The following is a 144179-nucleotide window of genomic DNA, read 5'->3' as shown; positions in this document are numbered from 1 at the left end:
GAACATGGATCCAGGGAAGAGCACGCCAGACTGCCCCGAGGCCAACGACTACTTCCGTTCTCCTGGCCGTGGGACTCCCAGGGGGCAGTGGGACGGGGATGCGCAGCACGGGGGAGGCTTCGATGCTCACAGCAACAACAGTGCCTGGGGTGGTGAGGAGTTTCTGGAGTGCTCTACCCAAGTGAGGAGTAGTCCCTGCATGGAGCGACCCGCCAGCCTGGCCCCTGCCCCGCCCTGCCCCACCGAGGGGTCCAACGACCACGGCCTGGTCATGGCTCACGATAAGGCCTTTCTCGACGATGGCTATCGCTTCAACAATTGCAACCGGACACCCGCTAACTACAAGGAGCGTCTGGAGCAGACGGTGGAGCGCTGCGTCCACATCAATGGCGCCACGCCTCACTTCAGCACCCGGGGTTACGGAGAAGTCCTGGGCCCCCCACGGCAGGAGCTGACGGGGGACGACCAGTCGCCCAGCTCCTCCACTAGCCTGGAGGGACCGCTGGCCACAGCCAAAGACTACAGCCACTACAACGGCCACTTCAACGGTATGGCGCCCAGCCCCTCGGACACAAAGAGCCTCAGCAGCGAGGAGGACCTGCGGCAACCAGACTCTCCCTCCTCGGAGCTGCTTCACTACCGGTCTAGGACCTTCAACATGGGAGAGCTGGTCTGGGGCCAGCTGAAGGGCTTCCCACCTTGGCCTGCCAAGCTGGCCGGGGATGAACAAGTGCACAGCGCTGCTATGCAGCTGCGGGAGCAGGCCAAGGTGAGAAACCCATCTGTGACCACCTGTCATAATTTTACAAGCCAACTTGAATTCTCAGACTAAATAAGACTGCAGAGTAAAGGCTGATTTCAGTGGCTGCTACAGTCGGCTTAACAAAGTTACCAGCCAGATATAGAGCCATATTAAAAGGTTTGTAGAGTCTTGGGTTACAGCAAACTATTTTCACAGTGTAAGATTGACGCTGGCCAGAAAGTCGAGATGGGAGAATAAGTTGTATATGACAGTTTTCCCTGGAAGAAAACCTATCGCAACACTGAAAAGTGAGAGGGAAACGAGCATTTTTGTCCACTGGCCATAGTGGCAGATTGATTTTAAATTTCTCCAAACACTTATACCATTTTACCTGCCAATTCAGAATTTCAGAATAGGCTCCTACGAATGACGACTCCCAAATAAACTAGTAGACGGTACAACAAGTCCACTTTAATTTTCTGGTATTTGGTGGGAAATTCTCAGCCTTCACCTGCACTGAATGTACTCAGATGTTTTGTCTCGTCTCCATCCAGGTAGAGCCAGAGAAGCTAAAAACACTAACTCACGACTTGGAGGCACTTGATCGAGCTGCCAAAAGAGGCCTGAAGTAAGTAAACCGGTCCTCCATTTTGTTGCTTTAGCTAATAATTTGTGTGTGTATTTATGAACATGCCGAAAGATAGACTGCAACTTAAATCTAAATGAGGTGCTTAGATGGTTTCTGTCTTTCTCATATCATTGCCTTTATTGACCCTAAGCCACCCTAAGCTTTTCTTTAGCATTGCCCATAGGCAGTTCACAGTGATAACAGGGGGTTTGTGTCCGAAATCCCACACTAACATGCTATTTAGTAGCTAAAACAATATGTGAGATTTTTTTAGTACGTCCGAAACATTAGTATATAACCTATAGTATGTGAAGTGCATACTAATTCCTGTAAAATATTACAGTATGCAATACTGGACACTACGCCGGCATAAGTATCCCGCAATGCGGTAGTAACGACAACGTTCATAACAAACACACCGAGGAGCTCTCTAACGTCAAGAACGCTCTAATTTACATTTCTACATATAAAAATCAGTGATTTTGTCACCTGCGACTGTTGGTCTAGCTGCTTTCCTCTTTCAGTAATTGAAGCGTTATCTGGCGATGTCGCTGGAGGAAGGGTCGGCAGGGGTTACCATGGGTACGTGTCTCCAAGTGGGGAGGAGGTTCTCAGCGAGCGACATTGAAAGTTAACAGCTCAGTGCGTCCGAAAAGATACACACACTACTGTTTATTCACACAAAAGTATGTTGAACGGTAGTGTACACATTGAGGATGTAGTGCAGAGGAGGAGACTTCGGACGCAACCTAGCTTTATGCGTTATTGTTTGTATTTGAAAGAGTTCTGATCGCTATGATTGGAATTGCTGCTTAGGGGGAGGGGGGTTCAACGATTGATCAGTTCCGGTTGATTCGTTGGAGTTCGTCCAGTGTAGCATTGACACCTAGTCATTACAGGTGACGCTCTGAAACAGAGTTTTGGTCCTACTTTGAATCCCTGTCTGGCTTCCTTAGCTTAAATGTAACCAGGGCTTTAAATGAACTTTTTTTTGCTCACCAGCCAACATGGCTAGTCGGTTTTTAAAGTTACCAAATCCTCCATCATAGCAATGCTCCAAGGTCCAAACGCGCCTGGCTTTTAAAGGGAACGGGAGATGACACTCTGATTAGTTTATTGCATGTTACGCCCAAAACACTCAATGAATTAATAAAGACACTAAGTACAACCCTTTAGAACCACGCGCCTGCCGCATCGACCCTTTTCTCCGCCGTCAAACTAGCAAAAGTAGATTTGTACACGCCCTAAACGCACCTGCACCAGGCGCTTCACGCCGTGCGCTCAGATCGTTTTACCTGCATTTGGGGGGTTGGCGGGTGAAATTTTAAGCCCTGAATGTAAATAAAGTAAAAATGTTAATGTTCAACAGACAGGGAAAACTGAATAATCACTTGGAAGCTGCTATCCACGAGGCCATGAGCGAGCTGGATAAGATGTCGGGCACAGTGAGTGTTTACACCTTTTCTTGATCTCCAAGAGCGATTTGAAGACACCACTTGTCTCCTCACGAAAGCGTTGCTTTGACTCCACCTCCGTGTTGCAGCCGCCACCCTAATCTTTTCTCTCTGTCTGCCGTCAGATCCCGTCGCGGGATCGTCAGGTGAAGCTCCCCAAGCCCAAGAGGAGGAAGATATCCAGATAACATTGAATGTGTCGGCCCCAGAACGTCCTCAAAGCCTTTCGGAGACTGCGTACCGTTCCGCCTTGATGCGATCTGAGCTCTCTAAACAGGTGCTACACATGGGACTTTTTCAGTGGTACATCCTTCTTTGTTCCATGATATCAACTTGACTTAACGACCGACCACGGAAAAAGGTGCTGGAAGAAACTCCAATCACCGATACGGTTTTCAACTGTAGAGGAAAACAAACAAAGAGAAAATAGAGGAAAAAAAACATTGGTTGCAATTTGTCTACAGCTCACTGAATTAACTATTTTTTTCTAGTATAAAATAGTAAAAACCAACAAAAAAAAGAAGCTACGAGCATTACCTTACATATTTAAGAAAAATAGACAGTCCAAATATTTCTGATACATTTTCAATATGTATATAGATAATCCTGAAATTTCATGCTATTAAGAATTGTATGTAAATATTGTACAATGTCATGTACAAGCATACCTAATGCACATTTTATCTTTTATTGTACAAAAACAAAGCAGAAGTGTACCAATGTCTTGGTTTCTATTCAGAAGTGCGGTTGCATTACGGCCGCATGCATAGGATAAATAAGAATAGAGCCTAAAGCTTTTTATATGATGAACTGTAAGACGTTGCTGTTTTTTTGTCTGTTTGTTTGTTTTTGTAAGGGAACAGCAGTGAAACAGGCACGAGTATATGAGTTCTCCATTACGAAAGTCACTTCACGCCAGTTAAGTGTTCATTTGTATTGGGGGGGCGGGAAGATTAAAAACAACAACCAGAATGAACTTTACCAGCAGAAAGTGTTCAATGACGAAGTGACGAATGTTGGTAAACCTGCACCTGCTCCACCAGTCACTTTGATGGGAAAATCATGATATTTGGAGAACAATTGTTGTGCTAAACTATTTTTTGGGATTTACCAATCATCGTAACTGGCAGACGAAAACAAGTTGGTTACCCTGTCCGTTTTCTAGAAAGGAAAAATCCACCTTCAGGCACTTCTACGTTAATTGTCATTTTGTGTTCCTTGCATTTCAGGAGTTTTTGCAACACAAAAAGTGTTGTAATTATTCTACTTTTTTGGGGGGGTGAAACCAAAAAAGCGATTTGCAAGATTGACTTTCTACAACTCCCGATGACGACCCAGGAGGGCCAGATAGTAGAGCTGCATCTCTTTTGATAATCGCGTAATCGTTTGTAATTCTTCGAGCGAAAACCATGAATGTGAAGAAATTTGCAGCATTTGTCTTTTTAAAGATACTTTTTTGGGCATTTCCGCCTTTAATCATTAGGACAGCTTAGAAATGAAAGGGAGGGAGAGAGAGAGGGGGGGGGGGAGAGACGAGCAGGAAACCTGCCACAGGTCGGATTCGAAACCTGGGCGTCTGTGTCGAGGAATAAACCTCTACGTATGGGCGCGTGCTCTACCAACTGAGCTACCCGTGCACCCGATTTGCAACGTTTCTGTTTAAATATCATTGTAAATTGAATATATCTTCCGGTACTGACCTTTTAGGTGGAAAAACAAACGTCACACCCAGGCTTTAGGAAATTGCGAGGAGTTTTCGTTGAGTTTTTTTTTGGCATTTCATAGACTAAGACGATTAATGAGGAAGAATCGGAAGGCTAATGGATGATGAAATGAATCCCCAGTTGATGGCTACCTGGCTCCTGTAGCTGTTTCTATCCGTTTACATGCACCGTACTAACCACATTAACTGTAACATGCAGCCGGTCAATAATCAGATTCCATGACCTTTTTATATTTGAACTGCATTCAAACAATAAGCAGATAGGATCTCAACAGTGTGGTTGGGGAAGTAAAAACCCTGCTGATTTTCTCCATAAGGATTTAGATTATCAGATATTATGTTTAAACCATCCGAGGCAGACTGACCCCGAGCTACGTGGTTGTGTAACAGAAGTTTCTGCTCCTGAAGAAGCTAGAAGTCTGTATGAAATCAAACGTACTGAGAAAACTCCACTGCTCCCTGACAGGAAGCAGCTTGCTAGGCTAACTCCCATATTGATACATGATTAATAGTGAATCTTGCTAAACATACGTTACTTAGTAAGAAGTGAATATATGTGTGGGCCGTCTAAAATATCGGGTGGTTACATTTGTCTGATTTCTTGATTATAATTGATTATATGACAAACATTACAAGACAAAACAATATCTAATAAAATATTTAAAATAAGAGTACTTTTTCCCTTCCGCACAATATAATGTCTTCTATCTTTGATACATAAAGATTTTTGTTTGATACTTGAGAAGTTTTGCTCGGACTTAAAGGCACAAACGTTATTCCATGTCACCAGTCTCAGGATCCCAAGAGTCTGGATGGTTCAACGCAGCGCTCTTCGCCATTAAAATGTTTAAAAAAAAAAAAAAAACGTCAAGGAATGTTGACTAAAAGTGACAAAAGCGGCCAAAAAACATTGAAAACAGCGACTAAAGGCATTGAAAGCCTAGAAAACAGCAGAATAGAGCTTTCGGCTGAAGCGTCAAACAAGAAGGCACTAACAATGTTCTAAAAAGCCACAAAAACGTAAACAAAGATTAAAAGAATGTTGAAAAATGTGCTGATTTTCACACAACCCGAGGGTTAGGCGGACGGCGGATGCAACATGAAATCACTTGTAACGGAGTGTCTTTGGGTGGATTTTTCCTTCAACTACGACTGCATTGATGAATTATGTCATTAGGTTGTTGTGATTATGTTCTTGTGCTCGTTTGTACAGTGATCCCCCCCAATGACTGTAGTCAACTATAGCTTTAGGTAGAGTAATCCAAGCTCAGAGGCAGAGTCTAGATTATCAAAAGGAACACTAACTTGGTTTGTTTCGAGAGCAGTGGAAGCATTTCTCGCGTTTAGGGGCCTTGTGGTTATTTTGTTCTTGTTTTTGCTTATTGATGTAAATTATTTATGTACAGTACTCCATATTTATTTTAAGCTTTACAAATATGCTAGATGGCAATAATACTTCCGAGAGTTGAGAACTCAAGCCTTATATGTGTATATCTGTTTTTTTTTGTTGTTTTCCCGACAGTGAACAGATCATGTGTTTTCCGAGTCCATTACAAAGGTCATGTTCCCTTTATTTTTTTTTAATATTTAAGAAGTGAACGTTGCAGAGAACACTCTTTTACAGTGAGGCTCTTCTGCCTTTTATCTACTTGTTTTTGTTCCAGATCGTGTCATGGATTTCTTAGTTACAGGAAGAAAAACGTCTGCCTCCCAAGACCATACTATTTATGAATATGCACATCTTTAAAAAGGCAGACAGCGTTTCTGTAGGTGATAAATGCAGTTTGAACTCGACGAGCTACTGTAAGTTTGATTCGCCCGCACAGTAAAACGATTAAAGTCGCTTGATCGGCCTTAAAAGCCGACAGTTATGCACAGTATTTGAGATCTCTGGATCAACACACACACACACAGCTGAAATCACTACAGAATTATTAGTGCAATATACCAATTGATTGGCAGAGTTCAACAGCTCAGGGCTCCTGCACGCTGGCTGCGTGGCGTGATCGTAGCGTTTCTGTTGCGTGGCGACTGCGTGGCGTTTCTGTGTCTTTGCACACAAGAAACGTGTCTGCTGCTGCTGCTGCTAGCCTCGTCTGTTTCCCATTGATTTACTGCACTCAAGCAGTAGTGTGTGTGTGTGTGTGTGTGTGTGTGTATGTATGTATGTATATATACACACACACACACACACACACCATGTTAAACATAAATTTATACTGATCTGATTACAGCAAAGACAACGTCTGCAGTATTGACGGCAAAATAGGCTCCAGAATATTTCCTTCTTTATTGACAGGTGCAATATTTGAAAATCAATAAAAAAAACTTTTTAAATGACATTTATATCTGCATTTATGTCAAAACCCAGAGACTTTCAAACATAAACATGTCATTTATTAATATGTATTTGTGTCAAAATGACATATAAACATCTTTTCCTATTCTATGTTGCCTGGAAACGCTTCCAACACGCTTGCAGGTCGCGTGAAAAATAGGCGTCGGTTCTATTTCTAGCACGCACCCGTTTTCGGCGACGTGCGTGTCACGCAGGCAGTCTGCAAGCTCTAGCCTGTTACCATGGGAGCCCAAATAAAAACGGGCACGCCACGCAGCTGACACGCTCACGCCACGCAGCCAGTGTGAAGGGGCTCTTAGAAACCCGTCGTCTCTGACTTTTTTGAAACCGTTTGGTTTCGTTGGTATTCATGTCCTATAACCCTAAGAGCCATGAAGTAGTCATTTATTTGTAGCTTCACCTTTCACATGTACACACAACTATCTCCCAGGCTCAACATCAACATTTAATTTGATTTCATATCAAAGTATCTGAAGCACACAAGGAACCCCCAACTATCTCAAATGTTTCTAATAATAAACGTTTAAAAAACCAAATAGTACACTACTTCTTAAAGAGCTCCTTTCTCGCTCAGTGAAACATGAAAACACTACTATTAAAGCATCCACATCTTTTGGATGTGCACACACGTTTTCTGACCCTAGTCGACTGTAATTAGTGGCGAGGAATCCCACAAATGTTCTTTGGGTTTTCTAATGTACCCTAAATATCCTAAATGAGGAGCGTCAACGTCAAACTATGACTTCCAAGCCAAGTAAACAATTTCAACATTTCTTATTGTCTTCATGCGCACACCCTTTTAAGGAACCTTAAACTTCAGTTAAGTACTGTATCTTCTAATGAGATCGCTCATGTATCTCACAACCTTTCTTACATTCTTTGTCGTGTGCACACTGGACAAAAACTCGAGGACATTTTTGAAAAAGCCCTTAATTTGTGGCAACAAAAGCCTAACAACTTTTTTTTTAAAATATCAGTATTAAAGACAAATATCAGGTCTTGTTATCAGCTTCTAAATACATGTGAGTGCATCCTTTTGTCCAGTCTCTCTCCAAGAGATTTCAAGTTTCTATGTTATAGCATATGGGTTAAAATGTCTACTTAAAAAAAAAAAAAAAAACCTGTTGAAAATATCCATGTTCTTCAAAAATGTCCCTATCTTTTTCTCCAGTGTGCTCAGAACCTCCAGAGTTGACGTTCTTTTTTTTATTTTTTACTGTAATCTGTGGCAAGGAAATCCTCCGGGCCGTTTTCAAAATGTGACGTTGGGTGTCGAGAACACAGCTCTTTTCGGTAAAGTTCATTCTGCCTCTCCCTCCTCCCCCCCCTCTGTTTTTTTTTTTGTGCAATGACCTGCAGGAACCCGGTCTCGTGTTGGGAACCCATGTGTTATGGATCTGTTATATCAATTTCATGTTATTTGTGGTCAAGATGGTCTGTGCAGTCTATTTTTTTTCCTCCTCCTGCCTGTGTGTGTGTGTGTGTGTGTGTGTGTGTGCGCGCGTGTGTTGAGGTGTGATTTTATTATTTTTTTCCTGGTGTTTTGATTTCTGCTCTTGGAATCGCGTTTTCCTCTTCCACCCTTTTCATTGTCAGTATTTTTTATTTTATTTTTTTCCCCAACTTGTAATTAAGTATATATTTTCTCACTAATATATACTTTACAAAAAATAGACTTGCGTGAAGTATGATGTGCACTTGATTTGAGATGCTCTCGTTTTGTTTTTCTCTCTTTTTTGTTTTTTTGTTTTGCATTAATGTGGGCTAAGGATAGTTTGTCAGAGTCCATTATTTTGAGATTGTTTGGACTTTATACCTTTTTTTTTTTTTTTAATGGTTTGTTGTAAGCAGCATTTTTTTGTAAATATTGTGAAACATTACAGGTCATGCAGTGATGTAACATTTTGAACGATGTTGCACAGATGTTTAAGATATTAAAAAAAAAAAAAAACATGGTCACTCTTACTTGAAAAATCTGGCGTGTATCGTGTATTATGTTCCCTGTTTCTTGTGTCTTCATAGTTCCCAACGCTGGTTTATTGCTGTGATTCTTAAAATGGGGTTAAAAAGAAAACGGCCCCTATAGGTAAAGACTGAGAACACAAGATGGCCTATAAACGCTGCCTTTCTGCTTTTTATTTCTCCTAACCTTTTACGATACGACTTTGTCTGTCCACACTGAGATTCATTCTGCGCTCCCGCCCCAAAAAGGAGAAAAAAATGAAAAACACACACATAGCTAGACAACTATTACATTTAGCAAGCAATAAAAGAGTTCTTAAGCCTGTTGTGTCTAAACGAAGGGACTCTAAATCGCCTGTTTGAAGGCAAAAGATGGTATTCATAATTTAAATCAGTGTTTATTAAAATGGGGGTACTAAGGAGGAATGCGGGGGGTACGTGAGATTTGTTTTTGTAAAATGCTAATTTAAAAATGTCGTAGATAATTCATAAAATAATGATACTGTAATGAATGAATTAATGGATGGATTCTAAACATGTGACATGTTTATCAGTTCCAAGGCTGTTGTACAAGACCATTCTACCTCTTTACATACACTTCTTTTCAACCCAAAATGTGATCTTTTTTTGCTTTTTTTCTTAGCTTTTGTCGCTGTTTTTGAAGTTTGTCACTTTAATTGAATATGGTATGGCCACTTTTTCGACCTACTCTTGACTTCTACCTTTTTTTTTTTTGCTTTTTCAAGTTTTTTTTGTGGCATTTTAGGCCTTTATTTGATAGAACAGCTTAGTCATGAAAGGGGAGAGAGAGAGAGAGGGGGAAAGACTTGCACCAAAAGGCCACAGGACGAAATTGAACCTGCGGCCGCTGCGTCGGGACTAAGCCTCTGTACATGGGGTGCATGCTTTACAGACAGGTGAGCTATCCAGGCGCCTTCCGTCCTTCTTTCTCACTGTCTTTCTTCTAGTTTTTAGAAGTTTTTTTTAAATAGTTTTTGTCTCCTTTCTTCATCAGCATTTCAATGTTTTTCAGTTACAAGGCTGTTGTTTAGTAAATCTTTTGTTCCTCTTTATATAAACCTTTTTTTTCTGCCAAAACTGATTGGCGGTGGTCAGGGGGTACTTGGCCTAAAAACCCCAATTCAAAGGGAAACATTATTGAAAAACGTTTGAGAACCACTGGTCTATTGAGCACAGTTACAAAATCCAGTTTCTTGTTGCACACTGCTCTCTAGTGGGCATATAAGAGTAATTCAACATACTCCACCTGGGAGAATTAAAGGTCCCATGACATGGTGCTCTTTGGATGCTTTTATATAGACCTTAGTGGTCCCCTAATACTGTATCTGAAGTCTCTTTATATAGGCCTTAGTGGTCCCCTAATACTGTATCTGAAGTCTCTTTTATATAGACCTTAGTGGTCCCCTAATACTGTATCTGAAGTCTCTTTTATATAGGCCTTAGTGGTCCCCTAATACTGTATCTGAAGTCTCTTTTATATAGACCTTAGTGGTCCCCTAATACTGTATCTGAGGTCTCTTTATATAGGCCTTAGTGGTCCCCTAATACTGTATCTGAAGTCTCTTTATATAGGCCTTAGTGGTCCCCTAATACTGTATCTGAAGTCTCTTTATATAGGCCTTAGTGGTCCCCTAATACTGTATCTGAAGTCTCTTTTATATAGACCTTAGTGGTCCCCTAATACTGTATCTGAAGTCTCTTTTATATAGACCTTAGTGGTCCCCTAATACTGTATCTGAAGCTTTTTCTAAAGTGTTCCTTTTTATGTTTTTTATGGCTTTTGTTGCCTTTTTTTTTTTACATTTTTGCTGCTTTTTTTCAATGTAATGTTGCATATTTATTTTTTTTGGGACAATTTTTTTGATGTTTTTGTCGTCTTTTCTCAATCCATGCAGACATGTCCCGGGACCTCCCGAGATAGTTGGAGAGCTCATTTTGCAGAATGTCCCATTTCAGAATAATATCAATTTATATTATTGGAATATAAATAGGCTTTATGTAAGCATTACTTTAATGTAAAAACGTTGAGCTGTGTTAATCTTCATCACCATCATTTATTTACTCGTTGGGCTCAAATATGTATTTAGGCTTTTGTGTGTCTGCGCGTGCATACGAGCATTTGGTGGTGCTGATGCAGGGCGCGAGCGCGCGTGCCACGGCACCGCGCCTGGAGCGCGCCTTTATTGCAAGTCAGGAGGACTCTGCGGCGGTCTCTGCGCATCCTCTTCCCCACTGCAAACCGGGCAGCGAACTCCGACGCGTCCGAGTGTGCCCCCGCTCTTATAGCAAACACAAACGCACATCAGTCCGCTTTTTTTTTTGTCGGTGTCACCGCTGCAGAGGGAGGGAGGTCTGCACACCGACCTCCTTTGACTCCTTTACCGGGACGCAGCGCTGCGGTTGATCCGGTTTTGGTCATGGCGCAGCCGAGGAAACACGGACACATTCGGCTTGGATGAAGGACGCGTTGCGCTTCGGACTCACCTCAAACTTTCCCTCACTGAGGAAACCAGGATCCCCCTACGTTTGTGTCCTCTGTAGCACGCCTTGATTTGAACGATTTGAGTTTCTCTTTTGGTAGGCTAAATTCTGAACTCTCCCTTGGCCCCGGGACGCAGGGATCGGCTAATCATCAAGGCCCCCGCTGGTGGTCACGTTGGGCACAACCTTGCCTAAAATACACCTGATCCTCTCCTTTTTTTCCCCCCCCCAGCCCGCTGTGTGCTTGTTTGTGTGTTTGTACCCGCGGTATTCGGAGGTAGGACCGGGGTAAACAGTGCCAGCAGCAGGAGCAGCAGCAGCAGCAGTAGTAGCAGCCATGATGGATGCGGCGGAGTGCGGGGTGAGGGTGATGTGCCGCTTCAGGCCCCTGAACGAGTCCGAAATAAACCGAGGGGACAAATACATCCCCAAATTCAAAGAAGACGACACGGTGGTGATCACGGCAAGTCTGTCTGCTCACTTGTAGTTGTGGTGTTGTGATGATGTCGGGTCTGTGTGGAGCTGGAAGTGCTAACACTGCAGTGTTTTAGAGGAACAAATTAAGTCGCCCGGAGTTCTGCAGGCAGGATGGAGGCGGTGGCGGGGGGCGCAAGTGCGCAATAAGCCTGTAGCTAGTTTTACAGACCAGAATTGTCAATATTACAGTGCCATATAAACAAAAGTTAGTCCTAAAGACCTATTCAATGGAATTCCATTGCAAGGAAACAGCCTGGACCCTAGTTAAGTTCCTGTCATATGTCATTCACGTACACTGCGACAGAAAATGAACGTGGGGCCATTTATTATGTTTATGTTTACATCTGTGAAAAGATTTTTATAGTGCGCTATACGCCTGTATACGCTAGCCGAGACGGTTGCTTTCGGCCACCGTACCTGTAGTCCAGACAGTGGTTCCCAACCTTTTTGGTCTGACCGACACACACACACACTTTCCTGTCAGATAAACTCACGTAACGTTACCCTTTCATTGATTCCCAATGTACTGTATGTTGTAAATGTACCTATGTATAATATTCGTTGTATAAAAGTGGATTTTTCATTCAGCTAGCTAAACTGTCAATTACTTTTAACGTTACTTTGAGTGAAGCTGAATGTTTCAACCATTTATCCGTTACCGTAACTTTAAGCTATTCATTTTAGCTAACTATTAGCTAAATATTTCAACTGTTAGATAAATATTTCAACTGTTAGCTAAATATTTCAAATATAGATAAATATTTCAATTATTAGCTAAATAGTTAAACCGTTAGCTTAGCTACTATTTCAAATGTTAGCTAGCTAAATGACAGTTACCTAAATATTTCAAATGTTAGCTAAATATTATAGTAACAGTTAGCTAGCTAATATTTAAATTGTTGGCTAGCTATATATTTCAACAGCTTAACTACTATTTCAAATGTTAGCTAAATATTTTAACAGCTAATATTTCAAATGTTAGCTAAATATTTCAATCGTTATCTAACCATTTCAAATGTTACCTTAATATTTCGACTAGGGCTGCACAATATAGCTAGCTGGTGTGATAATACATAAAACTCCAGCCAGACAATGTAAACAAAGTTTTAGAAATGTACATTTTAAAACAGAACATAAAACCACTTGTCAAAACATGTTTTAACAAAAATACTGTAAGATTCATACTTCAAATAGCTACATGTAGTAGCTACTGCAGCAAGATAGGGTGCCTGCTACCAAAAATAATTCAATATCTCATGAACATATTTAAGAAATAAAAAACAAACAAAATACGTGTGGTGTTTACATATTTTCAAAATCTAATCAGACAGTTAAAAACAGACAAGTCTAGAAAAATGCTTTTATTTTTTCATTTTTATTAAATATTTAAAAAAGCCAATCGGGACCACGCTCTCTATGAAATATTTTCCTGTCATGCCTCTAAACATTTTGTGAAAAAAGGGATGAAATTACAACTTTTAAGTCAAACTTTAACACTCATAAACTAAGAGAAAAAGGCCTTTTGTGGCTTCAGTTAAACCCTGGACTTGAAAGACTTACTGCAGGGGAATATTGATTTCTTGATCGCACAAAAAAAGTCTTTAAGGTTAAGTTAGAGGTAAGGGGTCAAAGGTTGTACTCACACTGACTCGCCACTTTTATACATGTGCTGGCACCTGTGTTTGTTTTCTACTTCTTGGAAGTGCAGGTGGGTGGAGCTAACAGACAACTTCACACTTTGTGGCAAAAGATTGATTTAAAAAGTTCAAGAATTTCATTTTGTGCAATTCATCCCTGACCTTAACCATCTGATGCTCAAACCAGGATACTGTATTATACATGTATGTTACCTGAATCTCATCTTATTCAGTTAAAGAGAAACTTGTTTGCGGAGCCTGTACTAAAAAGTAGATGCAACGAAGCATCGTGAATCGAATAAAAAAAAAAAAAATCGATTTAAATGTGTAAAGATTACAACCAGTTGATTTAAAAAATGAGTCGCAATACATTTTTTAAACAGCCTAGGCAGGCGTGACGCTTGACCCTATCAACGACGTTTCATTCTGAGATTTTGCCGGATGTCCCTCATTTTCCAACAGACAGGAAATCAACCTTGCCACGGCGTGTTAATGCAGATCCGTTCCCCTGCTCACTATGAGCAGCCCTGCTCGTCCTGCATTATTCATTCTGTTGCATTATGGGCCAGAAACACTTCTGTTCTGTCAGGACAAACTGCCTGTCACCGCCTTGTGCCATCAATCAAACGGCAGAAGCACAGTAGGCCGCCCTCTCCGATACTGTCGGTGTCAGTGGTTTCTCTGCTGTAATCTCGGCGTTCAGAGCGAGTGAGAGTGCTGCCGTTGCTGCCTCCGAGTGCTGAGAGCTGCATTTCACTTTTACCCCAGAGAGACGGAGACAGTAGTTGGACAAGGACAGGAGGAAGGATGGATAGTCAGACTAGAAGCTGCTGGAGCGTTTACAGCCGAGCACTTCCAACTTTAAAACACCATACAGTGTTTTCCCTCGGTTTGTGGAAGGTGTGCGTATTAGGAGGGGGGTTTAGGCATCCTTCCTCAAGAAAATTACTTTGTCCCGTAATTAAAAAACGGAAATTATGTGTAAACTTCAGTTAAAATAGAGAATATTTGAAAAAATACTTAAAAAATGTCAAAAAGAGACAACAAAAACGTGGTAAAAAAGTGTCACAAAGGTTGTAGACTAGCTGCCCATACCTCCTTAAGTGGTGTTCTGGCCGACACACCTGAGTGAACCTGGTGATAAACCCAGAACTAGCACCTAGACTGAGCGTCTACGCATTATCTTCACTACAAAAACGTCGAGAATAAATAAATAAATCAAAAATGTCAGTTCTTAAACATCTTTTGTCAGATCTTATTTACAAGTCAATCATTTCACTTGTTTTCTTTGTGTGGTCATATGAAAATAAATCCTGACTTGATAAAAATGCAAGGTTTTTTTTTGCAACATAAGATCTAAAACAATTGAAGGTAAATGAAGATAAAATGTCTTGCCGAGCCCGTTTTGTTTTTGTCATTAATGCGTCTTGTGTCGGTTCTGAAACAGAGTAAACCCTACGTGTTCGACCGTGTGCTGCCTCCCAACACGTCCCAGGAACAAGTGTACGACCAGTGTGCCAAACAGATAGTTAAAGGTAAGACCAAACATTACGTTCTTATACAGAAAGCTTTATTTATCCCCGAAGGGCAATTCAGTTTCTACAGTCCCCCCGAAACATATACACACATTCATACTGCCGGTCATCAGTCACAGAGGGAGCACAATAAAAAGGCGTACGGCAAAGTGTGAGATCCAAAACTATACAGCAAGAAAGATATTTGAAATAAGAACTGAATAAAGACGACACAGTACGACAAAGAGAGACGAGATAAAATAATAAATAAAATCGATAAAGTGCTGAGTGCATTGCACATACATACCAAATTGCAATCGACCAGTTTGTGCAAAATACATTCAAGACGGTTACTCCGCATTCAGCAACTTCATTACAGAGGGAACGAACGATTTTGAGAAATGGTCAGTCTTTGGCGTAAACAGCATTACTAATCTTGGAACCTATTGCTAGTAGAGTTCACAGAATTAATCAGCGATATTTCTCCAGTAACGGACCTTTTGCTCCATTGGTTTGCCGCTCCAGTCAGAGAGACACGGGGGAAATGACACAAAGTTGTTTTAAAACCATAAAAGATTCGGGGCTTTTGAATAGAGATGAACCGATACCTGAACTTGGGAATCGGCCGATACCAGTGTGTAAAAAAAATACATATATGTTATTATGTTTTAACAGCTGTATATTAGTATTCCTTTATGGATTGGATATGATTTGTTGATGATTGTGTTCTAGATGTGCTGGGCGGCTACAACGGGACCATCTTCGCTTACGGACAGACGTCCTCTGGGAAGACACACACCATGGAGGTGAGAGACTCATTCAGCCCGGTGTACCTCAAAGTGTTTTAATAAAAATACATTTACAACCTGGAATTACTGCCTCAGTAGTAGAGCTCAACAGTGTGGTTCCGGAAGTAAAAAGCACATTCATTTTCTCCGTTAGGATTTTGATTATCAGCCATAATGTCTAAACCACATGAGTTAAACCAGTGTTTCCGCTAGATTTTACTCAGCAGCGGGGGGTGGACATCAACAGTACCGTTACCTAAGTGAAAACAGAGTGTAGATCCTTTTTGCAACAGTTTGCTTTGCTCTGGTAAACAGTAAATTCATCAAATTCAGTGTCCATAACGCTATTTTCCAATCTACTGTAGCTGTCATATTTCATGTGCAGTTTTCATGTCGCGGCTTTCTTCGCTGTTTCTCACTCTGCCTGAGGAGAAACTGCAGTACTCGCGCTGTTGTTTATTGAGTTGCCATGACTTCGCGAGTGATGAAGTCCTGTCACTGTTCCCGTTGCTCACCCTCAAAGGGGAGAGAGAGCGGAGAGTGGATGACTGTTAGCTTGAGTTCAGTAGATCAGACGGCTCTGCAGAGTCATGTAATTACGACTTTATGACTTTTCAACAGCTGAAAGAGCGGCGGTGCGCCGCTGCTACATTTATATAGCAGAAACCCTGCAAACTCAAGGCCCATCAACCAAATCCGGACCCTCGCAGATTTTGATCTGGCCCGCATATCAATTTAGGGTCACAATAAATGTTGGCCCACCTAGTTTTTGTCGCTTTTTCTGAAGTTTTTGTCACTTTTTTCTTTGATGGCTATGTAACTTTTTCAGGACTTTATGTCGACCAAACTGTAAGTGAGTATGAAGTGAAGTGCTATATGAGACATGCAATGATACAGTCAAAGATATTTGACTTTTTCTAAATAAAAGCATGTCAATAAACTTGACATGTCTGGCCCTTATTGTGATTGTCATTTCCAGTGTGGCCCTCAGTGAAGTTGAGTTTTACTGGTCTAAACCATCCGAGGTCGACTTACCGAGAGCTGTGAGGTTGTGAAACCAAAAGTTTCTGCTTCTGTAGAAGCTAGAAGTCCATGTGAAATCAACCTTGTTTTTAGAAAAACATGTTTTATTCGCGATCTTATGAAGAAATAAGATCCTAAGCGCGACAGCAACGTCTCTGATTGGCCCAACTGGCCGTTACCATGGAAACATTTACCGTACCCGCAAACCTGTGAACGGCTAGTAGAGGTGTGAATCTTTACTGATCTTTCGATTACGATTATCAGGTCAGCAATGTCGATATCTCGATGCATCACGATGCGTCAAAAACGTTTTTCTATTAAAGCCAATATAGGATATTTGACTTGACAACCTTGCATTGTCAAGTGCAATGCCCAAGCTGCAATAAGTAACTTCAGACTGGAATGATGAGGTGTTTGGGTTTGTTTCTTTAAGGTAGCTACCACGAAGGTTTACCTATTTTGGATTAGTCAAATACCACCCTACTTTTAACCAGCAAATCTATTGTGCTGTATTGGAATAACTGACCCCTGACAACTCTTTAACAAAAAAGGTATTGTTTACTGAACGATAACTTAAATGTACAAATAATATTTAGCCATTTTTAAAAAAAAACAACATATAACACAAATCACACGCTTCAAATATGCAAACTGCAATATTTCTTCAATTGATATTACACACAACTACCCCTTTACCCGTTTCTCTATCAGTTTCCTCTTAAAACACTCCAGCTACACAAAATGATTCCTCCTTACAGCAGTTTCAATGTAAAACTTACTCAAACCCTATTAAACCACTGTGTTACCACACACATCCACCCACACACTCACACTCACACACACCCACACACACACACACACACACACACACACACACACACACACACACACGCTGAGAGGAAGGAAAAAAAAAAGTTGCGGGCCTGATTGTAGCTCGTGTGGACGTGCAGGACGTTATCTTCAGTGAAGCAAACGCACAGAAATCCAACTTACAGTTAGCTGTTAGTCCAAGAAATGCAGCTCAAACACGAAAACGAAAACCAGTCACCCGCTATGGCAAAGTCCTCTTCAGCAGGGAAACACGCTGTCGTCCTCTCCGGTCCAAAATCAGCGTCCTCCGAATCAGCAACTCTCCGCAATTAGTTCCAACTTTAGCTAGTCCCTTAGCTCCAACTTTAGCCAGGCACACTAGCACAACGTTTGTTCTAAACCACTGCTGTTAGACAGGAAAAGTGCCGTTGTCTAGCTACACCTCTTCAGCTTCGTTATTCCACTTAGATCTTCTCCAAGCTAACTATTCTAGTGTCTCTCAATGTTTCTCAGTGTTTTCTTTCCTCTTCTCGATTTGAGATTGTCTCCACTCTCCCGTGTCTCCGCTCAGCCGTCTTGCGTGTGTCTGTGTTTGTTTGTTTGTGTGTCTGTCTGTCTGTCTGTGTGCATGTCTGCCTGTCTCCGTCTGTCTGTGTGTGTGAAACGAGTTAGGCTACTGAGAATGTTATTTTTCATTTGAATGTTTATGCCGCGGCCGGAAAATTAACGAGCAATGTCATTGCGTTGTAATCGATTATGGTGGGCCACTGCATCGATGTAGCATCGTCCATGTCCGCATCCCGATGCATCGATTATTTGATTCATTTCAACACCTCTAACGGCTAGATCGAGCTTCTACCATTGAAGTCTATGACAGTTTCTCTACACGGTCTTGTAGTTTTTGCCTTTTTTGCCGTTTTCTAAATGTTTTTTTGCGCCGAATCAAATGTTTTATATTCACGATTCATCTCGTAACTGGTTGGCTCGGTTCCAGGCTTAAAACTCTTTATATCAGCAATTTCTGAAACGTCAATGAAACAATTGAAAGGGGAAAAACACTCCCGGAACCAGAGCTGTTAAAAAAAGTGGGCGATCACTGTTGAGCGCTATGGTACTATTTCAAAGCACACAGAAACCTGTCATCAGAAACATAGCAGAGGTCTGAAGATGGCTGATGATGATGAGAAACTCCTTTCGCTTCTTAATAGTATTTTAAATCAAATTTAAAGACTTGCTTTTAGTTCAGTCTGAGGCTACATTTACATCGCTACGTTTTGGTTTTTAAGCAGAGTTTTGAGCCAAAGTGATCTCCGTGTACACTAGTGTTTTTAGCTCCAGTAGTAGTTTATTCTAACACGCCCAAACCTCATATCTCATCAACATTCTGATAAACTGGGCATAAACAGGAGGCAGCGTGGAGACTCCGCCCGCTGCTGGTAGTTGCCATGGTAACGTTAGTAGCTAGAACAAGACGTCGTGACCCAATCAGGAGGAGAAACGTTGGCGTCAGTGTCGGTGTTGCCAAAGGTCTCTGTTTGCGGCCGTTGAGACTGCAACACAACCCCGCAGATTCCAAACCAAAACGGGTCAGAAGGGTTTCCAAATGTCTCCTGTTTAGGGGCTCGGAAACACCAGAGCAGGGGGAATGAGAGGGGGAAACGCCAGAGCAGGGGGAATGAGAGGGGGAAACACCAGAGCAGGGGGAATGAGAGGGGGAAACGCCAGAGCAGGGGGAATGAGAGGGGGAAACGCCAGAGCAGGGGGAATGAGAGGGGGAAACGCCAGAGCAGGGGGAATGAGAGGGGGAAACGCCAGAGCAGGGGGAATGAGAGGGGGGAACGCCAGAGCAGGGGGAATGAGAGGGGGAAACACCAGAGCAGGGGGAATGAGAGGGGGAAACACCAGAGCAGGGGGAATGAGAGGGGGAAACGTTGCACAAGATATTCTCTTTTAAACCAAAATGTAGCATTGTAAATGTAGCCTGAGGCTGCCCCCAATTTATTGTTGATTTGATTCTTTCTCTCCTAACTTCCTATTTTACTTGACAACGGTTTTGTTCATGTCAGTTGGTTTTTATTATTGCCAGCCAGTGGTGGAATTTACTAGTAGTACTTAAGTCCAAATGTTGAGGTATTTGTACTTTACTTGAGTCTTTTCTTTTCATGCCACTTTCTACTTCTACTCCGCTACATTTCAGAGAGACATATTGTACTTTTTACTCCACTACATTATTCTGAAAACACCGTAAATCAACAACAAAAGCATAAAAACATAATTATCTATTGCTGTGTTCAGGGCAAACTGCACGACCCTCAGCTGATGGGAATCATCCCTCGCATCGCCCACGACATCTTTGACCACATCTACTCCATGGACGAGAACCTCGAGTTTCATATCAAGGTAAAAAATTTGTCACAGCACAAACATTAGAAAACAAAAGCTCAAACTTTCAAAGCTACAGCATCTGTAATAACGATTCATAATCTGCCGTTTGGGCTTTAAAGTCACAAACATCAGTCTTAATCGCCTTAATAAAGATGCAGCATAAAAGTTGAAGCTACAAACATTTAACCTCCTGTTGTCCTCGGGTCAAATGACCCATTTTCCAAGTTTCTATTTCAGCCATTTTGGTTTCTTTTTAACCAAATTGTCCAAAAAATAACATGGATGTTTCCATACAATGCTCTTCACAAGTAAAATAAACGAACAGTTCACTACTTTCATTGAATTTTATTCAATATAGCATTTTGAAAGAAAAAAAAAATAAGTAAAATAATTTTTAAAAAATTGACAAGAATGTCTAAAAAAGCGACAAAAATGTGAGAGAAGAATGTGAGAATAAATGACCAAATTCATGTCACCTGTCTGTGGGGCTTGATTGGTGAAAATCTACAAAATGATGAAGTTTAACTTGTATTAAAGGGCTCAAACCACTTGACAGAGTGAGAAAGATGTTTTTGCACAAACTGTATATAAATGAATAAGTAATATAGTGTTTATTTTCCATGGAAAGTTTTACTCCTGTTTTTTAAAATTTAAACTTGGGACCCAACATACGCCATAGACTGATTTCTTATATATAAAACAAGCAATGTTTTTCTTTTCTCGTCACATTTAATGCCTTTTTCTTTAGCTTTAGAACAACATACATGCATCTAAGGCAGGGCTTCTTAAACGTAGCACTCAAAGGTCTGCATCCATTTTTTATTTAAAAAACAATCGGCGATAACTAAACAACATTCATCACTTATAGCTTTAAACCATTTTACTTTGATTGTTTTTTAATCTTATTTGTGTGGTTAAAATATTTGATTTTCTTCTTTGTATATGTGAGCTACCTTAATGTTAGCCATGTAATACACTGTAGTACATCATTTTGTTTACAAGATATTTCTCTATTTTGCTTGGTTTGTTATTGTTTTTATTTAATTTAATTTAAATTAAGTTCTGTAAGCAGATATTGTTGTATTTATTTTCTTTTCTTTATTTCTTTTCTTTTCTGTTCATGTCATGAAATGATTAATTGTTGTTTTGGACCCCAGGAAGACTAGCTGGTCATCTAGGCCAGTGATTTTCAGCCACTGTGCCTCGGCTAGTGTCACACTAGTGTGCCGTGAGAGATCGTCCTGTGTGCCGTGGGAAACTATCCGATTTTACTTACTTTACTTTTGTTGAGTTACTGCAAATAATTTGCCATTGTTGCTCATCTGTACCTGCAATGTGATGACTGGCAGAGAAATGAAATACTGTTCTGTGTCAGTAGGTGGCAGTATAGCGCAATAATGACCTTGTTGATTTAAGACAATAGAATTACTGCCCCCTGGTGGCAGTGACAGGATGTAAGCAGTAGGGCCGAGGTCATCTGCAACAGCCATGGATACATTTTTAAAAAGGAAAAATGCAGATTCTGATCTTATTAGGCTACAATGTGTCATTTTGTAACATTTTTGGTTGGTGGTGTGCCGCAGGAATTTTTTTATGTAAAAAATGTGCCGTGGCTCAAAAAAGGTTGAAAAACACTGGCCTAGGCGTCAGCTAATGGGGATCCTTATAATAAATAAATACAAATACATTCAAGTTACATACTCTGTTTTCCTGCTTAACTTTTGTACAAATACCCAACACTACCTTTTTTTCAGTAGCCTTCTAACTAAGTCCAAACCTATTCATCCTATTTCAATTTTGTCATTTATTCTGATCTTTTTTCACACCAAACACAATAAAACTCATCCCTTCAAACTCTGTTACAACACCACCGTATATTAAACGTCCCTCACAATTTATTGAGCGATAGAAAATGTATTTAAAAAAAGAAAACTTTACACTTTCATAAGGTTTTGAATTTGGACCTTTGTCTGGTCTTTGAGAAACTAAGATTGAGGTCTAAGATTGACTTTTTTGGTGTTCAGCTGATTCTCCTTTTAACATTGAACTCTTTATGCTTAAATTACCTGACTTACCTACATTAGAGGAAACCAGTACTAGTGCAAATATTCAGGTAGTCGATGAGTAGACATTAAAAGTTTGGAGTTTCTCTGGGCAGGTTTCCTATTTTGAAATCTACTTGGACAAGATCCGAGACTTGCTGGATGGTAAGTAAGACTAATTATCTCAAATGTATATGTAACATTGAAGGTGTATTAAGTAAGTAAGTCATTTTTTTTAAAGAATCAGCGTGTGACTTTGGTGATCTTTGTTCTGTTTGAAGTGTCGAAGACGAACCTCGCTGTCCATGAAGACAAAAACAGAGTGCCCTATGTCAAGGTTTGTAAACTGTACAGGCCTTTGACATGATTTCACGTGATCTTTATTTGTTTTTGTGATTAGCGTCATCACCACCCACCCAGACAAAAATCAAGGAAAGATGACACAGTAACTACAATATTCAAGACCATTCAACAAAATAGACCATAAACCAAATAAACATATGAATAAGTGCCAACCCCATAAGCCCAACATACACGTCTCTCCCCAGCACAAAGCTTCTTACGAGCCCTCCAGAAAGGAATCCATTGCCAAATTAGTTGATACAAGGTTAATTAAGACAATAAGCTCCACACAGCTCTCTCTGTATTTCTCAGCATGACTATGTTCAGAAGATTGTGTCGTCCGGCGACTCTCAAGCGCAGAAACTCGAGCGAAGATAATGACCTCTTCTGAAAAGTCCATCATGTTATTTTATTCCTCCATGTCCTCCTTGGCTACAAGTAACTGTGTGAAGGAGGGGTGGGGGTGGTGCGTGATTACAGAAGGCTTAAATCATGTCCATGCAACAACAGTGGTGTTGTCATTACTTTGAATTCCTCATGGAGGCGACAGAAACTACACATTATATCTTTAAAACAATCTGTCTGGCTATCATTAAATTAGTCTGGACCCAGCTTCTCATGTTCTTATCCATCCCGCTTAGGATCGACCCATCTCTCAGAACAAATAATCTCAGGCTGAATGGAACCTGGGTCCCTGAAATCAGACATAAATTATCATGTATGCCGGTCCAAAACTCCTGGACTTTATCACAGGACCACAGGACATGAAGTAATTGGCCGTCCTCTGTCCTCTGCATCACATAATGACGTTTAAGCAAACCCTCTCGTGTAATATTGCTTAATTAAATACCTAAATACATTGTGTGTATATGTGTCTGTATGTATGCGTAGGTATACACTCATATTTGTTTGCACTCTTCACTTTAATCTCAAGTTGTAGAGCACAAAATGTATTTTAGTACATTACAAACCTGCCAATTTACTTTTATGTGATGTTTCTGAGTGCTTGTGAATATTCATCTGCCTTCTCTAAGCTATGTGAAAGTGTGACAGCACTTCCTTGCGTTGTTTTATTGCCCTTGTCACTTTGTAATTCTGTTCAACTCTGTGCAAAAAAGACATTTAGGATTAAATACCTAAATACATGGCGTTGATGCACTTTCTCTTCCTCTGTCAGGGTTGTACTGAGCGTTTTGTGTCCAGTCCGGAAGAGGTGATGGACGTCATCGATGAGGGCAAAAACAATCGGCACGTGGCAGTGACGAGTATGTAAAATCATGTGTAGTTTAATATCTTCCTCCCAATGTTTAACTTATCTTTTATATTTAATGTAGGTTTTCTTAGGTTAGATAGATAGATAGATAGATAGATAGATATTGTTGTCATTGCATATATTTACACAACGAAACTTAGTTGGAGCAATCCAGTTTGCAGCATTAAAATACAATATAAAATGTATGCACACACCTCACTCATGACCACATTACTCATACAATTAATACACATATTACCCATGGTATAAATAAATACTTAAATATGAAAATAGAAATATAGGGAGCAGTGAATACAAAAGTTATTGGACAGAAATTATTGCACAGAGTCCATTATTGCATTAGGCCCGGGGTAACCGTTCTATCCCCCATAAAGTAAAGATCCTTTACTTTAGTAAATGCAGCATTAAGTTAAAACTAATTAAAGTAAAAAGTATTTTTCCTGCCGGAGAGAAGAAAAATGTGCATTCATTTTCTTTTTAAATTGAACTGAGATGTTGGAGGGAAAAATCGGCTAAATTTGAACTGCTTAACAACTCAGACATCTAAAACGTAACAAGGGGCCCCAAACCAGACGCTGGGTATTTTCAAGGTGTCACAGCCCGGCTCTTAAAAAACGGGAGACACACAGGTATACTGGGGCTGGATCTCACTTCCCTTAAAGTGCTCATATTATGCTTTTTGGTTTTTTCCCTTTCCTTTATTGTGTTATATATCTTTTTTGTGCACGTTATAGGTTTACAAAGTGAAAAAGCCCAAAGTCCCCCCCAAAAGGGACTTACCATCTCCAACAGAAACCACTGTTCACAAACTGCTCCAAACAGCTGTGTTGTAGTCCAGCCTTTACTTCAGAGACAAACGTGGTCACTTTGGAACACACGTTATAATGCTCGCCTAGCTGCTAGCATGGCACGCCCTCAAACCAAGCGAGTTAGAGCGGAGGCCCGAAGAGTTCAGATAGTTGGATCACCATGTCCAGGAGACAGTGCAGAATTAAAAACTTATGTATGAAAGACTAATTTGTTAACATTTAAAATAACTTACCACCCTGAAACGTCTTGGTTGCAAAGCTGGTTCGGGTTGTTCTGCCTGTGTATCGGGATCAGACTCGGATTCCAACATGTACGGCTGTGTGCATATGCATTCTAGTCACCAGCGTGTGTGTGTGTGTGTATATATATATATACAAAACAAAAAAGAGTTACATAATACCTTCATCCAACTGTGTAACTTTGGGTTCAACATTGCATGTATGTATTGAAAAAAGCGACTAAAAGATCAAGGGGCGAACAAATATCAGAAAAAGCGACAAAAACTTCGGTAAAAGCGTCAAAAACATCAGGGAAAAAAAACTTTAAAAGAAGCCGACAAAATTGTCCAAAAAAAAAAACCTTGAAAAAGGTATAAAAAATTCCAAAACAAATGGCGACAAAAAGCAACAAAAACCTTAAATAGGAACAAAAGCTTTCAGAAAAAGCCCAGTTTTGATTGTTATCCCCACCTGTAAATCACGCCTATCGCTCCACCATACAGTACCATACAGTACTTTCCACTGCTGAGCTACACATTAGTAAGAACCAGATCTTGCTGTAAACCAACTATAACTATTTCTAGACATGAACGAGCACAGCTCTCGCAGCCACAGCATCTTCCTCATCAACATCAAGCAGGAAAACATGGAGACGGAGAAGAAGCTGTCGGGGAAGCTCTACCTGGTCGACCTGGCCGGCAGTGAGAAGGTTCGTTCTGAGTGAGATCAGGAACATAGAGTTGATGTAAAGTTGATGTGAGATCTAATCCGTGTGTGTGTGTGTGTGTGTGTGTGTGTGTGTGTGTGTGTGTGTGTGTGTGTGCACGTGTGTGCGTGCGCGTTCTCTATGAACAGGTCAGCAAGACGGGAGCAGAGGGAGCCGTGTTGGATGAGGCAAAGAACATCAACAAATCTCTGTCGGCGTTGGGAAACGTCATTTCAGCTCTAGCCGAGGGAACAGTAAGTTACACATAGTCAGTGTTTGGGCAAGTTACTTCCAAAATGTAATCCATTATAGATTACTAGTTACTGTCATTTGAGAGTAATTAGTTATATTACAATATTACTGGCTCTGAATTGTAATGCTTTACACGACTACTTTTGCGACACTTTTGAGTTACTTTCACCAAAATAACCGCAGAAGTATGACTTGGCAGGTATTGTGAATTTCACCATGGGATCAATAAAGTAGGGAGTAGGCCCTATCTCCAGTCTCTGCAGTCATCTCAACCATCGGTTCCAGTAACAAGAAAGAACACTCACTCCGTGCCAAAATGTTTCGCCGGTGTTGGCGACACCACTAAATGTCGGGTTAAAATGCTGTGTAACTTGCGTTACTGAGATTGTAACGTGTATAATATTACCGGAATTTTATTAGTGATGCGTTATATGACTGCATTACAGCAATAAGGAATACATTACTGTAAACGGTTTACTCCCATCACTGTTGCAGTGAACTGCAACAACCTGGATAGTTGACACAAACAATAATGTTGCATATTGTCACATTAAAGCAGAGTAGCTGAGTAACAGAAAATGTAGTGACGATCTGCTATGTCAGACCACCTCACCATCAACATCCTACCTTTAACTTCATGTAAAGGTACATTTAAATGTGTGACATTTATGTTTTCAGAAAACCCATGTGCCGTACAGAGACAGTAAGATGACTCGCATCCTGCAGGACTCTCTGGGTGGAAACTGTCGCACCACCATCATCATTTGCTGCTCGCCGTCCGTCTACAACGAGGCCGAGACCAAGTCCACGCTCATGTTTGGACAGAGGTACCACATTACTTGCCATCAAACACGCAGCTTAGGGCTGAACCGTTAATCGTATTCAAATCCAAATCGTGATTTCGTGCAGGGGCTTTGGAAATATCTGTTCACGTGCAGTGTTGTAATGTAACGAAGTACAAATACTTTGCTACTGTACTTAGGGAGGAATTTTCACGTATCTGTACTTTACTTCGTTATATATATTTCCGGAAACTTTTACTCCACTACATTTCCCCGAAGCATCATAGTTACTCGTTACTACAAAATAAAATCAGAAGAAATGTGTTACACTGGTAAAAAGCAGGTGTGGCGAATCATTGCTCCTAGATTGCCAAGATAATGCACCTTCCATTCCAGTTGGTGACCTAATGCCTGTTTGTTGCCAAGCGGCAAAAACTAAAGAAGAAGAGCAGGAAGCATAATGACTGATAGTGTCATGGAAGCACCTGCGGCATGCTCTGCCGCCATGGTAACAGGCGATGATCACCCCGACGACAGTGGTGATGAAGATAACGTTGCACACATTTGGCCATAAAGTTCATACTCAACGGTTTTTTTTTACTTTTACTATCAATACCTAAGTACATTTAATATACTTTAAGACTTTTACTCAAGTCATATTCTAAAAGGAGACTTTTATTTCTACCAAAGTCATTTTCTGGTGAGATACTTGTACTTTTACTCAAGTATTGCTTTCAAGTACTTTATACAAGACTCTGTTCTGTCCGTGTTTCCTCAGAGCCAAGACCATCAAGAACACGGTGTCAGTGAACCTGGAGCTGACGGCCGAGGAGTGGAAGAAGAAATACGAGAAGGAGAAGGAGAAGAACAAGAGCCTGAAAAACGTCATCCAGAGGCTGGAGGCAGAACTCAACCGCTGGAGGAACGGTGAGATAAAAAGACAGAGACGGCTGAGGAAAAGTTCCAGGAAAACCCCAAATAAAGCACTTTAGAACGGTGTTGTTGTACTGAAGGAGTGAACACCTTTTTTCTTAAAGACATTCCCCCATTTAGTGCTGTTGTTTTGTTTGGTTTCTCCACTCTATGCAGGTTTTTCCCTTAAATTTGTCACCAATCTGTACATACTTTTAGACAGGACGATTTTACTGCCAGAAATTGCGATTTGATTTGCAATTTTGTTTTAGCTACATATTGCACCTTCTACAATCATGTTAAAGTATTACAAAATCATTATCATCATTTCATCATCATTATCCACTGCAAATAGGACATTTCTGTAAACCATCTGTGATATGTAGCAGTATTCCAGCATTTAACTTGAAAAAACAGTAAATATAATAACGCAAAGAGTTTTGCACATTCGATTAATCGCGCCCTTCATGATTAGCTAATCGCATCCTTTCAAATCGTGATTTCAATTTGAAAACGATTAATTGTTCAGCCCTACTTTTAGATAAGTGTCCAAATCACAACCAAATCAAGTCCGTGAAGGGCATTATACTGCCTATTGTTTTGTCTCTACTCCTTCTGACCTCCTCTCTTCTAAGACTGCAGTGTTGTGAAGGGGTTCACAGTAGGGCTGGGCGATATGGAGAAAATCAAATATCACAATATTTCTGACCACATACCTCGATATCGATACCGCAACGATATTGTAGTGTTGACTATTGGTGCTTTCACAAAATGAGATTTTTGATAAATAATCATCAGTAATGTGGCTATAATGACTAAGTGGGTAAAGGCAAATAATAGAACAGCTAGAACAGTCTGGTAAGTTCAGAAAATAACATCACTTTACTGTAACGCAGCCTTTAAAACCAGGAAAAGACAACACTTATGTCATATCACGATATGACGATATCCAAAATCTAAGACGATATCTAGTCTCATATCACGATGTCGATATACTATTGATATATTGCCCAGCTCTAGTTCACAGCATCCTCACCCTTTTTTCCATCTCTGTGTCATGGTAACCACTTTTCTCTCTCTCTCTCTCTCTCACTTTCCCTTTTCCTCTTTGCTTATAGTCTCTGCCCCCTCCACCCTGCCTCGATTCCTCTCTCAAATTCAAATTGCTTTATTGGCATGAATGTCAGGAAAAAAATATTGCAGTGTTCGCATGCGTTAGTTAATTTATTTAGGGTCAATGAAGAAACAACAGTATATTAATATAAAATCGATAAGTGCCAAATGTAAGAAAGAAAAACAGCTGTCTCTCCCTCTCTGGCCATTGCTTTTTTTTATTTGTTTAATTCCCTTGCGCATGCAACAAATCAGCTCAAAGCCTACGCTCCTTACACATAAATGTAGTGAACACACACACACACACACACACACACACGCTGATGATGCAGTGTTTCTGACATGACTCAGCGTCTGGCTCAATGCCGAGGCCATTTAAACGGAGCATCTCTTCACCTTTTCACCCTCTCCTCTCCATCTCTTCTCATCTGCTTATGTTGGAAATTTATCCTCACGATTAAAAAGTCAACAATAATTACACCATCGACTCTTTAACTACTGAAGTCACACTGCTGCCAACAGGCTGGTTCTGTTCAAAACATAACCACAAGACCAAAGAAGGATGCTATGACTCTGCACTCTGTATGTCTGCATTCAGACAGCCTGCGTCAGACGGTGCAGGAAAAACACAGGTGTTTTGAATGGGTGTATATTTGCCAAAAATCAACCATCTGCATGATCTGCTGTACATTTCATCAAATTGTATGCACTTTCAGCTTCAAGAGGGCAGCCATGTTGGCTTACTGTGACGCATAGCCATTTGATGAAAATGTATCCAATCCGCGACTGAGACTGCAAACCACAGCACAGCCTAGTGTTAAACAGAGGTGGAAGAAGTATTCAGATCCTTTACTTAATGGATGGGATGAGTGAAAGATGTAACCCAGGGGTGTCAAACTTAACTTCACTAGGGTCCACACTGGAAAATGAGAATCACATGAAGTCACATGAATCACGTCAAGTTTATTGACATGCTTTTATTTGATCATTTGATCAAATATCTTTGACTGTATTATTGCATGTCTCATATAGTCTTCTCATGTACAGTTTGGTTGACATAAAGTAAAAAAAAAAGTTCCTTAGCCATCATAGAAAAAAGCAACAATAGCCTTGAAAAAAGCGACAAAAAAGGTGGAAAACAGCAACAGAAACGCTGGAAAAAGTGCCAAAAACGCGGAAGAAAGCGGAAAAAACATTGGGAAAAGTGATAAAAACCTTTGGAAAAAGTGACAAAAACTAGACGGGCCAAAATGTATTGGGAACCTAAATTGATATGTGGGCCGGATCATGATCTGCGAGGGGACGGTTTTGGCCGGCCGGCCTTGAGTTTGACACGTGAACTAACCGATGAGTCTGTGTTGCAGGGGAGAACGTTCCTGAGGACGAGCAGCTGAGCTCTAAAGATCAGAAGGGCGCCGAGCCCTACGACAACACTCCCGTCATCGACAACCTGCTGCCGCCCGCAGGAGGCGTCTCGCTCCCCGCCGACGAGCGGAGCCAATACGAGGACGACGTCAGCAACCTCTACAAACAGCTGGATGACAAGGTGAGGCTGATGAATGAGGGATACATCTGGATGAGGGCTAAGATCTCCTGCAAATCTTGTCATTTTTCTGCATTGGTATTATAACTTCACATTAGTTTCAAACGGATCTGTAAAGATTAATCAATTATTTGTTAACCATTAAATTAACCACCAACCAATTGGATAATTGGTTACAATTCTCTGATTGTAACTTGTTAAATGTAAATATTTTCTAGTTTCTTCACTCATCTGTGACAGTAAACTGAATATCTTTGAGTTGTGGACAAGACCAGACATTTGAGGACGAAACTGAGCCACAGTTTTCTGACATTTTACAGACCAAACAATGAATCCATTCATCCAGAAAATAATCGGTAGTTGCAGCCCTACTTTCAAACAATACTGATTCTATTTTCTCCTAATATTTCTACAGGATGATGAGATCAACCAACACAGTCAGCTGGCAGAGAAACTCAAGGAGCAGATGATCGACCAGGAAGAGGTTTGTCTCCCAGATCATAAATACAAAGGAAACTGATTGTGAGTTTATATCAATGTGCGTATGTCAATGTTTCCCCCAGCATCCGCTTCAAGACACTAGTACTTGCATAGCGTGCCACGAACCGTAGCCTGATGTGCACCTCTAAAAAGAATGTAACTACACGTTGCGGCAACAACTGTGATTGGTCCGTTTGGCCGTGGCTTGGTAGCGTTGCATTTCCCCCAGCTCATTTCCTGGTTTTTCTTCTCCATAAACAACATGAAATCAAGGAGAGGGTTAACTTTTCCAGCTCAGAGACACTCGCTCTACCACACACTCCCCACGCACACACACATGCCGGCTCTGCTATTCTCTTAAAGAGATCGACACACACACCAATATAAACTTTAGTCCACTTATGTGGGCTACGGAGAAAACTCTGCGTGGAGCCTCCGTAGAAAGCATAAATCATGCTTTGCACCCCAGCCCGTCCACTCCGCTCTGCATCGGCCAATCTGCTTGCTGCCCTCTCACAGCGAGGGACACCCAATCACTCAACCAAATCCCGAGTGTTTGCTGTCCTGGCCCCTAAATGGTGGAACGAGCTCTGACATCAGGACGGCTAAAGTCTACACATCTTCTGCCGCACATTTTATCCAACTGCACCTTGGATAAAATGTGACTCTTTGTAGTTTGGCTTATTCAAAGCAAATGTGCTTGCACTTGATTCTTGCTGTCCGCAGTTTGTACCTTCATGGTTGAAAGCACGTAATTGGAAGTCGCTTTGGATAAAAGCATCAGCTAAATGACATGTAGTCTTGCATTGCCAGACCTTTCTCCACAGTGCTGCGAAGGAGGGTCTGGCTAGTCCACACAGCATTCCTGGATGGGAGAAAAACGTGCTCTGGTTTATTGGCATTTCTTTAAACCAGTCACAACCGTCATTGGCTAAGCGCCGGACTGAGCCACGGTGCCTCTGCTAAATAGCCTCGGGAAGGAACTTGTTTTGGTGGAACGTGTGTACGTTCAAAAGTAGTTTTAGTCGTACTAGAGAAAACTCAGATTGGACAGATAGTCTAGCTAGCTGTCTGGATTTACCCTGCAGAGATCTGAGGAGCAGTTAACCACAGTCCTCAGAAATCCACCGGAGGTTAGAACGGCAACAAAACGAAAGAGGAAGAGGACGGACATCTGGCCGAAAAATGAGGGACATCTGGCGGAATTTTCAGCTTCACCAGAGCAATCCCCTTAATGAAACGCTGTTGATATAGACTAATTTGATGCTAATGTGCTTGCACTTGTACTTACACCTTCATGGTTGAATGCACTTAATTGGACGTCGTTTTTGATAGTGTCAGCTAAATGACATGTAATGTACACATTTTTCTTCCCCAGCTGCTGGCGTCTACGCGGCGCGACTACGAGAAGATCCAGGAGGAGCTGTGCCGGCTGCAGGCAGAGAACGAGCTGGCCAAGGAGGAGGTGAAGGAGGTGCTGCAGGCCCTGGAGGAGCTGGCCGTCAACTACGACCAGAAGAGCCAGGAGGTGGGGGAGAGAGACCGAGCCAACCTGCAGCTGGTGGAGGAGCTGCAGCACAAGACGGTGAGTGGACGGCACAAAGATGCCGTTTCATGGTTGCTGTATCCTGATTTAACTACAAAGTTCAAAATTAACTTTTTCTTCCACTAGCCAAATGGCTAGTGAATGTGTAAAATTTCCCAGCCACTCAATAGATTACCATTCAGTGTTTTCCCTCGGTTTGTGGAAGCACGTTAGGTGCACATATTTGGCAGGGGGTTTAGGGGTCCTCCCTCAAACAAATGTTAGGTTTTAAATAAAAATTCTTTTGGACCATTATTATTTCCATATCTGTGTCTAAAATGTTGGAAAAGCTAGAGCAGATAATAAATAAATAACAGTCAAAAAGTCAAGACAAAACTTGCAAAAGTAGTCCACTGGGGACCAACTACAGTGATTAGATCTGAGAAAAGTCCGTTAGTTTTGATGCTCACATTGATTCTATATTACTTCGGCTAAGTTGCTTCCCAAAACTGCTCAGGTGCTGCACCTAAGCCTAATAACGTTAGGAAAAACCGTGCCATAAGCAATGATTTTGTAAGCTACTTTAACTTATACTACCCTAGAATATGTTTTAAAATATGAAAAACTATTTTTTTTCTTATAATATAGTGGCTATTGTTTTTATATTATATTTTAGTATGATGTTTAATTGTCAAAGCACTTTGTAACTTTGAGATGGAAGGCAGCGGTGGAAGAAGTATTCAGATCATTTACTTAAGTTAAAGTACATATACCACACTGTAAAAATACTCTGTTACAAGTAAAAGTCCTGCAGTGACAATATTACGTAAGTAAAAGTCTGCAAGTATCGTCAGGAAAATTTACTTAAAGTATTAAAAGTAGTGTGTTGTATGGTCTAAGTTGTGTGTTTAATGGTCTAATTATGTCAGCTGGAATTGTAGGCCATTATATTATTGGCTAGTTTCATTTATAATAAAATATCATATTTTAGAAACTACATGTGTTTTGTGTTCAGAAATCGGGTGTAAAGTAACTAGTAACTAAAGCTGTAACAGATGAATGTAGTGGAGTAAAAACAACAAAAAACAAAAACAATATTTCTCTCTGAAATGTAGCAGAGTAGAAGTAGAAAGTGGCATGAAAAGAAAAGACTACAAGTACCTCAACATTTGGACTTCAGTACAGTACTGAAGTAAATGTACTCTGTGTGTGTGTGTGTGTGTGTTGTGGACAGGCGTTGCTGTCAGTGGTGCAAAGCGAGCTGAGTCAGCTGCAGGAGCTGAATGGGCTGCAGAGGAAGAGAGCCGCCGAGGTCCTCAACCTACTGCTGCGAGACCTCAGTGACATCGGCGCCATCATCGGCACCGGTGACGTGAAGACCGCCGCGGTGAGGACACACACACTAGAGGACTGCATTGGGATTGGGATCCTGCGGGACCCAACACAAATCTTACGGGGCAGGCGGTTTTTAACATTGCTGCGGCTAGGATCGTGCGCTGCTCCTGATCAGTGCTGTAACCAGCTGTTGATAGGTTCGCCTAGCTAGGTTTTATAAGAAAACAATGAACGCACACAGAGCTTCCAGTTAAACACCAGCCTAAACACTTTATTAACACTCCTCTACTCTCTCTTTCCTTCTTCCTTCCCAGGGCTTTCTGCCCCTTTCTCCTACGGCAGCCTGAGGGATCTAAACAACAGCCACTAACGTAAAATCTGTTACAGTACGTTAAAAGACAGGGAAACAAAACAAAATCCAAGAACCTGAGCAAAACAACCTGCAGCCAACAACATATTCTTAACTAATAAGTGAAATAAATAAACAAATACATAACAAAACTTTGCCCTTATTGCACTAGAATAACTGTAATTATGCACTAGAACATATGCTACTTATTACTGACAGGTATGCATATCTTTATTAATACTACACAGTAAAATAACTAGTTTCCCTGCGGAACAGGAGAAGACACTAAATCAATGGGCGGGACCCAACATACACACTGCAGGAGCGGGACTGAGAAAACAGTCTCGCGCAGGGCTCTAACACACACTTACACACTCATCATCTTTCACATTCACACCCTAAGGCTTTGATCACACTTGCTGCCTTTCTTGACAGGATAAAAGTTGACTAGAGCGCTTTTGTAGTAAAAAAAAAAAAAGAAAAAAAAAAAGAAGAAGCTGGCAGCATTTTCATTCCAAAATGCAGCCGAAAGCGTCTTTTGTTGCTATAACAACAGCCAGTGCTACAGTATCCTAGAGCGCTATGTGGAGCGGTGCTATATAAACCAAATGCTAACGTTAGATAGTACAAAACAGTTTAGCGAGATGGGGTGAAGGAACGGTGCTAATGCTAAAGTTAGATAAAACAAAGCCAGACACTAGCACAAGTCTATCTATCGGCACTTTCTCAATTTTTTCTTGTTGTTATGGAAACGACATATCTCGCTACTCCGCTTGTCACCGGTCAGCTGTCAAAAAAGCGCTACACGTAGGGCGTTCTTTCAGAAAAGTTGAACTTTTTTCAACTACAAAAAGACGCTCTGAGCTGCAGAAAAAAACGTTGGCGCTCAGGACATCTTTGAACACAGTTTACTCCATAGGATTATAATGTAAAACAGACTCACTGCCCTAACCTCCCAACCCTCTGCTTTCCCCACCCACCCACAGTCCTCGGAGACGAAGGGGAATGGCTCGGCGGTGGAGGAGGAGTTCACCGTGGCTCGCCTCTACATCAGCAAGATGAAATCTGAGGTAAAGTCTCTGGTGAATCGCAGCAAGCAGCTGGAGAGCGCTCAGGCCGACACCCACCGCAAGATCCAGGCCAATGAGAAGGAGCTGGCGTCCTGTCAGCTGCTCATCTCCCAGGTAACCATCCACCAGCTGATATGTATTGTGCAGAGATTTGTAGCTCCCAGTCTGAGGTTCAGTGATCTCTGGGAGTCTTACATTTGTCTGGTTTTAAAGCAGCTTTGGTATTTTTACGACGTTTTCACATGATGACGTTTAAGCCCCACTGGTCCCCTTAGATTACCTGAAGTGGCAATAAAATAACACCTCAAATGTGCTCTTTAATCCCCCTCTTAAATAACTTTGTCAATCAAAGATCCAAAAAGCCATTTTTGTTGTGTTTTGTCCATATTGTATACACAAATTTAAAATACAATTCTTTAATTATTTGCATGTGAAAAATATAAAACAAAATGTGCTTCGACTACTTGTATTTAAGTTTTTGAATACCAAACTACAATCATTTGTACTCACTTACAACATGTCTAGTAATAAAACTAGGTTCAATTACTTTGAATATGTGCTCTATGACCAGAGAAAGCTGAGAACAAAAGGCTGTAGGGTCCGTGTCCGTTTTGATAGGTTGTTTTTTCTTTTGAACCAATCAAAGAATAAACAGGAAAAACAATTCCTTCATTTTAAACCAGTAAATCACAAGAAAACGGAAAAAACTAAGTTAAATAACTGGCCAATTTAGTCAAAAAAAGGCATAATGACAAAAAGAAATTTGCAAAAACCAAAACATTTTTAAAGTTTACCTTTGGTTTTCTAGTTTTTAATTTCTTTGGATTTAGACAACAAAAACAGAAAAACTCTCATTGATTTAAAGTAAAACCAAACTATTAAAATGCACACGGACTTTGTAGACTTCTCTACCTCTTTCCCCACTTCTGTTATACTGACTGAAAGTCACTCTGGATGAATGGCTCAACTTTTCTCTTGCTCTTTTTTATGTAAACCAGGGAGTTTTTTTAGGCCAAGGGCCCCTTAGCTGAAAGAGAAACAGAGTAGGGACCCCCTACTATAAAATGCAATAGAAGCCTATGCAATAAAAGCTACTCTTTTTATGTCTGTGTTTTATTCGGTTGCATGTTTTCATACAAAAAGGAGCTTTACACACATTATCAGAGCTGAATATCTTATCTGCTAATGTAAGCTACCGACCGTTACCTTGAATTCATCCAGAAAATAGACGGTACCGTAGGGTGATTTAACGTCACCGCTCATTTTATACACAGTTTAACAACAAAACAAAACGCTGAGTGAACATTACTAGCTACATTTTTCATGTTGGTTTTGAGCGGAATGCACCCCCACTAACCTGGAAAACGGTTTTAAAACAGTAACGTTACTACAGCGTGTCGGAGGAATACACACAGTCTCCTGCAGCAGAGAGTCAGAGGCAGAGGGGGCCGTCACAGCAGCGTGGCTAACGTTAGCTTCTTGTCTCATCTGGGTCTGATTAAATTGGGGTCTGGGACAGTAAATTCATCACAATGCTATTTTCCAATAAACGGGTGTGAGTGCGGATTTCATGTCACGGCTTTCGTCGCTGTTAATCACTTATTGAGTGAAGTAGTACTCGCCCTGTTGTTTATTTGGTTGCCATAACTTTGCGAGTGATGACGTCCTGTCACTGTTCCAGTTGCTGTGCTCCCCCTAGGAGGAGAGAGAGCTCACCCTGGGGGGAGAGAGCGGAGGACAGTTGCTTGAGTTCAGTAGAGCAGACGGCGCTACGAGTTTATGACTTTTCATAAACAGCTGAAGGAGCGGGGGTGCGCGGTGTACATAGCGGAAACCCTGTTGTGTGTCTGCCCTATTTCTGATACCGTGGCGCTGGAAATTTTACCGTGGGGGACCGCCACTTACAACATAGAGGAAACACTGATTATAGCACACCATAGTCAACTTTATTCAAATAAAACGTAATTTCCCACAAAATAGCAGCTAGTAAAAATGCTGAGTGGCAAGTAGTTTTTGGAAAAACACTCGCCAGCAACAGGGGCTGGTGAGCAAAAAAAGTTAATGTCCAGCCCTGCTGAGGACACCCTAGGGGTCCCAGGCCCCCTGTTGAAGATCTCTGATGTAAAGCGTCTGTGGTGTTTGTGTTGCAGCACCAGGCCAAGATCCGCTCTCTGACGGACTACATGCAGAACATGGAGCAGAAGAAGAGACAGCTGGAGGAGAGTCAGGACGCTCTGACCGAAGAGCTCGCCAAACTGCAGGCTCAGGGTCAGTACCCCACAACGGTCCTCCGGGTCAATCACTTCCGGGTCACGCAATTTGCGTCAGTTGAAAACATCAAAATTGAACGAAACACTCGTTATCCGCTTTTTTCTTTCTTTAATTTTTTTAATTGAGCACAATATCTGAAATTTGAAAACACGAGTCATTATCTGTTTGTTTTTTTTTATTTTGGTTTTGGAAACGTCTATTGAGACAACAAGTTATTTTCTGCTTTTTTTGGTTTTATTTTGAAAAAAGAATGAACGAATGATAAATGGATTGGTGTTAGGGATAGTGTCACTGAAACAGCCCATTTGTGTGACGTCTTGTTGTGTTCTTTAATCCCACCGACAAATCTCCGGTTACAGGATTGGCCACCACAGCATGACGTGGGGTTGTGATTCTCCAAAAGTTGAGTCTGTGTCAACTTTTCGCCCCAGATGCTTTTTCTTGCGTGTCCCCCCTTGCGCCATTCCCCGCCGCAGCCTAAACGCACTACCAGCATTCAAAATGAATGGAAAGACACGTTTTCGCTGCACCGTCTGACGGCCGACACTGTCTGAACGCAGCCTCAGACATCTTACCTCAGGTAAAATAAGTCTTTTCTCTTGGTTCTCAGAGAAAAGACACGAGGTGTTGGGAGAGGAGAAGGAGGACATCAGCAGACTGGATAGAGACGAGGACATCGAGGTGACCAAAAGCACAGCTGGAAACTGTTAAAAAGTCAAATGATTATTACATTTGAAGCATGGATCTCTAATGTGTTTATTTCCCCCGTCTCTGTTCTCCAGAAAGCGCTGGAGGAGCAGCTAGAGAAGCACCGGGAGGCTCATCAGAAGCAGCTCAGCCGCCTCCGAGACGAGATCGGAGACAAGCAGAGGATGCTGGACCAACTCACAGAGTAAGGAAACATCAGTACTCGCAGACACAAAGCACTGGAGTTCAGAGTTTAGAGTTCTTTATTGTCCCTAAAGGGGAAATTTGATTTGGAGATACAAAAACCAACAAAAACAACAACACAATAAACAAGGCTTAGCAGCACACAACCAACAGAGTGATTAAGAACAATTTCATCACTTTAAAAGTGGACAGTGTCAAATAAAATCCCCTGAGATTGTCTGGAAACGTGATTTCTAAAGGTGTCACTGAGAAGGCCCAAGTGACACTAATACAAACTTACAAACTGTGCATTTAAGAGTTGTTCAAGTTAACAGATTTTATTTGCACAAGGAACAAAAGAAAAGGTGTACCTGTTTGTTTTTGGTCTAGGGAGCCTATATCTCCTATAATTCCTCCGAAAGTGGGTGGTCAGAACTTGACAAGATTGACCGTGCCTTCTGCAAAACTTGTCTGTCAAAAGTCTTCTGCAGTACAATCTCTGCAGGCCCTTTTAGTAGATTTTGGATACGTTGACTCATCACTGTTCCCAAGTACCTATAGGACTCAGCCATCTCCACCACTGTGCCCTTGATTGTGTTAGCCATATCCTTAGTTTTTTGAACATTTAACTTGAGGAAATGGCTGTTACACCACTCCGTGCAGTTGTAATTTATTTTGTATTATTTGTACGTGTGATGCTTGTGCCATTTGGATTGTTTTTTTAGACCCAATATGCCTGGGTTTTGATCTATTTTGCATAAACATTGATGTGTGAAAAAGTCTATTTAAAAATGGTGAAATCCAATGTCACCCATCTTGGGTTTCACCAGCCCACCGTTCAGCACAGAGGATTTCTTACACAGGTTTCAGGGTCGAGCTTGATGTCCAGTTAAGTGTTTTTTTCAAAGAGAGACAGTTTTAGAAGGAGAAGATGATGCTCAGAGAACATGAAGTGTGTTCAAGTGAAGCTCAGCGAATAAAGCTACTGCATGAAAGTCATTAACTTGTGGGTTCAAAGTCCGTTCCCACATCTTGGGGAGAAAAGAAGATTCAAGATCCCTAAGAGACTGACTTTTGAGAATCAGTACAGTCGATAAAGATGCTCTATTTAAATGTTGGACTTGTGTGCTCAAGCTCTGGTTTGATGTTAAAGTCCAAGACTTTAAAGCACGTGTCAAGAAACTTTTTTGCCGACTTTTTTAGGGTTTTACGTCGACCAATCTGTACGTGAGAAAGCTACATGAGACATGCAATAAAACACTTTGACTTTTTCAGTTAAATAAAGCATGTCAGTAAACTCGACATGTCTGGCCCTTGATGTGAACTCATTTCCAGTGTGGCCCTCAGTGAAGTTGAGTTTAACACCTCTGCTTTAAAGTAAAACCCTGTGCTTGTTTATTTATATATTTATTTTTGTCCTACGTCGTTCTCCATCCTTCTCTCCCCTTCATTTTCTGTAATCTCTCTGCTGTCAGAGGTCTCATAAAGGCATACAAAATGCTCCAGATCAAACTGCTTTTTATTCATTTATTGCCACTTCTCTTCCTCTCACAGTCTGAACCAGGGTCTGCTACTGGAGCAGGAGAGACTCATGTCGGACTATGACAAACTGAAGGCCAAAGAGCAGGAGAAGGATGCAAAGCTACAGAAACTCATGTAAGCATCTAACTGCACTGTTATACAGTGACTACGTTTACATGAACATAATATTCTGGTTTTTGCCCTTATTCAGAAAAAGATGTTATTCCGACTAATCTGTTTCCATGGCTAATGAAAGTGAATATTCCACAAATATTCCCGTTTACATGCAGCCGTGTAAAATAAGATTTTTCAAAGTTTACCAAAGTTTGACTTGTTGGACTGTGTGCAAACACAGCCTCCCTCTTTTATTCCTTCAACCAGCTTCTTAAAAAGGTCATCGTTGAGATGTTTGCGCATATCCAAAAACCTGTTGATATCCAAGTCTTTCATAATGTTTAAAAGTAGCTTTGTTTCTTTTCTTTTCTTTTGTGCATGCAACTCTACCAGCCCTGCAAACTGTCGGCTGGTTGGTTTGTGTACAACAACCATAGCAACACACAGAGCTGACCGTAAGCCGTAAACAGGCCGTAAACTGTTGCACACTGCAGCAAAAAAACAAACATTGAGACGCATATTCTGAATGCTCTGTATACATGTCCAAAGAATGCCTCTAAAACTCGAATAATACCAGCATATCCCACATGTCCATGTCCCGTGTCTTAATTAGAGATGGTCCGATACCATTTTTTGCTTCCCAATACCGATTCTGATACCAGAACTTGCGTATCGGCCGATACCGAGTACCGATCCAATACCAGTGTGTCATATATTTATTATGTTTTAACAAGTGTATACTACTATCCCTGTATGGATGTGATATGATTTCTATCTTTGTTGTCGGTCTGGCTCAGGTTAAACTCTTTGTGAAACATGAACAAACAATGAACGCCCCAGAACTTTCTTTTATTCTCCAGTTTGACAGTCAGTTCTAACGGAAAAAGAACATAAATAAACTACTTTAACGTAGATTTTCTTTAGGGCTTTATTACGTGGTATCAGATCGGTGCATAAACTCCAGTACTTCTTGATACTGATACCAGCGTTTTAGGCAGTATCGGAACATCTCTAGTCTTAATCGGAAAATGCTAAATTTAGGAAAAAGGCCTTATTGAGAATATGCTGTTAACATGACCTGTATCAAATTCGGAATATTGTCATATTTGGAATAATTGTGGAATATTGGTGTGCATGTAAACATACTCATTGATTAATATCGGATGTAATACAATTTCAGTTGTAAATGCCTCGGTTTTCTGTGCAGACTGCTGAATGAACAGAGGGAGCAGGCCAAAGAGGACTTGAAGGGCTTGGAGGAGACTGTGGTGCGTGTCTGACTGAAAGTTAGCCTGGGTGTAGTATATATCGACGTTTCAGTTCTGGGATTTCTCCGGTGCCGCAGGAAATTCTGCCAGATGTCACTCTTTTCGGCCCAATGTCCGTCACTCTCCTCTTTCTTTATAGATTATTTTTTATGGAATACTATGCTATGGGTGTGTTTTCGTGACATTTAAAACATACTATGAATATACTGTGAGTAGTAGTTTCTTTCTACACTACACAGGCGTTAAAAAATATGATGCGTGTGTGCAGGGATGCATGAAGCTCAGGGCGGAGAATGAACAATACATTACAACAATATAAAGCGGTTATGAAGGTTGAGGTATTAGTACCAGCAATAACTTTAATCTACTTTCACTCCCCCACGTCAGTGAAACGTACTGTTGGTCCCGACCCAGAGCGTCAAGAAGTGACGCCAAGAGTCCCGTCCAAGCGCGGCTAAATATGACACTAAAGGAGACTTCTTGCGTCAATGACAAACGCCAAAGGCACTTGACCAAGCGTTGCTTTTTGACGCGATGGGAGTGAGAACGTGTTGGCAACACGCGAGCTGACAGACCACTCCGCTTCAGCACAAATTCTGAAGCGACACGATACAAAACGCAGAAAGGTCCATATATTTATATATACATTGTTTTCCTTTTATTTTTTATGGGCAGTTAGTAGTTGTGTTTAGCCGCTACAGAGCTCCGCGACGCCGGTTACAGAGCTCCGTCGTATCAGCGGCAGTTGGTAGTTGTGTTTAGCCGCCAATAGGTGACTGTGAGCCGGATAAAGGCACCGCCAGAAGGCCAGTCCTTCCAGAAAAATGCAGTTTTTTTTGTGATTGTTGCGGGCAAAAATCCTTGATTATGCATCACGTTTTCTTCAAAAATGCGATGGAATATGCGGGATATTTATGCAATTTTATGCGATGAAATTGCGGGAACTTGCAAAAACTGCGGTTTCATCGTGGCTTCATCGGGGGGTTTGCAGCTTTTCGATGACGTTCACGTCGCGTAATTACGTCACTTCATAACGTTCCCATGGCAACAGGGGAAAATGGCTGCTCTTGTGTGAAGTTAACACAACATTTTTCAACTTTCTGCTAAGATATGTGGGACATTTTTGCAACGAAAATACGGGGATTATGAAATCATGCAAGCCTCACATATTTTGCGCGGAAATCAGCAATTTATGCGGCGTATTTGAAAAAATGCGGCCCCCGCATAAATATGCGGACTTTGGCTGATTATGCATTGAGTTATGCGATCGCATAATCACGTTTTTCTGGAGGGACTGGATGGCGGTCCTTTCAGGGGCCGTGGTAGTTGAGTTTAGCTTGGCAAAAGTGAGCATAATTCGGCCACGACGGTTAGGCACCGAAATGACGAGTTTAGTTTAGGAAAAAGATCGTTGTACTTTTCCTGGGTGAAAAGTGAAAGTATTTTGTTTTCGCTCTTTGTTCAAGTGGTGTCGCCATAGCTAACTGTCAAAGATGGCGGCCGTTCTACACATCGTGTAGGGGACTCAATATAGCTCATATAGGAAATCATTCATTTACAATAAGAGAATATGTTACAGAGGCATCGTTGAATTTCACGTGTTGCATACGGTAACTTAGCCTACGTTGGATGTATCGTTAACTAAACCGAGTGTCGCTGTCACACAAATGAAACCTCGCCCGCTCCATGTTAGCAGATGGGACGTGATTGACAAATCCAAAAATATAAAAAATTAAAGTCACACGTCAAATGATCTTTTCCCAAAGATGGTTTCTGTTATTTTAGGTAGTTGTGGTCATGTTGTTTGTTTGTTCAAGTGTTCATTTTTCTGATCAGTTTGGTTTTTATTAGTTATTTGATGCTAAAAAAAAACAAGTTGAAACTTGATGATTGACTCGCCATCAGTCGGGTGGGACTTTGAAATTTACTGCATTTTATTATTATTATTTTTTCATTATTTAACTCCGATTTGGTAAAATATAAATATATTGTTTCTAATTTTAACCATCTGAATCATTTCCCTTTTGTTCTCTCAGGCCAAAGAGCTGCAGACTCTGCACAACCTGCGCAAACTCTTCGTTCAGGACCTCACCACGCGGGTTAAGAAGGTACATCACCTCCCACCCCGGTCGTTTAATGTTGTCCAGTGTCATTTTTCTGCCAGTTTAACATTTAACCTGTGCTCTGTGTGTTTTTTCGCAGAGTGCGGAGCTGGACTGCGAGGAGGGACTTGGCAACGTGGCCCAGAAACAGAAGATCTCCTTCCTAGAGAACAACTTGGAACAGCTCACCAAGGTCCACAAGCAGGTAAATGAATCAAACTATTATTTTCACATTAAACGTGGCCACAGCTTCAAATAATGAGCCAAAGGTATTTCAGAGGAATCCCTGTGAGCAAAAATGTCAGGTTTCCCAATGTTTTGAACGCTCCACTTTTAATGTTTGTTTTTCTACTCTCGGCTCAGTGTCTAGTAACACCGAGTTTCTGTGATTGGTCCAGGCAGGCCATTGCAGTTTTTTAGGTTACCGCTGTGTTTACATAGGACATGCTGTGACTTTTTTTCAAATTTTTTCAACATACTATACTATGACGATTATTTTGACTGTTTGACATTATATTACGAATTTTTTGTGACTTTATTGTCGTACTATACTATGCTAAGTCAGGGAAAGCTGTAATCTTGGCTGCCATTGTTCATTTCTACAGGTGCAGCAGCCATGGGCAGTATGAGAAAAATAAAGTGTTTTTTGAACATTAAAGCATGTAAACGAATAAGTATGAATCTGAAAACAGTATATAATAGGTCTCTTTTAAAGTTGTGGATTCAAAATCATACAAAGAGCAAAATGTAGTAAAGTATCAAAAGTAAAAGTACTCATTCAGCAGAACAAGGGATATTATTACATGATTAGATTGGTAATACTGATGCATCAACGCATTTAGCTGTTAAATACATGTAGTGGAGTAAGAATTACATTATTTCCCTGTGAAATGTAGCAGTGTAGAAGTGTAAAGTAGTTTAAAATGAAAATACTCACGTATAAGTACCTTAAGATTAACCAGTACTTGAGTAAGCGTACTTTGCACCCCTGCCCTCAGCTGGTTCGAGACAACGCAGACCTGCGCTGCGAGCTGCCCAAGCTGGAGAAGCGTCTGCGGGCCACGGCCGAGCGAGTCAAAGCCCTGGAGAACGCCCTGAAGGAGGCCAAGGAGAACGCCATGAGGGACCGCAAGCGCTACCAGCAGGAGGTGGACCGCATCAAAGAGGCCGTGCGGGCCAAGAACATGGCCAGGAGAGGCTTCTCCGCACAGATTGGTGAGCTGACAGAAGGGGAAATTAAATTTACATTACCAGGGTTTTCCATACCATTATATGGCTTAAGGTGCAGCACCTAAGCCGTTTTGGGCTGTACCTAATGCCTACCATACACTAGAAGACTTTGACTTTGATCTTGCAGGGTCGCACATTGCAAGACTACAACTAGATTTGTTTGACCTACCGCTAGCGTTAGCTGTTAACTTAAGGGGAATGTCTGCAGATGTTCTGTTCTGCCGTACATGTAGATGAATGTCTCCAGTAGCTGGAGGTCTGTGTTTATCCACCGGTAAAACTCCCGTTGGATGACTCTCTTCAGAAGAGTTGGAAATCAGCAACTTTCCCTCTTTAACGTTTAGCTTAGCACAGCGCCATAGCAACCATAAACACCACTGGCTCTAGCCGTTTTCTGCTTCCTGTTTGGAGCTGGAGGGAGAGCACCCATTGGTTGTTGACAATGTTCACGTGATTTAACTTCACTACCAAGACTTCAAACTTAGGATAATATCAAACACGTTTGATTTTTTCTGAACGTCCAGACGGGACAAAGACTGACTGGGACTGAGTTTTATGACCTCACACCAAACCGTGGAGACAACGGCAGCTGACAGTCCCCAGTGGACTTCTTTAGCAAGTTTTGTCTTCAAGCGTTTTGAGTGTTATTTATTTATTATCCTCTCTAGCCTTTTCAACATTTTAGACACAGATATGGAAATAATAATGGTTCAAAACTATGTCAAATTGCATTTTCTTTTCTGTGAAAGACACATTTTCTTGAGGGACGAACCCTAAAAAAACTCCTCTAAGTCTTCCACAAGCCTAGGGAGAAAACAGAATACTGAATCATTTCTTTCTGTCTTTGTGCCTCAGCGAAGCCCATCCGACCAGGCCATCACCCACCGTCATCCCCCATCAGCAGCTCCATCAGAGCCGGAGGCGTCTACACCCACAACAACTGAAACCACAACAGCAAGTTAAACCTGTCAGTATACTCTGGAGAAAAATATCTGAATTTGTTGGTCCAGTTGGTATCTGATAACAGTGGCTCGATCGTAAAGTAAAGCCTTATGGCGTGTTCCCAACAAAACGTGTTGTTGTGGTCACACGAATTTGGCAGCGCGATTCCATAAAAAAGTCAATGCAGAGGTGCTAAGTTGCGGCGAATTCCCTTGAGTTGATTGATTGATTGACGTTGTTTAAGCAGAAATGGAGGAACACGTTACCGTATCTGTCTGTGGCACCCGGAGCGCTGTAGCACCTCATTATTTGGACAGAGACCGGACGGAAAAAGGAGTTTTCTTTGGGAAAAGTATGCGGGGAAGTTTGACTAGCTGGTAAGTTCTGAAATGATATCTCTATTTTTGTGTTTCTAATGTTAGCAGAGCCCCGATCGATCTGAATTTCATGCAGAAAACAAGCATTTTTAAAGTTGTTTGCTTGTCGTCTTGCGGACAGACCTGATGAAGTTTGAATTTAGACTTTTTAAAAATCAGCATCATGATGTGTTTATTTCGGCATACGTTTTATTCGCTCATTGCAATTAAAAAACGGCTTTGTGGGAACACGCCATTAGTTTTTTTTAGTTTTTTTAATTAAAATCATTTTCAATAAATGTATAATTTTTTTGCCGTGGAAAAGTCATGTGATAAAAATACAAATATGTAAAGGCCTGCAGCCTTCTCATGTTGGTTTCTTTCTGCAGACGGACCGCAAATAACTGCCGCATGCCAAACCGCCCCACCTGGAACCACAAGCCCCGCCCCTCCTGTTGGAGCACCAATGGGAGGCCATCACAACAGACTGTCACCGCTCAGAGAAGCAACATCCAAACATCCTTAGTGTATATACTAATATAAGATGTAGACATATTTAATTTGCTGAATGTAGATATCAGAGGCCTCATTTAGAAAATGTTTTTTTCTGTGATCCTCCTCATTATAGATGGTTTCATTTGACTTCATAATTATGCTCTCGCTTGCATAATTACAAGCGTAGCATTTATAAATGAGGCTCTGAGTTTCTTTCTGAAGGATTGCGACACAAATGAGAAGTTCAGCAGCTTTCCTAAGCTTGAAGAGCCAGGGAGAACAGGTCAATCTTTAGGGGTATACTTTAATCTTAAACCAGCATTCATTCGTTTAAAAGGAATAGTTTGACATTTTGGGAAAACGCGCCTATTCCCTTTCTTGCTGAGAGTTGGATGACAGGCTGTATACCACTTTGTCCAATCAATGTAAAGAAACAAGACATGATAGTGGAATCAGTCTTCTCATCTAACTAAATAAGAAAATACGAGTATTTCCCAAAATGTCAAACTATTTCAAATTAGATTACATTTTTCTTGGGGGGGAGGGGTTAACAGTTAATGCCATTGCAGCTAAAGCCTTTAAGTTTCTCATCTTGATAAAGTTGAAGGTTACAACTCGAGTTATAGTTCAGGTGGAAGTGAAGTGCAGACAAAAACACACTTTCAGGAGAAAACATATGGACACACAGCTTGTTAACTGGTTGTGTTCCCCACCTCTGAAAGGCCCTGGCTGCATTCCTATACTAACGTCTAATATCTATGCTAATACCGTGTGTTGTCTTTGGAGTTTTTGTCACTTTTTTTGACATTTCCCCCGTTACCGTTGGCTCCTACGTCTCCCCACAGGTGACAATCGTCAAAAAACAAACACTATAATTCTTTTAAAAAAGTATGTCCCCTGCTGAGATAATTTAACAGTTGAAAGGATTTGTGATGGGCTGTATCATACTGTAGTTCCGCAGGGACACTGACCAGCCAATCAGGCGTTCCCGGGACTCAGAACAGAACTACAGTCTGGTTTGTTAGGTTACTAAAGTTCTGCACTCACTCTGTGAAGCTCCTGATCAGCCAATCAGAGACGTTAAAAACACGGAGTTTATGACAGACCTACAACGGCTAGAAGAAGAAGAAAAATTTATAATTTTCTCCCGAAAATTCTCACTCTGCCACACCATGTGCCTTTTGAAACCCCTGAACTTATATTTTCAAATTGAAAGCGGAAACATTGTAATCAACGAGACCCCTCTACCCTCTAATCAAAGATATAGAAATGTCTGTGCTGTTTTGTCTTCGTGATGCCAGTTTAGCATGTTTTTGATACTTTTAGTTGCTGAGAGCGATGATACAAAGGGGCAACGTTTTAGGCAATAAAGCGCCAGGATCAGTGGTGGAGTCTACGTGATACGCAGGTATGAATACAGCGTACACCCACTAGGACAAAACAATCGTCGTTAGGTAACGACGATTGTTTTGTGACCGTACTTTCACACTTTCGTCTGTGTTGTGCGTCGCGTAGGAACAAACAACACGGTTGCTTGGCATTCTCAGCGCAAATTTGAAATGAACTAATGTATAAAACGAAAGCAAATTTAACCTTAGCCTGCCCCTAAAGCTATACTGCCGCTTCGGGTGACACTGCAGCAGACGTTAACGTTACAGAAACTACAGAAAATGAGGCGGATGCTATACCAGGGTTTTCCCGCCGTTATAAGGTTCAGGTGCAAAACCTGAGCTGTTTTGGGCAGCACCTAAAGCCAAATGAATGTAACTAAAAGACTTTTCTCAGATCTAATGATTATAGATGGACTTCTTTGGCAACTTTTGTCTTTAAGCTTTTTGAGAGTTAGTTATTTATTATCTGCTCTAGCTTTTCCAACGTTTTAGACACAGATGTGGTGATAATAACAAAATGATGTGAAAAAGAGACGCAAAACTACCACAAAAGGGACACAAACCAACTCCAATGAGACGCCAAATGACCACAGAGACCCAAAACAACCCGAAAGGAAACAAAAATGACCAAAAAGAGACTGAACACGACTACAAAGAGATGCTAAATCCCACAAAGTGACACAAAATTATTGAAAAACGTCAATTTTTTTTAAACCCCCGCCAAATACGCGCACCTAAGTCTTCCACAAACTGAGTGTTAGAAAAAACGTATGGGGGTGTCACTCTGGGACAGGCGAGTATAAAGCTGGGAGGCGGAAAAAAATCACAGTATACTCACTACAAAAAACTAGACTACACCACTGGGCAGGATTTTTGCCAAAGAATGTGGTGACCCGGAGCCTGATAATCAGCTTCTTTATTTGATGTTTGATGGTTTTGATTGTGGCTGTTTGGAGAGAAGTGGACAGCTGCTGTCACACTAAACATGACCAATAAATGAATGTAAGTGCATGGACTAGAGCTTGTGTTAAAGGCATGCTCAGGGACACCGTGCATTCACCTCATCATGATGAACATTTTGAGTTTGCTAAAATGTTTTTTTGTTTGTTTTGGCCGTGGCATCATATCTCTGAATATACCTACAACTGATGCAATTAAAGCTAATAAAAGATATATCTATTTAACTTTCACTTTTGTCTTTTTTTTCCCCCCCCATCAAAATAAAAGACATTCAGATATCTTGTCATGATATAATCTTTAATCCCTATACATATATCCATGTATATATATCCCTCTGTAACATTGCACATTATCATTATCAGTTTTGGACAGAACAGACAGACGGCGTATTTTATAATAGATGTTTGGAGCTCTTACCTAGAAGTTCTAATCAACCTTTGACATTGGTCCAGTATTAAGCGAGATCGCTGCAGTCAGCGAAACAAGCTACAATGTAAGTTAACAGTAATTGTCCAGTTTACAGGCTCAGATTAATATTCTAAGTGACAACATTATGGAAAGGATTTCTAAGGAGGTCAACCTTTCTGTTAAAGAGTAAAATCCTTTTTTTAAACAAAAACATCAACGAAATTGCGTCCGCTAAACCCACCAGACTCCATGTAAATAAATATTAATTTTAGCATCGTAAAAAATACACTTCATTCAAAGTCGACAGAAACAAAATAAATCAACAACAAAAACTATGAAAAGCCGTTTTGGGTCGTCTTTCCTCTTTTCCAACCATCACAACTGTAGTTTTGGTTGAAATAAACACATAGTTTACAGATTTACATGTGAAAACATGTTGGCTCTATACACGCTAAAAGTATTGTATTTTTAAATGGAGTCTGGTGAGTTTAGTGCTAGCAACCTCAGAGTTGTTTCTGGTTAAACAGAAAGGTCTTAAAGAGGTTTTAAAAAGGTCTATCTCTGTAGGGATCCTTTCATTAATGTTGTCAGACACTTAGAATAATAATCTGAGCCTGTCAGCAATAAATAAAGCACTTTTAGTGGACAAAATTGGCGATGCGCATTTGCCCCATAAGGTTACATTGCAGCCCCTGTCTGTGGCTGCCAGTTACAGCGATCTCGCTTAATACTGGACCAGTGTCAAAGATTGTTGTTCCCATCAGTCACTTACACACAAAAACACAGGAAAATAGTCCAAGTTGAAAAAAAACGTAGTTACCCTTTTACGAGTCTACATGAGTCCAACACTAGTGTCATAGTTTCCGTCTAAATTACAACACACAATTTTGAACCAAATTTACAGAAATTCAGCCAAAAAACAGCCAAATGAGTGTGCGTTTACGTCCACTACTGTTATGAGAATATTAGGAGTTGGACATATTGCGATAAACTGTTTTGGTGGTGCTACTTCTCCAGTCCGTTGCAATTGAAGCATTGCAGAAGAAGCCAGAACTTTTAAGCTGTAGTGCGTAATTTCTGTCGCCGCCCAAGAGGAATTCTTAGTAATGAGAACAACACTGTCCACATGACCAGCGGTGGAAGCAGTATTCAGATCCTTTACTTCAGTAAAAGTACTAATGCCACACTGTAAAGAGGTTTTGGCCAGCGTCAAAATGATGAAGAATTGAGATTAAAAATAGCAGTTCAAATCTTCTCTAAGTGTGTTTATCAGCAGTTTACTTAACAAGTGTTGGAACGAGCAGAACATAAACTTGACTAGGAGCGCTAATCTCAGTTTTACCGTCCAGAGTCGGTCTCGATGATTTTAATGGTATAGTATTTCAATATTAATATTATTTTTTTAAGCAGTTTGGTTATTTGGGGTTTCATCTACTTTTAGAAGTGTTAACCCTCTGAGGACAAAAGACGCACCAGCGAGTCCAACACTCCTACTCAAAAAGTGATATTAAAAAATCATTTTAGACATTTATTTTTTTTATTCATATATTACCCTACTTTTTTTTTTTTTTAACCCAAGACTTTTGTAAACTCATTTCAAGCTCCAAAACTACTGAGTGTAGGTATGATTTCACGAGAGATTTGAGAACTATTTCCACTTCTTTAGGGCCAAATGATCTCTTTACACATTGCTCTGGAACAATTTTGGCTGTCACTTTACAGAAAGCTGAGTTTGATCTGAACATTTTGATATGAAACACATGGGGATCAGAATTCAAGAAGATATGTAAAAATGCCCTTAGACCTCAGAGGGTTAATTGGCGTTTCTTTTACTCAAGCATAATAGGCCTTTTTGTCAGAAAAAAACAGCCACATACATAGATTTCTGTCAAATAAGGTAACACAGACTCATTGCTTTTACTGTACTCGAACCGATCATGCTTACTGTTGTAGTCCCCCCCCCCCCAAAAAAGGCCGAAGTAATCCAGTAATTCAAGACAAAGCACAAAAAGATAAGATTAAAGGGAAAAAATGAAATGCAGCAAACGTTTTTCTCAGTTTTACTATTCTGTTAATCCTCTCAGATTGAACTTGCATCTCACCAACCCCCTAGTCAGGAGCCACTTCTATAGGGTGCTTTAATTTTTTTAAATTCCTCTCCAAATGGTTTAAGGACTTAATGTCCAGGCGCCCTACCTCCACATGATCTCCAAGCACACAGTGTGTAAATATAATAGTATAACAGCAATAGGACCCATAAAAAAAAAAATGCTAAAATAGAAAGGAAATCACACAGTGTGTCCCAACATGATGCATCAGAAAATCAAATTCTACAAAAACTATAAATGTCAACTTACTGACACTCATTGGAGTCACACATGGACAGAGTATTCCAGTCAAACCCTTTTATGTGCAGAAATTAGGCTAAGGACTACCAAGTGGCTGCCGTTTAACCCGTACATAACACGTCATTTCTTTGAACCATTAGAAGAAACAGTTCTTGGTACAACTCAGGCATGTACTCGCAGAAAATCCACTGTACGATAGCAGGGCTTATTCTGTATTATATAACCAGCGGTGGAAGAAGTATTCAGATCCTTTACTTCAGTAAAAGTACTAATACCACATTGTATACTTTTATTACAAGTAAAAGTCCTGCATAGAAAATGTTACTTAAGTAAAAGTATGTCAGTATCATCAGGAAAATGTAGTTTAATGTAGTTAAGTGTGTGTGTGTGTGTGTGCATGCGTGCGTGCATGTTTGTAGTGTGTGCGTGCGTGCATGTTTGTAGTGTGTGTGTGTGTGTGTGCGTGCGTGCATGTTTGTAGTGTGTGTGTGCGTGCATGTTTGTAGTGTGTGTGTGCGTGCGTGCGTGCGTGCGTGCGTGTGTGCATGTGCATGTGCGTGTGCGTGCGTGCGCATGTTTGTTGTGTGTGTGTGAGTTTTTGCATGCAGACATTGTATTCATTTGTACAAGCTGTGTCCTGTATGAGTGATTGAATATTCACATGTTTCAACATGTCAACAGTTTGTGATTTTCAGCATTTGGCTTTAATTTATAGCATTCCAAATATAATCTGACCTGCCCACTCTGGTCACACCACCGCCCCCGCCTTCCTGTCTCTGTGTGTGTGTGTGTGTGTGTGTGTGTGTGTGTGTGTGTGTGTGTGTGTGTGTGTGTGTGTGTGTGTGTGTGTGTGTGTGTGTGTGTGTGTGTGTGTGTGTGTGTGTGTGTGTGTGTGTGTGTGTGTGTGTGTGTGTGTGTCACATTTTGTGTTCACTTTAAAAGGCAGATGGACGACAGCGCTCAGGAGACACCTCTGGTCTCAGTCTGAAGTCCGGCTCATCCTCCGACACTCAGGCTGCTCTGACAGGGTAAGACTTTCTTTCGTTCTCTCTTCGCCTTCTTTATACAGTCTTTTGACCCAGTGTTCTTTGCACTCTGTATTCCTGTTTTTTTTTCTTTTTTATATTTACCAAGTCATTCACAGTCATTTCAGAGATGTTTGGCAATTTCATTTGTGCTTATCTTTCATGTGTGTGTGAGATGGGGCGGCTGTGGCTCAGGGGGTAGACTATTTGCCTACCAATTGGACGGTTGGTGGTTCAATCCCTGGCCCTGCAGTCCCAATGTCAAAGTGTCCTTGGGCAATGCACTGAACCAGCAACAGTGTACGCTGTCAAAGAGGTTTCTCATTTTTTTGTCAGCAATACAGGTTGTCTCATGTTGTGTCAGCAACAACCAATATTTTTGTTCCAAGGGACTTAAAACATTGTTGTTCTGACTGTTATAATTGCAAGTTGCCAGTTGATATTAGTTGTTATATGTATTAGTTATGTACACTGGCCTGTTATGTACAATGGCCATATATGTGTGTGTGTGTGTGTGTGTTTTCTACAGTTTATGTGTGTGTGTGTATATGTTTCTACAGTATATGTGTGTATGTATGTTTGTGTGTGTGTATGTGTATGTATGTTTCTACAGTATACAGTATATGTGTGTATGTATGTGTATGTATGTTTGTGTGTGTATATATGTTTCTACAGTATACAGTATATGTGTGTATGTATGTTGGTGTGTACATGAAAAGGTTTACAAAAAGAGGTCTTGTAAATGTTTCGATTTAAAAGATATGCAGGAAACATGGTTAGATGGCTGAAAAAAACAGTTTTATCCAAACTTTAATGTTCCAAATTAAGATGAAAGTCATCTGCAAACTATCGGCCAATGAATGAAATCACTTGCTATCAACTACAGGGCGTCGTAATAACGACTTAACAAGAACATCATTTGAAAAGTCTTCCTGCTCTGAGTCGGATCCATTGTCCAGACAATAGCAGCCTTTGTGTTTTGGGAAATACACATTATTAAATTACTCACATTATTGTATTAACTAATTCTGGGTAAAGACAGAGCACTGTTTTGTTCTTGTTGAGCCTTTGTTCACTACCCAAATAATGTGTACAAAAAAGCCCTTCAAAGGATTTATAAAAGAAAGGGGTGGTTCAGAATTTTGAACATAGGACCTCATTTCCAAGTTAGCCAGTGTGTTATTTATCAGTGGAGACCGTTTTTCAACACTTTTCATCCAGTCCTTCTAGTTGCAGAGTTCGCTGGTGCTAGGCTAGCGCAAGTCAACAGTATCTGCTATCGATGTAAATGTCTGTTGATAGAATAATGTTAGAAATAAAACTACCCTTGCATTGCATTGCAATAGTTCTACTTTGTTCCCTGTAGTTGGTAGCATAGGCTACAGCATCAGCGGAGTGATATTACCTAGGCTACTGAGAAAGCCGGTTTCCATGACAATCACACAAGTTTATTTACCTGCCGCTGCAATTTGCATGTAAACTGTCCAAGCTTACATGACTTTTCTGTCAGCAATTACCTGAAGTTAGCGTTGAACCCAGCCAGGTATCTACCAAGAGTGTAGCTATACCGTTAGCTAACGTTGTCACTCTCCACAATGCATTGAACTGTAACGTTATCTCCACTAACGTTAGTCAGTCTCAATCTATCAGTAGCAGCTAGGCTAACGTTATGAAAGGGGCTAGCTTTATTAGCTAGAGTAGCCTACCAAAAGTGATTACCTGTTCATCAGTAGCTGTTGGTGCATCTGGAAAGACGGATGGAACCATATTCGTTGTCAGTGACTTGTGGTCCTTTAGATTGCGGGGTTTTTCAAAGTCGTCTGGTCTAAAATGATCACTACACATTTGCAACTTGAGTAGAGTCTCAGCTGGTGTCTCGATGTCCAAGCCAGCAGCAAGAAGCCACAGTTGGTACCTTTCTGGATCTCCCAATGGAAATTTGTGGAAACTTTGTGGTGCCCATCTGTTTGGTTTATTTTGTGGGAACATTTCAAAGAGCATTAGAGGTAGCGTTACATAGACCTTTAAAACCAAGACCTACAACACAATACTTCAGGGAATCAAGACAGTTTAAGGCCTAAAGCTTTGATTCCGAAATACCCTGCGGAAACCCAGGTACCAGAGTGGTTTTAGTACTTTCACTTAAGGATCACAATTTCTGCCACTGATCCTAACGTCCTGTTCATTGCCAGTATGGGCCGCTTCCGACTGCCAAGAGTTAACAAGGCAGAGTTAATATATTAATATATAATGATCTCAGCGTCCTGTGTGGTTGTTTTGGAGACATTTAGGCTCTGTCGATGTTATCAGATGTGTGTACTCAACTGACCCAGAAGATTCCACTCTTTGAAGACCTTTTAGTTGATTTCTATCAAGAATTGATTCAGTTTATGCAGCAATTTTTATTTTTATATTTTTAAAGTAAGTAAGTAGGTAAATAAGTAGGTAGGTAGGTAGGTAAGTAAGTAAGTAAGTAGATAGGTAAGTAAGTAAGTAAGTCGGTAAGTAAGTAAGTCGGTTGGTAGGTAGTTAAGGTAGGTAGGTAGGTAGCACTTTTCACAGATAAAAACCACACTATTAACATCACTTACTATACCTTTAAGTAAAAGTCCTGCATTGAAACTGTTACTTGAGTAAAAGTCTGTAAGTATCATCAGGGAAATGTAGCTAAAGTATTAAAAGTAAAAAAGTACTCGATGCAGAAATAATCCTCCCATTTTAGAAACTGGAAGCGATCCAAACAGTTGTGTGTTTAATTCCATTTAGCTTCACAATAAAGGAAATACAATATTTAAAAAGACATAAGAATACAAAGGAAAACATTTTAAGCGAGAAATAGGCCGTGCAGTTGCTGAATCTGTCAGTTTAAAAGATTTTCGTCAGATTTTGAGAGGCATTAGTCACGCTCATCCCGCTCATCATTTCTGAGTTAGCACTCCACCAGTCACAGAGTCCGAGTGCCCGCCCTCCGACACAACAGGTCAGGTCGGCCAAAATGAAGGCCGAGTCACCGACCTGGTCGGACTGTCCGATGGCCGATTATCGGGTTGGTGTGTCACTGCCTTTAGACACAGATATGGTGATAATATTGCTACAAAATGTATGTCAAAATTGCATATTTCATTTATTTAAAAACATATTTCTTGAGGAAAGACCCCTAAACCCCTGTGCCAAATCTGCGCACCTAAGTCTTCCACAAACCGAGGGAACGCACTGCTACGTTTTCATTTCTTCTTTTCCTTCTATACTTTGTCTTCACCCTTCTTTTTTCTCCTCGTTGCTTTTTCACTCTTTCATCCAAAGGATTTTGAGGAATGTTTAGAACGCAGAGCAAATTAAGACCCCCTTATACTTAGATTTAAACTCTTTTGGAGCAAGTAAACCAGATTTAAAAGTCACATGATGTCCATTAATAAAGTGGTAGGCGTGTACTCTACATGTGCCCATTCGGGGACAGTTGTTTGCAGCATTCCTCAGCCTAATTAGTTGTATGTAGTACTCAATTAAGTAATGAGGTGATTAAGGTAATGAAGGCGTGATTTGCAAAAAAGAGTCAGCTCTCCAATTACAGAAATCCAATCCAAGTTTTTATAGTTTAGACAGCGACACATCTTGGCTGCAATTAGATCATCTTTATGACTTCTGTCTGCATAACTCTGTGTTTGAATGGTTTTTATATATATATTTTCATCTTGCAGGACAGAAGAGAGGAGATTCCAGTCAAAATGACTGAGCTGTACGACTGCACAGAGTGTAAGGAGTCCCTGTTTGGGCTGAAGTACATCCTGAAGGAGACCAACCCGTACTGCGTCAAATGCTACGATGATCTTTTCTCCAACAACTGTGAAGTGTGCCAGAAGGTCATCGGCTGCACCAGCAAGGTCATTTTATTATCCAATCTTAGTAAAAAGTCACCCCAGACAGCGGTGGCAATTTTCAATATTTCAGCAAAATAACTGATACCACACTGTAAAAAAATACTCTGCTGTTACATGATGTTTTAATGTTTGCAGATAACCTGAAACTTTGGACAGAAACATTGTGATAGGTAGAGCTAAATCCATCCATCTTCATCCTCTTATCCGGGGTCGGGTCGCGGGGGTAGCAGCTCCAGCAGGGGACCCCAAACTTCCCTTTCCCGAGCCACATTAACCAGCTCCGACTGGGGGATCCCGAGGCGTTCCTAGGCCAGGTTGGAGATATAATCCCTCCACCTAGTCCTGGGTCTTCCCCGGGGCCTCCTCCCAGCTGGACGTGCCTGGAACACCTCCCTAGGGAGGCGCCCAGGGGGCATCCTTACCAGATGCCCGAACCACCTCAACTGGCTCCTTTTGACGCAAAGGAGCAGCAGCTCTACTCCGAGCTCCTCACGGATAACTGAGCTTCTCACCCTATCTCTAAGGGAGACGCCAGCTACCCTCCTGAGGAAACCCATTTCGGCCACTTGTACCCTGGATCTTGTCGGTCATGACCCAGCCTTCATGACCATAGGTGAGGGTAGGATCAAAAACTGACCGGTAGATTGAGAGCTTTGCCTTCTGGCTCAGCTCTCTTTTCGTCACAACGGTGCGATAAATTGAATGTAATACCGCACCCGCTGTGCCGATTCTCCGACCAATCTCCCGCTCCATTGTCCCCTCACTCGCGAACAAGACCCCAAGGTACTTGAACTCCTTCACTTGGGGTAAGGACTCATTCCCTACCTGGAGAAGGCACTCCATCGGTTTCCTGCTGAGAACCATGGCCTCCGATTTAGAGGCGCTGATCCTCATCCCAGCCGCTTCACACTCGGCTGCGAAGCGATCCAGTGAGTGCTGAAGGTCACAGGCCGATGATGCCATCAGGACCACATCATCTGCAAAAAGCAGCGATGAGATCCCCAGCCCACCAAACTGCAACCCCTCTCCACCCCGACTACGCCTCGATATCCTGTCCATAAATACTACAAACAGGATTGGTGACAAAGCGCAGCCCTGGCGGAGGCCAACTCTCACCTGAAACCAGTCCGACTTACTGCCGAGAACCCGGACACAGCTCTCGCTTTGGTCGTACAGAGATTGGATGGCCCTGAGAAGGGACCCCTTCACCCCCGTACTCCCGCAGCACCTCCCACAGTATCTCCCGGGGCACCCGGTCATATGCCTTCTCCAGATCCACAAAACACATGTAGACCGGTTGGGCATACTGCAGGCTCCCTCCAGGATCCTTGCGAGAGTAAAGATCTGGTCCGTTGTTCCACGACCAGGACGGAATCCGCATTGTTCCTCTTCAACCTGAGGTTCGACTATCGACCGAACCCTCCTTTCCAGCACCTTGGAGTAGACTTTACCGGGGAGGCTGAGAAGTGTGATACCCCTGTAATTGGCACACACCCTCTTGTCCCCCTTTTTATAAAGGGGAACCACCACCCCGGTCTGCCACTCCTTAGGCACCGTCCCAGACTTCCACGCAATGTTGAAGAAGCGTGTCAATGTATATGTGTGTATGTATGTGTGTGTGCGTGTGTGTGTGTGTGTGTATATATATGTTTCTACAGTATAGGTGTATATGTGTGCGTGTGTTTTTGTTTCTACAGTATGTGTTTGTGTGTGTGTGTGTGTGTGTGTGTGTGTGTGTTTCTACAGTATATGTGTATGTGTGTGTGTGTGTGTGTGTGTTTCTACAGTAAATGTGTATATGTGTGTGTGCATGTATGTTTGTGTGTGTGTGTGTGTGTGTTTGTGTGTGTGTGTGTGTGTGTGTGTGTGTGTGTGTGTGTGTGTGTGTGTTTGTGTGTGTATGTATGTTTATGGTTGTATGTATGTGTGTGTATGTATGTGTGTGTGTGTCTATGTGTGTGTGTGTATGTATGTTTCTACAGTATATGTGTGTATGTATGTTAGTGTGTGTGTGTGTGTGTGTGTGTGTGTATGTATGTATGTATGTATGTATGTATGCATGCATGCATGTACGTGTTTGTGTGTATCTTTGTGTGTGTGTGTGTGTGTGTGTGTGTGTGTGTGTGTCTGTGTGTGTCTATGTGTGTGTGTGTGTGTGTGTGTCTGTGTGTGTGTGTATACGTATATATGTACGTATATATGTATATTTGTGTTATTTTTATAGAAGAAAAAAGAAAGACAGAAACGTAACAGTTTCCCTCTTAAATCTGCAGGATCTGTCGTACAAGGGCCGCCACTGGCACAGCGAGTGCTTCCTCTGCATCAAGTGCAGCCAGTCTCTGGTGGACCGGCCTTTCGCCACCAAGGACGAGCTGCTGATGTGCGTCGAGTGCTACAGCAGCGAGTACTCTTCCAAGTGCCACTCGTGTCTTAAGACCATCATGCCAGGTGAGGAGGCCTTTCTTTTATCCTCTTCATCCTCACAAGCAGCCGAAGAAGTATTCAGATGCTTTACTTCAGTAAACGTACTAATACCACACACTGCACTACTCCATCGTCATATGACATTAACGTAAGGGTTAGGGTTAGAACTAGCGGCAGTGAGCGATTTCACATTTTCACAGCTTTTACTTTACACCCCCCGAGTCTATATCACACACAAAATCCCATAAAAACCCAATTTCACCATATGGGACCCTTTAAGTAAAAGTACCATTAAAAGTATGCCAAACGAACAATTAGAAGTTTCTGGTTTCTCTGTACTCACGAATGCACAGATACTGAAGGAAACTTAAAAAAAGATTTTCAGGCAGGTTCTTCAGATATAAGGAGCTTTCTTCTTTCTAGGATTTCTAAGCAGATTTGCTTTATTGCCGGTGGACATTGGAGGTAATTATGGAGTTTGTGTCCGTGTGTTCAGATTTCACTGAGCTGTGAAAGGTAGAACGTGTTTGATGCTAATTGTGTGTTATAGTGTATAGTATAGTTTAGTGTGTGTGAGTCGCTTAATGCTATCTTCAGGCACAGTGATGGAAGAAGTATTCAGATCATACATACAAACGTACATACCGATGTGATGAAGTGTTTTTGGATTGGAAAACTTTCCATGTAAGTATCTTATTGATCTCCCTTTTCTTATCTTTCCCTGCCACTCTCCCACTCTTTCTCTCACCCCCCCCCTCCCAGGCTCCAAAAAGATGGAGCATAAAGGCAACAGCTGGCACAAGAACTGTTTCACCTGCAACCGCTGCCAGCAGCCCATAGGCACGCGGAGCTTCATCCAGAAGGACGCCAACAACTACTGCATGCCCTGCTACGAGAAGCAGTTTGCCCTGCAGTGCGTCACCTGCAAGAAGGTATAAAACCAGATCCACCTCGTCACACACTTCAATTAAATTTTGAGGGCCCTATTTTAACGATCTAAGCACACGGTGTGAAGCGCTTAGCCTCGAGTGTTTAGGGCGTGTCCAAAATCCAGGCGCGTGGTTCTAAAGGGTTGTACTTAGTGTCTTCATTAAGCAGAGGTGTGTTTTGGGGTGTAACATGAAATAAACCAATCAGAGATCATCTCCCGTTCCCTTTAAAAGCCAGGCGCGTTTGGACCTTGGAGCATTGCTGTTATGATGGAGGATTTGCACCGTAATATTTTTATTTGTAATCTTTTGCGTTTCGTTTGTGTGTTGCTGCGCTTCCCTGTGTGTGTAACAAGCGTAGTGTGCGCTCGCTGTGCACGAGTCTAGGAGCATTTTACTAATGCTCTGTTAAAATAACAACGAAATGCTGCGTTATTGACTTTAGACCAGGTTTTTGTTGGTTGATGGCGTCATCACTTCTGCTGCCTCAAGATAGCAATACGCCCAGAATGCACCTGAAGACACCTCCCTGTAAGATCAGCACGCCCAGAATGCACCTGAACACACCTCCCTGTAAGACCAGTACGCCCAAAATGCACCTGAACACACCTCCCTGTAAGACCAGCACGCCCAGAATGCACCTGAACACACCTCCCTGTAAGACCATGGGCGCACAGATGGGCTCAGGTGCATTTGCTATTTAAACAACGCAGGCGCTGGACAGGAAACTGACAACTGGGTCGGTCTTAAACTAGCAAAGAGACTTGCAGCGGGCTTTGCGCTATGCCGGGTGCAAGATAGGACCCAAACTGTTATATCATAACAGGAGTTATCTCAGGACACTTTACAGATTGAGTAGGTCTATGAAATGTCAATAGATAAATATTCACACAACACACCTGACATGTGATTCCATGTCTTTCAGCCCATCACCACTGTAGGAGTGAACTACCATGACCAGCCCTGGCATAAGGAGTGCTTTGTCTGCATCGGCTGCAAGCAGCAGCTGGCCGGCCAGCGCTTCACCTCTCGGGACGACTTTGCCTACTGCCTCGACTGCTTCTGCAACCTGTTTGCCAAGAAATGTGCTTCCTGCACCACCCCGATCAGCGGTAAAGCGTTTGTTAAAATAAATCAAATTACCGCAACACGGTAATCAAAGAGTACTTCAAAAATGCGCTACATTTTGCTCAGTGAAATTACGTTTCACTTATCCTGTCCTTTTGTAGTCTCACATAGCAAGACCTTCCTCCAAAGCGCTGCGGAGGAAGGTCTGGCTAGTCCGCACAGCATTCCTGGATGGGAGAAAAACGTGCTCTGGTTTATTGGCATTTCTTTAAACCAATCACAATCATCTTGGACGAACCGGACGGAGCCACGGTGCCTCTGCTAAATAGTCTCAGGAAGGAACTTGTTTTGGTGGAACATGTGTACGTTCAAAAGTAGTTTTAGTCGTACAACAGAAAACTCCGATTGGACAGATAGTCTAGCTAGCTGTCTGGATTTACCCTGCAGAGATCTGAGGAGCAGTTAACCATAGTCCTCAGAAATCCACCGGAGGTTAGAACGCCAACACAAAGAAAGAGGAAGGGGACGGACATCCGGCCGAAATGAGGGCAATGCATTCTCATGAACGGGTCCGTATGATATCGTAGGAAAAGTTTCATTTTCCCGGGAAGCAAACTCCGCTCCCCGGCTTAAAAGTCCTGTGTTTTAACACCAACCAATCCACCCGGACCGCCTCCCTACGCGGCCAGTCGCAATCTTATACATCGGCTGTCAATGTGGTGCGTACAGCAAAATAAATGTGGAATGCTCAGGAATTACAGTGCTTAACTTTTCGTAGCTTTTTGAAAGATTGGTTCATGAGAACAGGCCGAGGAACGACAGGCTTTGTGCTGCGCCGGGTGCAAGATAGGGCCCTGAGTCTGGTTTTCAGACTAGATTCATTCTCCATAAACTGCTGCTTAATTCAAGTAAGCCACTGCTGCTCAGAAATGGATACACGTTTACCTAAAATCTGCACCAAAAACCCCTTAATCATTAGAACTATTTTTGCATTGCACACCCTCGTGAATCGTCCAACAAATAATCCCTTGTACTTCTTCAAAGTAAAAGGGACTTGCAAGAGACAGGTTTTTAGCACTGTTAAACTTTTCACCGTGAATTTACAGCAATATACCGGCAGCAGCTTCGCCAGTAAACCACTGTTTATTTACAGTACACATACTGTTTTGAAAATTGAAGGTATTTTACTGTAAATAAACAGATTCTTACTGTATTATTTGAATTCACAGTAATCTACTGGCTGCAGTGTAATTCCCGCCGTTTTCTTTTAGTTTCCCAAGATGCATTGGTATTAACAGTAAATACTTTGCAGATAGTGCTGTAATATTATTATTTTCTCCCAGAATGCATTGCCATTTACAGTATGATCCTGTACAACATTAAACAAAACCCTAACCCTAAGGTTTAGAGTATAATGTACATAATCAGAGCAGCCGAAGCCGAGATAACCTGACTTTTAGTCCCTCAGTGTGTGCTCAAGCTCCAAAAAAACCAAGCAAGCTTTGATTTAGCCTAATGTTTGAATTTAAGATATCATAGGAACAAGGGATTGGGTGTGGGAAAAGTCTTAATTTGTCCTGAAATACATGGCTATAACGAGGTCAAATCTCATGACATGTCATTCCAACGTGAACTCCAAATAGACAGAAGAAACCACAGTATTAACGACCTTTAACATGGAAGGAACCTTTTCCAAGAACGTGTAAAAGGATTATTGCATTACAGAGATCATGGGACTCATGTTTGTAGGTCACTCACGGCTTCTCTTTGTTGCTTCTGCTTTTGGGCATTTTAGACACAGGACAGATGAAGACATGAAAGGGGAGAGAGAGGGGGGAATGACATGCAGCAGAGGGCCGCAGGCCGGAGTCGAACCCGGGGTTCAACTCCGCTGTGTCGAGGAGTAAACCTCTATATGTGCGCTCCTGCTCTACCAACCGAGCTAACCCGCCCACTTTTGCTTCTGTTTTAAGGTATCGGGGGCACCAAGTACATCTCGTTCGAGCAGCGGCAGTGGCACACCGACTGCTTCAACTGCAAAGGTTGCAGCGCGTCTCTGGTGGGTCGGGGTTTCCTGACATGCAAAGACGACATCCTCTGCCCCGAATGCGTCACAGACTTTTGAGCGATCCCCCCGAGCCGGGAATAAAAAGAGTTTGTCTGCCAATCAGAGAGCGCTTACAATATTCTTCCTAACATATCACTTATTGGTTCCTTACACATTAATCTGTTCTTAATGCTAGAAGGTGTTTTGTGCATGCGCTGATGATACTGTGATTAAATGTAAATGAGTTGAAGCCTTCATTCCAAAATGTACTTACTGAATGTGTTGCTGTTTCTTAGAAAAAATTCCCATTTGGAACGCATTGCCCTAGAATCCCAGAAAATTTATTTGTTTATCTCATTAATAACCTGGGAAATAACCTGTGTGTGTGTGTGTGTGTGTGTGTGTGTGTGTGTGTGTGTGGCAGACTGTTAGACTGTATTTGAGCATATTGAGTTGTTTTAATGGAAGGCACTGTGATGGCAATTGTTTTTAACAGAGTTAATATAATACTACTAATACAGTTTATCCTAATTATATTAGTTATGTCGAATTGAAATAAAGAGTTTGTGGATTTGATGAGTTTGTCCATTTGCTTATTGGTTTTCAGTTATGCTGCTTGGCATTGAAACAATATTTTTTATGTTTTTTATGTTTATGTACAACTTACTGTTTAATGAGAATAGTGAGTAAGGAAGTACAGTTTATTTCTAGAGCACATTTAAACCAAGGTGCTGTTTATAATGTTACCACACTGCACATAGCTGCACATACTGTACATATCTGTCTATATCGTTCATACAGAATATCCATATTTACTCAGAAGTAAGTTTTTCTTATAATATATTCTGATAATACATTGCATATATCTATATGTATATTATTCGTACTACTAGTATAATGCCACTGCTACTACATTGCACATATCTGTACATGTTGTTCATACATTGTTCATATTACATAGCCATATTTATTCTGCTCTTATAACACTTAGGAAAGCTTTTTTTGTCGGCCAGGTGCGTAGGATGTGACCCAAAGTGGCAGATCAGAAGCTTAAAAAGGAAGTCCCACACACTGACCATTACAATCATTTATTTAGAAAACACATCGTTTCGGTCTTAGATCTTCATATTTCTAAATAAATGATTGCTTGCGTAATGGTCAGTGTGCGGGACTTTCTTTTTAAGCTCTTCTAACACTGCAGTATATTTCTTGTCCTGCCTATGTACCAACTGTCTATATTTTGTATATCACATTGCACTTTTCTGCTTTTTTGGCACTTGTGGTTGGACGCAGACTGCATTTCGCTGTCTTTGTACTTGTACTCTGCACAATGACAATAAAGTTTAATCCAATCTAATCTAAATGTAAAAATAAAGGAGAGACACACACATACAAAACAACAGGCAGCAATTTAGAAATACAGAATGAAAGAGACAACAAATGAGGCCAGCGATTGAAAATGTGTCTTTAGCTTAGATTTAAAAACAGAAATGGATGGAGAATAGTGAAGAAAAAAAACACCTTTAGTTCTGTTGGAAGGTATAAATACAACGTTGGTATACACTACAATGTACTGCTTTTAAAATTCTACATATGCAAAAGTTAACAGTGCCACGTTTTAATAAGGAACCCTTGAGTTGAAGCTTATGGCTTTATTAATGGTTAATACATCATTATCAATCATTGCGGTTGTCAGGTTGTGACAATATGCAGTTAAAAAGGTTGGTAATCGATTAATACATGCTCATGGGTTTCTGAGTACTAATAAGCCATCAATTCTGAAGTTGTAAAAGCTAATAAGTCATTAATAGGATTAAAAGGATTTTTTTTTTTTTATCAAATGGGCAGTTGGAACCGTTAATAACATGTTAATAAATGGGTTTTGGTTCAGATGGAGTTGTGAACGGCCAAAGATCGTTTCTCAATGGAGTAACAGCATGACTATCGTAAAGAGCTCTCACTCTGCCCCTTTTCAAGACCTGCTCTCCGCCCGTTTGCTGTGAATTTTCGAACGGATGACTACAAAATTACGTCAGGCGTTTGCTGATATACACGATCTTTGTTTGGCGTACAGGAAGTGTGTGTGGCCGTGTCCAGCCTTCGCCCGCAGAATAGAAGAGCTAACGTAACGGCATCTAATTGCAGCAAGCCGCTCAGTAATTGCAACGAAGGAAAAAGAACATATAACGTAAGAAATGTGTCTGATTTTCTCCGAGTAGTATAGCTAGATGCTTCCGTAAAAACTAGCGTTGTTGCGGCGCAAATTAGGGTTTAGCGGTGGAAAGCCACTGCGGCAACTATCGAACATTAGGCGGCTAACTAGCAAGGCTTTGTTAGCTACATGGCTAACGTTAAGTTAAACTATGGCGCTAGACGTTATGTCTCTTACTAATGTGTGCTTTTATATATTTTGTCAATACATTGTGTGTATGGACGAACAATTTGACGCTAGCTGGCATGTAACGTTAACGGAAAGTCGGCTCACTTATTATCAAATGTCTTTTTTTTTATTAATATAACGTTAGTCTTGTTTTATTGGTGGTACCGTTAGCTGGTCTTATTATCTAATATACCTTGTTTTACATGCATACGTAAGACTCGTCTTATTTCTTCTTAGTTATGTTTTCTAATTCATCCTAATTGCTACTACGTTGAAAAGCGCAGACGGGCCGCTCTGTTGCACGTTTGGAAACAGAAGGCCAAACTCCATTAGAAAAATCGATAATTTAAGACGGCTTTGCTATAAGTTAACGGTATACGACTTGTCTGACATAATTTTTTTCAATATTTTATTAATGTTTTGTCTTTTGGTAAATTCGGCTGACATACTATGTACTAAGTAATAAATAATGTCCTAATAAATCTGAGTTGCTCTTAATGGTTTTAGGCCACTGCCCATCTGTGTCCATTGTAGCGGAAGATGAGTATGGGGGGAAAATAGGCAAGACATCTTTTGAAAGTGCAACAACTGGTGCTTTGAGTTTTGGGTGTGTTCAGATTTTTAAAAAATTAGGCCTTAAGTCATATTTTATGACTTTTATGTTTGCTAACAATCAAGGTGGCCTTTCATTTGTGTTATGTTTCATTGTGCCATTAACAGACTATAAAGTATTCCTTTTTGGTCAACAGATTGTCAAATGTCTTCAGGTGATATGAATACCGCTGTACCCAACCATCGAAGGACCAAGCCCGGCGGTAAGAAATTACAACATTACACATTATGGCACAAATCTTTGTATGTATGTTATCAGCTCCTACTAGACAGCCAATCACAGACATTATTTGTTCTTGGTAGAAGCATGCTGCGTGCTGATTGGCTCACTGATGAGATTTTACTCCTTAGAGATTGAAATTGGGTATTGAATGACAAGTAGTGCTGGGTACCGAATTCAGGCATCGACCAAATTGCCTCTGAAGTATCAAAAAATGCATCGTCATTCAATACCCTGAGGAGAAAATGTTGTCAGCATCAGTGAGCCAATCAACACAGGCACGCCATAGCGTTTTATTTGCTGATAATAGGAGCTACATAGCAAAGCAAGCAGATGTAATTCTTGGGTCCTTGCAGGTATAAAGACTGGGGTTGTGGCCAGCGGCATGTCTGGACCGACCTCCCAGATCCCCGGTCTGTCCCAAACGGCAGACGATACCTCTCCGGTGGAACGGACCACCGGCCGGCGAGTTGGGATCTTTGAGTCGGACTCGGAGTATGTGAAGCTCGCAAAGGGAGGTGGACACAAAGGTAAAAGGGCAGGGCTTTCCCTACCATTAGAAAATTACCAATTTTTTTTTGGGCATCATCTAAGCCACATAAAATCAATTTGAGATCTAATGATTGTAGTTGGACTACTTTAGCACGTTTTCCTGAGTGTTATTTATTGATTATCTGCTCTAGCTTCTCCAACGTTTTAGACACAGATATGGAGATAATAACGGTCCAAAATGAGGTTAAAATTGCGTTTTGTTTTTATTGAAAAACATCACATTTTCTTGGGGGAGGACCCCTCTGCCAAATATGCGTACCTAAGTCTGGACCTCTGCGTCGAGGCATTGCACCTCTCAGTACACGTGCGCCTGCTCTACTCACTGAGCCAACCCGGCCGCTGCTTCTGAGTAATTTCTTTCGGGCACACATAAGTGTCCTGTTATGTAAAGTGTAATGCCTCCATGGAAATGTTCCAGATGGATACACGTTAGTTTTGTCAGATTTTAACACCTATTATATAATATAAACTTTATTGATCCCAAAACTGGTACATTTCAGGTATTTTTGTAGTACAGTAGTCTCATTATTAAGCCCATGAGATGAATAGACTGCCTGTTAAGTGCTTTCAAATACAGTGCTTCATAACTGCTGGCAGTGTTTAGTTTTTAATGTTGTGTCTCCTCCCCCCCCTCCCCCTCTCTCTCTCTCTCTCTGCAGGGCTGCTGAGTCATGATGCTGACGCTGATGACAAACCCATGAAGCCCTACAATCCACCCAACTGGTTTGGTGATGAATTAAAGAGGTACGAACACTGCTTAGAGACACACAAATACGGGATCTAACATGGCGAAGATGCATCTAGTGAGGGCGAGATGAAGCCTTCCAGCAAACTGGGTTCGCAATAGGGTTTATTTACTCACAACACCACCTGTTGGTCAAAGAGTGTAGAACAGGCAACAACCCACCCACCCCACCCCAATAATCAAAACTGGGCTTTTAACAACGTTTTTGTTCCCTTTTTTTAAGGGTTTTGTTCCCTTTTTTTGGACATTTTGTTGCCTTTTTCAAAAAAAAAAGAAATTGGCAATCACAAATCCTATCCTACAGACTAAAGAAAACCAATTGTTTGGTAACGATCCTCGCAGAAATCACACCTATAAGCATTTAAATTTCTTCAATTTTAACATTTTTACAAAAATGATCACTCCCTCCAATATCGTGGATCATATCGCAACATCAGTCAAAAATAATCACCCTCAGGTATTTTCCTCGTACCGTGCAGCCCAGTGGTAATATGTCTGATCAACCCTAACACGTGCAACCTTTTTTCTTTTTCTGGATCAAAATTAAAACTTTGTTGTTCTTTTTCTAAACTTGTCACTTTTTTAGACTTTTTGTCACTTTTTTTTTGGGGACTTTTTGTCACTTTTTTTTGTTTTTGTCAAAACATTCTCTGCATTTTTGAAACTTTTTCTGACATTTTTGTCACTTTTTTTTTTAACGTCAGTTAGTTTTCAAATTCTACAAAATTAAATAAAACACCCAAAAATGCAATGAAAGTAGCGAACTGATCATTTATGTTACTTGTGAAGCGTACGGTGGTATGGAACCGTCCACGTTATTTTCTTTGACAGTTTTGGTTGAAAGAAAAGAAACCCAAATTTCAGATTTATAGAACCTTTTTAAAAAAAATGGGTCAAATGTGGCCCGAGGACAACAGGAGGGATAACTGCTGGCCAGCAATACAACTTATATCACCGTGGTTTTGTGCTTACAGCGGGAGCAAACCAACATCTCCCGACAGCAAGATGATGGGGGGCATGCAGCCCCTGGCTGCACCGTTTGGCACCGATAACGGTTCGTCCTGGGAAAGAGATGGTAGATTCTCCCCCAATAAGGAGAAGGTGAATGGACCAAACTAGTCACCCCCAAAGATTTTATACCGTGTCCATGTCTTACATTCTTTTTTTTTTTTTTTTTTTATTTATTCATTTATTTACCACACCCTTTCCATTTTTTTCACCTAATTAACTCCATCGTCGCATTCGCAGTTTGGTTTAAAATCCATTTTGGGCTTCATTTTTCTGCTGGTGCTTGTTGGCTGTGTGGAAGCTTTGTGGAAATATTTCTAGAAGTTTCAGGTAAGTACAGAGTGACGCATTTAGAAGGACCTGATTTAAAAACACAAGTTCATGTAAAGTACACTTCATACAATGTTCTTTTCTTTTTGTATCAAGGAACAAAAAAACAGTAATTCTTTTTAAACTCCATATTTCTTCGTAGTGTTATTAAGACCGATATGTTGCGGAGGATGTTTTAGCTTTTATTTATACATACATACTCACTCACTCAGTCACGGTCAAAAGTTTGGGGTCACTTAGAAATATCCATTCCAGACAGAATACCAGATGAGATCAGTTGCATTGTTTTTTTTAATCAGGGCAGCAGTTTTCAGATTACATTATCTGCTTACATAATTGCAAAAGGGCCATATCCTTTTAAAATGATATCAGATTAGTAAACAGAATGGGCCTTTGGAACATTGGATGAATGGTTGCTGATAATGGGCAATGTAGATATTGCATTAAAGATCAGCCACCCACTCAGATCAGCTGGTATTCTGTCTATAATGGAGTGGAATGGAAATTTCTGTGAAGTGACCCCAAACTTGTGTGTGAGAGAGAGAGGGATGGATGGATGGATGGATAGATAGAGAGATATATATATATATATATATATATATAAAAAGAGAGACAGAGATCTCTAACTATTCATTTATTTTATTTTTTGTTCCTAGGAAAGTGTTCATATCGAAGAAAATGACCTAATCAAAATGTACCAGATGAAGTTTGGTAGTATTACACAGGGTACCTGTCAAAAATCAGTTTAACTTGCAGTAGAATGACTATATTTTATTGAATATTTAAGGATGTTGTTGTTGCTGCTGGGTTCATGCTCATGCTTGTTCATGTTTCTTTAATCATTTTCCATCGCATGGTAAACTGCATCTCAAGTTTTCGCCCCATCACTTCATCCTTTTCGCTATTACCAAGATCTGATCCAAGTTGCTTGTCAGCTTGTATATTTGGCAATAAAGTGAATCAATCTGTCTATAATTCTGCAGTAAAAGTCGGAACTATCTGGATTTATTGTTCTGATAATGTGGCTGCAACATTCAGGCGATGGAGCTCAACAGTGACCGGTCACTTATTTAACGGCTCTGGATGTGGTTCTTCCCCAGTTCAGGAAGTTCTGTTGACATTTCAAAAATTGCTGATATAAAGAGTTTAAAGTCTGGAACCGAGCCAACCAGCTAGGAGATGAACCTTGACCCTGAAACGTTTCATTTGGTGCAAAAAACATTTTGAAATCCGCAAAAAATGTAATCGGTACAAGACCGTGTACTGAAGCTGTCAGAGACTCGTTCTAGCCGTTCTCGGTTTCGCGGGTACAAGGTAACAGCGAGTTGGACCAATCAGAGATGTCGCTTAGGATTGTGGGTATTGTCGTATTTTTCCATAAGCTCGTGAGTAAAGCCCAGTTCAATCTCAAAGCGATGTGCACCGTGTTGCTACAGTTTCCGTGATGAACGACCGGTTTTCTCTGAACGGTGTGACAGCTTTGAGTTGTGTTTTCTCTCGTTTTGGTGGGCGTGTCTCTGGTTCATTGGCTGTGTCCCAGGGGATAGCCAATCAGCAGAGATGTGCCTGTCAACTCGTGGTAATGAAAAGGCAGAGCGCCTGCGCACACAACACGGTGTTCAACGCACCCCCGTTTCAGTTTAAAAAAAACGCGTTGCTACATTTTGTCGGCGCAGAACGTGGCCCCGTATTTCTTAAAACAAGCTTGATTTCGTACGGACATCTAGCTTCTAAAGGACCAGAATCTTATTTTTCACAATCTCACAGCTCGTGGTCAGTCTACCTCGGATGGTTTAGACATTAAGGACCCTATTTTAACGATCTAAGCACGGCGTGAAGCGCCTGGTGCAGGTGCGTTTAGGGCGTGTACGAATCCACTTTTGCTAGTTTGACGGCGGGGAAAAAGGTGTGTTTGGGACGTAACATGCAATAAACCAATCAGAGTGTCATCTCCCGTTCCCTTTTAAAAGCCAGGCGCGTTTGGACCTTGGAGCATTGCTATTATGATGGAGGATTTGCTGAGCAGGAAGGAGAGATTTTCAGGAGAAGAAACTGATCTGCCCGTGTGGGAAAGCGCGCGAGCAGATCATCTCCTAATACTATTTCACATTGTAATATTTGTATTTTTAATCTTCTGCATGTTTTTGTGACGCTGCCTCAAGATAGCAATACGCCCAGAATGCACCTGAACACACCTCCCTGTACCAGCACGCCCATGGGGCCACAGATGGGCTCAGGTGCATTTGCTATTTAAACGGCGCGGGTGCTGGACGGGAAACTGACAACTGGGTCGGTCTTAGACTAGCAAAGAGACTTGCGTCAGGGCTTTTCGCTGCGCCGGTTGAAAGATAGGGCCCTATATCTGATAATCTAAATCCTTACTGAGAAAATTAACTAGATTTTTTTTTTTTAACTTCCGGAACCACACTGTTGAGCTCTATAACCGTCATTAAGCGCGACACAAATTAAGCAGGTTCAGTAAAATCTGGGTAACTTTTCCCTCCCACAGATGTCTCCTGATGATGTCGCCGATGAGCTTGGTGGTCTGTCCATGACCAGCAAATACAAGCGAACGTGAGTATCAATCGATGTGCTGGAATACAAAATCCAAACAATACAAGACAATAAAAATCTGGCGCAAATATTTAGTGGCGGCACCATAAATAAAGTGTTGGATGAAGGTTGTGAGACTTTTTAAGCCTCAAGTTGATGGTAGGCCTGTAACAACTACTAACTGCAATTATTTGCTATCATTAGCCAAGATCTTAAAGGTCCCATGGCATGAAAATTTCACTTCATGAGTTTTTTTTTAACATTAATCAGTTTAGTTCAGCCTGCCTATGGTCCCCCAGTGGCTAGAAATGGTGATAGGTGTAAACCGAGCCCTGGGTATCCAGCTCTGCCTTTGAGAAAATGAAAGCTCAGATGGGCCGATCTGGAATCTTCCCTTTATGACGTCATAAGGGGAAAGGTTACCTCCCCTTTCTCTGCTTTGCCCGCACAGAGAATTTAGCCCACCCATGAGAGAGAGAGAGACATCATGGCTTTCAAACGAGCAAAGTGGCAGTTGGTCAAGGATGAAAGAGACAATTACATTGTGAATCGCAATTATTTCTGAGACAATTGTACAGCAAAAATGTTGAATTGTTCCATCTCTAATTGATGGTGCCGTCTCGTGTCTCCTCTCCAGGTGTTATGAGAAGAAGGCTCCTCCAGTCAGCATGTCCAAGCTGCTGAGTCATGGCTATGTCGAGGACAAGAAGAAGTCTCCTAATGACGACGATGCCTCAAGTAAGACGTGGGGAACAGTGGGGAACCGTTTGATTTTGTTGTTGATCTAAAGGCCCCGACACACCAAGGTGGCCTTTGGCGGCCTTTTTTTGGCCGATAAAACATGGCCGAAATAAGAGCACAAAGTAAGTCAGTTGTAGGCTATACCGTAGGGGTGAATATTGAGTGCTTTGGGGTCCTTCTGTAACTAATTTTGGGGTACAATGGTTCTGGAGAAAGCTACATGCAGCAGTACCACAGGCCAAGCAATCTTCAAATTCCAAACAGGCACATTTTGAACGGGCACTGTACTAGTTTAATACAAAGACTGTAATAGACCTTTCTCTTTGTCTGCACCGCTAAACAATTAGCCCCCTAGCAAGCAAGCTAGCTTACTAGCCAGCTTACTAGCCTCTTCCCCTTGTTGAATGAGGAATAGATGACCGCCGCCTGTGGCATGGGGAGTTATTTCCTCTCATGCAGGCACAGACCTACGTGGTACTTGGCCGTCGGCTGTAGTCTCTGCGCTGTGTTCCAGTGCAAATTTTTGGCCAAGACAAAGGCGACGGGGGCCGACGTGAGGCTACGCCACAGTCGGCCCTCGTCGCCACTAGTCCCCGGCCGTCAGCTTGGTGTGTCAGGGCCTCAAGTGTTTTAAGCTAGAGGGCAAGTTTGCTCAAGTGCTGATGTCTGATTGCTTTGTTTTCTAGGCGTGACCTCAGATCAGACCAGCACCGTTGGGACGGAGGACAATGGCGACGACCTGGAGTAGTGCATACAGGTTCTGGTCTCGAGGGAAACAGGGTGTCGTCCTAACACTGGTTTATGGTTTCCACAGATCCACGAACACACCGCTCCGCCCCTCTCGGTTTCACTCGCATCTATTGTACATCCACTGACTGTTAGGTTTTGTACTCATGTTTATGCAAAGGTACTGCTCTCTTTTTATTTATTTGCTTTCATTTGTAAAAAAAAAAAAAAGTATTCACACAGATTGTGTTGAGTAGATTGTGTCCGTCGTGCTCGCGGTATTTCTTATCTGTGTTGTCGTTTCTCGATTTGAAAGACGAGTTGTGCACAGGGCAGGAAACTAACGAATGTTGGGTCCAAAGGGTTGAGTGGTGTTAGTTTCCTTCCCTGGTTGTATGAAGATCGAGCTAGTGAAGTTCTAAAATGTTAGTGCTAATGAAATGTGGTTCCAGTGACGTGAAATATTATTTGTTTTGATCGAGGGTTCCTGCTCTCTGAAGGGATGTTAAGAGTTTTTTTTTGTGTGTGTGTTTTCGACTGCGGGGGTGGAAACGATCATTGGTTGAGACAGCCACCCTGCAGCTGTGACCACATGCCAAAGTGCGTACTGATGGCCACAGCCGCTGTGCTTTGTTTGGTTAAAGGGCCAAAGATGATTTTTTTTCTTTTTTGGGATAAGGTTGCTGCTCTGCAAAAGGTTGCCCTTCTCTACTATACCACCCACAATTCTGTTGTTTTTGACTCCGTAAAAAAACCTAACATGCCTCGTTTTATTGTGCATTTTTATGAAAGCTTTTACTCCCAATTATCAGAATAAAAGCCCATTCAGAAGAAAAATGCCTCATGTATAAACACTAAATTAACTCGTGATGTTTGCACGGCTATTTTGAACACTATCAGGTGCTGCAAGATCCATTTCCTCGCCCACTGTTTATTGGGAAGCTCACCAGTAAACCGCTAACGATGCCAAGTGTTTTTGGATGGCAGTCCAAGTATCTCAGAAGCGTGCTAATGATATAATTGAATTGGGTCAACTCTGGATGTTGAAGCTCTCCAGTGTTATCTTAATTGCGTCCTCATTCAGCCCTGTAAAACCCGAAACTCGTGCAACAACCGATAAGTATTCTGGGAAATTTCAGGGGAAATGGCCACCTTTAGCAGACTTGCCAAGCTGAAAGTCCAGTCCAGTGTATTTCCCTGTTAAGATTAAGGCGTGATTTACGCTGCTGCGTTCAGTCTACGGCGTAGGTTACGGCGAAAGCTCTGCGTGGAGCCTCCGCAGAACCACGAGTCACAAGTTTTAATAAAAGTGAGTTCTGAACGTGCCAACCAAGCAGTTTTTGGTCTGCTCATGCAGTGTTTTGGACTTTGTAGGCATCAGTAGGAGAACTTGGTGTTAGTGCACAGCCCGATCACACCAAACCCTCCATTAATGTCGTGTTCGTCCATCTGATGGGAGTTTATTCCGTCGAGATGGGAGAAATGGTTACTGCGACATTTTTGCATATGAAAACTTTTTTGAAGCAGTGGAAAAGGTCTCTCTGTCTCGAATAAAAGTCTTCCAACCAGAGACAAGGATGCCCCCTACATCTGCGATATTCATTCTTTAAAAACAAAACACTGACATTTTACTCTGTAACATAATCTAAATTCATAATAAAACTTTTTTATTAGTAGCAATCACTCTCCGTATTGCTAGCGACAGTAGCTAGGAAGCTCACTGTCTCATAATGAGCAAATGTAGATTTTTAGCAACAACTTAATTAAGCTTAATCGGTTAATACATTCCATCTATTTTCTGCCACCAGTCTGCATCCGGTTTGCATTCATTTAATTGATTCTATCATTAGGAGTTATTAATTTTTTAAGCCACGTCCTCCCTACTGGTTTCCGTCATACTTTGACACTTCAGTGAGTCAATCCGGTATGATTGTGAAACGGGTGGCCAATTGTAATTAATTAGTAATGTGGTATTCATTAGGGCTTACATTGACCTCTGCAGTAGGGCTGTGCACCATATGAGGAGAATATGCCATATGCGATAACGTTGTTGAATATCACGATAACGATATTACTTGCGATATATACAAATGGATATTAAAGTGTACTCAGTTCTGACTTTCGGTTGCTTTTAGTATTCTAAAATACAACAAACTGCTTGTTGAAGTTCAAATTTCTAACATTCGTTTATTGAGCAAATTGAAGATTGAACTGAACATAAAAGGCACCACTTAAAAAAGAATGAGTTACATTTTAATTAGCAGTTTTTTTTACTGATATTTTCTTTAGAAAACCGATATATTGTGCAGCTCTACTCTGCAGAAACGCTTTTCAACAGAAGTGTGCCTTCTTGTTTTACGGTTTACTTTGCAGAAAGCCCGATTTTTAAGTTCACACATACACAAGTTCAGAGTGCTCACACAGTTGGCCTTACTGCTCCGAAACCACCGCAGACAATGGGAATTATCACTCCACCTCTTTGTCCCCTGCTTGTTTGTGGGGTTGCGTATTTCGTTCGAACAGTCAAGATATCTCATAAAAAGGTTATAGATTTAATTCCTGTGACATTTGTATAATTTCTTTGCCGTAACTGTGAACCTGCACGGTGACAGTATAATCCTAATCCTACGGGGACATTTGTCGGGCGGAGAACATGCTCTTAAAAATGAAGACGAGGAATGAATTATTTGGGCGTATAACGGCAAGATTAAAGCTCTTGAGTCTGTTCCCGGAAATCCAACACATTCATCACCTTGCGTCTCCGAAATGCTGCAGCAGTAACGGACTTGTTTGTTTGTTTTGTCACTTTGTTTCCAACACTATATATATATTAAGCAATGATGCATAATTGATCTGTATGTGGTATTAAACATTGTCAAGTGTTCAAAACTAGACGCACTGGATTTTATTTTTGCAGTAGACGAAATGGCGAATGTATCATCCTTCTTTTGATGTTTGCTTTGAAGAAAAAGGTTTATTTGTATGAACTGTTAAATCTAGGTATATCGTTATATTCAGGTACAGTACTTAGAGTTTAAAAATAGTGTTTGGTCACGTTGCTTCCTCTTCTCCCCAGTGTGAGTTGGTGGCGTATCTGTTTACAAACCAATAGCGGGAACCTTTTTAGTGGCTTAACTTGGCAAAGTCCTCCATGAAATGGTATTATTTCATTTTTTTTGTAAATGCAAATGTACCGGAAGAGACGAAGAAGGAAGCTTTCAAACAGAAGACCCCTCAAGTGTTTGTAGTGAGGAGAAATCCACCTAAACGACTCTATGTAAGACCCCGCTTATCCTGATGACTGCACACAGAACTCTCAATTATCCTTCAATAAATGGGCATGTGCATGTACTCGTGTCCTTTGTTTTTTCTTCTTTAACCAAATGTAACAATTCCAGCACTCAATCAGCTTATATCTGTTGGTTTTAAGCCTAACACATACACAGGTGACAATAAAAAAAAAAAAAAATCATATCGTCAACTTTAAATCAAATACTTATTTGTGTCTGAAGTAAATGTCCTCTTCCTTTATTTTTTCTTCTCAGAGTACACCAGAGTGCTACATTTGAAAGCTGATATTTAAGAAGAAATTGTCCCGGAGGAGCATGCCCCTGGATCCCCACTAAGGGGGTTCAAGCTGAGACCGAGACGCCCCCAACTCAGAGTAGTTTCCTGTCTCTTCGTCCGTGGGTTTCGCCACCGCCACGCCTCTTTGGGAGTCTAGCGGCAGCTCCTGAGTGTGTTTGATTCCAACGGGAGAAGTGAACGTGAACACAGATTATGAGCGATTCTTTCACTAAAGTAAATACTAGAGCCATTCTTCAACAAGCCACATATCTCCAGAACATTCTGACACTAAAACGTCGTTTGTCAGACGGACACATCAAGAAAAAAAATGATCTTTGTTGGAGACGCGTTTCTGTCTCAGGAACAAACTCTCGCGAGATCTTGCAACAGGGAAGCTAACGTCAATTAACATTCGTCAACGCCCTTAGAAAACTAATCTCCGTGATGCTAAATATGTCTTTTAGCTTTGTAAATATCTAACGTTGGCAAAAGGAATTATTAAAGTATACAAATATAACTTTTCCGAGGCCACGCCCCTTTAGGAGACAGGAAGTGTGTACAGTTTCACACCACTGGCGCGGCTTGAAATCTGCTATCTTTAGTATAGAGGATCTTTTGTTCTGGGTTCTGGTGTTTGTCACCTTTTTCACCTCTTAAGAGTTTTGCAGGTATGGGGGGTATTCAGTTAATCTGGCGGATTAGACCTCGTCCAGGACTGTGGGGGTGTGTATACACTGATTAATTGACATCTTCCGGAGTCTCCTGTTAGCTCTGTTGCACCAGAAGGGGCAGGACAAATGACAGTTATCATTCTTATTGGTAGATGATTTGTGACCTAATAAATTCCCAACTAAGCTCCGACCCACCTTTTAACCTGAGCAGGAGGTCTAATCAGCCAGAATAACTGTGTGGGTCTTCAGAGGCTTTCAAGGGTAACTTTGTTTGTGTCTAAGTGACTAATGGGAACAACAATCTTTGACATTGGTCCAGGATTAAGCGAGATCGCTGCGGAAGGCAGCGGAGAAACAAGCTGCAATGTAAGTTATTGGGCAATTGGCACCTTCAATTTACGTTCACGAAAGTGCTTGTTTTGCCACTGCCACAATGTTGGCTCTAAACACGCTAACAGTATTGTTTTTTTAAAAGCAGTCTGGTGGGGTTAGGAGCTGTTTCTGGTTAAACAAAGAAGATTTTACTCTTTAAAAATCTCTGTAGGGATCCTTTCCATAATGTTGTCAGACACTTAAAATAATAATCTGAGTCTGTCAGCGGCAAAAACGGAACTTTTAGTGGATAAAATTGACACTGAACAATTGTCCTGTAGGATTACATTGCAGTCCGGTAAGTAAAATAATGTGATTTTTCAATCAGACTTCTATAATTTATACTAAAGTAGGCTACTTAATAAGATTATACTATTTAATTATCCTTATGGACCAGTCAGGCCTAAAGCAGTGTGTGTAGAGGAGAAAACACACACACACACACACACACACACACACACACTTTCACGCACGCGCACCGTGGTCGTTGCAGGCTGCATCCTTCCTCTCTCGAGCACGGAGCTGCCGCGCTGCATCTCACTTTTACAACGCGGCTTCTGCAGCCGCGACAGCAACGCATGCAACGGTGCATCGGTGGCTGATCGATTCTTGTATCGGAAAACAATCCGCATGGTGACGTCACGCCACTGATCGGTTATAGTGCCTGGGCGGGTTGGTGGCTGACTGGCTGGGTAGCCTACCGCGCGGACGCCAGGGGTATATAGACAGATGGGTGCATTTAAACTCCACAACGGATAAAAAAATTAAAAAAAAAAGCAAAGTAAAAAAAAAAAAAAAAGGACAATATCGCACGAGGAGTGTGTGGACGCGCACGGGACTGTTTGCTGTTTGTTTTGTTTATTTGTCGCGTGGGAAATGTAGTAGCTGCCACGGCCGCCAGCGGGAGGATGGATGCGTAACAGGACGGATCGAGCCAGCTGTGGCCTGCTTCTAACAGCAACATCTGGCCGGTGAGTCGCACTGACGTCCGCCGCAGCTTGCCTGCCTGCCTGCCGGGCGGGCGGGCAGCTTGTGTGAAACCAGGCACGGAAACAGACAGGGAGGCTCGGTGTCAGTGCAGCCTCGCTCCCTGCTCTCTGGTCGGGTGAGTCGCGGTGACCTCGTCCTTGGCTGCCGGATGGCGGTTGAGTGATTGATGTGCACGTTTGACAGACAGGCTGCATTAAGGCGCATCGCGGATAGCTCAAGCTCTAATGTGGCTGGTGTGGGGGGGGGGAATCATGAACGTGACATACTGTTAAATGCCTAATGTGCAGCGTGCAATGCACACCTGCACATGTGATGCATAACCTTTAAGGTGAAAATATCGCTTTGTAGGGAAATCGTCAATACACATGCATCAGTGAGGGTTACATCCCCCCACTGGGTAGCCTATTAAAACAATATATGAATGAAAGCAATAGAATATTATTATGAATCCTTACAGAAATTGGTACTATAGCCTATAGGTGCATAAAAAGCAAGTCCCCTTTGGGGAGTTGTGGAAACATAGTGATCTTGTAAGGTCACCATAAATTCCCGACTAGTCTCTGCAGGGATATTAGAGAGGTTTAAAAACCAGAATAGCACAGAGCTTCGGGGGGGTCAAAGCAATTCCCCGCTGGATTATTAGAGCAGGTGAAACGCAATATGATGCCTGTAAACTCGCACTTTGACACACTCACAGGCCCCCAGGGGCATGACAGTGATTTTCTGTTTCACGGTGTATCCTCCTTGTCCACATCCTAACCGGCTTGTAGTCCTTCCACAGGGTCAGAGAGGGCTCGTCAGCAGCCAGCCGGCTCTGGACTACAGCGAGGAGATGGAGGAGGGGGAAGGGCCCGTGGCGGTCAGAGAGGGGCCGAGCGGTCATGGCCTCCCACCAAACGCCAGCAGCAGCAGCACCACCACCACCAACAACCTCCTGGCTTCTGTCAAAGAGCAGGTAGGAGGCACAAGATGCTGCAGTCACACCCATGTTGCGTGTGCTTTATTGTCTCACGATTAACATTTATTTAATTAGGACAATGGACATTAATCAACGCTATCTGTAAATGTGCCAGTGTTATAGCCAGATGGCTAATCATTTTCAATGAACTGAAGCTTCTCCTCAAAAAGTCAACTTCAGTATTTCACTTCCCCCCTCCCCCCCATTCCTTTGGGCTTGTTGACGTCCTCGCTATCGCTGCTTGGGCAATGTGTGAAAAGTTTGGACAGTCGTCTCTGGTTAAATCATGTCAAATGTAGGCCTAATTAATGTCTCACCGGCATACTTTGGCCGCTGAATGTTGCTATGAAACGACTGTCGGGGATCTGTTTTCCGCCACTAACTTTTTGACTAACTCCACTTAACTCATTGAAAAACGTCAGATTTGTTTTACATATTAACGTGGTAAAATCACAACAGAGACAGCTGCAGCGGCACTGTGAAGGCAGCCTCCGTCTCTCCGTCTGCCCCGCGCTGTTATTTTTATGCCTTTCTCTATCCCGTCATCACGGGAGTCTGTCTGTTCTCTCGCTCTTAATTATGCCTGGACAGTGGCCATGTTCTCTACTTAGTCCCTGGGTGTGTGAATACTGCACACTGCTATTTGAAGGCTTAAGATGTCTAAGAAAAGAGAGACTGCTCTTACTTTTTATCTGCAATCTCTTTGGATCAGACGAGAAAATGTGGGCCTTCCGATTGCTCTGATTTCTCAACTGATGTGAAGTTAGGGCTGTTTCCTTCCTTGATGTTGCTTGATGCCTCGAAAAAGCTCTGCCTGCTGCTGGAAACTCCCTCATTTCACACATGAGAATCCAGGACTGCTGCATCATTATCCCTTCATGTGCATTGTATTGCAGCGAAGGAGATGCATGTGTTGTGTTGTGCATTTGTAGCTTTCTCTGAAGACGTTATTATAAGAACATTCAAAATGATGCTATAATGCGTAGTTAGGCGTTCATACGGAGTCATCGTACCTCAGTAATAATCTCCAGAGAGAAAGAGCTGATTTCTGGATTTCTCTAACCGGGGAGCGCACGTTGATAACAGCACGGCAAGAAATGGATGATTAACAGCTAACAAACAACCCCTTATAACCTACAGCCGGATTGCAATTTCCAGAACGTGCAAGTTGCCAGAGAGCAAAACGTTTTATCATGTAGCTTGTCGCAGGTCGTTGAACAGTTTGCGACCAGTAAATGGAATCAATTTGCATCACCTTCCTCCGTGTTGAGAATGCAGGCGGCGGCACCGCCGAAGCGTCAAATCTACCACCTGGAGTTCTTCCACAGAAATGTCAAATTAGACATGCTAACTGGAGCACATCAGTTATTGCCTTCCATCGTGTTTGGGAGCCTTACGCGTTGCCACTTTGCTCTCATTTAGCCAATTCAAAGCGGGAGGGAGTGATAGACGTGAGCAGGGTAATACCAGAGCTGGAGATGTGGCAACTTGGTTACCTCTGAAACCAACGGCGTAGGTTCTGTTTCAACATTGACAGTTCGACCACAACATTTTTGAGCGTCAAACACTTTGTTTCCCGCATTCCGGTTGAATTGTGGTCAATTTGTGCCTTTTTCTGCATCCATTTATGGTCTGCAAATGAAATCGCATCTTTGTGGCTGGGTTGCTCAGTGGGTAGAGCAGGCGCACATATACTGAGAGGCTTATTTCCTGCATGTCTCCCCCTCACCCCTTTCTCACCTAGCTGTCCTGTCAAAAATTAAAGGCGGAAAAGCCCCAAAAAAAATAATCTTTTGCATCTTTATTTTTGGCGATGCTGTTGTTCTTGTTTTCCATACATGTTTTGAGCCCCCTGGATGGTTATTTTGTTACCTCTTTTGGGGAGTGTTACCTCTTTTGGGGAGGGGACAAATCTACCTCTTCTAAATATTGAGGGGGGGCATATACCCTGCATCCCTCCCCTGAAATCTACGCCTTTGCTAAAAACCTAGTGCACAGTTCACTTTTGTCACTCCTTGAGCAAACACTGAGAGATTGATTAGACGTTGAGACAACAGCTTGCAGCAAAGATGCTCCGACGCGAAAGATCTCGTCTGTAGCTTGCTGCTTGCATCAACGCTGGGAAACCAAGACGGAAAAACATGTCCCTGATATCAGCTCTAAACTGTTCACAGAGATGTCACAATATGCCAAAGTACCACGTTATAAGACCAGGGGTCTTCAGCATTTGTTAAGCCAAGGACCCCTTATGAGAGAGAGAGAGAGAGAGGGATTCATTTTTATTTATGTCCTAATTTTCCTTCAAGAATGAATTGTCAAGTGCTTAGAAGAGTGAGGGAAATGCATCTCCAAACACCAAAATGAACAAATATTACAACTGTAAATAGTGTAGATAGTTTTCCCATTGGTAATCTTTTTTGTATCCCTGTTAGGGGAAACAAAGCAAGTTCATCTTTCATTATTTCCAAAAACATAGAGGATCTTGTCCGCCAAAATGTTATCAGATACTCATCCGCGCACTTGTTTGGTTCCCCGTGGCAGCAGTCGCTCCCAGGTGTAAAAGCCGGGTCCCACTGTATGAATGTGACGCAAGGAGCTGCTAAAAAAGAACATGTCTGCTCAGCAAATCCCCTCCCAGGACAGAGAGGGGGCGGGGGGAGCTCAATAAAACAACAACAACTGGGCCACGTCAGCGCTCTCCACACTTGGATTGATTTTGACAAACGGGGCCAGAAACACTACGTGCGGCCGTCGGAGTGAATTTACCGAATCTCGATACGGATGATTGATGGAGACATGGGCGTAAATCCAATCTAACAGTAGGGGGGGGCAATAAACAAAATTTCTGAAGAGCAATTTTTGAAGGGGACACAAATAATACAGCCACAATTATACTCGTAGAAGACGTGTTCACAGAGGAAAGCCTTAATACTATCATTAGTGTAGCACGGAGACTTTACCATTATCCTTCTTTTCAGTGTTTCTCTTGATTCAATGAAATAGCTGACTATATTGACCAAAATATATAAAAGTATTTATTTATTTTTAAGTTGTTTACAATCAAGCCACAAAAATACCTTAAAACATAATGACTTATTTTGAAAAAGTGTTCCCATATAAAAGAAATACAATACTTTTGTACACTTGTTAAATTAGCTGATCATAATGTAAATGAGTAAGCCACTGGTAAAGCTCATCTGCTCACCCTGACAGACACACACCTCCAAAAATATGAACTGAGATCAACACACTTACCTGAGACTCTCCACCTGTCTGTCCCTGGTCTCCCTGAGACTCTCCACCTGTCTGTCCCTGGTCTCCCTGAGACTCTCCACCTGACTGTCCCTGGTCACCCTGAGACTCTCCACCTGTCTGTCCCTGGTCTCCCTGAGACTCTACACCTGACGGTCCCTGGTCTCCCTGAGACTCTCCACCTGACTGTCCCTGGTCTCCCTGTCCCTCAGGTCTTTCTGTCTCCTTTGCCTGTGACATAGTGACGTTAGTATTTCCATAAGCACCCATTCTTATAAAGATGTTACCAAATTGTCTTGATATGAGGACTTATTGTACTTACTTGGCGTTTTGGTGTACTGAAAAAGGATCTTATGTCTGTTTTTCATTTCTCTGTCATTTTATCTGGGCAACGACAAATCTTTAACGTCAGATGTCTAAATATGAGTTAGTTTCATAGGTTCACCACACGGTCATATTATAATTATAAAATGATCTTGCGTCCTCCACATAAATATTAGGTTTCTTCTGGGACAGAGGATATATATTTAACTGATCAGCCACTTAACTTCATATTGAGCAAAACACGACTGTAGATCTTCAATATTAACCCTAATATCAGTTCACACACATAACGTTAGGCTTATCGCCGTGGTAACGTTAGTTGTAGTGGGTGCATTTCTATCCAACAAGCTATTAAACAAGCTAGGTAACGTTACATTATATTACACTAACATAGCAAACTTTTTTGTCATGACTAATTCATTAATTCCTCAGCATCATTTCTATTTGAGAAAAGAAGAACTTCATCCGATGTTTAATGTGAATAAAACAGCCTTGAACCGCCTACTTACTACACTCCTGTCACTACCTGATGAGACTGTGAGTCTAGCGCAGATCCTGACGTACAGCAGGCAGTGGACCAAACCACTGTGAGGCAAGGGAGGGGGGACTCAAAATGTTTCTAAACTTAAAAAGCTTTTTTGGGGTTTGTATTGTTTTACTACTTACACAGATATTTTATCTGACCCCCCCTGGGATTTACGCCCTTGAATGGAGATGTGTGGCCGCTTTTCCTGCAAGAGGTTCGCCTCATATGAGCTGCACGGTCACAATCTGAATGTGAGGGTGAAACCGGCTCTGTCAATCCAGTTACGGCACCGCCCAGCGCTGCCCGCCGCTGATGATATCTGAGGCTACATTTACATCGCTACGTTTTGGTTTCTAAGCGTTAAGTTTTGAGCCAAAAGTGATCTCCGTGCACACAAGTGTTTTTATCTCCAGTAGAAGAACTAATCTCCGTTTAAACCAACATGCCCAAAACCTCATATCTCATCAACAGCATAAGCATATGCACAACGGCATAAACAGGAGGCAGCGTGGAGACTCCGCCCTATGCTAGTAGTTGTAGAGAAATGTTGGCGTCGGTGTCCATTGAGACTGCAACACATCCTCGCAGAATCCAAACCAAAACGGGTCTGAAGGGTTTCCAAATGTCTCCGGTTTAGGGGCTCGGAAACGCCAGAGCAGGGGGAATGAGAGGGGGAAACGCCAGAGCAGGGGGAATGAGAGGGGGAAACACAAGAGCAGGGGGAATGAGAGGGGGGAAACACAAGAGCAGGGGGAATGAGAGGGGGAAACACAAGAGCAGGGGGAATGAGAGGGGGGAAACACAAGAGCAGGGGGAATGAGAGGGGGGAAACACAAGAGCAGGGGGAATGAGAGGGGGAAACACAAGAGCAGGGGGAATGAGAGGGGGAAACGCCAGAGCAGGGGGAATGAGAGGGGGAAACACCAGAGCAGGGAGAATGAGAGGGGGAAACACCAGAGCAGGGGGAATGAGAGGGGGAAACGTATCAGACGATATTCATTTTTAAACCAAAACGTAGCGGTGTAAATGTAGCTTGAGGCACTAGTCTCGCATTGCTAGACCTTCCTCCGCAGTGCTGCAGAGGAGGGTCTGGCTAGTCCACACAGCATTCTGGAATAGGAGAAAAAAACGCGGTGGTTTGCTTATTTCTTTAAACCAATCTTAATCGTCTTGGGCGGCGCTAAACTCCGGACGCAGCGACGGTTGCAGGTTCGACTCCAACCTGCAGCCCTTTGCTGCATGTCATTCCCCCCCTCTCTCTCCCCTTTCATGTCTTCAGCTGTCTTATAAAAATAAAGGCCTAAAATGCCCCACAATGAAATCTTAAAAAAATGAGCTGATACATGGTTAAACCTCATTGGCCCAGTGTATCTCCGTGTGTACTTCGTCCACAGCAATCCCACCTATCGCTCCCAAAACGTCCCAGTTAGAGAGGAAATGCCCTAAACATATTCTTTGTAAATCTTTACGATCATTCCCTGCAAGAACCGAGCAGGTCTGCCTTGTTGCGCCATCCAATTTTTTCTTAAAACTTCCCATTTTCAGCGTGTAATGGTGCTCAGAGGTTCCGGTTAATGTTGCTCGATGCGACCGGAGTTTAAAACTAATTCAAAGAAAGAAGGAAGGAAGGTGAGGGACATCCGGCGGAGCTATTGATGTAGACTACTGAGGCACAAAACTGTTGCCGTTTGACATCTGCCTGGATTTGATAGCATGCTCTCTGTCATTTTTTTTGGAACGGAGCGCTTTTGATGGCCTGTAGATGCCGCCTGCCTTGTTGACTCAACGTCATGGGCGCTCAAGGTTGCGTGTCAGTCATGTTAGCGGTCAGCAGCAAAGTCCCTGTGACGTGGAGCAGGGAGCTGATTTCTCTTGTGGAAAATCAAAGAGGAAAATCCACCCTTGGGTCCTGTTTCAGGTCACATCAATCTGTGATGTTTCCTTCGTTTCCAGGAGTCATAGTGAACCCAATTTGCGTCCACCTTCCTCATCTACTTAGTGACTTCCACCGTCTCCTCGAGCATCAACTTGTTGCTTTTGCATCAAAGGTGGACGGATAAAGAGACGTAAAGTGCTTTAATGCATCAATGGGTACATGTGTTGGCGGAAAGAGCAAGAGAGATGTCAAAAACAAAAGCGAGAAGCGGAATTCTGGTGTATTGAGGCTATTGTGGGTGTAGTAACTGGTACCTCTGCTTTTCCTCTAATTACTATTTCTCCCTGTGTGATTGTTAAACGACGCGGTGCCTCTGAAAAGAAATTGAAACGCACACAATTAAAGTCGTGGCGTCGACAGACAGACGGTCATAAAATGAAAGGCTTCTCGGAGCAAAATGGGCCTGAAAAGAAGTGTCTCTTAAGTGTGAATGCTGCCTTTTATGATGGCGATTGGCGGAAAGAATGCACTTTAAAGTATTAAAATTGAAAGGACTCCATGCAAAGGCATGCAGTGGCATGAAAAAAAAAGACTCAAAGTACAAGTACCTCATTGTATGTCATCGACGGATATTGGTAAAAGGAATGCTTCTCGGAGCAGCAAAAATGGGCCTGAAAATAAGTGTCTTTAAGTCTGAATGCTCCATTTTTTCAGATGGTGTTTTTATAGCAAGAGCAGGAATGTGTCGCCGCGGCAGAACTAGGCCGAACATTTCACGGATATCACAGATGCAGTCTGGATAAAACCAAACTGCGGGGGCTATGATTAGACACGGCAAGGAGGAGTAAGACGCTGAGGTGGTTGGTGTGTCACTCGATAAGAGAGAGAAGAAACACTTTGTGACAGCGCACAATAAGCCACGGCGAATGGGCCAGTAGCCTCCAGCTGGTACGAGACATCGCCTGGCACGGCTCTGCATCGACCTGGCAGGGCTGGGCGTGTTCCCAGACGTCACGAGGCGACCGGCGCAGGGCGCCATGCGGCTCTGTTTGTCCCTCGAGGCGAGGCCCTAACGCGGCGAGGCTGGAACAAGGAGGGCTGTGTGTTCTCTGTCCTGTCTCTGTGCTGCTCTGAAACAGCGGTGGAAGAAGTATTCAGATCCTTTACTTGAGTAAAAGTAATAACACCACACTGTAAAAATACTCTGTTACAAGTCCTGCATTGAAAATGTTACTTCAGTAAAATTAAGTATCATCAGGAAAATGTAGTCAAAGTATTAAAAGTGTGTTTAATGGTCTAATCATCTCAGCTGGACTTGTAGGTCGTTATATTGTTGGCTAGTTTACTTTAGAATAAAACCTCAGATTTTATAAACTGCATGTGTTTTGTGTGCAGGAATCTTAATGTGTAAAGTAACTAAAGATGAATGTAGTGGAGTAAAAAGTACAATATTTCTCTCTGAAATGTAGCGGAGTAGAAGTAGAAAGCGGCATGAAAAGAAAAGACTCAAGTAAGGTACAAGTACCTCAACATTTGGACTGAAGTACAGCACTGGAGTAAATGTACTTAGTTACATTCCACCACCGCTCTGAAGTGATGTAAGGAGATGTCGAGGCAGAGTCAGCAGTGATGCTTTGACAGTTTGCAGCACGTTTGAGCACCATGTTGTCTGAACGGCCCACTGTTATGCCCCTTAAAGTACTGAATGTGTCAGTCTACATCTAGTCTATGTTCACGACGTTCCACTTCCGGGACTGCTCCGGTGCTGGCGGAAATCCTGCCAGATCTTTTAGGCCAGATGTCCGTAACCTTCCTCTTTCTTTGGGTTCCTTTTGTAAAATCCTTTACATAGATTGTGTAAGGCTGGGCTCAAAATGTTGTCTTTTTCTGCAGTTGCACAAATGCATTTCCATTTTGCAACATTTTGGAGCAGCTGCCTCAGAGCCACATCAGCCTAATAAGCGGACAAACATTTCTCCAATTAACTTGAAGTAATTGTGGCAGAAAAACATATTAACACTGCAAAATTAGTGGTGTGTTCCCAATTTCCTCATGAGAATCATTCAAGTTTTGACGCAGTCTAATGGCGCTGACACACAAACCCGATTATCGGCCGTCGGACTCGAGTCTGTTCGGTGTGTTCCGTGCCGTCGTCAGTCGGAGGAGCCGTCGGCTTTAATTTGGGCCGATTTGACATATTGAACCGGAAGGCGGGCAGTCGGACTCAGTGACCAATCTGATTGGTGGAGTGCTAACGTGGAAATGACGAGCTGGATGAGCGTGACGAACGCCTCTCAAAATCTGACGAAAATCTTTTAAACTGACCGTTGTCGATCTGAAATGAAGACAGATTCAGCAACTGCACGGCCTATTTCTCGCTTCGGTGAACTATTTTCGTAAAATATGAGATCGTATTCCGAACGAGCCGCCATTATGGTCTGGCTTTGAAATTCGGGAGAAGCCATACCCACGTGACGCGTTCGTCCAATCAGCTGCCGGTTTTCATTTTTTTGGCAAAAATACATTTTAGCGCCGCCTGCTGTGATGGAGACGTATTACGTCGAACGTACGCTCAAGTCGGCGTTGCTTCGGTGGGTTCCAAGGCACTTTTTGGACCGACTCGGGGTGGCAGTCAGCCCGACTGCCTTTTCTGCCTAAGGTTGGCCTTCGGGTTGGTGTGTCAGAGCCTTTAGATAACGTGATAATACATACAGTCCCCTGTAGGGGGCGTAACTTTGGGTTCAACATTTTGGGGGGTTTGAGATCTCCACCAATCTTCCCCAGTGGGTCCCGGGACATGTTTGCCCAGATAGGCAAACATGCAAATTACGCATAGGGGTAAATAACGCCTGTGATACTTGTTCATAGGTGTAAGAGTTTGTCTGAATTAATGTTTATTTTTCTGAGTAAATTTTGATTTCAGAAGCAGACTTGTTGCCTCTGAAATCAGGCCAGTTTACTTTGTTCAGCTGCGATAGCACGCAGCGACAGTCATAGTGCATGAGACACCAGCAAATAACCAACATGATGAGACCGATAACTAAATCGCTGTACACCCTCTGACTAAAGAGACTGTCAAGGCTCTGTGCATCACATGGCCAGAGCTGACCCAAATACAAAAGAGCTTTTATCAAGAGACGTAAACGGATGAAAAGCTGTGTGGATTCAAGTGTCTTTTGTAGTTTTTCAAAGGATTGGGATTTTAAGGGCTTTCAGCCTACTGTACTAGTAAACAATGAAATGTAGATAGATGGATAGACTTTAGTATTATTTCATGTTAATCACTGTGTCCCAATAAGACCAAAATCTGACATTTTTTGACATCTGTTTTAGCATATGAAAGTTAGTGTATGCAATGAAAACACCACATGAACATGTTAAAAATGCAGCAACAGCAAAAGACCAAACTGCAGCAGCGGTGGAAGAAGTATTCAGATCCTTCACTTAGTTAAAGTACTAATACCACACTGTGAAAATACTCTAAGTCCTGCATTGAAAATGTTACTTAAGTAAAAGTTTGTAAGTGTCATCAGGAAAATGTAGCAGAGTAGAAGTAGAAAGTGGTATGACAATAAAAGACTCAAGTAAAGTACAAGTACCTCAACATTTGGACAGGACAGTACTTGAATAAATATATTCAGTTACATTTCACTACTGCACTGCAGTTACTACAAGTGAGCTAGTATTTCGCCTGAAACAGTTAAGCTACGCTGCTACAGCTTGCCTCACCTTAAGATACATTTACACCCAAATGTTTCCCAATCTATTATCCATAATTATCCATCCACCACTGCTATTATAATTTGGAAATCTGTGTTGTCCCTACAGACATTGCACCAATCGTTTCTTTGCTTACTGATTTTTATTGATTTTTTTTTTTAAAGAGGAACAGCAACCACAATACTAACCTTACCAACTATTATAATAATAATAATAATAATACTAATAGAGGTATGATTAATGATAGTTTCTTGGGAGCGTTTTCTGAAGGATCGTCATCAGGACACACTGGATGCTGGTCACAAAGATACCATTTCCCTTTTTGGTGAAGTGCACTCCGTCTGCCAGAAATATTTTCCTGTCAAAATATCTCAGGAGGGGATGTTCAATGACTTCGCCGCCAAAGTTGCCAACAGCCTTTCTCATGCATTTGTTGACGGTCTTCCTGTCGACGTTGACCCTCCCTGGCGGTCCATTTCTCCACACTTGCCGCTCGTTGATACAGGAATATGCAATCGTCATTGACGGAAACTCGGCATTGAGCTGCATCAATTCCTGCTCCATTATGGATGCAAGTTTCTTGGCGGGCATCATTCCCAGATCGTTGCCACCAGCGTGGAAGACCAAGATGTCAGGGGGACTCTGAGCGTTTGACAACTCTGCATAAAAACGGGGGAGGACGCCACTCCAACGCATGCCTCCTTTGCCAAACCACTCAACTTTGGCATTAAGTCCAAAGTTCTCCCCAAAGTTCTCATACGCTGCTTCCTCCCCTCTTCGGATATAACTTGACCCGATGATCCATATCTTGGTGACTGCTTTTGTCTCTTTTTTTGTCCTCCTCCTTCCTCTGAAATGTGACGTGGATCACAGTGGAAGGGGCCTTTTTAGAGGTACTTGGTAGCTCTGTGTCTTTCTCCTCTGAATCTATGATCACCCTTTCTGGGGAGGAGATCCCTGGGATTCTTTTGCTGTCCTTTGTAATTTCACCGTACAACCTTTTTATCAGAGGTCTACCTAAACAGATCTTCCTCCTCTTCTGTACGGGAGAGGTGCTGTCTGGGCTTCTGTTACTACTCTGTGAAATTTCAGCATAGACCCTCTTTCTTTTTTCCAGAGGCTTGATGTGGGCAAGTCTAGATTGATCCCTGTCAGATATTGACAGAATGTGTTGTGGACTTTGAGTCCCAAAGGAGGATCTTTTGGATAACTGGTTTTCTGAGGGTGGCTCCTGGGTTGGCTCAGCGTCAACCTCATCTGAGCTCAGACTTTGCGGACAACAGAAGTCTATCAGATGGCTCATTGTAACAAAAGCATGTTGCAACACTTGGCTGGGTGTTATTCTCTGAGTAGGATCCAGCTGCAGCATCTGCTTGACCAGCTCCACAAAGTTCTCCAGGTCAGCCTTATCCCTCATGGTGTCCGCTTCTGACAGACGCCTGTCTGGCTTCTGCCGGACTTTCTTCAGATCCTCCAGGGAGCCGAACATGCAGTCGATCCACGGGATGCGTCCGTACTCGTGTGGCGTCATGAGTTTCCACATATTTGGTCTTCCGGTAAAACTGACTTGTTTTGAGTCCAGCGCTGAGGAAGTACCCTGGCAGCTGAATCTCAGTTTGCGCTATCTTCCAAATCATCTCATAGTCACAGCTCCCAGGGTAAAGCGGGAAGCCTAGGAACAGCTCGGCAGCAATGCAGCCCAGGGACCACATGTCTATGGCCTCGTTACAGGGGAGACCCAGAATGGTCTCAGGAGCCCGGTACCACCGGTGCTGAATACATGAGCCCTGCTCTGCTTTTGAGGCATGGCAGGCGGAGCCAAAGTCAATCAGTTTTATCTTTAATGGCTGCCGTACATGGTCTACCAGCATAATGTTCTCAGGTTTGAGATCTGAATGAGCGATCCCTAAGTTCTTCAGGAACTGCAGAGCTGTGGCCACCTGATGTAAAATAGGCCGGACGTCTCTTAGGGGAAGTGACGAGGTCGGTCTCATATTCACAAATTCCTTGAGATTCATGTCCAGCAGTTCAAATTCTTGACAGAGATGTGCTCTGTAGATGAATGAGCTGTCCCACCTTACAAAGTGCCACGTGTCTGGGTCGAACGGCCTCAGCTTTTGCAGGATGGAATCCTCTTCTTCTGCCGTAGTCGCTGAACGTTTCTTCGTTATCTTTACAGCCACCGTCTCATTGGTGGCTGACTTAACACACTTGGCGACTTTCGCAAAGGCTCCTTGTCCAATTAAGTCCAGGACTAAGTAGTCTGAAGACTCGGAGGAGAGCTGGCTTCCTCTGATGACTTGGAGGTCCGTGTCCAAAGAGGCAGCAGAGCAGGACTTCTCAGCCATTTTATAATGGGGAACCTGCTGCTTGTAACTCAGAGCTACAGGTTAGGGATACTTTTCCAAACTAGTTTGAATGAGACGGTTAGAAACGCCAACAGCTAATCCTGACTTGTGTTCTGCACACAGAAACAAAGGCCAGTTGACCGATATGGTGAAGATTTCGGTGTATGATGTGTTGGTTGTGTTCTGGAACGTTTGGCACTATTGTGTCATATTCCACTGAACACTCAGGTCATCATGGTGAAGGAGTCCTACTTGAGCTCTGATGCTACATTTACATCACTACGTTTTGGTTTTTAAGAGGAGCTCTGAGCCAAAACCAATATCCGTGCACCAAGTGTTTTTCATCTCCAGTAGATGAACTAATCTCTATTTAAACTAACACGCCCAAACCTCATATCTCATCAACATGGCTATACAGGACATAAATAGGAGGCAGCCTGTATACTCCGCCCGTTGCTGGTAGTTGGCATGGTAACGTTAGTAGCTTTAGTCTCAGAGAATGAGACGTTGTGATTGATAAGAACCAATCAGGTGATAAAACGTTGGCGTCAGTGCAGGTGTTGCCAAAGGTCTTCGAAATCAAAGAGAGGGTTAACATTTCCTGCTACAGATTGGTGGGACGTGGTCAGAAAGAACAGGGGAGACACTTTGTTTCTCCCACTATGCCTCTAGAGTCCGAAGCTAATCACAGTCACTCGCTCTAACACACACACACACACACACACACACACACACACACACACCATAAATCCCGCTTAAATGTACAATCTATAGACAACTTGGCTTACTGTGTCACAGTAATCAAAGCGCCCTCATCAGACCTTTCACTCTGACTGAGAGTATTTTTCAGAACTACTTCACAACGGTTTCCTGGGAAGCACTGTGTTTTCCAGCTGGGTGGTTTTCATATTTAGACATTATTTGCAGACAGCTAATTCTCCAGTGGACCTCCGTGTTGACACACCAGCTGTGGTTCCGAGAAGATTTATGAAGCAGCTGGGAAGCCTCTAGTGTTATGTAACAGAATACAGAGGAGGGAGTGCCAAAACTACCGGCTCTCCGACCACAATCGGCAAACATCTGCTCTACTGTCATACCCTTGACCAAGGCGTTGGATCCGTATCCAGCTCGTAGTGTTTTCAATAAGTGGGGCATATTTTAGGGTTGTGCAGCAGAGTATTCAGATCCTTTACTTAAGTAAAAGTACAAATTTAACACTGCAAAAAATACTGAAAAGACTCAAGTAAAGTACAAGTACCTCAACATTTGTACTTAAGTACTGGAGTAAATGTACTTAGTTACATTCCACCGCTGGTGTTGTGGTGTTTGGGTTGTCAAAATTGCCGAAAGTACACTCTGATGGCTACATTTCATGCCTATTTTGAGATAGATATCACAATGTTTCTGTGCCTAATCACATTTTGGAAATGTACAAACTAATACCAGTTAAAATAGTCTCTTTTTATGTTTTGTAGTCATGAAGACATCTGGGGTTTCAGGGGTAAACAAGAGGACACTTGGCCGTTTATCAGTGATTCACTTAAGTGCTGAAGTGCTGTGCCAACTGAGCATCTGATTCACATTAACCTTCAGGACACACACGCATCCATCCCTTGTTTGGTAGGTGGTACAGCTCGAAGAGTGAGACCTGAAACAGAGAAACAAGTAGGCATGAAAGTCTCAATGTGTATAAAATCAAACTGTCTTCACGCAATTGGATATAGTTATCTATAGTCTTAAATTCCCAGGGAAAAACAGGTGAGTCGTGGTGGACGGAAGACGAAATGTGTCTTACATTTGAATTTGACTGCTGTCAAAAGTCCTACAAAAGTTTAAGTTTGACTTTAAAACTTGCAATATTTACTTTCATCCCCATATTAGTCTCGCATAGCCAGACCTTCCTCCACAGCGCTGCAGAGGAAGGTCTGGCGAGTCCACACAGCACTCCTGGATGGGAGAAAAACGTGCTCTGGTTTATTGGCATTTCTTTAAACCAATCACAATGGTCTTGGGCGGCGCTAGGCGCCGTACGGAGCAACGTCACCTCTGCAAAAAAGCCTCGGGAAGGAACTTGTTTTGGTGGAACGTGTACGTTCAAAAGTAGTTTTAGTCGTGCAACAGAAAACTGATTGGACAGATAGTCTAGCTAGCTGTCTGGATTTACCCTGCAGAGATCTGAGAAAAGGTTAACCATAGTCCTCATAAATCCAACACAAGAACGCCAACACAAAAGAAAGCACAATGTAACGGATATCCGGCCGAAATAAGTGAAATGCAGCGGAGTTTCAGTCGGCAACGGAGCAATCCCGGAAGTGGAACGTCGTGGATATAGACTATCCCCATATAGACCCAAAATGTCAGACCGCTGCTGTGTATGTTTCTTGGATTGTTTCCACTCAGTCTTCCTCTAAATTTACAGAAATGGCACAATAATGAATGTAAGCCCCCCCAGACCCCTGCGGCCCATTCTGAGCCAGGAAAACCCCTGACAGACCCTGGTGCAGGGCTACCTGCCGCTCGGACCCCGGGCGCTGTCCTCAGCTGCGGGTCCTCGGCTCAGACACAGGTCTAGGGTTTTAAACCTTGAATCCACTTTAGCAGTCTCTCAGTGCGCTCACAGCAGGTGAGAGAAATCAGTCGAGTCATTCAGGACAAATACAAAATGGGTTTAACATGTAATTCTAACTGGCATCAAATAGGGCTTTAAAAGGAGGCTTAAATTGCAGCGTCGTGGTGGGTGTCGGCACTGTCGGGTTATGACTGCCATAACTGTCTTTCCCGTAGGAGCTTCAGTTTGAGCGGCTGACTCGGGAGCTGGAGGAGGAGCGGCAGATCGTGGCGAGCCAGCTGGAGAGGTGCATGCTGGGAGCTGAGTCCCCAGTGGGAGACAGTAGCAGGTAGATTTGACGGCATGTTTTTTTTTTGGATTGAATCACAAAAGATGTATCTTATTCTCCATTAAATAAGAGAGAAAGTATTGATACAGTCATTTATTTACTTTTTTTAATCATATATAACCTTTCTTCAAATAAGGTTGATGATAAAATGTTATTTTAAGTTCTTAAGGTCTACTGGCTCTTCTCTGTAAGACTAATTGCACTTCAGATGTCGACTTTTCCGAACATTTCTTAAATGTAAGTCCCAAAATGCACTCAAAACACAATTTCTGTCTTAAGTGTCATGCGTGGTTGCAGACCGCTCTGTCAAACCACATAATAGTGACGCTTGTCTTCATGAGGAACGATGTTCAGATACTTGACCGTCACATTGGGCTGTCACAACCTGGGTACGTCACTTCTGAACAGAAAACAGAAACCTTCAGATCCACAAAACAGCCACACAATGTATATGCATGAAGAGGGACTATTTTGACATTGAAATAGTCAAGATTAGGGCTGCACGATTATGGCCAAAATGATAATCACGATTATTTTGATCAATATATTGATCACCATTAATTATCACGATTATTTGTTGATTTTAACCAAAACAAATTGTATTGTCACATAGGTTAATTATAACTACTTTCACATCCACATTGTGCTACATTCCTCCTTTGTTGAAGGATACTATGAAGGAGCCATTTCAGCTGTTGTGCGACCGCTTTCCAAACATGCGCGTTTGCCGTGAAAAGATACAGGCAGCGCAATTTTCTGTTCACGTTAACACCGCACCGGTGCCCGGTATCTACCGGACGAAATAGCAACGCGGATTACGGTGCCACTTAAATGTCTGTGTTGCGCTCTGATGCTCCAAAACAGACATTAGAGGCAACAGAAACATCGCTGCATGTCACGCTAGTAAACACTAATAACACGTTACACAGCAGCTAACGTTAGCCTACCGTTAGCTACAGTAGTAACTGGATTAAACACGGCTAAAATGCTGGCAGCTAAACGGTGTAGTGTGACTGTATTTCACTAGAGAGGATTCCAACAGCGGGGCGTACAACAGTCTGCAGCTAAAGCTATTAGCTAAAAGACTCAAACTAGCACTGGTCACTGCTGTTGGGGGGACAAAATGTTGCGTTTACTGGTAAACTGGTAAACCTCGTGACGACGTATGACAGACTGCTATCTGTTGTGGAATTTTCCTCACGTTACTCTGTCCTCTGAGACTGTCTACATCTAAACTAAGATGCACGGTGCAGGGAACCACTCTGATTGGCTCATGGAGGCACGTGTTCAGAGAGTGGTTTACGGAGCTTTGGAAAAAAAAATACTTTGTTACAGAGCGTTCTATGAACGGAATGGAGCATTTTAAATATCCATAATAATAAATAATCCATATCACAGTATCCAATAACCTTTGATTTTGTCCATAATCTTGCAGGGAAAAAATAGAGATGGTCTGATACCATTGTTTGCTTCCTGATGCCGATTCCGATACCTGAACTTGCGTATCGGCCGATACCGATCCAATACCAGTGTGTCATATATTTTATTATGTTTTAACAGCTGTACACTACTATCCCTGTATGGATGTGATATGATTTCTATCTTTGTTGTTAAACTCTTTGTGAAACATTAACAAACATTCTTTTATTATCCAGTTTGACAGTCAGTCATAATGGAAAAAGAACATGAATAAACTACTTTAAAGAAGATTTCCTTCAGGGCTAAACTATGTGGTATCAGATCGGTGCATACACTCCAGTACTCTCCGATACCGATACCAGCATTTTGAGCAGTATCGGAGGCTTTTCCGATACTGGTATCTACGCTATTAGAAAAGTCTGCAGAAATATGGGCTACTATATCGTCTTAAAGGATAACTACCGTTTTTTTCAACCTGGACCCTATTTTCCTATGTTGTGTGTCTAAGTGACTGATGGGAACAACAATCTTTGACATTGGTTTAGTATTAAGCGAGATCGCTGCTGGGCAATTGTCCAGCTTGTATTTACTTTCACAAAAGTTCTTGTTTGGCCGCTGACTCAGATCTGCTCAGATTAATATTTTGTGTCTGACAACATTATGGAAAGGATTTCTAAGGAGGTCGACCTTTCTGTTAAAGAGTAAGATCCTTTTTTTAAACATAAAAACATCTGCGAAATTGCGTCCGCTAAACCCACCAGACTCCATGTAAATAAACAGTAATTTTAGCCTCGTAAAATACACTTCATTCAAAGTCGACAGAAACAAAATAAAACTATGAAAAGCCGTTTTGGGTCGTCTTTCCTCTTTTCCAACCATCACAACTCTAGTTTTGGTTGAAATAAACACATAGTTTACCGATTTACACGTGAAAATATGTTGGCTCTTTACACGCTAAAAGTATTGCTTTTTAAATGGAGTCTGGTGGGTTTAGCGCTAGCGACTTCAGAGCTAAACAGAAAATGTCTTAAAGAGGTTTTAAAGGTCTATCTCTGTAGGGATCCTTTCCATAATGTTGACAGACACTTAGAATAATAATCTGAGCTGCCGACTGCAGCGATCTCGCTTAATACTGGACCAACGTCAAAGATTGTTGTACCCATCACTCCCTTAGAAACAAACGCATAGGAAAATAGGGTTGGTTTCCGGGTTGAAAAAAACGTTAGTTACCCTTTATTATGAAGGAATTTTCTGTAATGATTTTTCATTTTTTGGGATTAACAGAAATGTGCGTAAACTTAACGATGAAATGGTACTGGTAATTTTCTGCCAGGACATTATCCGTTTTTGTACGGATTTTTGCATAAAGTAAAAACTGGTCTTTTGTTCTTGTTATGAGAGGAAATGATTGGCTTCTAGCTGCAGGTGTTTCCTTAGCCCAGAGAACACAGCGCTGAGCGTCAGGTTATATAACATGTCTGATCCCCAGCTGGGATCAACTCACTTTCATCATTTTATCAATTTGAAAAGTAAATTGAAATCCACACAGTAATGAGAGAGGCTTGGTAAGAAATGTTTTTGAGGCAAAAGATTTCTTTATATATATATGTGTGTGTGTGTGTATATATATATATATATATATATATATATATATATATATATATATATATATATATATATGTATATGTGTGTATATATATTTATATTTGTGTGTGTGTGTGTATATATGTGTGTGTGTATATATGTGTGTGTGTGTATATGTATGTATATATATATATATATGAATGTATTAAACATTTGAAACCCTTTGTTCCTGGATGATTGTCGATTGATTGAATGTCGTATTCGGCCATGACTCCGATTTGATTTCTTGTGTCTCTCTCTGCTTTCTCCTCTCCTCCACTTCCTCCTCATTTCGTCTGCCGAAGCTCATCCGAGAAGTCGTTTGCGTGGAGATCTGCAGGTACGATTTCTCACTTTTAACCTGAAGTTTTATTTTTAAAAGTGATTTTTATTTTATTTTTTAGGAAGATAAAGTTACAGGAAGATGTCTGCTTCCGATTCAAAACCACAAGGTATAATATAAAGTGTTACCATCTTATACTGCAAACAAAAGGTGCTACAGCTTAACATTAGATCACATCTATATGATTTCAGCCCCAAAGAAAGCATTGTTTTTTTTTTCGACATAGAAAGACAATTTTAGACTCCAAAGGGCTGAAAATTGCCTGAATGCAGCACCGGCCGCTGAAGCAAAACAACCCAATGTTACCGCCAGAATCTATGGGCTTTCAAATATACCCATTTACTATTGTGGTACAGATATGTCTACTCTGTTTCCTGGGCCATTCTTCAATGTCTGCTTTCCAATAAAACAAAAGGGTCATAAAAATGCTGTATTCTTTTGTGTCAAAGAATCGATACATTTAATATCTGTGATTAAGGGGATTCGGTCTGCAAAGGTGATGTTGCGAAAGTGTTGCTGTACAGACTTTGTTTTGATATTGTATGGTACCGTATTGTAGGGAAATGTCACTTTTCCCAACAGTCTACCCAGGACTTGCTGATTGTTTTTAACTTTTATTTTATTTATTTTTTTATTAAGTGACGCAGCACAAGACAGGTGAGGGACAAAACAAAGACAAGACTACATCATGTAATAGAAAATAATCCATGTGTGAACAATTGAGACACTAAAACTAGACAAAACAAGACAAACAAAATGTTGAGGGTGCTGATTGGCAGTTTAGTGTGTGTGTTTGTGTGCGCATGCGTGCATGGTGTGTGTGTGTACATGCATGTGTGAGAAAATGAGTGCGAGTGTGTTGATGAAGCGGACAAAGGGGAATGATTTGGGGGAATTGGGACAGGCGAAGGGAAAAGTACAAGAGATTAAGCAAATGAAAAGAGGGCCAAAAACTAAAAACTCACATTGAGAAATAAGTCTGGTTGCATAAGAGAAATAAATAAACAGAAAACATTTCTTATTTTCTTATCCCCCTCTTTACTTTAGCCTTTCTGTACATATGTTTTGAACCTAACGCCAGATGCTTCTGCAGGTGGAGAGTCGCAGGGCGGAGTCCTGAAGGCTTCTGGATGTCCGGGACGTCCCCTGGAGGCGGAGGACGGGCTCTACATGCCTGAACCGGACCGCGCCTCCCTGCATGACAGTGAGGGTCTGTTAAATGTACACACCACACGCTCTGAACAAACATTTAAAGCGTGTGTTGGAAGTTTATGAAGTCTACAGCAGAACACTTTATAACTCTTGACTGCACTGACTTGTAGGCTGCCCTTCAGCACTGGCACTTTACTTTTTAAACATGTATCTGTTTTAGTATGGGTTAAATTGTTATTGTGGGTGTGGGGGTGTGTCTACACTCTAACAAATATCTGTGTATTAACAGTTGTTGTATTTCGAAATTGTATCATTTGTGCTCTGACATCTTTTGTCCATCACAGAGGGTTTTGGGAGATTATAGAAGTCCACGTTGTCACTTTTTTTTTTAGAACTTTTTGAAGCTTCTGCCGATGTTTTTGTTGCTTTTTTTAACGTTGGTCGCTTTTTCCGACATTTGGGAAGTTTTATTCAACATTTTCAGAAGTTTACAACTGAGCAGCTTTGTATGAGAGAATTTTAGATAACAGAAAATGTGTATTTTAACTGTAGCATAACATCATTTGATGTGATTTAAAATTTTAAATCACGGTTTAAAGTCCGGGGTAATGTCCTGCCAGAACTGGTCTGGTAATTGAAAGGGGGATTTCATTCTTGCTTTAATTCTCTAGTTTGTTTGTTTGTTTGTTTGTTTTTTTTGCCGTTTTGTCTCCACTTTGCTGTCTGGATTTTATACTTTAGAAACGTCTTGTCAAAAAGAAGTTTCACGTACTGTATATTCACACCTGGGAGATCGGCGGTACAACCACCCGGCCCGTCGCTGTTGGACATTAGGCATCTTCACTGGAGCGGTTGACACTTCTCGGTCCATCAAACTTCCTCAAAGTGTGTTTAACCACAAAAACACGGGAGGCCGATGGAGCGAATCGTTGATGCAGTCAGTGCAGCTGGGAAGTCTTATGTGTGCAGGAGAAACTCAAATGTTTGAGTTTATTGAATTCATGCTCACAGTTAAACAACTGAATAAAAGAGCAGAATTTACATCAGGTTGGTTAAACGCAAGGTCTAAAGCCCTATTAAAAAAAAAAACATAAATATATACGTAATTACAAGGGGTGCATGATATATCGACTCAATATCATTATCGCGATATCACGTTGCGCGATATATCGAAAGTGTCGCGATAAGTATGCAATATTTAGTTTATTTTGTGGAGTGCTGCGTCCCGTCCGTCGGCTGTGTGGCTCAGTTGTGTTTGATTTAGAGCTTGAAACGCTGTAATGATCATGTTTCATTGGCCGGTTACCGTGCCACGTGCACGTCAGCGCACGGGTCCACTACGTGACAAACCCTATGGAGCGTACCACGTGACGTGTGTGTGTATTTCGACAGTGCTAGATAGAGACAACAAAACAGAACAAATCAGGGAAGAGAAGGAAAAGAAAGTGAGAGTGAAGGGAGTCAGTGGAGCGAAAGAACACGAAAGTAAGAAAATGAGGGGAGAAGTTGAAATAACAGATTATTATTATCGGTAATATCGGTTGGCTTTAAGCCTACAGATGTTGCACAGGCTAATGCACTATGCAAAACGTGTTGAATTGTGGCAAACCGCGCAAGAGGCAATACAACAAACCTATTTTCGCATCTTAAAAACCAACATATACAATATCGAAATTAATATCAGTATCGCAATATTCACAATCGATATATCACATTTTGTCAATATCGTGCAACCCTAATAATTACACACATGCACCTATACATTTCTAATCGCATACACATAAACAGCCATCCACCTAAAGCAGGGGGGTCAAACTCAACTTCACTGAGGGCCACACTGGAAATGAGAATCACAATAAGGGCCAGACATGTCCAGTTTACTGACATGCTTTATTTAACTGAAAAAGTGTTTTATTGCATGTCTCATGTAGCTTTCTCACGTACAGTTTGGTCGACGTAAAACCCTAAAAAAGTCGGCAAAAAAGTTTCTTAGCCATCATAGAATTTAGCAAAACATGAAAAACAAAGATTACATTTTTAAAAGCATGCTACCACACAGCGGACTCCCAGCAACCTGTTTCACAGCCTGAATATGTAAACTCTCTGGTTGTGGGGGGGATTTCTGAGGCTCAAAGTCAGCAAATCTGCCAAAATCTTCTTTAAGTGTCACATCATTACAGTGAATGACTTTTTTTGTGTTGTGCACAACTAGGCGGGCCAGTATTAGTTGTGAACCTAAATTGATATGCAGGCCGGATCAAAATTTGCAAGGGGCCAGATTTGGCCCCCGGGCCTTGAGTTTGACACACGTGCTTTAAAGTCTTGGACTTTAACATCAAACCAGAGCTTGAGCACACAAGTCCAACATTTAAATAGAGCATCTTTATCGACTGTACTGATTCTCAAAAGTCAGTCTCTTAGGGATCTTGAATCTTCTTTTCTCCCCAAGATGTGACTTAAACCATTGCAGGAAAAATAAGATGTACAATAAGATGTACAACACACAAAAAAAGAAACGCGTGATGTACAGCACATGCAACAGCAAACACAAAATCAAATGTCATTACACAAAAGGAAGCGATGCATCCAAAGGAAGAAAAAAAAAAGCCGGAAGCAACCCCTGAAGATTGTTCAACCTTCCTCTTATTACAATACATTACAATATCATCAGTACACATTTAACTTCCGAGTAGCTGTTTGAACATATTTGCCTTTGGTCTTATTTATATTCCATACGGTCGGAGTGGTCTGATAGTGTAAAAATATCCCTCACATGCTCCCTCTTCTTCATCCTCGAGAGAAAGTAGGCCAGCATTGTTGAAGCAGATTGTTCCAGCACAAAGGCTTAATGCAAATATCCATGTGCATGTGTTTATATGCATAATGCCTTTTAACAAGTTGGAAGCTGAGTGAGAGATAAGATGAGAAGAGAGAGAGAGAGAGAGAGAGAGAGAGAGAGAGAGAGAGAGAGAGAGAGAGAGAGAGAGATGAGAGAGATGAGAGAGAGAGAGAGAGAGAGAGAGAGAGAGAGAGAGAGAGGAGAGAGAGAGAGAGAGAGATGAGAGAGAGAGAGAGAGATGAGAGAGAGAGAGAGAGATGAGAGAGAGAGAGAGATGAGAGAGAGAGAGAGAGAGAGATGAGACAGAGAGAGAGAGAGAGACAGAGAGAGAGAGAGAGAGAGATGAGAGAGATGAGAGAGAGAGATGAGAGAGAGAGAGAGAGAGAGAGAGAGAGAGAGAGAGAGAGAGAGATGAGAGAGAGAGAGAGAGATGAGGAGAGAGAGAGAGAGAGAGAGAGAGAGAGAGAGAGAGAGACAGAGAGAGAGAGACGAGAGAGAGAGAGAGAGAGAGATTATTATCCTTGATGCTTTGGCAATATTATTTCTGACATTCATGCCAATAAAGCAATTTGAATTGAGATATATATATATATATATAGAGAGAGAGAGAGAGAGAGAGCGAGAGAGAGTGTGTGTCCACTGGGGAAATTTACATACATATACTTACAGTAAACGTAGCCACCTGTCAATTACACAGTTATTACATACACATACTGTGTAATTGTCAATTTTTTCTTTAAATAATCAGTTTCTTTGTTTAACCGAATTAACCGCTAACAGTAGCTAAGGTCTTTAGGGGTATGAATGGTAGTCGTTGATGTTGTTTAGATGTGCCAAATTGTGATTATATAAGTGATTATTGATCTGACTATATATTTTTATTATTATTATTTAAATAGTTGTTGGTACCTGACCCTAAACACGTTCATAGCAACAGAAACAACAAAGGGGGGGTACAATTAGAAAATGTTTTATGATAATAAGAGGCCTTGTTTACTTCCTAGGCTGTGTATTTGTGTTATTACATTATCTGGGTCACATGACAGATATATATATATATATATAAAAACCAAAAGATGTACCTCGGGATTGTTTAAAAAAAAAAAAAAAATAAATAAATGTTTTTAAATTGGACCGAAATAGACAGTTGTATTGTTGATCGCAATTATTTCTGAGACGATTCATTGTGTGGCAATATTTTTTGGATTGTTTAGAAAATGGAACAATGACGGCGCAGTGTTTCCTCACCTTCTTCTCTCTCTTTCCTCTCAGGCTCCGGAGGCCACTCGGCTCAGATGACCTCGTATTCCGACAGCGGCTACCAGGACAGCAGCGTTAGTTTTTACAGCAACCAAAATGTGGTGCGTTCGGAGCCCCGGGCCTCAATATCGAGAAGCCCGAGAGCCGAGGGTCAGGCCTCTGGGCAGGTAGGCCGGATCTCCACAGGGTTACACCGTCACACATTTCATTGTTTTTTGTTTATATTCGTGAACGTCCGTTACATTCAAGCCGCTGCCTAATGAGTTAATACAAAGCTTAGTCTCGCAGCTAAGCTCCGGACGGAGCCACGGTGCCTCTGCTAAATAGTCTCAGGAAGGAACTTGTTTTGGTGGAACATGTGTACGTTCAAAAGAAGTTTTAGTCGTGCAACAGAAAACTCAGATTGGACAGATAGTCTAGCTAGCTGTCTGGATTTACCCTGCAGAGATCTGAGGAGCAGTTAACCATAGTCCTCACAAATCCACCAGAGGTTAGAACGCCAACACAAAGAAAGAGGAAGGGGACGGACATCCGGAAAGAGGGACATCCGACGCAATTTCCGGCGGCACCTGAACAATCCTGGAATTGGAACGTCGCCGATGTAGACAAATACAAAGCTAATTGAGCCTATCAGCTCCACAAAACTCTGCCTGTGTTTCTCAGCATGGCTATGTTTAAGAAGTGGTGTAGTCCGGCGACTTTCGCGCACACAACAAGTCAAAAAGCGCTTGACGTAGGGCGATTGTTTTTCAGAAAACTTTTTTCAACTTAAAAAAGCACTCACGACTTTTTTGAAAACCCGGTTTACTCCACATTAGGATATAATGTAAAACAGACGCTGGCAGCTTCAAAAAGACGCCAAGTGTGACCATAGCCTTAAAATGCTAATTTAAACATCTACAGTACACTTTGTACCGCTCTAACATGAAGATCACTTAACGTGATTGAAAGCTCCGGTACAGCTGCCTAATTGAACCTTGCGGTGAGATTGTTTCCCCAAATGACGAATCATATTGTACTTCTTACACGTTTCAGAAATATCTGGTTGTTGTTGTTTTTTTATCGTGAATTACAGTTTTCATCTGTAGAGTAGCGACAGCTAGTCAGGGGGCTCAATAATTACTGTCACGAACGATGAAGAACGTTGGCTAAAAACCCCTTCACATCAAAACTGAGTCTTACCTTAAGAAATGTTTCAAACTGTGTCATATTATCCTTTCATTGTGGCTAATAATTATACTCTCTTTGCATGACAGCAGAAACAGGAATGGCAGATAATAGTGAGCCCGTTTTGAATTCCTCTCCTAATTTATTCCAAACCCAGCGGCCTCGCCGGATGGTGCTTACATGTCTCGGCTCTCAATTTTCCTTCGAGGGCGTTCGAGGCTTTTGATGGATTAAGGCGGCACAGATCAGCATCCAGTTGGCGGAGTCTTTAATTGAGGGATATTTTACATTTGGCATTAAGGAGGAAAAAGGTAGATCTTTATCACCGCCAAATATAAAACATATTCCGTCAAATCTTCCCCGAAACGTGAAATATTCACTACTCGCAGAGCTCAGCCGGCAGTATAATGAATGGAGACGTTTATTCAAAGGCACGCGCGCGTTCACTTACTTGGACAAATGGTAAAAGATAATGATGCCCTTTTCGTCAGACGTGATATAGCATCAATGCCTCCAAGTGTCACATTACTTGCAATTTGCAGTGCAGAGCCTCATTTCTCAGGCATTTGTTCAGAAACGTTGAAGTGATCAATTGTCAACAGTGTTATGGATATTACACTTGACGTTTCGTTTGTTTTGCGCCGGGAAAAGCGTTCGAATGCTCAGATTAAAGTCAATCGTAATTATTAAAAAAAGAAATGAGTTGAAGAGGGCCTTAATAAAACGCTGTAGTGTAACTTTTGCAAAACTGCCACACACACACACACACACACACACTACCACAAAACATGAATATGCAGGATGCAACGAAACAAGATCACAAAGGTATTTGTCATGTGGATGCTTTGAACATGTTTTGATCTTTGTTCATAACTCCTCCGGTAAAAAAAAAAGAAGTATAAAAATACAAAAAATAAAAAAAACACTTTTTATCGATGATATTTTGCCTATTTTCATAGATCGTAAATAATACTGTTGTAATTGTTTTCAAATTCCTTTAGAGTCCCTTTTTCTATCATTGATTTTCTTGTAATGAGACGTGTAAGGGCTTCCAAGCATTTTACTTTTGACATTATATGCATGCTTTAATTAATGATATGATTATGATATGTTATTATTATTATATGATATAATTAATGATATTTTCACAAACCTGTTAAAATAAAAGGGCTCTAATGGGGCGGCCTCTAGCTCACCCAGTAAGAGCGTTCGCCCCATGTAGGCTGAGTCCTTTGCAGCGGCGCGGGTTCGAATCCGACCTCCTGTCTATCCACTGTTACTGTTAATAAAGGGAAAAGCCCCCAAAAACAGAATCTTAAAAAATAAATAAAAGGGCTTTAAATAAAACACGGATGCCTCGTTATCACACAATATTAAATGTAGAGATGGTCTGATACCATTGTTTGGTCATGACATGTATAACAATAAAAGCAGAGTACGCCCTATGCCGACTTAAATCCACATTTTATGAAGGGGGAGAAATAAGTGGCAGATTATTAGCCAGACAACTGAAACAAAAAGATATGTCAAACAATATGGAAATAGGGTAGTTACATGATCTAATTAAAGCTATAACTTTTCTTCCATCTCTTCCTCTCAGGTGTCTGGCAGGGTGTTACGGAGGATGGCCTCCCTCCCTTCCAGGAGCCAGTCTCCCGGTTGCGGCACTGCCGGCACCGTCTCCCCCTCCCGCATCTCCCTGCGAACGTCCCAGGGCAGCACCTACGACTCACCCATTCTCTCGGAGCCCAAACCTCTGGCCGCCGTGTTCCCCGGCACTTTTGTGCCGCCCGCCTGCCCGTCGCCAACCTCGCCGACGGACGGCCCCCAGGCCCCGGGTGTTGGCTTGGTAGGAGGCCGGGGTCGCCTGGGCTCCACCCTGTCTCTGGTGGAGGGGAGGTGTTTGACGGGGTCGCCGGTGCGCTCGGGGATGACGGCCGTGCCGCAGCACTACGGCTCCACGCTGCCCCGGCAGAGCCAGCCACTGGCCTATGGGGCCGACCCGTACGGCCTGTACCAGAGGACCGCACTGCCCCGTCCCGACAGCCTCATAGGTCAGTCTGAAAGATTATTTATAGTTCACTCAAATTAGTGTAGAGAACCTTCAGGTAACACCTTCTATGAAGCCTGTCTCTATAATGCATAACACAGCTATAATGCGTTATAACCTGCTTATTGTAAATGTGCTTGTTTCTATGTGTCTATATAGCTGTCTTTATCTGTTGATGTAGTTGTCCGTGTATATTGCCATGTGCATGAAACAATCTAAATATCTGTCTGTCTAATAATGCTCTATGAATGTAGTTACAAGCACTCATGAACAGTTATAATGCTTTATAACTATCATAAGACTATCAAAGTATTTTTATAATGCCTTATATGGTCAAATTTCATAATACTCTAATGTTCTATCATAACACATTATAACTGTTTATAATGGATTATAGAGACGGGCTTCATAGAATTTTTTTTATTATTTTCTTCTTTCCTATCCAATTTAATATCTCGTGATATTACAGATTTATCTTGTGAACCCGCTGAAGGAGTGGGAATCACTGCTCTACAGTTTGGTTATATTACATGTTACACTTTTTACTAGCGTATATTCATTTTTTTTAAGAATTGTTTAGGCTCATTTATACTATGAGCAATGATACATCATAAGAGCTGTGTTGGAAACACTATGTAGTGTGTTCACCAGTTTCTAGTGGTGTTTGAATTCTCAGCGGTAAACTTCATTCACTATATAGTCCACTATGAAATGCCCACAATGCACAGCTAATCTGGGCGTACATACGATGTACCCTACATTTTACTCCCGTATACCACAATGCAACGCGGCCGTGTTTTCCCCCGGCCGCAGTCGCGGAAACTGAAAAGGAAAAATGGAGCAGGCTTTCGTTTCTAAACAGTGGAAATGTAACATGCGACATAAATAATATACAACCTTTAATATTCTCCTGAGTGCTCGGTTTGTTTCAGGGACGTATTAGAAGTCATTTTAGTTTCAGTTTGTTTACGTGATGCTGGGCTCCGTTACACAAATAACCGGCGCATCTTCTGACGCAACGACGTTTTCAGTGTAGTGTCCAACATCTCGTTTGGTCGTTCCCGATATAGTTCACTATTCAATAAACACTATATATGAGTGAGAGAATGAGGGAACGGTTTCAAACACAGTTAATATCTTTTTAAACCCTGAAAATCACGAAGCCTTCTTTATTGTTGTTCAGTTATTGTCCCTTGCGGCCCGTCATACAGGACATTAAGTTCAATGGCGTGATAAAACCCTTACAGCCACATATGTGCATACACGTCTACATTCTTGCGTGCGTAGGAGTGAACCCCTTGGGATCTTTACATCCTGCGTCCTTGACAGTGATTTGCTTTGTAATGGCGGTTTGGTACTATGTTACACGCCGACATGGAAGACTAATGCATTCATATGGAGTGAAAGGTGCAGCCTTTCTTATTGCCCTCTATTCAGCGCTCCGTTATTTGATTCAGTGCGATTACAGAGGTCAGTTTGTACTCTGGAGGGTTGCCTTGTCCAATCCAACCAGGTCAAAAATCAGGGCAGGAAAAAACTCCCGTTAAGTTTCCTTTGAGGAAAAAGTACTTCACTGCATAGTTTACTGCTGCTGCAGAAGAAGAAGATGGTTCGAATGTATTGTATTTTTAACACTTTTTCCTCTGTGGATGAAATAACCGTTCCTTTGTCCGGGGAAAGTTGACTGACCGGCGCTGATGTAATATTGGAGCACCACGACACTTTTAGTGAGCAGGAACTCTGCAGAATTTCCTGTATCTCAGAATCGCTAAATAAAGCCGCATGTTGAACAAAATAACTTTCAGGCAAACTGCAAGCCCAGCAGGGGATTTTTATTATCTCTAAGCAGGCTCAGGGAGCTCATTTCATAGAGGGTTTTTGTCAAATTATCTTTCAGCACTGGCAGATAACGCTGCTGGGTTTTGATAACATTTTAATTGATGCATGCCAGTATGAAAAATAAGGAATGTGTAATCTTTGAGAGGGGAGGGGAGGATTTTCAGCAAAACAAGCAAGTCTGAAGTGAAACAAGAAAAAGATCACAATGCATGTGTGATTAAAAAAAAAACGCACACACATACACAGAGAGACGCACACACACATACATACACACAGAGAGACGCACACACACATACATACACACATGCATGCATGCACAAACACATGCATGCACACACACATACACAGAGAAACGCACGCACGCACGCACACACGCACACAGACAAACACACACAGAGAAACACAAAAAACACAGAGACATGCACACACAGATACACAGAGAGACACGCACGCGCACACACACACACACACACACACTCACACATATAGAGAAACACAAAAACAGAGACACACACACACTCACACATATAGAGAAACACAAAAACACAGAGACACACACACACATCTACGGTATAAATGAGCACCGTACAGCGGATCCCAGTTGCCTGCTGTAAAGTGCTTCCACTACAATTTCTCTCTCATGTGCCGTTTGGCTAATTGATGGCTGGGAGAAGGAACCATGTTAGTATCTGTTGGTCCTAATGGGAGGCAGTCGATAAGGAGGCTACGGGGGGGGGGCCTACAGTCCAGTTGAACGTGTCAGATGAATGTAGTGTGTAGCGGATGGAGGATTTACTGTTGTAGGAGCGCTGCTGATGCTGCAGCGACACAGATTTATTCCTCCGTCCTGCCCGCTGTCACTTCTCTAAGCCGCTCCCACTGACCCATATAGGGGGTGTTTCTATCCCAACGCCCCAGTGGAGCATCAGCGTGTGATTATCAGCTGATGGCTCTGGAAGGCTTTATTATGCGGCGATCATTAAGTCCATTTTCATGTGAAGCGCGCCAGCCATTTGTGCGTCCGTCTGTGAGGGTTTGGGTGTATGTCGCTGATACACATGCATTTATACACCTTTTGTGTTTGTGCCTGTGTGAAAAGAGCGGCCGAGTCAGTGAACTAAATAAAATGCCTCCTATTATTTAGCCGAAGGGCCATAGTTTAAGTCTGTTCTCTTTTACTAGTTTTTTTTAGATTATTTTTGGGCTTTTCCGCCGGTGAGAAAGGGGAGAAAGAGAGGGGGAAGACATGCAGGAAACCGTCTCAGGTCGGATTCGAACCCTGGACCTCTGCGACGAGGCATAAACCTCTTAACCACATGTGCGCCTGCTCTACCCACTGAACCAACCCGGCTACATAAACAACTGTCTTTTAAAATAACGACGGCCAATAATTTGAATCCCCCTCAAATAAAAATGATCTAAACCAAACCGAAGCCCTAATCTTGTTAAAAGCACCACTTTTGTGAATGTGTTAACCGGCACGCGACATGTAACAATCTAACGTCTAACCTTATGTACTCGTACCAAAATGTTTGAGGCGTGCATGCGTTTGGACTAAAAAAAGGTCGTACATGATCTTGGTAAGCATTTTCAACACATTCGCACTCCTATTGCGTAAAATGCGGACGCTTGGTCAGGTGCCTTTGGCATTGTTATTGACACTGAAAGTCTCCTGTAGTGTATGATCTAAACACGCTTTATCTAAACGCGCTGGGTCGGGACTATTGGCGTCACTTTGGACGCAGTTAGGTTAAGGAAAAGATGATGGGTGGGCTTATAAAAGACATGACAAGTGGGACATGAACGCTGGTCTCCTGGGTGAAAGTCCAGTGTTGTTTGACCATCCACCCCCCGCAACCTGCCTCCCATACGCTGAATTTCGGCCTTTCATACTACTATGCTACCGTTGTCTCTCTTAATACTACGTCATCTTACAGCGCGGCGGAGCTGCTGCTCTGCCCGGTGGGTTCCGTACAGACGCTGAAGGGGGATTAATGCACCGTATCTGACGCTGACAGCCAATGACCAAGCGTCCGTATTTTACGAGTTGGAAGTGAGAATGGGTTGGCAATTTGACAACATTGTAGTAAATATTTCCGGTGTATCAAAAAGCGTACTTGTTAAGATACCAGCAGACGAACTAATCCAGCACAAATTACTGCATAAAAAGTCCCCAAAATGAAGTATTTGAACCTCATAATTAAATACAAAATGAGGGAAAAACTGCAAAATCGGTCCACTTTATAAAAAAAAAAAAAAAAAAAAAACCCCTCTTCTTCCACTTGGCTGGCTACGGGCCTGTAAGTGGCCTAATGCGTCGCCTAAGTCCTTATTCCCAGTTATCCTGCAGATCCAACATAATCCCAGATTACATGAGGAAGATAAGCAATAGATGGATATACAAGATTAGGCTATTAATGATCAACTGCACTCAAAGCTCTGGTAGTGAAACCTGGTGAGCAGCCAAAACACCAACTGTTTAAGCTGGGAGATGATCTCTTTTTATTTTTCCGTGGAATCGGTTAAAAAATTGCAACGTCACCAGCGTGGTTAAGGTTTTTAACTCTGAGCGAGTGGAAAGTAGGAGAGAGATGCAGTTGTATCTGCGTTAATAGTACAATGATACCCAGGGCCGTATGTGGAGAGAAAAAATAAGAATTACGATTTGCTATATAAGCTAAAAATAGAGGATAAATAGTTGGAATACAGTTCAAATAGTTAGCTTTAAGTAATGGATAAATGGTTGAAATGTCGATGCAAACTTGACAATACCAACCTCAACGTTGATGGTTCAGTGCCGTGTAATTGTAACTGTAACAGTGTCTTCTTTTCCATGATAGTGTTGCATAACATCCATTTTGAAATCAATCCAATAAAGGGTTGGGAAACACTCTAATAGTGGAAGAGTTTGACCCAAACCTCTTCCACTCGTGCTTGAATCATGTTTTCTTCTGGCACATTTCAAGCTTTTGTCAGCATCGTAAGCATCCTTTAACCCGAAGGTCACAGTGTGTTCTTCGCTGCTGAAGAAACCGAGGTCCAGATTGTTTTTTTTCTTCTGTTTGTTGGCCGACCGTTTTGAGCCTCCAATTTATGTCTCAAGTGTCCAGTGGCGTTTGAAGGAAACACGGAGGAATAAAGTTTACGTTACTGTCAACTAACGAGATGGATCAATGTCTTCAGACAGACATTGCTCTCCTGATGTCTCAGCAGAAGATAAGATGGAAACGGAGACAATGAGTGACTCAACTGTTTGTAAGAGCTGTCATTTCATTTGGCTGTAATCTGTAATATACTGTTGGGGTTGGGAGTTTTTGGGGACATTTTGGCAGTTGGGTGGTCCGTGAGGTTTTTGTTTTATTGGGTAAGTGCTCCTTGGTCTGAAAAGGTTTGAGAAACATTGTTCGGTTACACTTTACTTGAAGGTATCTACATAAGAGTGACATGACACTGTCAACGTTTATGACATAACGCTTCTTTTAGTAAGCGTCATGAGTTAGGGTTAGGGTTATGTGTCATGTGTTCATGACAGTGCCATGTCACTCTTATGTAGATACCTTCAAGTAAAGTGTTACCCATTGTTCTAAAGGAAGGCTCTTTGGGATAAGAGACCAGAGTTTTTCCGTCTTATGTAAAGAGAGCTGCAGAAGCAAATAGCTCCTCCATCACAGGCTCTGAGTGCAAATTGTGTGCTTCAGCTTGTTGGACTGAATCCCCCCCCCCTCGTGCCCTACAGCCTCTTTATAATTGAAGCGCTCTTTGAACCGATCTGCTCCAGAGATTGGAGGATGGTAAAAACCCTCTGCTCAGCTTGTTTGACTTGCTGATGACGACGCCTGCAGCACACTGTGAGTGACCAGAGTCTTTGCGCGAGCACAACAGCAGTTGGGATAAGTTGGCTTTATTAAGTACAGTGTTTGGCACAATCTCCATTTGCATGGCCTCACCTATGGATGACTTGTGATCACAAGTAATGACATGTGCATATGATTTATGTGTGAGCATGACGGGCAGAGAGAGACTTTATTCGGTTGTTACTGATATTACACAGCTTTCCTTTCATTCTGAGTTAGGGAACTATGATTTGATCATTCTGCTAAATTATCCTGACTGAAGTGATCTCTGTACATGGCAGTGTTGTAGTCAAGACCACCTAAACCGAGAGCAAGTCATCACCAGAACCAGTGTAGCAAGACCAAGACCAGACCAAGACTTTGAGGGGTTGAGACCTAGACAAGACCGAGACCTTGAGGGGTTTAAGACAAGACCAAGACTCTGAAGGGTTGAGACCAAGACAAGACCAAGACTTTGAGGGGTTGAGACCGAGACAAGACCAAGACTTTGAGGGGTTTGAGACCAAGACAAGACCGAGACTTTAAGGGGTTTGAGACCAAGACAAGACCGAGACTCTGAGGGGTTGAGACCAAGACAAGACCAAGACTTTGAGGGGTTGAGACTGAAACAAGACCAAGGCTTTGAGGGGTTGAGACTGAAACAAGGCCAAGGCTTTGAGGGGTTGAGACCAAGAAAAGGTTGGAAAAACCCAAAGTTACCCTTTAAGATGAATCGCCTTCCTCAAAATCTCTGAAAAGACAGGTTGTTGTCAGTAGTTTCCAAATAATAACTTAGGTTAAAAAAAAAAAAGTATGAATAAAGTTGACATGCCTATGTTTGTACTTGTGTACCTGCAGGGCTTCACAGTTCGTACGTCGGTCAGGCGGGGCAGATGGATTCAGAGCTGAGGGCGGCGCTGTCTCCAGACTGCCACATGACGCCCGTGTTCGATGAGCGCTCCTTCCACAGCCCCCTGTACCACAGCCCCACCCACGACCCCCAGGGCTCGCTCTACAGGACAAACACAGGTACGTTACAGACATGCTTTCATTTAATCGTAACATTAACATTTTTTACTGTATTATTGTCTTGTCTCACATAGTCTTCTCACAGTTTTGTCGACATAAAGCCCTAAAAAAAAAATCAGCAAAAACGTTTTCTTAGCCATCAAATAGTTTAGCAAAACAATGATTACATTTTCAAAAGTATGATACCATTTTTCTGGCGGAGGACCCCCCCAGACCCTCTGTTTTGTGTGTGTGTGTGCGCGTGCATCCCACTTCTTAAACCAAAGTTACACCCTTGATTGAGTTACTCAAACGGCCCTCATATCCCACATCAGCGTCCCCCTCGGGAGCTCCGGTTCCCCAGCTTGAGAAGCCAGGCTCAGTTTCACATCTGCTCTGAAGATTATTTCTCAAAAAAAAAAAAAAAAAAAATGTGGCAGCATTTAGGGTTTACAGGCACAGAAAACTGTTCAAAAAATTGTTACTACCCCGAGGTCAGAACTTAATTAGGCTGAAACCTTTTCATGTTCTCCGCCAGTTCTTAAAGGAAGCCTTTTACAGAATGAAATTAACGAATGTGTTGAGTGTCAATAACCTTGAAAATGTAGTAACTCTGGCTTCCAAGTGAATCTTCCCATGCAGCTCACCATAGCACATTTGGGCCAATCTCGAATATTCGTGGCTGCATGCATAAAATAACTTGTCAAAGACAAATGATTGTTATAATCAGTAGCGGCCAATTAGTGGGCGGCCCTTTCTGGCATTTGCCCAATTCCAGATGGCCAGTCCGCCACGTACTTTCTCTTTTATGTGACATTGGATGTATTTTTGCACTTGATAGCTTGATAGCTGTGGCTCAGGTGGTAGAGCGCCTACCAATCAGAAGGTTGGTGGTTTCAGTCCCGGCCCTGCAGTCCCATGTCGAAGGGCCCTTGGGCAAGACACTGAACCCCGAAAAACCCAGGTGGCACCTTGTACGGCAGCCTCGGCCACAGTGTATGAATGTGTGTGACTAGTGAATGGTTCCTGTGCTGTTATCGTTAAGAATTATATATGAATACAGCTATATGAATACAGTCCATTTACGTTTGCAAACTGCCTCCAATCTGGATGCTGCTTTTCTGAACCCCAAAACAAAAACCTGGATATCATTTATTTTTAAGTCCTGCTCTGTTTCTCGTGTCTCCTCATTTCATTTCCCCCAGGTATGGCGACCCTCCCTCGGGCCACGAGCCACTGCGGCACGTTGCCGTACCAAAGAAGCAGCTACGGGCTGAGCACCGCAGCTCTGTACGTCGACTCCTACGGGGTCTCTGGCGAGCCCGTCTTCTCCCACCGCCACTCGGGACTGGTGGAGCGGGTGGTCACACGCACCCCGTCCATCGAGAGCATCCATAAAGACCCCAGGTACTCCCGCACCTACTTTCAGACGTAGGTAGATGTACAGAATGTTCCATTAACATTACATAAACTGTGTCCACATTTAAAAACAAACTCAAAACCTTATTTTCTCAGGCATTTGTTTAGTGTGTGTGTGTGTGTGTGTGTCTCTCTCTCTCTGTGTATGTGTGTGTATTTCTCTGTGTGTGTGTGTGTGTGTGTGTATATATGTGTGTGTGTGTGTATTTATGTGTGTGTGTGTGTGTGTGTGTGTGTGTGTATGTCTGTCTCTTTATGTGTGTTTTTATATCTGTATGTGTGTGTATTTCTGTGTGTGTGTGTGTGTATTTCTCTCTGTGTGTGGCGTGCGTGCGTGTGTGTGTGTCTGTGTGTGTTTTTGTGCGTTTATATGTGTGCGTACGTACGTGTGTTTGTGTGTGTGTGTGTCTCTTTATGTGTGTTTTTATATCTGTATGTGTGTGTATTTCTCTGTGTGTGTGTGTATTTCTCTCTGTGTGTGGCGTGCATGTGTGTGTGTGTGTGTGTGTGTGTGTTTTTGTGCGTTTATATGTGTGCGTACGTACGTGTGTGTGTGTGTGTGTGTGTGTGTGTGTGTATTTCTCTGTGTCTGTGTGTCCGTGTCCCCTTCTAGCCCCGACCCTGTTGGTGTTACGTCTTACAGAGAAGGGTTAGAGTGTAAAGTGACAGTGCTCCTCTTTGTTTCCCCCTCAGGGAGTTTGCTTGGCGTGATCCTGAGCTGCCGGAGGTCATCCACATGCTGCAGCATCACTTCCCCTCCGTCCAGGCCAACGCCGCCGCCTACCTGCAGCACCTGTGCTACGGAGACAACAGGGTCAAGGTGGAGGTAAGGGGACGGGGACACGCTGCGCTGCCGTCTGACTATAAATAACAGTCATGACTCACTCCTCAGCAGTGGGGGAAGAAGTATCCAGATCCTTTACTTAGGGAAAATAATACCACACTGTAAAAATACTCTGTTACAAGTAAAAGTCCTGCGTTGAAAATGTTACTTCAGTAAAAGTCTGTAAGTATCATCAGGAAAATGTAGTTAAAGTATTAAAAGTAAAGAACTCTCCTCCCATGTTAGAAAGTGTAAAGGATCCAACCAGTTGTGTGTTTAATGGTCTGATCATCTCAGCTGGACTTGTAGGCCGTTATATTGTTGGCTAGTTTACTTTAGAATAAAACATCAGATTTTATAAACTACATGTGTTTTGTGTGCAGGAATCTTAATGTGTAAAGTAACTAGTAACTGAAGCTGGAACAGATGAATGTAGTGGAGTAAAAAGTACAATATGTCTCTCTGAAATGTAGCGGAGTAGAAGTAGAAAGTGGCATGAAAAGAAAAGACTCAAGTACAGTACAAGTACCTCAACATTTGGACTGAAGTACAGTACTGGAGTACATGTACTTAGCTACATTCCACCACTAGTACTCAGGAGGGCGCTGCCACATTTAAAAGGCTTCACTCGCCACCAAAGACACTTTTAAAAAGTGTGCAGCGGGAACCCGGATAGCTCAGTTGGTAGAGCGGGCGCCCATATATAGAGTTCTGGTCCTCGACGCAGCGGGCCCCGGTTCGACTCTGACCTGCGGCCCTTTGCTGCATGTCATTCCCCCTCTCTCCCCCTTTCATTTCTTCAGCTGTCCTGTCAAAAAAGGCTTAAAAATGCCCCAAAAATTATAATAATAAAAAAAAAACGTTAATTGCTCATTGCTGCAAGTGTCTCATATTGTATCCCTACTTTGTCTCTAAGAGTTTAGCCTCAGCTTACAGGGTTTGAAATTGGACTTTTTTTGCTGCCAAACTCCGAGCCAATATGCCATCTGCTCCAACAAAACTTCAAGTAGCATTGGTGCCAAATGTGCCGAAAAACGCCTCTTGCTCTCTCTCTGCTCTGCTTCCCGTGCAATAAATAACTCTCAAACACAATGGCGGGGCTTCACGCGAGAGCCATTTTAGTGCCGTTTGGTTTGTTTGGCGATGAGCTTCTTAATTAGCCTTCGCAGCGGCCTGGAAACGTGCCTGCTCACTGTGCCCGACAAACCGAAATGTTTTCAGTGACGGTTTGAACACAGAATCAGAGAGAAATGAGGGGGAGCGTCTGCTGCTCTCCCGAGACGGGTTTATTTTCGAGATGACACAAGAAAGTTTTCTAACATGCCACAGTTCTGCATGTTTCAGCCCCGGTTTTATTCCCCGAATCATTGCTACGTGAAATGAGTTTTTTTTTCTATTTAAAAGTGACTTTTGTTGATTTAAAATCTAAAATGCATTCATTTAGAATGGCTTAGAATGGCTTTTAATACATAGCAGCGCTGTGACATTTTTCCTTTCTTCCTCCTGCTTTTATGTAACTTTTTAATTATTCTTTTTATTGTATGTGATGTTTTATTCTTGTTCCTTGATATCTGCTGTCTGCTGTAAAGCGCTATACGAATACATATCAAAACTGGCTAAAAACTTTTATTAAGATGCAATAATAGTTTGTCTTTTCATGACATCCATCATTTTTAAAGATAAGGTGACAGTTCGTGGGGGATCATAGAAGTAGATTTCGGAAGTTCATTTGAAGTTCACCCATCGCTGTGATTGGTCCCCTGGTATGCAGGTGTGTCACCTGGGAGGGATCCAGCACCTGGTGGACCTACTGGATCACAAGCTGACCGAGGTCCAGAAGAGCGCCTGCGGGGCCCTGAGGAACCTGGTGTACGGCAAGGCCACCGACAACAACAAGGTGGCGCTGAGGAACTGCGGCGGCGTGCCCGCCCTGCTGCGCCTCCTCCGGAAAACAACCGACAACGAAGTCCGCGAGCTGGTCACTGGTACGTCAAGTCAGGGTTAACTTAGTCTCGCATTGCCAGACCTTCCTCCACAGCGCTGCGGAGGAAGGTCTGGCTAGTCTACACAACACTCGAGATGGGAGAAAAACGTGTTCTGGTTTATTGGCATTTCTTTAAACCAATCACAATCGTCTTGGGCGGTGCTAAGCGCCGGACAGAGCCACGGTGCCTCTGCTAAATAGTCTCAGGAAGGAACTTGTTTTGGTGGAACATGTGTACGTTCAAAAGTAGTTTTAGTCGTACTAGAGAAAACTCTGATTGGACAGATAGTCTAGCTAGCTGTCTGGATTTACCCTGCAGAGATCTGAGGAACAGGGTGTTGCCATATGGCAGTTTTTTTTCACAATAAACAATATAAAATGCATTGTTTTCTGTTTAATTGTGTAAATAGGTCTTTTATTGTGAACTTTCATATATTTGATGACATCACCTAACCAGGAAATCCTGTTTGCCGGCCCCTTTTCTGCACTTGTGCTACACTGACGCTCACGTCCCAGTATCAGCCAAAATGTAGGGTTTTTTTATTTGATTTTAGAAGCATTTCTTTGAGAAAAAAAAATGCAACTGTTATCTGGGGCAAGTAAACTTTCAATTTTCATCATTTAAACCAGTTAAAATGCAATATTCTTTCTGTAAAAGGCTAAAATTAATATGTTGCCATATGGCAACATTATGCAAATATTGAAGTGAAATGGGTCCATTCAGCCTAATGGGCTCAGATTGAGTTACATTACTTTAGGCTACTCTGACACTATGTTTGCAATTATTTATAATATTTCAAAAGGAAAAAATATTAAATGTATTTATATTATGTTATTCCAGCCCTTTTGTAATTAATATATTATGTGACTTATTAATTACACATTAATGTAAATGAATTTCTTGCATGTATATAACTGTCTTATTACAGTGTTGTTATTAATAATCCTCGCAAACTACAATTAAAACTAAACTAATTTCACTGTAAACACTATGCATTTTAATAAATATAGGTTGAATTTGTTTGGTATTTTTTTCAATAAAAGCATGTTTTTAAAGAAATAATGGATTTTTTGGCACTTTCCACGACTGCGCGTTGTTGCCATATGACTAGACTAAGTAGCTGCAAACTCATGTCTTTATATTCCTAAATTCAAGTGAAAGCAGCATCCACATTGACAAAACATTCATCCCGCTGTGATGCTTGTGGGCGCCCGGCTGGTAGCCCAGCTCGCTGGCTGCGCGTTGGCCCGTGTCGTCGTCTGACTGGCCGGCTGCGTGTTAATCTGTATATCGTCTGTTCTGTGGGAGGTGAGAGCGGCAGCGGCTTAAGCGCTCGGCGCTCACAGAACAGATCTCGGCACGGTCCTCGGGACAGATGCTCAGATAATGTGCTTCAAAAAACAGAACGGCACTGACAGCTCTGCAGCCACACCACACAGACTGTTTAATACTGGGAGATATGAAGCTCCTAGACGCCTCAGATTCTCGGCAAAGACATCGAGGAGAGTCTTTACTTTGATATAAAGCTGTGGGAAAGATTCTATTTTTACAGCGCAAGTCAGGATTACAATTATTCAAGCTGTACTTGATACTTTGGTGGACCCAAACAGCTGCAGGATGTCCAGTTTGTTCTGCCCTACATAAAGTCGCAAGCTGACGTTAAGAAAATATCCATGAAAATTTTAAATGAATAGATTTCTTTATATGTTGTCAAGAAACGTCAATAAGAATGTTTTCAGGAAGTAAAGTGTAGCTCGCTTTGTACATTAATTGTGCCATTTTAAAATAAATTAGATCCATACATGTCAGAGCATATGACTTTAGGAATAATGCATTAGTTAACAAGACAAAAACCTTTCAGTGCAGTCAGAGAAAGTGACGTCTTTCAGTGACTTTAAAAACAAACAAATGTAACCCCTTTTTTATTGTGGGTACTAATATGTTACCCTCTTTATTGTGGGTACTAGTATGTAACCCCTCTTTATTGTGGGTACTAGTATGTAACCCCTCTTTCTTGGCGTCCCCAGGCGTCCTGTGGAACCTCTCGTCGTGCGACGCGGTGAAGATGACCATCATCCGCGACGCTCTGAGCACGCTGACCAACACGGTGGTCATCCCCCACTCGGGCTGGAGCAGCGGTGCGCACCGCGACGAACACAAGGTCAAGTTCCAGTCCTCGCTGCTGCTGCGGAACACCACCGGCTGCCTGAGGTGAGGAACCAATCAAACGCACCCCTGTAACCAAGTAACATTTCCAATGCAGGCCTTTTACTACAGTAAATCTTCCCTTTGATTGAAAATGTTTAAAACATTTTGGAAAAGAACTATTGATGCCACCATTATTGTAGTTTTTTTTTATCAATGTTAATCATCATGCTGATGCATGATGCTGTTTATGCATATTAATCACGTTTTACATTTACACAGCACACCCCTTCACAGTTTAAGCGTAACTCTCGCTAAAATGCAACCTAGGGTGTTTTTGTGAATGTACCTGAGTCTGAACGGACTCCATAGGAGGAAATGTCATTCTTATACGAGGCTCCTTTTTCAACTATGAGGTCAATATTGTGTTTCACTAACGACAAAACAACGAATTGTCCGTGCATTTATATGGAACTAGGCTTTAGGAGCTTTCCATCTTTACTCTCCTCCCTGTTACGTTGCATTCGGAGATCGACACTTTTTGACTGGCAAGATGGACGGCGACCGGAAAAACCAACTGCTACAGTGAGTTGTTCAAAACCTCTCTTTTTATTAGACTCTGTGAACACAAACAACGTTCCCAATGCTGAGTCCATGTGTAGAGCCCCTGGTGATACTTGGAGCAAAGTATCATGTTGTGTCGAGCCTTCTTAGTGGTTTAAAAATAACGATTTTGATGCGATCATAGAAGTGCCCCTTAGCACTCCCATTCAAAAGGCCATTTGACCGAAAAAACGAGAATACGGTCAATCTTAAAAGTGGCCCTTCCGTCCTAATTATTCGTTTAAACGAAAGTTTGACTCGGGTACATTCACAAAAAGACCCTAGGTTGCATTTTGGCGAGAGTTTGTGCTTTAAACTGTCCCAAAACTACACAAATCCAGTCTCATTTCTTAATAAAAATGGATTTAACAGAGTGCTTCCCGCTTCACATGCTGCAGACTGGCCTGATTGGACGGGTGCCAGTCATTCTTTATGTATTGTCAGGAGCCAATCAGGACTGAGTCCAGGTGTGTTTCCTGAACTAGTCACTGAACAAAATGAATTTGAATGGCTTCATTAATCATCGTTGATCTTGGCTGTACACAAACTGGTGATTCTTTAAATAGCTTTAAATGGCTCTGTGCTGCAGATAAACTGCATCCCTCTCGCCAGAAGCCTCCAGCATTTTTGTATCTGCATTCAGGCTGTGGATTGATGGTATAGAAATGCATTGTGGGGGTCATGTGCTGTTGTGCAGTCGTCTTCATGTCAGCTCTCCATTAGTGGCAGTTGCAGGTTCCTATTGGAGAATCGGCTCCCTCCTTTACTTGTATCTGGGCAGGTTTTTAAGCCACCCTGTGGGGAAATCCACACACTGCACCTCAGTCTGAACACTCTGTGTGTGTGTGTGTGTGTGTGTGTGTGTGTGTGTGTGTGTGTGTGTGTGTGCGTGTGTGCGTGTGTGTGTGTGTGTGTGTGTGTGTGTGTGTGTGTGTGTGTGTGTGCGTGTGTGCGTGTGCGTGCGTGCGTGTGTGTGCGTATGTGTGTGTGTGCGTGCTACGTGTGTGTGTGAGGAACCTGAGCTCAGCAGGGGAGGAGGCGAGGAGTCAGCTGCGTTGCTGTGAAGGTCTGGTCGACTCGCTGCTTCACGTCCTCAAAGCCTGCGTCAACACCTCCGACTACGACAGCAAGGTGCCGCAAAAACACACGTTTTTCTTACTTTATGTCACAATTTGTTCCTAGGAGACTTATTCTAACCCAAGTGGTGATTTTTATATAGGCCTAACAGAATGTTCTGTATTTATAACTGTAGCTATAATTTCATTTTTTAATTAGGCCACGGGGCAAAGTCCGGGTAATAAGCTGCCAGAACTTTATTTGTTTTATTTGTCAGAGTGTAGGATTACATGGTTTGTAGGTTTTGCGGACAATGCCCGAGATATTTTGACTTTTACATCTCTCAGATCGTGGAGAACAGCGTGTGCACCCTGAGGAACCTGTCATACCGGCTCGAGGTGGAGATGCCCTCCTCTCGTCTCCTCGGCAACCCGGAGCTGGACACCCTGCTGGGCTTCTCCTCGCCGGCCAAGGAGCTGGACTACCTCTGCTGGGGCAAGAGGAGGCGCGGCCGGAAGAGGGGCGGCTGGGCCGACGACAAGGTACCAACTCGGAGGGGGGGGGGTGTTGAGGTGCTGGAAGAATCTGGGAAATGGAGGAGAATATACACCATCTCACTCCCATCGCGTCAAAAAGCGACGCTTGGCCGGGTTCCTTTGGCGTTTTTGTTATTGACGCAAAAAGTCGACCGTTCTCTGGGACATTTTCATGCTAATCGAGTGTGTCTCCAGCTTGAAACAAGCTACCGCGAACCGGTTAATAGCTGCTAACGCTAGCTTTCGGGGCAGAGGGTAAATCGCTATTTCTATACCACTAACGAGGCATAATGAGGGTCCCACATTATACTACCGACGAACACCGTGTAACCAGTAACATAGCTCAAACACAGCGTTCGTGGTTCGACTGGTCATGACTGTTTTCCCAAGATGGCGCCCGCATGTAAACATCAACGCTACTGTCTTTATAATCTATCTTTTTAATAAACAGTCTGTACACTTACAAAGTTCTCAATGCTTCGGTTTACATGTAGGGACCCTCATCATGCTACCGTGGAAGTGGGGTGCTATTTCGAGCCTTGTTAGTGGTGTAGAAATAGCGATTTACGAATAGCGTTAGAAGCTAATCACCGGTTTGCGGTAGCTTGTTTCAAGCTAGAGACGCACTCGATTAGCATGAAAACAAATCCCAGAGAACGGTCGACTCGGTACACATATGTTATTAACCCCTAGGTTCATTTTGCGCCGGAATTGTCCTTTAACTGACGTGCGGCACGAGAACAGGACAGTTAGGTTCAGAAAAAGATGGTGGGTGGGGTGTACAAAATGTACGTTTCAGTGGCACGCCGCAGCAACCGTGGGTTTGATTCCGAGCTGGGGCCCTTTGCTGCATGTCATTCCCTTCTCCCTCCCCATTTCCTATCTAAAGCTGTCCTGTCTATCCAATGCTTAAAATGCCTAAAAAATACTATTAAAAAAAACAAACACATTTTCCAATATTTTCCACGTGTGTACTTGTGCGTTTGTGCGGCACAGTGGGACGGCGTGGGGCCGATCCCGGGTTTCTCCCAGCCTCTGAGGGGGGCGGAGCTACTGTGGCACCCGGTGGTGGTGAAGCCGTACCTCAACCTGCTGGCCGAGAGCTCCAACCCCGCCACGCTGGAGGGCGCCGCAGGCTCGCTGCAAAACCTCTCCGCCGGCAACTGGAAGGTAGGACGCTGGGAAAGTTTGACCATGTTTTCTCCTGTTTTTCTTTAGTTTATACTAGGGAGTTAGGTTTAGAAACTGTATTTTTGTTAACATATTTAGGTAATAAAACTGTGTGTGTGTGTGTGTGTGTGTGTGTGTGTGTGTCTGTGGTCCGTCCGTCCAGTTCTCGGCCTACATCCGAGCCGCGGTGCGTAAAGAGAAAGGTCTGCCCATCCTGGTGGAGCTGCTGAGGATGGACAACGACCGGGTGGTCTGCTCCGTCGCCACCACCCTCCGCAACATGGCGCTGGACAGCCGCAACAAGGAGCTAATAGGTACACACACACACACACACACACACACAATCAACAGACTGATTCCTGAAACTCAAACTGTGAAAAGATCATCTTCACACACAATTAGTTTTTTTTTTTTTTATATGACATCATATGTCTTTTTTTTTAAGACAGAGAAACATGCTTCTGCTAACAGACTCCTTAATGTACGGTATTTCATCCAACTATATTGTGAATTATTGAGCTTTTTATTCCAGTAAAAGTACAGATACCCTGTAGTGGAATGTAACTAAGAACATTTACTCCAGTACTTAAGTACCAAATGTTGAGGTACTTTACTTGAGTCTTTTTCTTTTCATGCCACTTTCTACTTCTACTCTGCTACATTTCAGAGAGAAATATTGTACTTTTTACTCCACTACATTCATCTGTTACAGCTTTTAACACATTAAGATTCCTGCACACAAAACACATGTAGTTTATAAAATCTGATGTTTTATTCTAAAGTAAACTAGCCAACAATATAACGACCTACAAGTCCAGCTGAGATGATCAGACCATTAAACACACAACTGGTTGGATCCTTTACACTTTCTACAATGGGAGGATTTTTCTGCATACTTTAAGTACATTTTTCTGTTGACACTGACATACTTTTAGTTAAGTAACAGTTTCAATGCAGGACTCTTACTTGTGACAGAGTATATTCACAGTGTGGTATTAGTACTTTTACTTAAATAAAGGATCTGAATACTTCTTCCACCGCTGGACACCACAGTAAGTCCATTTATTCCAGACTGAATTTTGAAAGCGTGATAACAGTTGTATTGTAGGTAAAAGTAATAAGTTGAGTTTTTATCTGCACAGAGATATGAAGCACAGACAGTGTGAGCAACACGGAGGCAGCGTCTTTTGACCGTGTCTGTAAAGCTTCACAAGTTTTACGACAAAGTCTAAATGAAGTCCATGTTCTGCGTCTCCTCCTGCAGGAAAGTACGCCATGCGGGATCTGGTGAACCGGCTGCCCGGCGGCAGTCCGACGGCGCTGTCGGACGAGACGGTGGCGTCGGTCTGCTGCACGCTGCACGAGGTCACCAGCCGCAACATGGAGAACGCCAAAGCTCTGGCCGACAGCGGAGGCATCGAGAAGCTGGTGGACATCAGTAAAGGACGGGGGAAAGGGTAGGAAATGGTCAAGAAACGTCACGGGGAAATCTGTTCGCGGGGTTCATCAAGTCGTTCAAGTCTCTGCAAAACACGTCTTTTTTTTATTTTTATTTTGCTGCACGATATGGAAAATATGCAAAATGTTGAATATCTTGATAATATTTGCAATAAATGAACAGATATTAAAGTGTTCTCAGTTCTGCTGCTTCCAGTGTTCTGCAAAAATACAACAAACTGCTTGTTGAGTTTAATTCATTCATTTAATTGTTGACATTACACTTTAAAGTGTCTTTTTCTGCTGATATTTTCTCTCAACTAACACAGAAAATCTGAGTTTCTTGCGCAATATGTCGCAGCCTTTCGCGATGTGTTTATTGCGCAGGTTGATATTGCGATATTAAAGAAAACGTATAAATCATGTAGAAAAGGATTTCCAGTGACTTTTGAGTCATTTTGTCAGAAAAAAATGTACTTTAGTAGTATCTTACTGGCGTTACAGTTTTGTGATGTGTGAAACGACTTCATGTGTTAACATGCGGCGTGCGTCTTGATTCGGCAGGTACTCGATGAAGGTTGTGAAGGCGGCAGCGCAGGTGTTGAACACGCTGTGGCAGTACAGAGAGCTGAGGAACCTCTACAAACAGGTCGGTACCAGCAGGAATGTCTAGAAAGCAAGATAAACCCTCTTTTTTTTTTATAAGTGACCGATAGGAACAACAATCTTTGAAATTGGTCCAGTGTTAAGTGTGAACGCTGTAACCGGCAGCCACAGACCGGGCTGCAATGTAACCTTACAGGGCAAATGCGCATCGTCAATTTGCGTCCACTAAAAGTGCTGTTTTCTAAATATTCTAAGTGTCTGATAACATTATGGAAAGGATCCCTACAGAGATAGACCTTTAAAACCTCTTTGAGACCTTTCTGTTTAACCAGAAACAGCTCTGAGGTCGCTAGCGCTAAACCCACCAGACTCCATTTAAAAAAAACAATACTTTTAGCGTGTATAGAACCAACATATTTTCACATGTAAATCGTTAAACTATGTGTTTATTTCAACCAAAACCATAGATGTGATGGTTGGAAGAGAGGAAAGACGACCCAAAACAGCTTTTCGTAGTTTTATTTTGTTTCTGTCGACATTGAATGAAGTGTATTTTACTATGCTTAAATTACTGTTTATTTACATGAAGTCTGGTGGGTTTAGCGAACGCAATTTGGCAGATGTTTTTATGTTTAAAAAAAGGATCTTACTCTTTAACAGAAAGGTCGACCTCCTTAGAAATCCTTTCCATAACGTTGTCAGACACTTAGAATATTAATCTGAGACTGTCAGCTGCAAACAAGCACTGTTATGGACGTAAATAGAAAGTGCGCAATTGTCCTCTTAACTTACATTGTAGCTTGTTTAACTGACTGCCGACTGCAGAGTTCTCGCTTAATACTGGACCAATGTCAAAGATTGTTGTTCCCATCAGTCACTTACACACAAAAACATAGGAAAATAGGGTCCAGGTTGAAAAAAAAACGAAGTTACCCTTTAACTTATTATCTTGATTTAAAAAAAAAAACTACCCATGGTAGTTTGTAGTTTTTGAGTCCCTGCACTAAAATGCATGCTTATAATTTGTTATGCACATGTGTGAATATTTCTAACTGAACTGATGAACTGTGTGTGTGCAGGATGGCTGGAACTACACTCACTTTGTCACTCCTGTCTCCACGCTGGAGCGAGACCGCTACCTTTCCCAGCCGACCCTGCCCACCGGCCCGCTGCAGATGTCCCCCGTCATCCAATCAGGTGAGACGAATTTCTCCAAGACAATAAAGACTTACCTTATCTTATTTGGTGGGGGGGTGAGGTCAAACAGCATTCATGTTGTGTCTAAAAACAGATTACATCCTTATCAAACAACAAGGAAAATCCTATGAAGTAAGAAAGTATACATCTATAGTTAGTCCGTTAGTTTTATTCCCGTGTCATGCCACATTAAAATTTCTGCACACAATAATCGGTATCAATATCGGCCCTGAAAAACCAGCCTCGGTCGACCCCCTAATTTAAACAACACATCGGACTGCATCTGTAACTGTAAATTCTGAAATAATTCTTGTTTTTTTCGTCTTTATTTCCCCCGCCCCTCAGGTGGCAGTGCAACGTCCTCGCCGGCGATGCTCGGGATACGAAGACACAGTTCAAACTATCAGAGAGCACAGTCATCTATGCAACTCGACACGTATTACGGAGACAACAGTTTACACAAACAGCCGTTCGCAGGTTCGTGTTGATTAGTATATTGTGGCGTCCCTCCGGGGTCTATGCACGGTGTTCCTGTAACCACTGACTCATGGGATCCATAGTTATTAACACGCAAACTCGCTGCCAGGTTAACACCAAATTATGACCTGTTGAAAAGCAGCGGTGGAATGTAACTAAGTACATTTACTCAAGTAGTACTTAAGTCCAAATGTTGAGGTACTTGTACTTGACACTTTCTACTTCTACTCCGCTACATTTCAGAGAGAAATATTGTACTTTTTACTCCACTACATTCATCTGTTACAGCTTTAGTTACTAGTTACTTTACACATTAAGATTCCTGCACACAAAACACATGTAGTTATAAAATCTGATGTTTTATTCTAAAGTAAACTAGCCAACAATATAACGACCTACAAGTCCAGCTGAGATGATCAGACCATTAAACACACAGCTGGTTGGATCCTTTACACTTTCTACAATGTTTTAATACTTTAACTACATTTTGCTGATGATACTTACAGACCTTTACTTAAGTAACATTTTTAATGCAGGACTTTTACAGTGTGGTATTAGTACTTTTACTGAAGTAGGATGGATCTGAATACTTCTTCCACCGCTGTTGAAAAGTCATATTTCCACCTGTGTTTGGGCTCATGTTTTTCCTCCTTCCTGTTTCCTCCACTTCAGGGTCCGAGAAGAAAACTCCGTATTTCATTCGGACATATTCTTCCCAGTCGGGAGAGGATTTGAGAAGGTCCCAGGTAAGATTACAAGCTGTAAGTCCAACACCAAACACGTTTTACCAGCGCTGAGATTCATTGGTCGATCAATAGGAAAAAAATCAGCACAAGTTGTGCTTTAGGAGATAATGCAAAAAAAACTGACTTTTTCCATCTTCTCAAATGTCAATTTCTTCTGGGTTTTCTTAGTCCTCCATACTTTGGCTCATCAATCAAGTAGAAATCAATCAATCGCACACGCATGCACACACACACACACAGACACACACAGACACACAGTTGTCAGTTTCCCGTCCAGCGCCCGCATCGTTTAAACAGCAAATGCACCTGAGCCCATCTCTGCGCCCATGGGCGTGCTGGTCTTACAGGGAGGTGTGTTCAGGTGCATTCTGGGCGTGCTGGTCTTACAGGGAGGTGTGTTCAGGTGCATTCTGGGCGTGCTGGTCTTACAGGGAGGTGTGTTCAGGTGCATTCTGGGCGTGCTGGTCTTACAGGGAGGTGTGTTCAGGTGCATTCTGGGCGTATTGCTATCTTGAGGCAGCGGGAAGTGATCGCGCCATCGACCAACAAAAACCTGGTCTAAAGTCAATAACGCAGCATTTCGTTGTTATTTTAACAGAGCATTAGTGAAAGGCTCGTGCACAGCGCGCGCACACTACGCTTGTTACACACACAGGGACGCACAGCAGCACACACACATGCAGAAGATATAAACAGTCAATCATATAAACAAATACAAATATTACGGTGTAAATCCTCCATCATAACAGCAATGCTCCAAGGTCCAAACGCTCCAGGGAATGGGAGATGATCTCTGATTGGTTGATTGCATGTTACGCCCAAAACACACCTCTGATTAATGAAGACACTTAGAACAACCCTTTAGAACCACACGCCCGGCACACGGACCCTTTTTACCACCGTCAAACTAGCAAAAGTGGATTTTTAAAGAGAAATAGAAAGAGCTTATTTTTAAGATTATACATCGATATTACCAAAGATCCTTGTTACTAAAGATAATAAAGTGCATTTCAAGCATCGCCAATGGTATGAAACGGTCCTCACTTCCTGTCTCCTAAAGGGGCGTGGCCTCGTTTGAACGTATAGTGAAAGTCGTGTGGATGGACGAAAAGTTATATTTCTATAATTTATTAATATTTTCCTTTGCCAGCTTTAGATACTTACACAGCTAAAAGACATATTTGGCGTCACAGAGATTAGTTTTGTTATGCTGTTCACCAATGTTAATTGACGTTAGCTTCCCTGTTGCGAGATCTCGCACGTCTCAAACGAAGTTCAGTTTCTCCTGATGTGTGTGATGTGTTAATAAAAAAAATACAAATTGTAATTATTGTTCCCCTCCCAGCACACAGAGCCATTTTACGACGAACCCGACGGGAAGAACTACAACAGCTACCGGATCTACCTGTCGTCCCCGCAGGGCTACGGTGAGGAGCACTACGAGGACGAGCCGGCGCACCTGACCCCGTCCTCCCCCGACGGCTACGCCGGCCAGTCGCTCCAGTTCAAAGCCAACGCCAACACCAACTACGTGGACTTCTACTCCACCACACGGAGGCCTTCAAACAGGGCCAACAAGTTCACCGGCTCCCCCGACTCCTGGGTGTAACTAGACACAAAATGGACACCGTAGCTGCTTCTGGTGTCGCTTAAATTGCCTCCTCGGCTCCTCCACTTGCCCCCCCCCTCGCGTCTTAGTCCCTCCCACCGAGGAGGGACGGGAGAGACGCGAGGAAATCACGGGAGGAGAGAGGAACCGAGAAATTGTGTTTTAGAGGGATGAGGCTTCCTTTCCTCTGAAACGTCACGTGAATTCGTCACACACACACACACACAGTCTCACTCACACACACACAGTCTCACACACACAGTTTCACACACACAGTTTCACACACACACACAGTCTCACACACACAGTCTCACTCACACACACATACAGTCAGTCACACACACGCATACACACACAGTCTCACACACAGTCTCACACACACACACACACACGCACACACACAGTCTCACTCACACACACACGTACAGTCAGTCAGACACACACACACACAGTTAGCAACTCCTTCAGCTGCAGGGCTTCCAGGACGGCTGCTCTCGTGTGTCCTCGTCTATAGCTCCTCGGGGCAGAAACGAGAGCTGTGAGACGGCCTTCACCGAGGAGGGACGGGACAACTTCCAGTTCAGCCGAGGAGTCGAGGAGCTATCAGATAAGCGACATGAGAAGCACCCCCTGCTGTGTATGTCGAGCTTCTGTTTCTGTGGGTGTGTGTGTGTGGGGTGGTGCACGTTGTCGGCGGGTGGGTGCGCTGTGTGGTTGTGTGCAGGGTCCCAAAATCAGCACCATCTACCAGCCAAGTGGCTCGCCAGCCAAAAAAACAATGGTAATCTATTGACTTTTATGATTTGATTTATTAAGCACATGTAAAAAAACAACAACAGCGTATACTATATACTGTATGACAAAGTAAGTAAAAAAAAAAACACGCAAAGGAAACCCAGAAAACCCTCAAGGGGCTTGACATGTTGGGTTCCCTTAAATAATTCAACTATCGAGTGGCTGGTAAAATTTGAACATTCACTAGCCATTTGGCTGAACAAAAAACTTCATTTTGGACCCTGGTTGTGTGTAAAAGGCTGAGGATGCATGTGAATGTGTGTGTGTGCATCTGTGTTGAAAACTGTACTTACTGAATGACCGGGGGCTTGGTTTTTGCCATGTGCAGCTTTTGACTAATTTAGGCCATGTGCACAGTAATGCAGATACAATCAGAACCATTTCTTTTACTTTACAAAACAATACTATTAGCGTGTATAGAGCCAACACATTTTCACATGTAAATCGGTTTTATTTCAACCAAAACTAGAGTAGTGATGGTTGAAAAAGTGTAAAAGACTAACCAAAATGGCTTTCATAGTTTTATTTTGTTTCTGTCGACTTTGAATGAAGTGTGTTTTACGATGCTAAAATTATGTTTATTTACATGGAGTCTGGTGGGTTATTAAACGCAATTTCCCGGATGTCTTCATGTTTAAAAAAAAAGGATCTTACTCTTTAACAGAAAGGTCGACCTCCTTAGAAATCCTTTCCATTTGTCAGACACTTAGAATAATAATCTGAGCCTGTCAGCAGCAAAACAAACACTTTTGTGAAGGTAAATACAAGCTGCAAAATACCCCATAACTTACATTGTAGCTTGTTTCGCTGACTGCCAACTGCAGCGATCTCGGTAAGAGCTCCAAACATGTTTCTACTATATACACTTCAGTATAGAAACTATTGGAAAAATAAAAATGTAAAAATAGGAAGTCTCACAACAAACATTTGAACTTTTATCTGCATTACTATGGACATGGACTTGGCATCTTTTCCATAGTCAAATGGTGCTTTTTTTTAAGAGAAACCCAGTCCTGACCTTGTTGTTTACCAGAGTGTTTGTTTAGGTCAACTGATTCCATTTTTCTCTGCGGCAAAAATGTGCAGTTTGTTGGGTTTATAACATAAATATTGTTCGCCAGCATCCTCGTGAATATGAGAGAAAAAGAACTTGTCGAGACTGAGAGATCCTGTAAAAAGACAACACCTGGGACAAATACCATTTACTGTTTATAGTGATTAAACTATTTGAGTTTTCCTGCTGCAGGAAATACAACCACTACTCCAAAAAAAAAACAGTTGCTCTCAAAACTAAATATGATTTGACCCAGGTTTGGAGAAACTTACCGAACCTTTAAAGACTCAGAGAACCGGGGTTACATCGGTGACCTTTTGCTTTTCTGTATGTTGACCAGAAGTGCAGTAATATCAAAGTATGTGAAAAATGTGAAAATATATTTGTACAGAAACAATGGTTTAACCGTCCTGTTACATTGTTGTATTCAATATGTAGAACTTTATATGTGATTGTGTGAAGAATTTTTTCTTTTATTTATTGATTCTTTTTATTAATTTACTTGTGATCTGACCAAAATATGCCGTCTGTCTGTTCTGTCCAAAACTGATGATAATGTGCAATGTTACAGAGGGAGATATGTATAGGGATTAAAGATTATATCATGACGAGATATCTGAAAGTCTTTTATTTTGACGGGGGGGGGAAAAAAAAGACAAAAGTGAAAGTTAAATAGATATATCTTTTATTAGCTTTAATTGCATCAGTTGTAGGTATATTCAGAGATATGATGCCACGGCCAAAACAAACAAAAAAACATTTTAGCAAACTCAAAATGTTCATCATGATGAGGTGAATGCACGGGGTTGAAAAAAAGTGACGTTTTTCAATAATTTTGTATTGTGTGTCTGTTTGTGGGATTTTCTGATATTAATATTTAAATACTATACCGTTAAAATTCACCGGGAGAGTCCGGTGCAGACCGACTCTGGATGGTACGGAGAGCAATAGTGCTCAACAGTCCCGCCCACAGCGGGTTCCGGAAGTAAAGATACAATGCAATTTCTCCATTGACAAATTGGAGTATAAGCCATAAAATATACTAATGATAATCGATGGTAGATTTAAAACCAGCTACAACATGAATAAGCGATTGTATATGCTCATATAGATGCCAAAAGTTCATGAACCAACCTTGTTTTGAGATAAATGTCTTTTATTCGCGATGTCTTGGATAAGTATTCCATTACCCACAATCCTGAACAATCCCACAGTGATGCCTCTGATTGGTGGAACTCATGCTGGTGAGGAGGGGGAGCTGCCTGCACGATCCGTCATGCGCATGCCCAAAATGATAATCCTGTTTCTGCACAAAACACGATCGGTTCCAGCTAATATTAGTTTAGCTAACAGCTAATTGGGCTAACCGCTATCTGACAGCATGATTCAGTCTAAAATAACGTGAACTCAAACTTAACACTGGGTGAAGCCGTCTACAGCTGACGTAACGGCCGTTATATATTTTAACGGTTATTTTCAGGTTTTATTTTGAGGGTCTTTTAAAGTTATTAGATGCTGTCACAGCTAGCGGTTAGCCGAATTAGCTGTTAGCTAAACTAACGTAGCTTCCTTTCTTCAGTGTTGCGCGGTGGTTTATGGGATGAGTAGTTCCTTCGCTCGATAATGAAACTATGTACACAGTTTCGTACATTTGACTTTTTTGGGATTTTCTGTTCGTTTTTTCAGTCTAAATGATATGTTGTATGCTTATGAGTCACGTACCGTCTGGTTAGCCTAAGGCACGGTCTAAGGCTATGTTTAGACGGAAACGATCTGAAGAGAAAACGCAAAAGTGGCGTTGCGTTCTCACTTTATATTCCGCGTTTAGACGAGAGTTTTGGGGGGGAAATCTGCGTGCATATGGTGACGCAAAAGTGTGTGAAATTCGATGTAGTTTGCACGCCAGGCGGCTAGGTGCCACTGCCACACAACACCACCGAGGCGATCGCCTACGTAGAACCTTCCTTCTACTTCTCTCCTTAGTAGCTCAAAACATGTCGAAGCGAACAACAAAAGCTCGTCTGGAAAGACGAGGAGGTGGAGTTGCATGTTTGTCTGACGATGACCGGCACAGTCGACCGTGATGAGCCACAGCGCAGCACCCACGGGAGCGCTACCAATATCCTGAGCCTCGCAGCCCTTCAGTGGCAGCGGCCAGCGGGCAGAGGAGGCTGAAGCAGACCCTCCTCCGCCCGCTGGCACTCGCTCTCTCTCTTTCTCTTCATCCAACGTTGTCGCCTACTCTGGCTCAAATGAATAGCCTATATATGGTCATCGAACTATAACAACCTTATCCACATTGTCGAAATCATTTAAATATTGAGCCATTACATTGAAAATCTTTTAGATAACAGGAGCCTATAATTTCTGTAGCCTACTCCGTAACAACAGACTACCTGGACACCTTTTCCTCGTCTCTCTCCACCCCGCTGTCTTCAGACTTTTGCATTTTTACCCTTTAGACGGTAACGCAACGGTGGAGCGTTTAAGATTTTCACTCTGGAGGGTGGTTTCGCTTTTTTTGCGTTTTTAAGCCCCAAAAACGCCGTCGGCGTATAAACGAAAGGCACATCCGATAAAATATTTTTTCGTTTTCACCCGCGAGCGTCATTGTGTAAACGGGGCCTAAAACTCTTTATGTACGGATTTTTCCAGACGTCAATGGAAGAAATTAATGGGAAATTTACTTCCGGAACCCAAGGTCTCTCGGAGGAGGGGCGGGACTGTTGAGCTCTATAGGCCCTTTTCACGTGACGTCAGACTTCTGTTCTGTTGAATAAAAGGTTTAATGATTAATTTTAAACTATTCAAATTGAAACTGACATATTTTGAGTCTCTTAAATTGGTAACAAATGAGAAAGGTATTTTAATAACTGATAGCTACTCAAAATTATTTAATTAAGAACTGATGGTCAGTATCATTAATGAAGTTTGCAAGTCTGTCTCTTCTTTACTTATGTATCTTTTTTAAATTGTTACTTTCATATTTACTTTCATATTATATTATTTGCACTTAGTTATGTGTGTTTTTATGTTTGTGATGTGATGAATATTTGTAAATTGAATTCTAAAAAAAAAAAAAAAAAAAATTCCGTCGCGTAACATACCGCTTTTATTTTGAAGAATGTCACAGGAAGTGCTAGGTTGGTTTAGCCTTTCTTTAATAGTATATAAGAAGGTTTAGCTCTATGGTTTAGCTCCTAGCTTTATATACCGGAAGCAATTGTAAACAAGCAACAAGGAAGAGGAACTTTCGTCATGAAAGCAGTAAATGTTTGACGTTAGTTGAGTAGCGAAAAAGTACACCAGCAAATTATTTACGGTGATGAACATGGAAGACGAAGAGCGGCTAACGTTAACGTTACAGGTCGGAGGGAACCCGGATTGGATGTCACGTCTGCCCGAGCGCCTGCTGGATGTCCCGCTGTGGAACCTGGCCATACCCGGTAAAACCCGGTAAAACCCAGTAAAACAGAAACACCGGGGAGACTGGGGGGGAAGTCCGGCAAACTGGGATTTTATTTTGGACAGGCAGGGTTAAAAAAAGAAGGGATGGCCCGGGGCAACTAGCGTTAAAACGCCATGTCGGGCAGGTAAATATAACATCCAACTTGCCCGTTTGGTTCGGGCATCAGTGCAGGGGCGACTCTAGGATCAGACCTTTAGGGGGGCTCAGCCCCTAATGCATCTTTGGAGCGTGCAACATTGTAGAACCCCGACAGGGGTGTCCACACACTTTTGGGGCATATACTTTATGTCTTATTACCATAGGCGTAATTTATGGGGGGGGGGTTACAACCCTCCCAATAATGAAAACTGACCGGGGGAATGAAGTCAGCGTTAAAAATGCTTGTGTGTTTGTTGTAAAGATGTGCATAATTCCTCAGAAAAACATTCCGAAACACGTGTAATGTTTTGCATCCGAAAAAGTTGATTGCGCGATCACGGAAGGCTTGTATCATGAGGACGCGCCGACAGTGTTGTTGTCATTACTTAGAGTTCCTCATGGGGGCGGCAGAAACTACGCACTAATATATTAATATAATATAATATTTACACAAATAAAGACATTTGCATGCAGAAAAGACACAAATTGTTGCATAAAAATGGAAAGAAAATGAAGCACTTGATGCTTAAAATTTCCTGGGGGACGACCCAGACCCCCCGATTATAATTCCCCCCCTAATGTTGAAAGAAACATTTTCGCTAGATATGTGGAGATCTCAACCCCCCCCCCCTAATGTTGAACCCAAAAGTTACACCCTTGCTGACTGCTGTCCGTCTCTCACCACAGGGAGCCATGACAGCATGTCTTTCTGTCTGGATGTCTCCTCTCCGGTCCTGAGATCACAGCCCTGTCTCCTCCGAGTCATCGACAGGCTGTTCCCCTGCTGGACCCGACCCTGTGTCTACCGCTGGGCCACCACACAGGTACAGGAGCACACATGTACCTTACTGTTAGTCGAGCCCCAAGTTAGGGGCAGGGAAATTATTATCATATTTATTCTCTTTTTTTTGTTTGTGTGTGTGTGTGTGTGTGTGTGTGTGTGTGTGTGTGTAGCAGTCGGTCCTCAGTGATCAATGTGATCTCGGTATCCGTTTTTTGGACCTGCGGATCGCCAGGAAGCCAGCAGGAGGCAGCAAATTATTCTTCGCCCACGGCATTTACACACTCATAACTGTGAAGGTACGCACACTCAGTCCAGAGTTTAAAATGGGATTTACACTGAACCACAGACACACAACCGCAAGAAAAGACTTGAGTTACAGCAGCTACTGAGAAGTAGTCTCGCATGTCGAGACCTTCCTCCACAGGAAGGTCTGGCTAGTCCACACAGCATTCTTGGATGGGAGGAAAACGTGCTCTGGTTTATTGGCATTTCTTTAAACCAATCACAATCATCGTGGGCGGGGCTAAGCGGAAGGTGAGGGACATCCGGCAAGACCTGCATTCCCTAGCCCCTTACCCTAACCTTAACCATCCCAACTAAATGCCTAACCTTAACCCTTACCCTCACCCTACCAGAACCTAATTCTAACCCTAATCCTAAAACCAAGTCTTAACCCTCAAACAGACCTTTAAACTTGTGGGGTCCAGCATTTTGGCCCCACAAAGCTGTCCGGACCCCACAAGTATACTGTATTCCCGGTTTTTGGACCCCACGAATATAGTTAACATACACACACACACACACACACACACACACAGTGCGTTAATACACTTTAGACGGGAACGCGACGGTGTAACGTGGAGGGTGGTTTCACATTTTTAAGCCCCAAAAATGTCGTCGCCGTCTAAACGAAAAGCACATCTGATAAAATAATTTTTACGTTTTCACACGCAAGCGTATTCGTGTAAACAGGGCCTCAGCCTATATGGGGCGCACACTCTACTGGGTGAGCTAGAGGCCACCGGAATCTCCGGTGGCACGTTAACAATCCCGGAAATTAAAACATCGTAGATAAAGCGTACTGAGAAGAAACGTGTGTGTGTGTGTGTGTGTGTGTGTGTGTGTGCGCGCGCAGGAGGCTCTGGACGAACTGGCTACCTGGTTGGACGCTCATCCGAAAGAGATCGTAGTCATTTCCTGCTCGCATTTTGAATCGCTAACCGACGAAGATCACTTCAACCTCACCGAGTACATCATCACGCTGTTCGGAAAGAAACTCTGCTCCTCACAGGTAAACTCTGCTGGAAGAACGTCCAAGATTCTGACATGAATCTATTTTAGTTGATCAAAGGGAATTAATTCACAATCATTTATTAAGCCAACATGTCAAACATTTGCTGCTTCCGGCTTCTCAAATGTGAGGATTGTGCCGTTTTATTTCCATTGTAAATTGTATTTATTTAGGTTTTGGACTGCTTGGAGGAATCAGAGTTAACAGTTGAGTAAATTAAAAAGAAGGTAGTTTTTTGGAATACTTACTGTGCACTTGTGTTTCCATTCAGGACATTCCCACTCTGCGTTCCTGTTGGTCCAGAGGCCAGCAGGTCATTGTTTCCTATGGCAACCAGCAGATGGTGCTGCAGCACCCCGAGCTGTGGACTGGAATACCTTACTGGTAAATAACACAACAGGGATGCTTTAGGTCTGTGTCTCGAATAGTTCTAATATAAAGCTATATACGCGTTTTCCCACCGTGTTTGTATCCTTATGCAACAAAATCAAACTGAAGCCGACAATTGTCACACAATGCTAGCTGCAGAATCAAACACGTTTTGCTCATTTTGGCTTCCAAATAACCTTCCGCAGCAACATCTTTGCTTTAGTGGGCATTCACACTAAAGTAAAGATGTTGCCTGCAACACAACAAGCTGCAACACGGCTGCAACACACCAAACACCTGCTGGTGGTCGAAAAACCTGAGCATATTAAATTTGGAACCAATGAAGGATCGAAGGAACAATTTTTTTCGAAAACAATTCCAAGTTGGAACCGGTTCTCGATGCCCAATCCTAGTTATATGGTATTTATATCATGTTGTACATGTTGTGTTTAGTTTTTTTATGGCTGCAGCATGGGTCAAGTGCCCAAGACAAATTCCCCCACCTTGTGGGACAATAACGTTAATCCTGATCAAATAAAAAGTAATTGAAATGGGGGGGGGGGGCGCTCTATCTTCAGGTACGCCGACAGCGCATATCCTAAGAGGGTGATTGCCTACTTGGAGGACCAGCAGCACAGAGGAAGACCAGGTACGCAGGTGGATGAAGAATTCCAATCATTTACTGAAATAAGTAACAAAATAACGGGCAATATTTGACTACAAAAACACTTAAAAAAAACACAAGTTAAAGGTCTGCGGTTAAAGGACAGAAGTATTAGCAACAAAATGCACTGAAAATATATAAAAAGTACAAAAGGTCATCATGCAGAAAGGCCCTTGTTACTGGATCATTAATATTAGTGTGTCAATATGTAAATGGTACTTTAATGATGAAGTTGATAAAGGCGACTACTAATGTTGGGTACTTTCATCTATAACAACGCATCATATGTTTTTACTAAACACAAAAACTTATAAGCAATCAGTCTCTATAGCTGTTAAACAAACGTGGAGTAAAAAGTACTCAAGTATAATTGGATAATGATAATTTATCACTCCTGTTAAATTAAATCAATTTAATCCTAATATACACAGTGTTGGAATGTAACGAAGTACATTTACTCCAGTACTGTAGTTAAAGGTGAAATATGCAATATATATATATATAGTATTAAATCCAAAAATGATACCAAAGCGTCATCAGATATTAAGGAAACGTGCTAAGTTGAAATACTATCTTTAATGCCAGTATTTTCTCCTTTTGACATTTCCGTTCCGTGACGTAATGTGTGTGTGTGTGTGTGTGTGTGTGTGTGTGTGTTGGTATCGGTATCGGTATCAACTGTCCAGTTTGACAGCCAGGTCAATACCTGATACCTGTAAAAACATAAACCCAGCGCGCTACAGCTGTAACGTTAGTACAACCATGGAAGCAGCAAACAAACAGATCAACGGAGATAGATTCTCCCCGACCTAAAAGAACCGGCATGTTTCTAACAAAACCCCGGGTAAATATTGGAGATGTATTTGAAAGATGGAGACAGCTTAGAGCCCAAAAGGACGCAGAGTTGGCTAATTTCCTCCTGAACAGGTAAGCATTAGCTTCAGGCTAATTGATCACGGGTACTAGGGACGGACGGGCATTTTCAGTCATTTCAACATTCGTGTACTCACATTGAATTATATGGAGTACCCGAGTTAGAGTAGAGTAACCCTAGCCCTAACAATTAAGACACAGCCAGTGAAGTGATCCCGACTGGTCCTGGCTAACGGCGCCATGCTAACACGCCATAACTGCTAACGTTACCGGAGGACCAGGCAAGCTGGCCACGGCTGTTTACAACCACCTTGACAGACCTATGGCAGAAAGCGCAAGTTTGACTTCCTCATGGAAGCATGCAATGTAACTTTGGCAAAACAACCGCGTAGCCTGTTCAGCGGCCGTAGCCGACCAACGGTGAATAATTTGAAGTCAAGAAAGGTTAGCGAGGACCGTGATTTTGTTTTTAGCGATTGTTGCTGTAATTTTAAGTCGAGAAAGTATGTTGAGGATCTCTGGATTAGACAATTAAACAGAACGATTTACACCCTTTTTTGGACGCTTTTCTCATTTTTTGACGCTTTAAACACGCTTGTTGAAGCGTTTTTTTTTTTACGCTTTCAACTCTGATCTTTTCCAGTTTTTTCTGCAAATGAGTACTTTTACTTTTAATACTTTTAACTACATTTTCCTGATGATACTTAAATACTTTTACTTAAGTAACATTTTCAATGCAAGACTTTTACTTGTAACCGAGTATTTTTACAGTGGGGTGTGTACTTATACTGAATTAAAGGATCTGAATACTTCTTCCAGCGCTGAATATACATGACCAATGTTTTAAGGGCAACACTCACCAAAGGTACCTTGAATCATTGTCTGTTAGGAATGTGAGCGTCAAATGACCTCCTCCCCAATACCTGTATTCCCTAAAACTATGTATTCTGAGTAGGGCTGTCAAACGATTCAAAAAATTGAATCGCGATTAATCGCATGTTTTATCACAATTAAAATTCTGTTATTTTGCATTTCAGAACTGTTTTTAAGTACATAATAACAATGGAAAGCAATTCTTCCCAGTGGATCTTGATTGGGACTCAAATGAATGCAAAGAAAGTGACTTTATGAACTTGACTATTATTTATTTACTGTAAACCAATGTGTGAATCTGTCATTATTACACAATTCCTCCAAGTACCTAACTAAAACACCACAGCAATTGACTGAGATGTAACACTAACACGTTGCTTATACAGTACAAACAAAATGGTCCAAAAACCAGATGCCACAGCAGGACATTTAACCTTGACATTTTTAACAAGGATTGAGAACAATTGACTGAGATGTAACGCTAACAACCACCGTTAAGGCAAACGAGTGCAAAGTCCAGCCAGAGTCAATCTAGTGTTTAGTAACTCCTAAATAATGTTGATTACTCACTGACGTCCAGTGATCAGCGGTTAATGAGACAGCGTTTGGACCTTGCAGCAGTTCCAGTTTAGCTGCTTCCTCCGTGTCATACAGGCTGTGTATGGTGAAACTACTGTCCCCCTCGACGGCCATGTATAAGACGGGTCAGAACAGGCCAACCGTAGTACGTCTTTAAGACCCGAGTCCTCTACGATGCTGACAGGTCTGCAGTTGGTTGCCACCCGTTTTGCAAGATCTGTAGTAATTTTTTTGGATTTGGTTTCATCCACAGGTCGGCAAGTAGCACTCTCCAAAATAGTGCTTTGCCTGAGCCCGCTAGCATCAGACTGCGTCACGTTAATATGCTTAGCTCGTAGCTGGTAGCTCAAGCTTGACGTGCTTCGGTGATATTTTAATTCGGCTTTACACAATGTGCATATGACTTTCGACGTGTCTACGATCCGTCCGGGAGTTTTTTTTTTTAAAAGAAACGCGCCATTCAGAAGTGTGTTGCTGCTGTCTTTCTCCATGCCGGTGTCGTGCCAAGGTACTTATCCCCGCCAGGATTTGTATCCCCTGGCCGCAGGAGCGCGCGTGCACTCGGAGCGGAGCTTCGGCGCCCCTACAGGTTGTCTCATTGGAACTACAGCTGCAGCTAAAAGTTACATAGTGGAAGACTCGACAGGGTTTTCCATAGTAATGGTCTCATTTATCTACATAAATACGTGTATTTGTCTGTTACATTAAGGCGACGTGTGAATTGTTTAATGCGTCATTTATTATTTTGGATTAATCGACAGTGTTTTCCAAATAGGGAAAACATGACAGGACAGACCCTTTGCATGTTAGGGGAGGGGATACACAAAATATCAGGTGAAAAACGGCCTGATATTTTGTGTATCCCCTATGTAACTATTGCTAGAAAACAGCAGACATCTCCATATTATCTCAGGTTGTTTACTGTGTCTTGGTAAAGTCAGAAAATAACACACATGATGACAGGACAGACCCTTTGCATGTTAGGGGAGGGGATACACATATCAGGTGAGAAACAGCCTGATATAATGTGTATCCCCTCTGTAAGTTATATGGCAGACAGGAGAACAAAGCAGTTAATTGAAAAGGCATATTAAATTAAAACAGAAACCACGTTAGAGGGCAGGAAGGGATGGGTTAGCAAAGACGATGAAAAAATATTGTTCATTAACCTGCATGACTAACGTAGATAGGCCTATAGCTAAGGAGCATGTCAATATGGAACTTTGGAAAACACTGTTGATTAATCCAAAATAATAAACGACGCATTAAACAATTCACACGTCGCCTTAATGTAACAGACAAATACACGTATTTATGTAGATAAATGAGACCATTACTATGGAAAACCCTGTCGAGTCTTCCACTATGTAACTTTTAGCTGCAGCTGTAGTTCCAATGAGACAACCTGTAGGGGGGCTGAAGCTCCGCTCCGAGTGCACGCGCGCGGCCAGGGGATACAAATCCTGGCAGGGATAAGTACCTTGGCACGACACCGGCAGCCTGCCTGCATTCTGCAGCAGAAGATGTGTTATGAAGAAGTACGGCAGCGCCAAAGGGTCAAAATAGTAGCCGTTAGGCACGACACAAAGCTGAGTGAAGTGTAAAATAAATTAAATCGCATGCCGGCATGCGATTAAAAACAATTAATTGCATTGCGTCGGCCCTTAATCGCATCGCGATTAACGCGTTAACGCTGACAGCCCTAATTCTGAGCATTTACCCTGATAATTGTGTACTAACAATTACAGAAAGGAAAACTGGTTCGAACCTGTCTATTGCACGCCTGGCGCTCTATCGCCCTCTGCTGTCCCTCACTGAATATGTGGTTGAAAAACGACAAGTCTGGCTCTTGAGAAGCTCACTTTACATAATTAGGGATTGCGATTGTGGTCTATATCCACCACGTTTCATTTTCGGGATTGCTCCGTTGCCGCCGGATATTCCGCCCATGTCCTTCTTTTCGCCGATGAGGAAGACCGCTTTTTTTTGTGTTGGCGTTCTAACCTCTGGTGGATTTGTGAGGACTATGGTTAACTGCTCCTCAGATCTCTGCAGGGTAAATCCAGACAGCTAGCTAGACTATCTGTCCAATCTGAGTTTTCTGTTGCACGACTAAAACTACTTTTGAACGTACACATGTTCCACCAAAACAAGTTCCTTCCCGAGACTATTTAGCAGAGGCACCGTGGCTAGTGCCGCCCAAGACGATTGTGATTGGTTTAAAGAAATGCTAATAAACCAGAGCACGTGTGGACTAACCAGACCCTCCTCCGCAGCGCGGTGGAGGAAGGTCTGGCAATGTGAGACTATTGCTGTTGTAATTGTTCTGTTTGTCACAAAAAACAATATACAAATATTAGTATATAAGTATTTCTAAGCAGCACTTCCCTTACTGAGTTTTTAAACCACACGTGTCAGATCCGGCCCCTCATTAATTGTGATCTAGCCCGCATGTCAAATAAGGTTCTCAATAAATTTTGGCCCGCATAGTTTGTCAAAAACATTTTAGCATTTTTTTAAAACATTTTTGTCACTTTTTTCCAGCATTTCTGCCTCTTTTTTGTCGCTCTTTCTGGACTCTAAACTCTACGTGTCAGTGTGATTCTTATTTTCCAGTGAAGTTGAGTTTGACCCCCCCTGTTTTAAACTGATTTGGTTTCCTGACGGTTTGTTTTCCAGCTGGTTTTTACGTCAGCGGTCTGAACCTGACAGAAGACGCTGCGTACGTCCTCCTCCATCCCCTGCAGGACATGAGGAAGATGACGACAAGGGCTCTATCCCTTCTGCTCCGCTGGGCGGGCGAGCAGCAGCCGGGACAGCAGGCGGGCGGGGTCAACATTCTCTGCTGCGACTTTGTGGACGTCAGTCCATTCTGCTCGCTCGTGATTGGCCTCAACTACAAACTGCTGGCGGCGACGCCTCCTGTCTGCAGGATGCCGCAGACAGGAGCATCTTGCTCACATGTCATTGGCTGTTGTCATAGCGAACAGACTGGAGAGCCAACATAGGAAAACAAATCTAACTCTGATTCTCCACTGGGCGCTTCTGCACTGCGTTCTGGTCGTTTTTTCCAAACAATAATTCTGTTCCCCTGGTTATGCCCGACAGTTTGACTAATACCTGGAACAATCATTCCCATCCTATAAGGTTCTTATGCAATGCAAACGTTGTTCACTCCTCCAGGAAATAGGATGGACCTTAGATATGACTTGCCTCCCTTAGCAACGGGAGATATTTGTATAGTCCGCTCAACCCTTCACTTAGCTACGAGCCAGAAAGCTAACGCTATGCTAGCAAGATCCACAGTCAATAACATTGTGTACAGTTGGCAATCAGTAAAACTAATTTGACAGTATGTTGAACAAGACAAGCTAGCTATCAGCCATGTCATTGTCCCCAAAAACAATATTAACGACTTTTACAAACATTTTGATCTGCGATGTGTAACGTTACCGTCGGCCGCCGCCTGAAGTAGCGACCTGAACAGTGAACGGGATGTGAGATAACGTTATTCTCTGTGAAACAAAGTCAGTTCAGAGGGGCAGTGTAACTTACTTCCTGCAGCATGCGTATTAGCGCCATCCTGTGGTGTTCAGAGGACGAGGCACTGAACGCCACACAGTTTTGGAAATAACAGATTCACATTTCCTTTTTGTTTTAATGTAGCGCATTCATTTAGAACAGTAAACAGTTTCACCGGAACTGCTTTAATAGGCGTACTACATCACTTTTTTATGGACACCCTGCAGCCAATCAGAATCAAGTATTCACGGTTGTGGGAGCAACCTTCTGACAACGTTTTTGCTCCCTTTTTTGACCTTCGGAATGCGCCGTGGTCAACGCGCTTAAACAAGACTCAATATCTCCAGTTTTCCTTTTATTTTCATGTTTATTTTCCTTATCATTCAAACTTCAATGTGATACGTGAATTTGTCTTTTCCACAGAAGAAATGAACTGTCCTTACCAGACGGTGTACAAGCAGTAACAGCAGAGCCAAAATAAAAGGATGTAACAAAAAACGACTTCAACTCAATCACGTTCTGTTCTGTGCAGTCCTTGAAACAGCGGTCAAAAAACCGTATGGCTACAAACTAAAGGCCACTAACTGAATGACAGCTCCTGGCTTTTATACACCAGCTGAAGCAATCACTACCTCAATCAGCTGATTGTCAAAAGGCTGTGACGATATGCCACGCCTCAGGATCAATTAACACAAATTATCAGTTTACATCGAGTCTAGTTTACTGTGAATGGCGCTGCATTTATGCACAATTTATCAAAATAAAAGTTAATATCGAAATCATACTTTTGGCTCCAACATTCCAGCCCCTAATAGTTATGTAACTTCACATGACTATTACGACAAATATAAAACGGAGCCAATACACATGAAAGCATTTACGGTAATTCATCAGAGTGATAGCATAAAGCTAAGTCCATTGTGTATCAATGTCCATCTTCAAGTCCTTTAAGCCTTGTTGACTCATGAGTATACAGTCCATAGTGTGTATTAGTGTGCTTGTGTGTGAAGTGAAAGGGGGAAAGGGGGGGGGGAGTGGGGTAACAGCTCATTTGGGCTTCAACCAGCAGGACCAGCTTCGTGATGGGTCTGCAGAGTTTGCTAGTTTTTGTCCGCACTTGTACTTGCCGTACGAACCCTTTCGAATTTGGCAAGACTTGAGTGACTTGTCCCATGATCCACGAGCCTCTTGGGGCAGTGTCGTCGATGATGAGGACAATGTCTCCTGTGACAAAATTTCTCCTTTTCTTGGCCCACTTTTGTCGTTCTTGAAGTTCAGGTAAGTACTCTTTTGTCCATCGCTTCCAAAAACAAGTCGGCCAAGTATTGCACTTGGCGCCATCTTCTTTTTCCATAACAGTCACTTGGATTGAACACGCCAGGTGGTAGATAAGGTTTGGACTTAAGTAGTAGCAGATGGTTAGGTGTAAGCGGCTCCAAATCTCCAGCGTCATTCGAAACTTTGGTGATAGGCCTGTCATTTATGATGGCCTCCACTTGACAGAAAAGCATGGTGAGTCCTTCTTCATCCAGTATTTGTTGCTGCACTAGGGCACTCAGAATGCGACGGATAGTTCTTACCTGTCTTTCCCAGATTCCTCCATGGTGTGATCCTGTTGGTGGGTTGAATACCCAATGTATTTCCTTGTTCAGAAG

At 42.2% G+C, this 144179-nt stretch overlaps 6 protein-coding genes across 9 annotated transcripts in view; all 6 read left to right on the top strand.

Annotated features, from left to right (window-relative positions):
- The window catches only part of mbd5 (methyl-CpG binding domain protein 5), a 30303-nt gene extending 24006 nt beyond the window's left edge, over positions 1–6297 (top strand). The window contains exons 7-10 of the mRNA XM_078243449.1: positions 1–769; positions 1297–1370; positions 2740–2815; positions 2950–6297. The exon at positions 1–769 is cut by the window's left edge and continues 362 nt beyond it. Coding sequence (XP_078099575.1) covers positions 1–769; positions 1297–1370; positions 2740–2815; positions 2950–3012 — 982 coding nt within the window. The 3' untranslated portion in view covers positions 3013–6297. The remainder of the gene's footprint in view (positions 770–1296; positions 1371–2739; positions 2816–2949) is intronic.
- A 5410-nt stretch (positions 6298–11707) lies between these two features.
- Positions 11708–47037, top strand: LOC144513021 (kinesin heavy chain-like). The gene is made up of 26 exons (XM_078244080.1): positions 11708–11833; positions 14932–15019; positions 15731–15804; positions 19915–20019; positions 22163–22211; positions 22328–22383; positions 23566–23653; positions 25274–25398; positions 25545–25649; positions 26326–26474; positions 27208–27356; positions 29819–30000; positions 30413–30481; positions 31856–32062; positions 33237–33389; positions 34673–34870; positions 36907–37024; positions 37638–37708; positions 37810–37919; positions 39452–39553; positions 40740–40800; positions 42837–42908; positions 43003–43107; positions 43901–44117; positions 44988–45099; positions 45820–47037. The coding sequence occupies exons 1-25, from the start codon at positions 11708–11710 to the stop codon at positions 45074–45076; spliced, it is 2868 nt and encodes a 955-aa protein (XP_078100206.1). The 3' UTR covers positions 45077–45099; positions 45820–47037.
- An 8745-nt stretch (positions 47038–55782) lies between these two features.
- LOC144512747 (four and a half LIM domains protein 2-like) lies at positions 55783–62549 on the top strand. Its single transcript, XM_078243647.1, has 5 exons — positions 55783–55938; positions 58209–58383; positions 59122–59291; positions 60214–60400; positions 62330–62549. Exons 1-5 carry the CDS (start codon positions 55783–55785, stop codon positions 62479–62481), a joined length of 840 nt encoding a protein of 279 aa, XP_078099773.1. The 3' UTR covers positions 62482–62549.
- Positions 62550–64476: 1927 nt separating this feature from the next.
- On the top strand, positions 64477–73107 carry LOC144512720 (uncharacterized protein C7orf57 homolog). The gene is made up of 8 exons (XM_078243601.1): positions 64477–64591; positions 65533–65598; positions 65972–66145; positions 66827–66911; positions 67887–68013; positions 70760–70824; positions 71441–71541; positions 72231–73107. Exons 2-8 carry the CDS (start codon positions 65541–65543, stop codon positions 72290–72292), a joined length of 672 nt encoding a protein of 223 aa, XP_078099727.1. The 5' UTR covers positions 64477–64591; positions 65533–65540; the 3' UTR covers positions 72293–73107.
- Positions 73108–78485: 5378 nt separating this feature from the next.
- On the top strand, positions 78486–128451 carry LOC144512991 (plakophilin-4-like). Its single transcript, XM_078244030.1, has 21 exons — positions 78486–78825; positions 93659–93771; positions 97119–97153; positions 98250–98366; positions 102420–102574; positions 105175–105628; positions 112155–112325; positions 113510–113711; positions 114417–114549; positions 116318–116531; positions 118559–118742; positions 120293–120410; positions 120683–120877; positions 121868–122041; positions 122205–122355; positions 123306–123498; positions 124043–124127; positions 125164–125281; positions 125627–125758; positions 126431–126504; positions 127850–128451. The coding sequence occupies exons 1-21, from the start codon at positions 78580–78582 to the stop codon at positions 128111–128113; spliced, it is 3528 nt and encodes a 1175-aa protein (XP_078100156.1). The 5' UTR covers positions 78486–78579; the 3' UTR covers positions 128114–128451.
- A 4659-nt stretch (positions 128452–133110) lies between these two features.
- Positions 133111–143025, top strand: LOC144513049 (PI-PLC X domain-containing protein 1-like). Of its 4 annotated transcripts, none has more exons than XM_078244115.1 (7): positions 133111–133418; positions 134257–134393; positions 134524–134649; positions 135489–135644; positions 135916–136028; positions 136592–136662; positions 141682–143025. In XM_078244115.1, the coding sequence occupies exons 1-7, from the start codon at positions 133379–133381 to the stop codon at positions 142008–142010; spliced, it is 972 nt and encodes a 323-aa protein (XP_078100241.1). In that variant the 5' UTR covers positions 133111–133378; the 3' UTR covers positions 142011–143025. The 4 variants fall into 4 exon arrangements, with proteins under 4 accessions (XP_078100241.1, XP_078100242.1, XP_078100240.1 ...); XM_078244114.1 differs by having other exon boundaries at positions 133112–133408; positions 134527–134649; XM_078244113.1 differs by having other exon boundaries at positions 133112–133408.
- The last annotated feature ends 1154 nt before the right edge of the window (positions 143026–144179 follow it).

This window comes from Sander vitreus, chromosome 24 (assembly GCF_031162955.1).
Source record: "Sander vitreus isolate 19-12246 chromosome 24, sanVit1, whole genome shotgun sequence".
Lineage (NCBI taxonomy): Eukaryota > Metazoa > Chordata > Actinopteri > Perciformes > Percidae > Sander > Sander vitreus.
Note: the sequence above shows the minus strand (reverse complement) of the source record. Positions and strands in the feature narration are given on the sequence as shown.

Excerpts from the sequence above, each read along its gene's own strand:
- LOC144512991 (XM_078244030.1), top strand. The coding sequence starts at position 78,580 with ATGACAGTGATTTTCTGTTTCACGGTGTATCCTCCTTGTCCACATCCT. Across the intron at positions 97,154-98,249 it reads GTTTGCGTGGAGATCTGCAG|GTGGAGAGTCGCAGGGCGGA; the intron begins GTACGATTTCTC and ends ATGCTTCTGCAG. Across the intron at positions 114,550-116,317 it reads ACAACAGGGTCAAGGTGGAG|GTGTGTCACCTGGGAGGGAT; the intron begins GTAAGGGGACGG and ends CCTGGTATGCAG.
- LOC144513021 (XM_078244080.1), top strand. The coding sequence starts at position 11,708 with ATGATGGATGCGGCGGAGTGCGGGGTGAGGGTGATGTGCCGCTTCAGG. Across the intron at positions 33,390-34,672 it reads GTGACGTGAAGACCGCCGCG|TCCTCGGAGACGAAGGGGAA; the intron begins GTGAGGACACAC and ends ACCCACCCACAG. Across the intron at positions 37,920-39,451 it reads ATGCTGGACCAACTCACAGA|TCTGAACCAGGGTCTGCTAC; the intron begins GTAAGGAAACAT and ends TTCCTCTCACAG.
- LOC144513049 (XM_078244113.1), top strand. The coding sequence starts at position 133,288 with ATGAACATGGAAGACGAAGAGCGGCTAACGTTAACGTTACAGGTCGGA. Across the intron at positions 134,650-135,488 it reads ACACACTCATAACTGTGAAG|GAGGCTCTGGACGAACTGGC; the intron begins GTACGCACACTC and ends GTGCGCGCGCAG. Across the intron at positions 135,645-135,915 it reads AGAAACTCTGCTCCTCACAG|GACATTCCCACTCTGCGTTC; the intron begins GTAAACTCTGCT and ends GTTTCCATTCAG.
- LOC144512747 (XM_078243647.1), top strand. The coding sequence starts at position 55,783 with ATGACTGAGCTGTACGACTGCACAGAGTGTAAGGAGTCCCTGTTTGGG. Across the intron at positions 59,292-60,213 it reads AGTGCGTCACCTGCAAGAAG|CCCATCACCACTGTAGGAGT; the intron begins GTATAAAACCAG and ends CATGTCTTTCAG. Across the intron at positions 60,401-62,329 it reads CTGCACCACCCCGATCAGCG|GTATCGGGGGCACCAAGTAC; the intron begins GTAAAGCGTTTG and ends TTCTGTTTTAAG.
- LOC144512720 (XM_078243601.1), top strand. The coding sequence starts at position 65,541 with ATGTCTTCAGGTGATATGAATACCGCTGTACCCAACCATCGAAGGACC. Across the intron at positions 66,912-67,886 it reads TTTGGTGATGAATTAAAGAG|CGGGAGCAAACCAACATCTC; the intron begins GTACGAACACTG and ends TTGTGCTTACAG. Across the intron at positions 68,014-70,759 it reads TCTCCCCCAATAAGGAGAAG|ATGTCTCCTGATGATGTCGC; the intron begins GTGAATGGACCA and ends TCCCTCCCACAG.